At 40.4% G+C, this 144,179-nt stretch overlaps 1 protein-coding gene across 3 annotated transcripts; it reads right to left on the bottom strand.

Moving 5' to 3' along the window:
- Positions 1 to 47,470: 47,470 nt before the first annotated feature.
- ELAVL2 (ELAV like RNA binding protein 2) lies at positions 47,471 to 138,058 on the bottom strand. Of its 3 annotated transcripts, none has more exons than XM_050716275.1 (7): positions 138,021 to 138,058; positions 93,898 to 94,138; positions 74,912 to 75,015; positions 55,058 to 55,211; positions 52,225 to 52,450; positions 48,652 to 48,690; positions 47,471 to 48,191 (listed from the first exon to the last, which is right to left on the bottom strand). In XM_050716275.1, exons 2-7 carry the CDS (start codon positions 94,121 to 94,123, stop codon positions 47,861 to 47,863), a joined length of 1,080 nt encoding a protein of 359 aa, XP_050572232.1. In that variant the 5' UTR covers positions 94,124 to 94,138; positions 138,021 to 138,058; the 3' UTR covers positions 47,471 to 47,860. The 3 variants fall into 3 exon arrangements, with proteins under 3 accessions (XP_050572232.1, XP_035420447.1, XP_035420446.1); XM_035564554.2 differs by lacking the exon at positions 138,021 to 138,058 and adding an exon at positions 96,538 to 96,621; XM_035564553.2 differs by lacking the exon at positions 138,021 to 138,058 and adding an exon at positions 96,538 to 96,609 and having other exon boundaries at positions 47,471 to 48,188.
- Between the last annotated feature and the right edge of the window lie 6,121 nt (positions 138,059 to 144,179).

Raw genomic sequence — 144,179 nt, 5'->3', positions numbered from 1 at the left:
TTGTACAAGCACAAACGTGTTTGCTAAGAATGAAACAAAGTCTACAGACCCAGCAAATTTCTTCTGTTAAGACATACCTAATTCATTTTCCCTGATGGGACTTTGCAAGTGTGAATATTACAGTTACAGGTTAAACAGAACAGAGATAATGAACTGTTTTTTTCCTCCTAGAATAACCTGCCTTAACTGCATTTTCCTTAAAAACTGGGCGTGCTCCTCAATAAATTCACTTTCCATCAATTCAAAGAGATATGGAGAAAGGTGAAGGTAAGGTGACCCATTGCAAAAACTCAGTGCGCAGAAGATAAACCCTTGCATATGGTACAGAAATAGAAATGATGAAGACTAAGAAAACTAAAATGGACTACCAAGAGGGTGAATGAGACAATGATCCTGGACAGATCAAAGAAAGAAACCAAACTAATTTCATAAGTGTGACATGGGCTACAAACAGACTGAAATTGCATGAGGTTATGAAGGTGCTAGAGAAAGGGTAAGACTACACAATCGTACTATACTGGCTTTCATGAAACCATTCTCTTTAAATAATATAAGCAGAAGAGGTCTGAAATGTTTCACAGAATTTCTCAGAGGCTTTAGTTACAAAAAAACATTTAATGATTTTTCTGTCTCCTGGCTGGAAGAAACAAAGAACCCCTTCCTACACCTGTATCCCGTATCTGCCTATTCCATCCTGTCTTGGACTGAGGTACTCTCTGCTTCAGTTTGTTGATTTACAAGAACTATAGGGTACTGCACTTCAGGAGATCTGGCTATACATTTAAAAAGGAAGGCTATAATCAGACATGAAAGGCAAATATGAAAATCTGACATTGTGGACAAGTTAATCTGGTTAATATTAAACTGTAATGGAAATATGCAGATTTTAAAAATTCTCTGAAGAAGGTTTTTTTTTTTTGTTGTTGTTGTTTGTTTTTTTCAGTAAAAGTCCACTAAGTTTTAGGATAAAGGTTTCGGTTCCTCTCAATGTATTATTTTTTCATATTTCTATTGATCTGTTTTCTGAAAGAGATAGCTGCCAGTTTATGTTCACTTCCAGTGCAATTAGTCATTGCTACCAATCATACTGTTTTGGAGTGCAAGCTTTTATTTATGTAAGTATGACAAATAGATATTAAATATAGATAAATAATGACATAAATACAGTGTAAAGACAGATGCTTTCAAATTAAGGGAAAATAAAGTGTTCTTTTTATATGGGAGAATCTCATATAAATGATAACTCATTGGTCTGCCATTAGGTAAAGGAATATTTATTCTAAGTTACAGACTTAATTTTTCAGTTGCTTGTAATAAACTTGATACCTTCATAATGTGTGTTGATTTACCCCCAGTACTTTGTACCAGGCACCTGACAATTTTCAGCTACAAGAAGTCGACTTTTTAATGCTGGGCAGAAAATGGAATTGTAAGACAAGTTGTTATTTCTCTTTTCTTTTGGAGTTATAAATAGGATTGTTTTGTGTGCTAGTAATTGGTTGAAGATAATAACAGTCACCTAGGCATCTGAAGAGAGTCTGCTAGCATGCCAGCTCTCCATGTTGCAGAGTTATAGGTACAGAACCATGGCTAACTAAAACCTGTGTGTCTGTAGGCTGCAAATAGTGTAGGGATAATGTACAGGATGTTGAAGCTGCACTTCGACCAACAGCATAGTCCTGGCTTTGCAACCACCCAAGTTCTGTGCTTAATCATAAATATCATTAGGGTTTCAAAGTCTACTATTGGGGTATAGCTAGTATTTAATTTGCTGAGATATTAACAAATGAAGGGATTCTTAGAAGTTACAGTCACTTAACACAAATAAGATGTGACATTATGTATATGCAGAGCTCTTGCTAGGTCAACAGCTATCTTAATCTGTATACGTTACCTCCCTAATGTCTCACAAAACTACCTTCTCACTGAAAAGCTGTGCATAGTTAGCACAGTCAGGCTACCAGTTGACTCTGGGCTGTCCTTGGGTTGGGTAGGGTTTCCAAAAAGGGATCAAAATTTAAGGTGTATTCACTGTGATAAACCTGATGTGTTACATTATCCAAACTATAGCATTTGCAAAAAGTTAACTTTTCTACTTGGATGAACCTCAGTTCAGTATGGTGTTATACAACATATTTGCAAGGGTGAAGGTACTAATAATCCTGACATACGGGTTGCTGGATGGACCACAGCAAGTACTATGTTAATATTCAAAATGGTATACAGCTCAGGCACAAAGTTGCCACATCCCAGAGAGGACTGGACCAGTGGACCCATGGAAACCCCAGACAAGGCAGGCTCTCCTCCACTTCACTTAACTGGAGCCTCCAATATCCACACCACCACCTCCTCTCACCCCATGGCAATACTTTGTTGCATACAGAGAAGAAATATTCCTACATAGAAGCTTCTTTATTTGAAAGAAAAGATGACTCCCATTCCTTTTTACACAGTTCATTAGACATTCCTACTGGATGCACTCAACTCATTTTGAAAAAGTGGTGAGACAGGTCGTAACTTCACACTTCTGCAAGACTGTGGAAGCTGCATCTGAAAACATAGGTATGTCTTAGCCAAGCCTTGGTAACAAAGAAACGTTTAATTTTGTACATCTATACCAACCAACCTATATTCATATAAAACTGATTTGCATTCCAGAAACTGTCAAAAAAGACAATGTCAATTTGTTACAAAACCTGAAGGCTAGAAAATTTGTATTAGTTTTATGTATTAAGATTATTCTTCATGCTTCTACAGTCACACATACAATAAGGCACCTATATATTTTATCCCTAATACAGCTCTATGACCCTCTTCCACAAGTTTACTAGCAAATGTGGACACCCCAGCATCTTTTGAAACATATCCAACAGGATACAAGAGCTAGCATAAAACAATGGGATATTAAAAACTGTGGATAAATAGTGTTCGATCCCCATATTACAGAGAAAGCAAATATCAATAAAAAAATAAACTGTTCAAAAAGTATAGTGAGTTAAAAAAAAAAAAAAAAAAAAAAAAAAAGAGGACACAGGAAGTGAGCCCAGGGAGAGACTGGTCAGCAAAAGAGGTAATGAAAAGATAATTTCCAGAGAGATAATTGATGTAACAGTTTATTTGATCAAGATTCTGTATTTTAATTAAGAAAAAGCCAGAGGATATAAAGAGCAGATACACAATAGCAGAGAAAATGGAACAGTAGAGGTAGGAATGAGTAGGGCCTACTGTCTTTCTAAAAGTGATGTTATGCTTAAACAAGATGTTGTTTTTTTCTGATTCAATTATAAAATAAAAAAGATTTAAGAAAATATATTCAGAGACTGCTTCTTGTCCTTGTATTTTTTTTCCCTTCCCTGTAAAAAAAAAAAAAAAGGAACAGACTATTTTTTTTTTTTTGACACTCAATCACTAAAATACATCTTAATGGACAACTGAACGCTATTCCCAGCATTAAAAGTGGTGACCCAAATGTTTAAAATGAGATCATCACATTTTTTCCCCCAAACCTCAACCATATAATAAGAACTAATTTCTGCCCCCTCTATTAATGTTATTTCAAGAAAAAAAGAAAAAAAAAAACAGCTGGCACAGTGCTAAACCAGTGTATTAAGCTTATAAGTTTTGTCTCACACTATCCGGCAGGAAAAAAAAATAGGAAAACATTGACTTTTTAATACATTTTAAATAGTCTTCTGGCTTGCAGAGGACAGACTTGCTTCTTTCATTTACTACCTAGATCACCAAGAAAAGTGGCAAAAGTTGGGTACAAAAGGAAAAGAAACAAGCACCATAGAGCAGACCGATGAAAATTTGCTGCCATAAAACATCAATCAATATGTTCCCTGTAAGCCCCGGAAATGTATGTAAATGACAGTCATAAGTACTTCAAAATATTTATGCAGTGGAAATTGGTTATCTTTGCCCCAACAAGGAATTCTATGCCCAAAGACTGTTTGAAGTGAGACCTCTCATTCTAATTTTTTTAAAGGGAGAGGCATCCATAGTTTTTACAGTCTCAGATGGGGTTGGGGTGGAATGAAAATGGAAGACAGAATTTTCTAATATGATCTACTTTCTGCTTTTATCAAATGTAAATAATCTTGTGGAGAAATGTAATCTCCAGATCATTTCATGTACTCTGAGACTTAATTCTACAGAAACTGATTCTTGTTAACAAGTTGCAAGTGAGTAAATAAGCTAAATGTTTAATTTTTCTTCACTATGTGTAAGCAGATGAAATTTGTACGTCTTGGATGTCCTTTGCTTTGTAGAAATGGGTCCACAAGCACAAATGTGTGGTAGAACATGCTCAAAAATTAGTTACTTACAAGCTTTAATAGCATAGGAACCTTAAGGTGGTATGTGAGCAGGAGGAACAATAGGCAAGTACCTAATTTTACTGGGTATTTTAACAACAATATTAACAACCATAATTTTTCTTTTGTTTACTATATTTTTATACATTCTGGTGATTTAGCTCTGTTCCAGGAATAAGCTCACCATAGTAAATCCATTAACGACTTTACCTACTACCAAATTTGACTTCTCTTGAGTATTAGTATTTCCCACAACAAATTGATATATTGGTTCACCTTCAACATAAAGTCTGTTTCCAGGTTCAAGACCAGTCCTCATCTGTTCTAATATTGACCACTGTGCTCATTTGGTTCCGATTATGTTTGCTCATGTTGATACTATTATCCTGGAACCATAATGGTTCCAGGACATGTGATGTAATGCTTTGAAATTTTCTTGCATCTGTCAAATTACTTTCCCTTCCACAGAGAAAGGGCACAACTGTTCATCTTTCATGAGCTTTAGGCACGAAAATGAGGTGAACTTTAGATATGCAAGCCCCAAACAACCTGTGAGTGGTCTGCCTCTCCTCCAGGAAAAGTCAGTATCTGCAGCCTAAACTATCCTAAAAACTTATCCCAGGCAACATGTAGGAGGCACAGGGATGCTGAACTTTTGTTCTCATTTCACTCACCATCTGGTTCTGGTATTGACTTCTTCCAGTCCCAGACTGGAGGAGCATAGATTGGCTGACCTGTTGTAAAGTTCCATATTCTGAGCTATTTGATCAGTGATCAAAACAGAGATAGAACATGTCATTTAGTGTTTCATAATTTGTCTATTATCATACTATTTAGGGGAAAATGTCCTAATAACTTCAAATATAACCTTCAAAGGTCACAAACTGTTGTTGAATCAGCTCAACAGAAGTATTTAGCAACTTATTACTGTATCACAATGCTGGTTATTTATTTTTTTCCTTTATATTTTGTCTGTAGGTTTCAACTGTCTTCAGTCAATAATGGAAAGGAATATGTTATAGTCTGTAAAAACTCATTACTTTCACCCCTCACACTTTTTTTTTCCCCGAAGGGGGAAGTGAACAAGCAATTGCTTTAGACTGGGACAGTAGTTTTGTTGAGAAGCTAGGACACTATGTTGTAAATACAGAAAGCACTGAGGTGAAGAATATACATCTTTACTGTTGATATGTTTTTCTGAATTCCTGGATCACCAGTAGCAATAATGTCAACACATCAGGCATATGACTGGCCAAGGTAATTGCAGGGAACGTTTTGTATTGCTCACAGATGGCAATGCCTTTCACATAAGTTAAATACTACAAATTACAGGAATGTCAGGAGAGGCAGGATCCATATTCTGTACCAACCTAGTTTTAAGGTCCTAGGGCAACTCACAGTAATTTTATTTTAGTCCTTTCTGCTTTCAAAAGCAGTAACATCCAAAGCAGACAAGGGAACAGGAGGGTAAAATCTGAACTGCTGATGTGATCTTCAACACCACCCTGTACAAGTCTGACCCTTGGAGGCAAGGAAACAGCAGTCACATTCACCTGCTGCCTGACAGTCCACCCAGTTGTATTCATTAGCCTTATACGAGCTCATTTTACAAAATGAACTGGTTTAGCTGACAGTTGCAGGGGCACTTTCATTAATTTAATTGAATTTTCAAGGAACAGCATGCATAGGATTTAAATGCATTTTAGTCTGGTGATGCCCTTTGAAAGATATTAATTTGTTAAAAGTCTCTCTAATAAAACCTTCCACCAAAGAGCCATCAGCAGCAAAAACAACACAGCAGACGAGGCATAAAGCTGCTTATTTAAACCCATTGTAATAACCCCCAAAACAGCGGTTCCTGCCACGTGACAGACAGAGCCTTTTGTAACCCTGAATCATGGTGTGTGGCTGGAGACAAGAAATACAGATCAGTGTCTTGCCAGAGCCTTGACAAGCCACACGTTTACTACAACAGCTCATTACAAGCACTGTTAAGGGAGCATTTTTCCATTTGTCTTTTCGCACACACAATAGTTGGTCACAGCAGTGTTCGTGTCCCTAATCTGATTAGCTCAATGGTGTCTAAAAGTCTCCATTCCTACAGCAGTCAATTTACTGTAAGTATTGAACTGAAACAAAGCAATGATTAACAACGTAAGTGTGGGCAAAGGCACTTGGAAGCACAGGGGAGAAGAGGAAATGAAACGATAGGCGCTGTAGGCTCTGCATTTCCAAATTGCATAATTTAGTCACTTTGCTTGGCCTGCTCTCTGTACAGGAACACCATGTTCAGCTTTGCTACCTCATTGATTTGTGTGCATAGAGGATTCAATACTACAAACTGCACAAGAACCCCTCTCTTACCCCTAGCCCCCTGCCCAAAAATTCTACTCTTTTAAGGCAAAAGAGATTTATTTATTTATTTATTTTGGTCTGGGTCTATTCTCAGTAGTGCAAAGAATAGGAAAATTAAGTACAAGCTATGCACCAACCTGAAGGAAAGAGCTTGCACATCCCTTTGATAAACATGCCGTTGTGTAATTTCCAATTTTCTGTACAAGCAAAATTTTTCTTCTAGTCAAAACTGAAACCTTTTATTTTATTTTATTTTTTATTTTTTTTCCCAAGGAGAGACAGTAAACAGTAGAGGACAGGTAGTATAGATAATGTGCCCCCTGACAAGAATAATCTACTCAATTAAACGCAATGGACACTTATTTTTTTTGTAATACTCTGAACTACAGAAAGCAGCTCAGAATCACTGGACTGGAGCATCTAGGTAGACCCCACAAATTAGATGTATCCAAATTTTTTCATTTCAGTTGCCCAATCAGGAAATTTTGGGTATTAAAATGAGAGCTACTTTGTAGTATATTAGCATGTAGAAATAACCTGCCTGAACAGTAAATCCACATACAAGGATTTAAAACTATGCAGGAGCATTTACTTAAAATTAGGAAACAACATTTATATAGCACCATTTAGGATCCTGTGCATACTTACTTGTGTGTGCATCTGAGTGCTGTGGGACTGAGCAATTATCGGAGTACGTGTAATGTGATAACAGAATTAGAGAGCATGTAAGGACCCAGTAAAGCTATGGAACACATTTCCGTACAATCATGACCTGGATTTTGCAGCCTTAAGTTTCTTTTAGAAATACGTGCTGCTCCCTCCGTGCTTTTCACTGAAAAGAAAAACAATTGTAGCAAGCACTACATGCTGAACCTGGCAATAAAACTGCTGCAGCTCCAGACAGGGATTGGATTCCTTGGATTTGGCAATGTCTGGGAACAGCCTCCGGTTCCCTGGGCCTCACGACTGCCACACACAGCATGGGCCTACGACATTGGTGGTGGCACAAGCCCTACCTCAGTACTCCGGTGCTCCGACAGTTTGCAATGCTGCTGAGCTTTGGAGAACCAATGAATGCACAAATTACCAGTGCACACTTCTGAGGTGTGAAAAAAAAAAAAAAGAAATAAAATTAAGTATATCTAATTTGTGGTGTCTGTCCATGTGTTCCAGTCCAGTGGTTCTGAGCTGCTTTCTGTAGCTCAGAGTATTAAAAAAATAAATAATTTGTCTGTTCGGTTTAACTGGGTAAATTATTCTTGACTGTGGGCATTACCCAAACTACATGTCCTCTAATGCTCACATTCTCTCCATAAATCCAGTGGCACTGAACTCTAGAAACAATAAGAAAACACTTCTTTATTCCCACAGCTGCTTTTCCTCAAACCAGTGGAATTTAATGAGTGTTCAGAAAGCAGTCACTACATATATTTTTATTAAGATTTCTTTTCCTTTTACAATGCAGTGTGTCAAGAAACAAACAGATCACTACCAGTTGCCGCTAGGTTTACTCCTGTCTCAGTGCATTCACCACTGGAAGGCAACAACCTACATAACGTTACTCAATAAAAGCAAATCTTCACACTGAGAAAGTGTGAAGATTGCAAACTGAAGTACCCAAGTAATGAAATGACAAGCTATTTATTCTGTAATTATTCACAGTTGCCTCAAATGTCCTATTTTGTTGTTGTTGTTGTTAACAGTATGGCTCAATCTGCCTTTCCCTCACAGAAAAGTAAGGGGTGCTGGGCAGATAGCAATCTTGGAAATTTTATTCTGGTTTCCAAATGCAAATTGGCTAAACTGATAAGACCCTTTTGGCAATTCGAGGAGCTGTGAAAACCTTGCAAACCTTTGTTCAAAGCTAAGGATTTTAACTTGACTTGAGAAATTGCATATCCTTCTGCCTTGCTACTGTTTTCCTGCCTTCTGCTCCACATGCCCATCAAGGGCACGAGAGGCAGATGTCTCCATGGCTGTACTGCAAGGTGAGAGCCAACCAAACCGCAGAGAGTGTAATAAACAGATGCTGGACAAGGGATGTCCCCACTGTTTCTGCAGAGGTGTTTGAAGGGTTGGGATTATCTCCGCAAAGCTCAGTGAAAGGTGACTGCAGAACAGAGCGGTAGGTATTTGTGGAGCATGCAGCTCCTGGGGAAGAGAGAAACAAATGGACTTATTCTCATAGCAAAACCCACCTTCATTTGGCTGCAGGATCAAAGATAAAAGAAATCCAACCAACTAAAACACACAGATATGCTATGATTCAGTAACAGAACGTGATCCTCTTCAAGTTTCTGATCGCACCCTTCAGATCCTGCAGATGGGTGAGGAAATCAGCCATGGAGTCGGTCAGCTTCATTTAGCTGTCACCTCCAGTCATCTATTTTGCCCACTTGAGATTAGAAGGATTTTGTACGATATGTTGCCTATTTCAACTTGCATGCGTCTCTGAACATCAAAATGCCCTCCAGGCTGGTGCAGTGAGGAGGTGTGGTGTATTGAAAATTCAGCATTTTCACGGGGGGCTTTAATGGAGCCAGCAACGGGTCAGTAAGAGAGAGATATCTGCCAAAGAGGCTAAGATCTAATCACAATTGACTCCTGTTCTTGGCCCAAGGAAGGTTTAGAGCATGGATATGCAGTTCAGACATAACTGGAGAGCACTCCATATGGCTGTTATCAAGCTTATTCGGAATGAAACTGCTAGGCTATTTGCAATTACAGTCATGGCCCGTGTGCCTCACATGTAAGGGCACACCATAATTTTCCAAAGGGTTTAGAAAAGAAAACTAATAAGAAATCCAATTCAGTTTACTGGAGACAGAATGGTATTACCTGAATTTGGCACAAGCACGGGAATCAAATTCCTGCTCTGAAATACAATCACAAACGCCATATGCAACCCCTAAACAAAACCTGCAGAAATCCTGGGAGACACCACCCTCTCGTGAGAGTACCCTCCCATGCAGTGCTCCTCTTTCTCTTGGCTACCCACCTCCCTCAGAAGTTTCCTCCAAGGAACACCCTTGCACCATGTAGCTCCTCAGATCGCTGCCTGGGACTACAACAGCTGTTGAGCACTGCCACCTTCACATCCTTCCACTTGTTCGTCTTTCAGTTTCCTCACACTTCACATCAACAACAGGAAGACAAAAGGCATTTTTGCAACTACAGGTTGGAAGTGTCTAACATACATGAAAGCAGGAAAGTTTAACTCCGGCCCCTAGGTTGCTGTCAAATGAATACTTTGATTAAATATAATGAAGAGGATACACACACACACGTTAATAAAATGCTGCTTCTCCCACAGTCACTGTTGTCTAACAAAGGTCATTTGATTGTTTACAAAACAAATCATCTTATTTTACACCCGTGGGTAGCATTTCAGTTGTAGGAAGCAATTTCATTCTAATTTAACGGCAAGGAGGCATGCCTAACAAATTCCCATTATACCCACTTTCTGGCTTCAAGGAAATTGCACATTGTGAAGGGAGGTACATGTCTGTACTTGTTAAACTGTTAAAATTAACGTATTTAAACTTTATTTAGCATACACAATTTTATCCATTCACCCAGAACCCCTTAACTTACAACAGATTTTAATGAATATTTTTAATATGGGTTGCAGAGGAAGCTGAATGTGTAGCATTCACTCCTGAACAAAAACATGAATCTAGCCATTCCTATGAAAGAAACTTCCATTTATCACTAAATAATCCTACACCAACTCATAGCCTTTATACCTTTAAACCCAGTTATTGTGCTCCCTTTCTTATACAATTACCTATTGCCTACATTTAATAATAAATTTCCTTATAACTCTATAACTGGCATTTCATTCTTAATTGCTTGTTTTACAGCAGTAAACAAGCAGACAAAGACTGAGATAATGACCTGCTTATACTAAATGCTATAAATACTACAAGAGATATCTTGGCCTATAGATCTTATAGACCAGATCACAGGCTTCTCTAGAGAGTCAAGGCACTGTGAAGAAGCTAATATGATAGACAGTGTGCTATCAGAAAATAGCATGAGTTTGTATTTGTGAACACACTTTGCTGTCAGTATGTTCCTGGTAATTTCAGATAAGTAGCATCTTTTTTCGCTGCACCGTTATGCACTCAGCAGAACATCCAAAAGCAGTCTGCAAACTTCCTTTTCCCCTAGAAAGTATTCTGATGCATAAAAATGCCAAAAGCTTAATAATAATGGAGTCAGTCAAACAAGCAGCAATAAAGCTCTCAGTTTCCTTAACCAAGTATCTCAGGGTAGGTAATGCTCCATAATAAACATGCTCTCATCACCTACCAGACAGTTGTTTCAAGCACATCAAAATAATAGTGGATTAAGTTAGTTAAGCAAGTATTCGGGCACCCTCACGTTTCCCATAAATAATGTAGGACTATATATCAAAGCTGGTATTTCAGACTGGGTTTCAAAATTGATATAACTGGTAAAGTTTTATGCCACTGGTAGTTTTCATGTTATTGAGCAAAGCACTTGCCACCATCAACTTTTATTGCCTATTTTGGAGGCTACAAAGAGAACAGACGTTAATGCTGGGATGGTAAACTATTTTTAGAAGCACTTCTCTCCTTCGATTTAGTTTGTGTCACCAGATAGTCAAGGTAGGCTCTTAATTGGGTGCTTAAAGTTGGCTTCTGTAGACCAGCTGTCATTTCTACATCTAAAAAATATGATTTTCTTTGTCCCCTGGTAGGTTCTCCTTTGCAGCTACAATGCAGGAATGAGTAACGCACCCTGGCCAGCTGCAGGCAGCCCAACATCCAGCTACCAGAGATTTATCTTGAACTTCCAACAATCTGAAGAACTGTCATCACGCAGACAATTTCTTCAATGTTCTTTCACAGAAACTGTAAAAATTCCTTCCTTAAAAATATCTTAAGTCAGGAACAAAACAGATGTAGTTACAAGCTAGTGACAGCTTCTCTCTGCACTTTTTTACTGCCTCTGTGGGGCCAAAAATAGCAACTTTGGTCATTGCAAAGAGGAGTTTTTACCTTAACGTGGGATAACAGGCCAAAGGTAAGAGACTTGAATATAATGACATTATTAAGGGCACGCCTATGCAGCACAATACGTTTCTGTGTAGAGATTTGCAAGCTAGCTTAAGGACAAGTAAGTACAATACTTTCTCTAAAACACGTTTCTGTTCTAGTTAATCAGCTCTGTTAAGAAGCTGGCAATTAGCATGGGTGTAATGTAGAGCTAATGCAGCCACAATTTTTCTATTAATAGCCTCATGCTTACATGACAGTGCAAGGTGGAATGTAGTCATACCTTGGGTGCTATTTGAAGTCTGTTTTAAAGACCTACTTCACACAGTAGTTTTGTTTTTTTTCTTATGTAAAGATAATTTAGAAATTTATATACAAAATCAAATTCTGTGTGAAACAAACCTATGTTGCACTGCAAAGTTCTAGCAATGCTCCTCTCTCTACACTTGAATTTATTTTTAATGCTCTCATAGTGAAGCATGAATATTGTTATTCATTTCACAGAGATGTTAAATCTCTGGTGTCCAGAGAAGGGCTACGAAGCTGGTGAAGGGCCTGGAACACAAGTCCTGTGAGGAGCGGCTGAGGGAACTGGGGGTGTTTGGTCTGGAGAAGAGGAGGCTCAGAGGGAGACCTCATTGCTCTCTACAGCTGCCTGAAAGGAAGGTGTGGGGAGCTGGAGGTCGGCCTCTTCTTGCAGGTAACTAGTGATAGGGCTAGAGAGAATGGCCTCAAGTTCTGCCGGGGGAGGTTTAGGTTGGAAATGAGGAGACATTTCTTCTCAGAAAGAGCAGTCAGGCATTGGGATGGGTTGCCCAGGGAGGTGGAGGAGTCACCGTCCCTGGGGGTGTTTAAGGAAAGGTTGGACGTGGTGCTTAGGGACATGGTTTAGTGGGTGACATTGGTGGTAGGGGGATGGTTGGACCAGATGATCTTGGAGGGCTTTTCCAACCTTAACGATTCTATGATTCAAGAATACTGTATGCAGGTTGATTGTGTTTGAAAAGACACACATTCTACTTTGTAACAGCAAAACTTGCTCCTTAATAAGTTCTCAAGTCTTCTCACTAGTACATAATCAGAATCACAGTAACAGTATTAAATATATGTAGTTTTTAAACCTACAAAATTTAATCCTGGGGTGTGACACAGCTCCAAACAGTAGTCAGAAAACAAGTCAACTAGTTGAAGATTCTGTTTTGCTGAGATTGGTAGAAATCGTAGAAATCTCACTTAGAAAGAATTTTTATCTCTCCAGTTAAGACAGTTTATACTTGTCTTCCATTGGAGTCTTTTTCCCTTTCAACTTAAATTAGATCACCCGATGTTAGATAAATAGAAGCTACATTTCCTTTTTTTTTTTTTTTTTCCTTTTTTCTAAGTGACCAATGGAGACCATGGAAGGCAGTGCTTGAATGGCTATTCCCTTTTATCTCAAAGTACTTCATATGGGAAGAAAGGGGTCTTATGAGACTGAGGGCCGTGCTCCTTTTTACTCACCAATTCGCTTTGCAGACAGTTTCACTCACATCACTAAGCACACGCAAGTGTGCCTTTCCACTGAGTTGCAGGCACTTTCACAAAAAAAAAGTGTAAAATGGCATTATTCTCCCACTTCAAATCTTCATTCTTTTTTCTGTGCCATTAAGAGAGGTTTTGCTCCAGAGAGCTATCTTAAGCTCTCATCTTTTAGGAAAACACAGCCAATTGGAACAAGATTAAAAGCTGCTGTCTAATGAAGGTCCTATGCTGATTAAAGAAATGCTGTTGTTGAAGGAAATGTAGAATCCATCAGATCCATTACTTGTTTTTGCTGTTCACATCACATTTGAAATTTCCTGAGTTATGTAGTTAATAGAGCCTAAGAATTTCTTCTTGGGTTGGGCTGTTGCTGTTGTTGTTTTTGTTTGTTTGTTTGTTTTTTTGGGGGGATGCATGGAAGGGAGTCTATAAAGGGCCACAAGGACTATTATATTAGCAAGTTACTATCCTTTTATATTTAGAAAAAATAATGTGAGTAGAAGCCGCAACCTTGTGTGCTGCACAGAAATTTCACTAGCACACCAAGAAAGATCAAGAAGGAATTTTTAGTTTTTAATTTAAATTTGAGTTATACATATTATACAGATCAAATAAAGCAACAATAGATCCCTTAGTTATTTTTAAAAGTAAATTTCATAGCTCATCTGGACTTTAATAACACCTACAGTACAATACAGAAACACTAGAAAATGCCCTATTTATGATGTATAATTGAAACTATGCTTCAAATATAGTCCTCCAAAGAAATTTTCCAGCCATTCTATGACTCTAAATTAATTCTTACTCCTGCAAGCAAGTTTCCTGTATTATTTTCAACGTGAAAAATGCTAGCTCATAACAACCCTCTCACCCTATGAAAAGCCAGTAATGCTATTTTCCAGGTGTAATAAAGGGGCAGAAGGTAATTATCTCTAAAGATCAGTGCCCTGACAGCTAAAAAACCGCTTTAAAAATGCAGTGCTCTTCATAATGTAGCTGGATGGTTCTGCTGAATACCTGTTGATAAACTAAATATTTATCCCCTAGAATAAGTTAGTGGTAAATTCACCAAAACTTCAGAAGAGTAAAAAAATATCCATGCAAACAATTCACTAATATGAGTGGGGTTTCAGTTCATATTCTTCAGAATCCCGGAGGTTTCATGATCCATTTTATTAAGAGTCTCAAATGAAAGATGATTTAGAAAAATGAGTTTGCATATGTTATATAGAAAACCACAAGTACAAACTTTCTGAAGGGTTCACAGTGTCCTTGGTATGTTATCAAAACACTGAAAACCACTGGCTGGAGAAATCCACTGCTTTACATCATATTACAGCATATTTAGCTGATTATATTTCTGTCACAGAGCAACCATGGAAAATTTCCAATAAATTCTGACTGACATCAATTGAAATGCATCATTGACCGTGCAAGGAGGATGAGTTATCAGGTCATGGAACTAACATATTGTTAAATTTTATGGTTAATCAGAATATTGTAGAATAAATTTTCATGACAAAATTGATCAAGCTGTGATGCATAGTCAGTGGTACAGAGAGAAAAAATTTGTGAATCCTTATAGACAAACATTGTTAATGCTGACACTGTTGGCATTTCATTGAAAAACAGAATTCTACAAAGCTGTCTTTACAAACAAGATTCCTTGATCACAATACTTAAATAGGGTTGCTTTATCCAAACTGTACCTGCTTTAGCCATTACCTCAGCCCAAATACATGGCTAGACCATAAATAATCTAAAAACACACCATAGCAGCAAAACAACGAATTTGTTGAACTATATTTCACCTCTCACTCTCTCTCTCAGAATTATTAAAATAATGACTTTTTCAGAGTCTAAAAGATTAAGCATTAGGTTATCTGGGAATTAATTTCACAGAATATTCTGTTGTTTCCCTTTGTATGGTTATGGTTTTGAGGATGAATTTAATTTAAACATCTTTGTTACCCTAGGCAGTTTCAGGATAGCAAAGAAGAATTAATGGTAGACAGGAGCTAGCATATCCCTTTCTAGACGTGGCTCAAATTTGGACTAACCTAATGTAAAAGCTGCAGTATTGATTCTCAGATAACCATAATTCTCAGCTGTTTTACTTATCATATACAAGCAAGTCTCCTCTTTACAAACTGTTTGCTAATCTGCATAAGGCAGAAAATCTTTCACCGTTAGTATGCAGCTACAAGAGAGCAGTTTAAAAAAATCGGAGTATAAATACTGTAAACCATAAGCACTTATGAAACATTCTAAAGGTTGAAAAGTTTATATGCAAACAAGAAGAAATGTTAATTGCTCCTTTTTTTTTTTTTTTTTTTTTTGGAACCGATTTCCTACAGATAGTGATCTCCAGGTTTTAACATTTTCAAGAAATGTTAACTCCTTTCCTTAATTCTACTCTTTGTATCTTACAGAAAGCAGAAATAGCTGATTAAATCTGAGGTCCACACAACACAGGTTTGGGACAGAGTAATACTTAACATGGGAACTTTGAAATTTAGAAAAGGTAATCCATGGAGGAATGACATGGGGTAGGAATGAAGGGCACAGTGTTGTACCTTGTATTCCAGACAGATTTTTCTTCCTCAAAATTTTAAAATGCTGTGACTGGAAAAGTATGTTCTTAAAAAATGCCCCCAGTTCCAAACACGGAACTTGTCCATGATGTAATTTAATTAGAGATAACTCCTAACATCAAGAGCCATAGCTTCTGAGCACCGTTCCTCTGTTAGTCTGGGAGGCTGTTTTACAAGACTGCTGTCATGTGTCTATACTTAACATGTATCATAAATAGTTGCATTACATAATTCTGCTTTCAGGTAGCTGTGGGAAGCTCACTGCTTTCCTCTTTTAGGATACAAATCTCTCTCATGTCACAAAGCCCTTATCTGTAAGAAATCTTATGCCTGTCAGCTCTGCCAGCCCTTTGAACAAAAGCTGGCCAAAACTAGGAGCAGATTGCTCCTGTTAGAGGGGGGAAACCAATGGAGACATTGCTTTTGACAGAGCTCTGTACAAAACAGGTGCTACATCTTACTTCCTGGAATGTAGCAGAAGACAGCTTGTAGGCTAAAACCCCTGCTTAAATGAGGCATTGTAGTTATAAGCAAAGAAATTCAACTGTCTTAAGGGCTAGGCTGTCTTCTGTGCCTGCTGTTAACTTTTTCAGCTGTGCTGATCCTTCCTACTCCATGTTCATTAACAAAGTCCTTGAAAAACAATAAAGGCTAGCCAAACCTTTCTTCCAGAGATGTCTTATATATTTCTAGAGGATGGCAGTGAAAAGTTGGAGCAGTTTCCATAACCAGAGCTGACCCAACTTCTACACCCATTTTAAAGCGAGAAGTAGCTACTGCCATCTCTTAACAATATCCTCCCAATCTGAGACAGTGCAAGTTTCCTTTGCTTAATGTGGACAGCCTCATTCTGAGACACCAGTTTCCCCACTGAGATCAAATCGGTTACAGTAATGTTAGACTTGCTTAGTATGAGAATAAGCCTGGCAGTGGCCATGTATAAACACATCTGAATTACGAAGTAATCTAGTCATTCAGTGGCATCTAACTTCTTAAATTCCAGCTCCATTTACAATGCATAATTTAAATGTCACATTTTTCTGTCGCTTTTAAAACTTTTTTTTTTTTTATCTCACCCAGCTCTTTCCAGTTGCTTGAAATATTCTACCATCTGAAATCAGAAAGCTTCAGCACAAAGGAAGCCTCACAATTAGAGCTGTGTGAACAACACAAGGCTTTCTTAATGAAACAAACCTCACAGATTTTATTTACCGAAGATACAGCATCATAAAGCACTGCTTTCAAAAGGAACTATAGGCACTTGACTTCTTAACAAAACACAGAAACAAAAATCAACACAAATGTGAACATTTGTTATGAATTTAAGGATGTGACAACTTGCATGTTCCAGAATAGGTCAAGAATTGTATCTTCTTTTAACATGGATATAAACAAAAGCAGATAAGTAGCCAAAACAGGCAAAACTATAACCATTTAAAGAAATAAAATTCAAGCTCAATGACATATTTAAACCAACAAAGAAGAGGGAATTCACTGTTATCTGGCAGTCCACATCCACCAGAATAACTGTCTGTCTCATCTCTCTCATCTGCAGCACACTCAAAATGGCTTTTTCTCTTGCCAGCCTTGTGTACAGGAAAACTGTTTTCCTCAGCTTCCAGACATTAAACAAATGTACCCACAGCTGTGCTGAAAACAGATAAGCTCAGCATTTCTTTCAGGTGTGACGTACCCATTCTAAAAGCACCCTGTGAAGAGCAGTGAGTTGTCCAGCATACCTGGCTGGCATTCTCTTCAAAAGCATAGTAAGATGAGAGAAAAACGCACACACACACATTAGAAACCTTTCAACCTGCCAGAACTACAAAGAACCATTTCACCTATTGTTGTTATTGATTCAAATACAAGAAGAACAAAGACACCCACAGTGGAAAACACCAGCAATTGAAAAAGAAATGCCGTACTTGTAAACAAAATTAATTCCGCTCAAGCTCCGTTATCTACTGGTTCTACAAAACTCAGAGAGGAAGGTTATTTAACAGCTTAATCTGAATCCAGACCATTCAACAGACTGCTCATTGCTCAAAATCCAAATATCAGCAAGTCCTTACACCCTTTCAAAATAAAATACCTGTTACCTCTCTTCCATCTGCCCTCACCTCATCCCAAACAATGGAAGAAACATGCTAATTTCTCCTACAGTAAGTCAAAAACTGTAACCCTAGTGTAAGCTGATTTTTTCATTACAGACCATGCATCAACCCCTCCCATAACTTGAATGGGGATCTGGGAGATGGACAACAGCAAGGAAAGGATCAGTCGTGCAGAAGAGATCTGGAGGCATGTCATAAGGGCTGCTGAGTGGAAAGGCAGAAGGCATGTTTGGGGCAGCCTTCTGCAGCAAAACCTCCTTCTGGGGCTCATTCCCAACAGAAGCAGAGCTGCTGTTCAAAGTGTGTCAAAACCTAGATCAGCATTAGCAAAATAACTAGGGTAAAATTGATTTAAATGATTGAATGAAACTGTTGAAAGAGGCTTTTTAGCTGCTCTTGAAAAAAAGAATTAACTTATAATATTTAAATTACAATTCTATAATTGACACGTATTTTTTAAAAGGATATAATCATTTTAACATCAGATATGCAAACCTGTGTGAATAAAAAAGAACTTACAATTGGCACTTTCCACACAATATTTTAATGGCAACATTAGATATCTATATTAAATTATCAGCAGTTTTCTGCAAGACAAGCTATTTCCACACAATTATACTTCTCACAACACTTCTAGGACTTTATGCTATGACACATGGTACAGAGCAGCACAGTGCCCTTTCTGGCTATGAAGGCCACACTTCGATACCAGACTTAGAGGTACTGTGCACTACGGACATTTTCTGAGCACCTACCAAGTGAGATGGCACTGCTGACAGACTCCCACCTGGCTGATTCATTGCAGATGTACTAACTCAAACCACTACTTATAAGGAAATATTAATTTTATTAAAAGCACGCAAAAGACAGTATGCATGCAATAGCATGCAAAAGTATACTTGAAAAAGTATAAAGTATCCTTGTTATGCAAATAGGTTGGATTTGGTTATTTTTGAACTTGTACCCTGTATGCCTTGTGTATCTGATGGAGGGACTCCTGGGAGCAGACTACAAGGAGAGTTTCATTGTCCAAATGCAGTCTTTGCTACAAAATATGCAAAACCAAATGACAACTGCAAAAGCCTTTCAAATTCCTGCTACTGCTCTGCCTTTTCTAGCTGCAATTGTGGTGGAAGCTACTATAAACATCAAAATGGCTCCTTTTGGTATCAGAAAGTACAATGAGAGACTATCCATGACTGTGCATACACTGTGACAGTGAAGTGTTCAGCTCATCTGCGCAGATAACAATCAGCATTGGAAGGTTACAAACACCTCTGACTTTGAAAGCAAGTCAAAAAAGAGAGAACTGTACTGTTATTTCACGGAAGCACAGAACATACAGGTCAGAAGCGACCTCTGGAAACTACCTGGTTCAATTCTCTGCTCAAAGCAGGTTCATTTCTATCAGGATGCTCAGCAACTTGCCCCACTGAGGTTTGAATATTTCCAAAGATGGATATATCAGAAAAAAATTCACTGATCACATCTCTCTAAACCCACCAGTCCCACCCAACTTTTCACCTCCTTTCATGTGCATTTATCTCACCAATTTAGTGAGAAGAAAGCTATGGAGGACTCTGCCAAAGGCCTCGCTAAAGTTGAAGTCTACAACACGCACTGCCTGCACGGTGCCAGGCACCTCATCACAGAAGCAGCTGGGTAGGCTGGGCAGGCCTTGTCCTTGGTAAACACGTACTGGCAGCTCCCAGTCACCCTCTCTTTCCTACGGCTGGAAGCGCCTTTCAGGAGCATTTGGCTCCACACACATTCCAGGGAAGTGGCAGAGATGACCAGTCTGTAGGTGCCTGGATCCTTTCTTCATTCTTTTTGAAGTTGCAACATTTGCCATCTTCTCATCATCAGAAACTTCCCCAATTGTCACGACCTTTCGAAGACAAACGCCAGCTCTCTCAGCACCCTTTGGTGTACCATCTGATACCACGTGCGTATCAGTGGGTGAAATGCTCCCTAAACCCCCACCCTCCTCTCCTGTGTGTGCTCCTGTGTTGCTTCTGAACTCTGCTAGGAGGCTTGGGGACCTCAGTGCAGGCCTTATCAGTGATGAAAATGACAAAACCAAAAAGACAAGCACTTTTGCCCTTTCCACTTCCTTTCTCATGAGGTTTCCTACCCCTCCTGAGTGGAGGGGACACATTTTCCTTAGCCTTTCCTTTCACTGTTGATGTATGTATAGATAAACTTCTGTGCCCTTCACAGCCTCACCAGTTTCAGCTGCAACTGAGTGTTGTCCTTCACTCCACACTTAGGCAGCGGGTACTCTCCTCATAGCTCTTGCTTGTTTCCAGCTTCTCTTCATTCCCTTTATGCATTTGTGACCATCCCCAGTCATGTTGTCCCCCGGACACCTCTGCTCTGTCCACAGAGCCCTTGCTTTGCCTCAGGTTATGGGAAACCTCCTCTAGCTTCACAAAATCAGCGAGTCTCTTTCTAAACAGTCAAGCAGTCCTAATTCTTTGAGGAGGGTTCCCAGGAAAATGATTCATTCATGTGTTCATGCATGATGATATTTTAATCGTCACAAGAATTTAATGCTCAAGAGAGAGGATCTCTATTTCAGCTTCATGTGTAAACATCTAGATTTACTAACGATTCTTCAAATCATCAAGCTTACTTCTCAGACAAGAAACCCTAACTCCATTTAAGCTGAAAATTAAAAATGCAAGATGTAGAAAAATATAGGTATATATTACATATGAACACAACTTCACGTTTAACTTGCACATTATCTTCCTGATTGATTGTAGACCGACAGACACCACAATTTTATCAACAGACATATAAACCATGCAATTGGATTCAACACATTTCTACTGTCTAAGAAATCTGTACAATCTTATAAGATACTTTGTGTTTTGAACAGCTAAGATGCATATTTAAACAAATTCTGTTGTAAGCTTCAGATCTGAGACCGGCTTCCCTTTGCCAGTTTCTTGAGTGCTACTCTTCCCACAATGTTGGTTCCCACAATGTTGCTTTAAATCCACCTAAATACAACTTTCAGGATGTTTTATACAATCATTGCAATTACAGGAATTCATAGGACAGTGACAATGCTCTTGATGTTTGTAGTATTCTCAATTCTCATGCAAAGGGAAGCCTTTTTTGTCTCTGCCCCACGCAGAGATTTTGTAGATCCTTGTGGATTACCAAAACACTCGACCGCAGAAGACAAGATCCAGTGACTCAATCTATCTTCTTTTTCAAACTGCAGCTGGACAGCTTTGAGTCTTCACAGCTCTATGCTACAACTGCTGCCTTTTTCATCTCCTACTGTTCGAACAGGAGTTGGAGACAGATGACTTAAATACCTCACCCAATGCAAAATGCATTTCTGTATTCTCCTCAAGAACATGGCACTAATCATCTCAAAAGAGCTCAGAGAGGACAGGGCTGACTACATGAATGTCAGCAACAGTAAATGATATGATGACTAAATGTTAAACTACAACAAGATATGCAGTGAGAATTTTCAACTGGATAGCCTTCAAATGAATAATTCATGCTTTAAGCTAAGATTATCTTTGCAACAATAGAAGAAAATCTTGAGTCAAGCTTTTACGTACCAACTTGAGTTTTTTCACACCATAGTTCACAAATTGATATTATGTCAGTATATACTCTTAAAAAAGCTAACTACCAGGGAATATTCTCAATATATGAAGAGGGAGCAACAGATTTCAACTCTGCTAAGCCAGCAACCCTTTTCTACAATGTGATCTTCCAGCTCATGAAGATTCAGTCACCATTCTGCTGCTCCTCATTTAATCAGTTCTCTCCTCTTATTCAAAAGGAAATCAAAATCACCTATACTTGAATTCTCATGGTCTTTTAGCCAATACTCTCCTCAGTATATTCAGTCCAAATATAGAATAGATTTATCTTAGGTGCAAAGACTAAGTCCCAATATCCTGCTATTCCTTTCAAGCTGGGTAAAAGCAATCCAGAAGAAAAAAATAAATTAGAAGGTTATTTTCTTATTTTGGAGTAAAGAGCATCTATATACATCCTTTTTACAGGAGAATATTATTATTTTTTCTTTAAGTAGTGGAAAAAGAGAATTAAATATCTTTGCATATAAACAATTGTTGTTATGGCTAACAATAGAACTATCTTCTGCTATTAGAAAGCACAGTATGAGAAGTAATGGAAACTGTGGGGTTCTAGATTTATGAATAAACAATTTGCTTTACAGCATTCATTAGGATATATCAGCTTCTTGCAGTCCAGCTGATATAAAGAACAAAGCCTGAATTGCAGATGTGCTTTTACATCAGCAAAATTAGTGCAAGATAGTAGAAATATCCTTTCCATGTACCACAAGAAGCATATTTGACAGGAGAAAGGGGAAAAAAGTTGACATATGATTCAGAAAACAGTAAAAAGATTTAGGAGGGGAGTGCCTTCACCTTCTGACATACACAATTAAGGACAGTTCTGACCCTGATGCTCAAAGGGCCCTAAGAGTTTACAGTCCATTAGCAGACAGAACAAAATTTTACAGAGCTCTTGCATCTAATCCTACACCATCATTAAAGAAAGGCATTACTCACTCCCTGGTCTGTATTTATGGTATCATGTCTTCATCAGCCTGTGAATGCAGACATAAAACCATCCATCATCTGCATGGAAATGTTCCACTGCAGATTCTTTTACAAAAAGAAAGCAGCAGCAGACTTGGTAGGTGTTTAAGGAAAGTACTGCAGCAATAGCACAAACACGACCACTTTTTCGGAGATTAAAAGCAAAAATACCACACGCTGCTAATTTAACGCTTTACCTCATGTATTTTATTTTCAGAGACATTTGCTGGTTAAATTATAAGGATGAACAGCATTACACTAAGAAGGCAATTGTAATGAAGAAATTTTCATCTGCAGATTTCTTCCCAATTTACATTCTTACAGTGAAGGAAATAAAGTGCTCTGTAAAGCAGAGCAATGGTGTAGAAATAAATGGTTTTAAATTTCCACTTTCAGTGTAATTTGTCTTCTTGGACAGTTCTCAGACATTCCAATGGCTAAAGTATTGGAAGATGAATAATTTCAGATGGGTTGTTTCACTGCAAGACCTTGAACAACTGTTTTCACCGTATCTGTGCCTCAGTTCCCTGCCACACACAGAACAAATAAAAGTTATATGGGCTGAGCTGAGACAATGAATGGAAATTGTTTCTGGAATGGAAGTGATGTAACTCATATATTCTGGTCTGTCCCTTTTCTTAGTGTAGGCCCTTCCACCTTTAATGATTAATGAGATAAATGACCTACTTGGCTCACTTTGTCCATAAATGGAGCAACTTGAAAATATTCTTAGGCAAGGACATTTCTTACTTGCATACTAAGCCTGTTCCATCAGGAATGTTGATTTCCTCCTCAGAAATCCCCAGGATTAAAAATGTAAGTATAGAAGAGTACAGTAGTTAGGTCCTTCATACACCGACTACACCACCTGCTGCTGAATTACCATCAATTAACTGCATATGCAATTTTTTCTAAAATAGCTTCTCCAGTCTCCTGAATATAAGCTATATTGTCAATGCAAAATGAGCATTAACATGATTAATTTCATCACATTTGATTTTGTACTATCTGAAATATTTTAAAATCATAAACACCATATAGAATTCCAACACTGCTCAAACTTTATGTACACACCATGTATATTATTTCAGTGAGTTGTTTCTAGTAAAAATTTGAGTTTCAAGAGCTTTAAATTCTGTAAACAAATTCGGCTCAGCTCTAATTGACTTCTACTAAAATACAAGGACACAATAAGTTTCTAGCAATATAGCATGTATATATTCCATAAGGAACCTTTCAACTTATTTCTCTCCCTCTGTTGACCACAGGTGGTGAGGGGTTAGAATGGAAAAGCTATAATTTCATTATTTCATTTTCTGTAAAGGCTGCATTGCTTACAATGGGGGAGCACAGATGCAAACAAATCAGTAAGTTTCACTTACTTTTGAATTTCTGTACCTCAAAATCTGGTTTACTTAAAAAAAAAACTTCACAAAGTTACTTCACATTACTAAAAAAAAAAAAAAGCTAAAGCCTTTTCCTGTTCTCTTACTCATTCATATTTAAACAAATTTATCTTTTCTGTCACAGATGTTCATTGCCATACACAAGAAATTAAACAACCTCCTTTGGTATTCATATTTGAGAGTCATGAGAAATGCAAGAGTTCAAAGACATCAGTAAATTACCTCTCATACCGTACATGGGATGTAGCAAGACAATACAGCTCAAGTTTCTTGACTAATTTGCAAACATTAACATTTCATAAACCTTGTTTCACTAATGTGTAAAATAAGTTGCTGCAATGGTTTAATTCACAAAAGTCAGCAACTGTTCACAATCAACAGTACTTCCTTCTCCCCTACAGAGTATTTTGGCGAACGGAGTAAGTGCTAAGAGTAGGTGTGTGAAGCCCCCATGCTGACAACAGTTCTGCATGGGTGGCTCACCACAAACCCCTCATGGGTCCTACCACAACCATCTGAGACCCTCAAAAGTGTCTTCAGGTGCTCATTATGGAGCACCATGAAAATGTTTTTCTAGTTGACAGCTGAGAAAATAAATGTGCCATTAATAACAGGACATTTTCTGGTTTCCCAAAGAGCCTGTCCAGGGAAGGGGTAGAAATCAGGCAATGTCAATTTCCAGAGTAGAGAAATTCCTGAAATAGAAGCCTACAACACCTGCTTTAACAACACGAGTTTTGTTTGCAAAGAAAAATCTGAGAAACAGCAAAAAGCACTGCTGCAAATGGATGTTTAGAAGAGCCTCAAATCATAACCAGGGTTACAAACCCCTAAACTGGGCAGTGGGCTGTGCCTCTGGGGTTCTAGAACTGAGGTAGATAATTACAATAACTAAAGAGTCCATTTATTACAATAACTAAAGATTCATTTTTTTTGGTGTTATTTTTGTTTTTGTTTTATGTTTTCTCCTTTTTAAGACAGAACCTGACCAACTTAAATATCCAAAGCAGCAGCTTTGTAGCTGGCTTCTGACCACCTTTTAAAGTCACTGCACTTCAGAGATACTGCTACATTAAAATCAGCTTTCCACAGCGAAAAAAGAAAATCAGCCAAGTTCATAGTCCCTACTGTCTAACACATTAATTTATACACTTCTTCCCCCCTCTGTCACTCACTGTTTGCAGGTAAGCCTTTAACAAGAGCTAGCAAGGCTTCTTGTTTTGATTGCACAAGTGAAAATAAAGCCCCTGGCAAGAGAACTGCAATAGTTTAGTAAATGTTGCAGCAAGAAAACTAGAACTAGCCTGTATCTCATGACTTCCCAAAAACCTTGCATCTGGAGGTCTTCTAGAAGTAGATCATGTAAATAGATTACTATATTTCTGACATATGTACATTCATTTATATTCTGTTTCAAGACAACTACTGGCTGAAACAAACCAAAGCTTCAAGAAGTATTATGTACTATGGTATGATGACAACAACATATCTTTTTTCTTTCAGCATCATCTGCAACAACTGATTTGCTTCTAGACAACTGTTATATGTTTAGTTAATTTATTTTAAAGGTATCTAAATTGCTCTCTTGGGTTAAAAAGAAAGGTTTTAAAAAGAAAGTTTTTTATTTTAGGACAAAAGCAACAGATTTGCTCTTTTCCTAAAATACCCCCAACAGTTTCCTGAACCAAAACAAGCTTTTACTTTACATCTTTCTAATTATTTATCTTCAAATATTGAAATAAAGCAGAATTTCATGCTTGGAAACATTTCTATAAATCTACATTTTGAAAGTTGGCAAAGATACTCTGATCTGCACAGATAATCATAGAAAATGCAGGAAGTGCTCAAAGAATTACTGTTTTCTGACTAAGTAAGCCAGAGGATTTACAGTGCCCTGATTAATGAAATGATGACTAAGTCTTCTCAAACCGGGAAATGCCAGGGCTTGCTTATTTGTACCAGTCCACTGAGCAATTTTTCCTAAGAATTAATATTGCTTGCAGGCACATACTTTGAGGTCTCTGTGGGCAGCTTGCTTGGTTTCCCATATGCCTAAATCATTTTTTATTGGTACGATTAAACACTTAGCGGAAAAGACAGAAGTCTTCTGTATTAAACACTGAAACCCATTCATGATGCGCTTTTTGACAGCTCGATTCCTTCAACAAAAGAACTGAAAGGCCAAGAGAAATACTCTTATTAGCACAATGGCAGGCACAGGATAAACCTTACTGAAGTCAAGCCTTTTGTCTCCAGCAATACCAACACTGAATGAACCTAATATTGCTAAAAAAAATTTTACTATCTAAAGTATCAGTGTTTTCTTGGTCATTCTTATTGTTCACTGAGATTATCTGAAGCCTTTCAATAGTTTCAAATGGTGCTTTGGCCACCATACACATACATAAAATTTTATAGATTGTAATCAAAAAGATTTGGAGAACCTACTCATTACACCTACAACAGGATGCAGAAGTGCATTCAAAAGTACACAGTATTCCCTTCAGTATTATTCTGAACAGCAAAACATTTGTGTATTTATGGACTTCGGTTTAAAGATGTGTTTCTTATACATGTAAATGTGACCAATAAATTGTAACAATAAGAGTCAGCATGCCTCCTCCCACTCTCCACCCTCAACCAAACATACACGTCATAGCTATTTAGGTGATAAATAGATGCCCTGGATTTGAGTATTTTCTCGTATACCAACATGAAAAAGGAAGCACTGGCATTTCAGGAGAAAGCTGTGCTAGTAGACTGTACCATACTCTTGCATTGCAGTGGTTAGATGTTCACTTAATTACGCTTCTCAATATTTACTGCAAAAGTTTTGCACAATAAGTTTCACTTGTACGTAAGAGAACCTTTGCTGTTACAGAATTAAAGATGTATTCAGTGCAATTACAAAAATTCTCTTAAGTGATCACACAAAACCAAATGACCATAGGATACACAATTGGCAATAGGACACGTGGCAGAACAATGGACGAGACTGAGTTGACTGGCTTTTGGAATAGCTTCTGATTTGAGAAATGCAAGAGATGCTCTCACTTTTCAGATATATCACTTGGCTTCTTAGCTACACAGTTCAGTGCAACATCAAAACATGGTGACATGGAAAAACACACACAGATAACCACCAGCTGTAAAAAACTGCTTTGGTTAGCATGATTTCTGTGACAGCATGTGCATGGCATATTGGCTGTATTAAGAAACAGGTTTCTTTTTCCACTCTAGTAGTCTGAAAAATTTACATCCTTTGCACAGCTAAATAAGTGTGTGAAAAACAGCACTTTGCACTGCTTATGGGTATGCTAATCTGCATACAGGCCACTAGGGAGATAAGCAGCTACGTCTTCTGGAATACTTGTTAAAAGGGAACAACATACTACTGGGTTACTTCCTTCCATCAGGACTTCTCTTCTGCTGCCATACAGGAACAGCTGGAAAAATCTAAGCAATACACATCAGAGTACCTTTGAATTATGTAAGAGATCAGAGATTCCTTCTGAGTAATAAAATGGAAGTTTCACTGCTCAAACCAAGCTATCCATGAAGTAGTCCTGCATGACACGGGCTCATAGCCTGACAACTCTGGGAAGCCAGGAACAGCAAGATACCATTTGGGTGCTGTCTCTCCCCCACAGCAGTCACCAGGTAGGCACAATAAAACATAGGAGCTACCCCAATTTGAGTCCAGCTGGCAAGCCAGAGACAAAAATCTGTATGGACTTAGGTGTTTGTAAAGTATTTAAGTGCCGAAGCACTCAGGTACTCTAATAATGTCTATCATTTAAGAATGCTGCCAGCCAGAATATCCTCCTCTGCATTTGCTCTATCATAGCAGAATAAAGCTAACTCGGGCCACAGATCCGTCCTTCACTTCAGCCACAGTTCATTTTCCGTGTTTAAATTGTGATTGTCTTTATCTCAGCAAAATTGACAGTTACTGTGATGAATAATGACAATGCCATTAATAGGCTCCTACTTAAATATCTCTATTAAACATAGCCTCTGCCTCCATGAGAGCCTATGATGTCAGTTGAACAAAAGCTGACTGATCTATTAATGAGAGAGACTCATTAGCAAAATTAGATCTGCTGTTCAGCAAGGGCTGATGGTATCACACTATTTGTGCTAGAAGTGAGCACTCTGGTATCCAGGATTTCTGACAGAAGACTGCTGAAGACAAATAACTCTTCCCTCCATAGCACAGAAGCTCTGATTTTAAGGACGTGCTACAGCAAATGAAACAACTCTGTGTTCGGCTGACAATTAGCAAGTACTTTCTGCTGGTAGAGCCCCCCCTGCGATGCATCTGTTTAAGAAGAAAGCTTTAAGCATGAATGATAGGCTCAGTGCCTGATTCTGAGTGCAATTGCTACATCTGTTAACACGGCAGTTGGTTTGTGTCCCCTTGTCACTCTTCTGAAAAGCCAACAAAAAAAAAATAGAGATCCTTTGAGCAAATGAAGCAGAGGTGCAAATTGCAGTCACACCTCCCCATCTCCTCGTACATCACTTCTTGTCTTCGTAAACAGCAAGGACTTGCTTGCCTGCTCATGGCAAGTAGCCACACAATGTTTGCAATACGAATCAGTCAACAGATGACAGATGAGTTTCATGCTATCCTGTAAGAGACAACCTCCTGCAACGGAGGGAAAAGAACAGACCTCAGCTTCGTTACAGAGCTGGATTCAGTGCTGTTCTTCTGAGAAGCCCCCTCCCCTCACCCCTATCATGACGAACAGTGGCATGTGTGCGTGTGTAGGGGGGTGAGACTACTGCTACAAGCTGTGTTAGAGTGCTTCTGACAGCTAATTTATTGTCAGTTTTGCTATGATCTAAGGAAAGAAGCTACCGGTTGCAGAGAGGTTAGGTGACATTCCTGATAAATTGAACCTGAGGTAAAAAAAAAAGAAAAAACAGGGAAAACCATTCGGACGTAAGAGGTAAGTCAAGTATTGATATCTATCATAGCTGACTTCAGCGAAGTGTTCATTAACGGGTCCACAAAACACCCACAGTCATCTTTCCTACTTTTCCCCCCCCACCTCCTAAAGTCTCTGCATTGACAATTTTGGCTGGTAAGTTAATGATGCAGTGCTACACAGATGCGAGGAGTCTTGAAGGCTTGAACACAAATTTTAATGTATCTCAGTTATAAAAGCTTCAAAAAGTAAAACCGAAATAAGCAGGTCACATTTGAGTTTAGTCTTGTAATAAGCACGTTTTACCAGGGTTAAAGGAAATGTTCAGCTTTAAAGGGGAAAAAACAGTCTAATACTGATTATATTTAATTTACATTTAGATTATAGTGATTGCTTAGAGCTCTTAAGTTTTCAATCATGCCTTGTTGCAAATATTTTCAAACACACTATGTACAAGCCTGATACTGAAAAAATGTATACCTTTGTTTAGGATTCAGAGAAAAAATATTTCATAGTCACTAATTATCTTTATTTTAAAGCTGTCTAATGCAGAACATATGGAGCTATATTAGCACTAGTACTGCACAAATGTGGCTTATTATTTGCAAAAATATTTAGGGAACTCCAATTGAGCATACAGAACTGGTGAACTTCCAATTAGTTTGGCCTCAGAAACCTCAAAGAGAAAATATGAGATAAATGAAACTGTCTTTTTTCATCAGGAGATTTAATGCTTTAAAAAAAAAAGTTTTAAATATCAAAAGCACTTAAGATTTATATGTAAGAGAAGGAAATGAGGACAAGAGATGCAAAATAAGGAAAAAATATCAATCCCCAATAAAAGTCCATCCACCGTTTTGCATGAGCACGAACGGGCATCCAAGGACAGGGACTGTTCCCAGAAAATCCCAACAGAATGTGAGATTTTACAACTTTAAATAGTAATTCACTTACCAGCAGAATCACAGTATTAGAGTGGCTTGGGTTGAAAGGGCCCTTGAGGATTATCTAATTCTAACATCCCTGCCATGGGCCTACGCCACCCACATCAGGTTGCCCAGGGCCTTGTCCAGCCTGGCCTTGAACACCTCCAGGGATGGGGCATCCACAGCTTCTCTGGGCAGCCTGTGCCAGGGCCTCACTACCCTCTGAGCAAAGAATTTCTTCCTAACATCTAAATCTTCCATCTTTTAGTTTAAAATTGATATCCCTTGTCTTATTACTATCTTCCAATGTAAAAAGTCATTCTCCATCTTATAAGTTCCCTTTAAGTACTGGAAGACAGTAATGAGGTCATTCTGGAGCCTTCTCTTCTCCAGGCTGAACAGACCCAACTTCCTCAGCCTGTCTTCACAGGAGAGGTGCCCCAGCCCTCTGATCATCCTTGTGACCCTCCTCTGGACCTGCTTTAACAGACCCGCATCCTTCTTGTGCTGGGGGCCCCAGACCTGGATGCAGCACTCCAGGTGGGGCCTCACAAGGGCAGAGCAGAGGGGGACAATCACCTCCCTTGCCCTGCTGGCCACCCCTCTGTTGATGCAGCCCAGGACGCAGTTGGCCTTCTGGGCTGCAGGCACCCACTGCTGGCTCACATCGAGCTTTTTGTCCACCAGAACCCCCAAGTCCTTCTCTGCAGGGCTGCTCTCAAGGAGTTCTTCTCCCAGTCTGTGCTCCTCTCTGGGATTGCCCTGGCCCAGGTGCAGCACCTTGCACTTGGCCTTGTTGAACTTCGTTCTTTTCACGTGGGCCCACTTCTCCAGCCTGTCCAGATCCCTCTGGATGGCATCCCTTCCTTCTGTTGTGTGGCTGCACCACTCAGCTTGGTGTCATCTGCAAACTTGCCGAGGGTGCACTCGACCCTACTGTCTATGTCATTGATTAAGATATTAAACAGCACTCGTCTGAAGGCAGACCCCCGAGGGACACCACTCCTCACTAGCTTCCACCTGGACACAGAGCCGTTGTCTACAATTCTCTGGCTGAGCTGCAGCCATCCAGCCAATAAAGTCTGCTAATAGAAAAAATTTTTAGCTTGGACCAGCATCCTATCCAAAGTAGACTCACTGAACGAAAACCTTGAAGAAATTTCTTGGACTTCCATTCTCAAAAGCAGATTTTTTGGCAATCTTAACTTCAAACAACTCAGATGTTTACTTGCTAGCTAACACTTATCTAGGAGGTGCCCTGAGTAACCATATACGAAACAAGTAGTAGCCATACCCCTGTGGCTACTACTGCCATACCTGCTGTACTTATTCTCCTGTGCTCATTAGTTCATACACACACACACTGGTTAAGCAACTGGGAACACAAACTGCTGCCAGCAGAAGCAAATCCAAGCTCGAATCACAATCCCTCTCAGTGTTACTTATCATCAGCATGTACCTTGAAAGAAAATTTCACAGCAGGCCAAATTAAAATGTGATACATTTGGAAGTATTTATTTGCATCACCTTTGTCTTGCATACTGTGAAATGCTTACACAAACGTCAAATAAGGGATGTTGTTTTTCTCACCTTGATGCCAAAATGTTGTTCCTTCTGAAAACTGGAAAATGTATAAACTGCTCTATTTTACAGCACAATAAAGTTTACTTTGTATTTTACAGAATAACCCAATATACTGACATATGGTAATGATACTTTCAAGGATAATCTGTACTTTCATTTACATTGTATTATGTAGATATTTTTGCTATGTACAGCAAGCAGACACGTATAAACAATTACAAACTGAGCAGATAGTTTCTGCTCTTTACGTATCATCTTCCAAATGTTTCTTTAATGAAGACAAACCACTTGCTGAGATTGCAGACCTTTTTGAAGTATACATTAATATTTCCAGAGCTTATTAAAACTACACCTTTTAAATTTTTAAACATTTAGCTATTACAACTGTCACAACTTCAAGGCAGAAGGAGATGAATTACAACACACTACTGTGCATGCAATGACTGAGCAAAGCCATTGTTTTGTAAGCAGACTTTTGAAAAGACAAAATGAAATCTCCCATTGCCTTCCTTCTTATTTCTATATAAATTGTTATGCAGTTTAAATCTAGGACATGGAAATTTGACCATTTTGTGAACTCCTCTATACTTCCCCAGTGTTCTTGATTCACAAACCCCCAAAAGTTATTATTGTTGTGAAGACTATTCCAAATATTGCCTTTTTTTTTTTTTTTTTTTTTTTTAAGTATGACGTCAATAGGATTGCAAGCATAGATCTTTTTTTTCCAGGAAAACCAATCTCTCAAACTTTAAAATTTCATGCTTTCAAGAACTTGCATATTGATAACATTTAAAACATTCTCCATCAAGACAAATATTTGGTTCTTTGGCCAGATGTCAGGATAGGAAAGCTACTGTAACTGCCACATTTAAAAAAAAAAAACCACCACAAATTTTAAATGTTGCTGGTTTGGCAGTGGTATATTGAGATTCCTTTCCCAGACAGGTATGAAAATGAAAGAACTAGAAGAATGAAAGGCACAATGACACCAGTTCTTTTCAAATACTTGGAACACAAGGCTTCAACTTTGGTGCTCTTCCACTCTTTCAAGGGAGCTGACAGTCAGACTAAATCTGAATAGCTGAGGAAGATTGATTGTGGATTTACACAGACTTTGCAATTTGGTATTTCCTCAAAGAGGACTCAATATGAAGCAAGCTACACAACTTCATGATGAAAAAAATGTGAGTTGTTCATGTGAACTTGGTTTCCTACACAGTATCTTCCTGCAATTAGCTGCTGCGAAGCATAGGGTCATGAACAGTAAAAAAAAAAAAAAAAAAAAAAAAAAAAGCCACTTGTTTACTGAATCAGATTCATGAATGTTGATACCAGAACTCAGGAGATTTAAAAGCAAACTACGGTTTTCTATTAGCTCTATTTTCAAATGCTGCAGGGAGCAAAGAAATTCACCAACTGATGCTCATGTCTGTCTCATTCCAGGTGACAGACAAACACATCTATTACTGTGGAAAATTGTTTTATATACAAACGTCTTTCTATACATGCAAGGAAAGGAGCAGAATCTGTGATGAAACTGTTTACCTTGCCTTGTGGGCACTTAGGGGTTCTTCTGTCAATACCATACATCCTCCAGATGTGCACACAATAAAACCTTCAAAATTCACACAGGTCAATCTCTTTTTTTTCTTTTTTTTTTTTTTTAATACCCATGCCAAGTTGGATTACACAATAGCACCCCAGTTGCTTAGCTGAAAATTAAAAGCATACAAGTGATAGAAAATAGTGACCTGTTATGGAGCAATCAGCCAAGTGCCTTGCTGTTATAATCAAACCTGGTCCAGAGCAGAGCTGTCCTCTGAGCAAAGTCACGTAGCTGCACAGTGAAATAAGCAGAGCTATGAATGCACCAAGCTTATCTCATTTCTCTTTGTGGACCCACTGACTGCCAGGAGCATTCCCTGATGTAAATGACTCCAGACCCTGACTGGATTCCATGCTGAACCTAAACACACACAAAGCCTTGATGATCTCTGCTGGAGCTCAGAGTATCTAACAGCTGCAAGTGACTGCTCTAGCTAATTACTCCCAGCAACAAAAAGAATAAACAATCACAACAGGAGGAAGACTCTCTGCCAGTGAAATATTAAGGCATTTTTAGGCAGCTGCTGTTTGTCCTACATCTTGTGTAAAGTTTTCTCAAAGGTAAAACTCCTTCTGTAAGTTGCTGGTCCTCTACCTGATTTTACAGTGTAGCAAAAAATGTAGCATGGTCTAGAAAACATTTCAGGAAATCTTTGACAGTTACCTTTCTTGTCATTGTTCAGTACAGAAAATAGTGTTGTTTTTCCTGTTTCAGGGACCATTGCTTACGTAAGCCTATTAACTCTTGCAGAACACCACCTGCTTGTAGAAATATTTTACAGTATTTCCTAAATGTGATTAAACTTTGCATTCTCTCATTTCCTATAGAGGTCTGTTCATAACAAACTTCTTAGGAATTGTTCTACTCTGAGCTTGTAGCACATTTTCCAGGACATCATGGTGTGCCTCATCTCAGATGAATTCAGTTTCTTTAGCGATTCTTCAGTATAGATTTGTGCATAGCAAGAGTCACTGATGAGGCATTTTGGAACAGAAGGATCTAGAATCAAGCAAGTGGTACAGCAGTCCAAAGGTACTAGCAAAGATGTTCCCTGCAGTTCTAGCAGCAAAAGCCATAAAGAATAGCACACAATTGTGGAAGACACAAATCACATATTACTGTGCATTTCCATCTAAGTGAATATGGTGATCTAGCCTAGTGGTGAGGCAAAGATGGAGTCAATGTAGTCAGATCATCATTCAGTCTGAACAAAGTATTTGAAGATAGCATAAGGTAACATTTCTACATTTTTTCATGCTACTTCTGTGAGTTAGTTCTAACATTTAAAGCTTTTTAATTATGATTTATTCTTACCAACTGAAACAAATTCTTCAAAAGCATTTTCCCTTTGACGTATATTTACTATGGTACTGCTTGAGTTCAACTTGAGTCAGGCACTTTTTACTTAAGAACTGTTTCAAAGCAGCCTTTCAAACCAGCAGAAGTTATAGCTGCATCAATGATAAAATGCCAAGGCCTAGCCACAGTCATGGTATGTCAAAGGTACTAAAGATAATGGTTGTAATGAGATCCTCCAGTCATTAATAGACATGAAGGTCAGGGGATCATTTCTGTTCTGCACATGTGCAATGGCTTCATGATCCCCCCTGTAAAAAAAGCAGCAGCATCAATCCACTCTCACATGCAGGAACACTTGACACATGTTCATGACCATGGGATGCCACTGGGGAAGAGTTCCAAGCTGTGACATTATGTGAATTATCACAGCTGACCTCTCTGAAGCATGGAAGTTTTTTTGGACTTGATCAGGAACAGGAGACAGATGGCTTTCTGAAAACAAAGTTTTCCATAAAAATGGAGAACTAATTCATTTTCAAGCACTGTTTCCCCTTTTGAGTAGGCCTTAAAGTTGCTTTTACAAACATGCCTCTGTTGCATGCAGTAGCTCTATTTTCCAGTGAATCTTGGAAAGACCAGATCTGGAACAGCATATATGTGGATAAATTCCATTTTCTTCACATTTTTTCTCCTTCCTGTTGATTTTGTGTAGAGTATTTGCAAGCAGTGTTCCCAGAGTATAGAATTCAGCATCTGATTGTCTCAGCTGGTTACTTGTAGATCATGTAGTATCTCTTGCTATGCACAAAACCACTGTTTTGACAGCATAGAACAGGAAGGCTCATTTTGTCTTTGATCTCGCAATTCCAATAAAGCTGCATATAGATTTACCTGCCAGTGGTACAGTGGAAATCAGTGTGAAGTGTGATTTTCCTCTCCACAGTGACAATGCACAATAAAGAAATCATTAACAGTGGAATTTACATAACAGAGCTCAAACTAAATGGTGGTTTGGTTTTGGGCAGTCTATTTTCCTGCAGCAGACAGGGTCAAAACGTTTTTTTCCCCTTACCATGATGGAAAAAAATGAATGCATTTATCTCTAAACCAAGTAATGGAAGAATTGATAACTGTTCCTACCAAAGGACAGTGAATTATTAGAATTTCCAAATATGTCATACTAAACAACTCCCGTTTATCAAGGGTCTTTGGGAAAGAAAGCATTTTCATTGAATCGTTAAGGTTGGAAGAGACCTCCAAGATCATCTGGTCCAACCATACCCCTACCACCAATGTCACCCACTAAACCATGTCCTTAAGTACCACGTCTGACCCTTCCTTGAACACCCCCAGGGACGGTGACTCCGCCACCTCCCTGGGCAATCTATCGCAATGCCTGACTGCTCCTTCTCAGAAGGAATGTCTCCTCATTTCCAACCTGAACCTCCCCTGGAGCAACTTGAGGCCATTCTCTCTAGTCCTATCACTAGTTACCTGTGAGAAGAGGCTGACCCCCAGCTCCCCACACCTTCCTTTCAGGCAGCTGTAGAGAGCAATAAAGTCTCCCCTGAGCCTCCTCTTCTCCAGACTAAACAATCCCAGTTCCTTCGGCCGCTCCTCACAGGACTTGTGTTCCAGGCCCTTCACCAGCTTCGTAGCCCTTCTCTGGGCATGCTCCAGGGCCTCAATGTCCTTCTTGTAGTGAAGGGCCCAAAACTGAACATGGATGATTTTCAGGAAAAAAAGAAATCCCTAGCAGCTTACAAAAATTTTAATGTGTTTACAATCTCAATTTGAAATGCAGAGAGAAGTATAAATAGCTATAGATAAAAAAGGTTAACAAGATCATGGCGAAAAATAATGATTATTAGGTTTGTTTGTTCTAGAAGAAATAAAGCAATTCTGAGCCTCTTTTGAATTCATCATTATGGCATAATTTTCTACTTTTCATGGTGAATTTCTGAAGTTTTAAGCCAAAGGCTAGTAAAAAAAAAGTACACTATCTCAGTAAGCTGTATTAATATTTATCAAACCTTTAACAGATTTCTGAAGGAGTAGCTGTTCATAAACATTTAAGGCTAAGCCCGCCTCATTGTCAAGGTATGCACTGGATAGCAAACTGCAACTGCAATAGCACTGTGGACAGTGATGAGCTATACCAGGAAACATGGTGTCCTCCAACACCATGTCAATCTGCATGTACAGATTGACACTGTACTTGCAGTTCTGGTGCAGAAGAGACCAAGCAAACTCCAGAAAATCAGAACGGCCTTGCTCCTATGCTACATCTGAGGTCACGCCTTGTCTCACCCCTCCTTCAGCTCCCAGGACAGGAAGATAAAAGGGATGACAATGTTCCATTATCAGGCATGCCAGACCTGGCTCAGGATACACCCAAACCAACACTATACCCTAACTCTAGTACACACAAAAAAAGACAAGACCCATTTTACTCTCCCCATGTAGCTATTCTTGTATGTCTTTCACACTGCAAGACAGTTTATCATTTCCTGATGTGTGCTTTCAGGGAGCTGTTACAGCTGTGAACAATTTAGCATGTCTGGAACCTACTCTTGTTAAAAAATCACTACGTTATTTCCAAGAGCGCATATGCCAGAAATACTGTAGTGGAAAAATGGCATGAAAATGCCATGCTTATATGGGAATGTAAATGCTGTCTCACACATGCAAAAATGTAATGGTGGATATGTCTACATTGTGAGACAGCTCTGCCTCTGAAAGCTAAACATGCAAAAGATTCAGTGCTATGTTTGATACTTAAAACCACTTGGGTTCCTGGTCCTACTCTTCCCAAATCTCTTTCAGCTCTGGAGTAGTATGAAGATTGTGCTTGAATTCATAGGGATGAAGGATTATGCTAAAGTCACAAATAACACAATCTTTTCTTACCTGTAAAGACCTCCTCCAGCAAGGAAATCCAGATGAGCTTCCAATTGTTCAAGAAAGTGTCTTTCCACCCTCATTAGTCAATAAAGTGGTAGGAGCTTCTTTGAGTTTTCTCTCTACCAGCACCTTGAATAGATGCATCTTGTCAACTACACCCTTATATTTTTCAGAAACTGAAAAAGAACATGCAGCCTAAAAAAAAAGAAAAAGACAAGTTAATATTTACACATCAAGGTAACTCTTATTCCCTCCTATACCCTTGCAACCAATTACTCCCCCATGTCTGGGGAGACATTTTTATTTTCCTTATCTAATGAAATCATTGCAGTTCCAGAGCACCTGATTTCTTCCATAGATTAACGTACAGTAGTGGGAATTTATGATCATCTTAATGCATTCAGTCGGGGTCTGTTGTAATTTTAGGACAAAAAGCCATTAAGACTCACACCGAATGCTGCATTTCAGTCCACACACTAGGAAAGTGCACAGCTTCGGTGAAAATGGCTTGGCTTGCAAGCTCATGTTAGTAGCCAAAAGGACAGAAAACATACCATCCTTCAAAATAAAACGACACTTATGACACTTATCCTTCCGCTCCCCTCTTTTCTTCGGAGCCTAAAAACCATCATAGTGGAAATACTGATGCATTAATATTAATAAATTTGAATATGAAGCAATGTTCCTTCCATCAAGCATTATGTACAAGGTATCAGGCTGAAGCTGGAAGTGACAATACATGGCCAGCTAAGGCTGAGATCTAAAAAAAAAAAAACAAAAACACCTTCCCCAAAACAATGGGGAAGGTTTACTGGTTTAAAGGTCTTATAAGGGTCGAAAGAGTTCAGTTGGTGAGCAGCTGACTAGAATTAGAACAGTTCAGAATCCATAAGATTTGCCAATACTTGAAGACATTTAAAGGAGCATAATGAGAAACAAAATCTTTACAAATGTCCAAGTGAAGTATCATTTCAAGCGAAGATGATACATCTGCTAATTGATAGACAAAGGAGCCTGAACCAGAACTGACTGTGAGAATTAAACCAGGTAGATCCCAGATGATATTTCTGGGGCAGCCAGGTGGAGATCTCATGGTGGAGATGACAGTACCAAGACGTTAAAGAGAAATGTAGCTATTGTGCCTAAGCTCAGGTATACATGTAGGCTCATTTGTAGAAAAGAGTACCATCAGCAAGTCTGATGGAAGATTCACATTGGATGCCTTCAGACTCCACCTCCTCTCCTCCACAGCCATGCTGAACTGTTTAAGAACCTGAAGTGCATCTCTTCCAGTTAAATAGGCTCCTGTATTCCTAAAAACAAACTTAGAGCTGCTCACTTCATCCAATTTGTTACTGGCACTCTGGTGATTTCCACTGTATGGTACATGCATTCCTGGAAAAACACAAGTTCAAAACAACTTTCTGAATATAAAAATCTCAAACTCAATTTGACACCTGTCTCGGTGGATATGTAAAACCAGATTACAATAGGTATAGGCTCTCTCCCAGAGCCTGACACTGCTTGCCGCCAATGCATGGACACTTAGATGAGACTGTTTTTCACAGAATCATGTAAAACCCCAAATGAGCTTCCAGTTCAAAAACCTGCCGGCACCCGTTACCATGATTATGGTGGGATTCTGCCAAATAGCTTTGAATTTGCAAGTTGACACATCTATTCAAAGCCAACCTCTACTACTGACGGGATACTTGACACAGTAGACTTTCCAGATTACAGAGTTGTTTTCTAAACAGGATATTTATGGAAAGCTAAAAATCAAAATTTGAGAAGTATTTTGTGACGTCTGTCATAATACTGCCATACCTTGGAAAGATCAGTAACAATAGAAGACTAAGAGCTTGACAATGCTTTTAGATGATCTCAGCCTTAGTACCCTGAAGTAGAAGGAAAATATTCCATCCTGGAATATTTTACAGAATGGATCTTCATCAATGGAAGAGAGTACCTGCCAGTCCTGAAAGAGAAGAGGAGAAAGGCTTTAAGGTAGCATCATCAGGAACTTACATGGTCATAAAAACACCAACTTTTTTCAAGAAATTGAAACTTGCCTTTAAGTGATAGGTAAGGACGAATTCCATCACTGTCAGATAGAAATTCTCATCTACAGATGCTGTTGCTAAGAAAAAATATCTGTCTGTAAAAGAGAACATAAAATTATTTCAATACATCTGATAATTACTTTACATTCATGAGGAAGGAAATTTGGTCAATGCTTTCTCATAACTCTTCATTTCGTTTTCTGAATAATAGCTAAGGCATTTTATTCTGAACAGTTGCTTAACATGGAAGAACTCCAGAGATTTACCATGACCAGATGAAGTCCCCAGGAAATATACTACACTTCACAGGTGGCAATTCAGTAAACCAAAGAGGAAGTTCACTTTTTCACTAGGATTAGAAATTTTAGAAATTAGTTTTTAAATTTTTTAAAAGGTTTTAGTTTTATAATTTTAGCAACTTTAATTAGTAATTCAATTCCAGTTTGTTTGTTTGTTTTTTAAATCTTTGCAAAACATGAAGAGCAAAGAAGCACACTACTGAAATTCAGTATTACTGCATTTGAAAATGTTTCAGGCTTCTGCTGCCCTTGCTTCTAGATTTTTCGTATCTTCTCGCTCTGCTTCTGCGCTTCTGGAGAAGCTACCTTGGTAGCAGCAACTGAAATACTCATTTTCCTAGAGAGCAAGAAAGAGCCAAAGAACTAAAAAGAATCCTTTAAACAAGAGAAGTATTGATGAGCTTCAAACAACATGTTTCAATGACTTGGTTCTCTTTATTTTTCAGTCAAGATATAACCTGTCATGGGTTCAACCTTCCACTTCTGTCAATTGTTCTGACGAACTGCCAAATAAATTGCTAATGTACCAGCTTCAGGGTATATAACCATTGTTAAGGAATATTGTTAAGCTATCTAGAAGATGGAAAATTTTTCAATCAGGAGAGTAACCACTAGTGCCCATGAACGAGTTCTCACTTGAAAGTAGGTTGTTACTCAGCTATGGATCAGTTTATGTAAATTCTGTCTGGGGAACCTAATGAAACTAAAGATTAAGTTGGCCTTTTTTGGTCTTCACTGAAGTCTATAAAACGAAGTCTAAGTTCCTGTTCTTAAGCTTTTCCTCTGTTATTTGAAGAAATTTAGTTGAATTGCTTGCATTTACAATGAATGGGTTAATTAATGACAGCTCAAGGAGGTAGGTTAACACTTCTGCTCTCAGTCTCTATCCAATCTTTAATTGTTAGTTTGCTATGAAGCACATATGAGTAAGGAGAGACCTTAAAAGTGAGATACATTGAACACAAGTAATCACAAGACCCAGGAGAAACAACAGGGCAAAGAACATGCCATGTCAGAAAGATAACAGAATAGAGATGTATTTCAGTTTATTTGTAATCAAAGAAATGATTACAATTAAGACAGTTAACACAGTATCTGATAACACATGTATTGCAAGTGCATCAGCTGGGACAGTCCCAGAGCTTCAAGATATTGTAATCTGGCTTGTAGCTATTGAGTGTTAGCACAACAAATGTGAATCTGAGGAAGCCTAAACTCACTTTAGTTAATATTTTGCCTATACAAAAGCCCACCATCGGTATTTATTGCAAGCATTAGTTACTTTTGAACTACTATTTCATGTGTGAGTATTCATCTGTCCATTGTTATTCTCAAAAACAGTAGATCAAAATTCAGATCTAGCATATCAATCTCTGGCAATAAAAATGGATACAGCAGCTGTTTGCAATGAATATGCAACATGCCAGTTCATGAAAGAAACTGAATGTGAAAGTCTCTGGAGTCAGCTTCTCAGAAGACACCAACTATTCTACATTGAAGACAGGCAGCTTGGAGTATATAGCTGTACTGTTCTGGATTGTTCATAGTTCTGCCAACAATAATCAAGAATAGAAAAATAAACAGTCTGCCACTACCCTTTTGCCTGTTATAAATTTTATCATGGCACAAAGCACTGATAGTAGTGGGAGAAGAGATTGCACCTTGATGTATCCCCTTCGTTACAGAACAGGCTGCTAGGGAATGTTGCATTTCAAAAAATTAGTACCAAACTTTTCACACAGTTGGACATCAAGAAGCAGACTAATTTTCAGGGCTATTTAGTTTTATTTGTAAACTGTGTCTTTCAAAAGTATTGGCAAATAGCTCTGTTGAATCAGCAGCTGGGTGACCTGCAGCAGCTCTTGTCAGAGCATTCAAGCAAATACTTGAAACTTGGATCATCTTTGCGCTCAAAGCAACATGAACACATGTACTGTAAGGACCTACTATCTAATTGAGGATAACTTAATGAGAAAGGTTGCTTCAAATTGAAATGCGGTTTTTCTGATGTTTTTGTAAAATATGCATTGTTTATAATCTATTCTGGGAGCACTTCCATCAACTTTCCTTACAGGGGCACAATAAACACGTTAAACTCATGTATGCACACAACTCATGTGACTTAGTACTTAAAAATAAAAATTCAGATGTGGTGTATTGGTGTATTAACTTTCTGCAGCACTTCTTGGTTTTTAAACAATGGCCTTACAATAAAAAACTTTAAATTTTCCATGTTCCCACTGATGTCTCAGAACATCTGTCAAAAACAACCTACAAGATGATACAACAACATACCAGGCTTGATAGCATAAAGTTAGGCAGCCTCTTAAACCACTGAAATTACTCAAGCTGCTTTGAAAGTACCTAGTTTACATTGCTTGCTCCATTTATTATTATTATTTTTTTAGTATGTGTGGGCAACAAAAGACAAGTTTTTCAGATTCAGTCTGCTCTTCCCCCGAGAGCAGACTCTTTTTAGTTTTATCACAGTGTACCCGATCCACCTCCTCCCACCAAAAGGCTCCAAACCACCCCCAGCTTTGTTTCAAGCTGCTTTGCTCAGCTGACCTTTGATGTTCTAATACCTGCTGGCCCAAAGCATTAGTCATCATAGTGGTTTTTTAGACAGGTGCGATCTACAGCAAATTTTAATTAGTAAAGTTTCAGTGTAAAAATAGGATCATTCTTCTTGCTTTTAAGATCCACACACTGAAATTTCAAATCCCAAACGCCACAGCTGGGCAGAACGAGCCCAACATAAAAGAAGGAAGCACAGTTGGATCAAAAATGCTGACAGGAATTCCCAATATCCCAATTCCCAGCTATTTTAACCATGAGAGAACGTATCAGAATGTCTTCAGTTTTCAAGCTGGTGTACTAAAAAACCTGAAACATTCTCTACTCATTACAAAAAGCTACAGACATTTTGTGAGGAAGTTACCAAATAGTGTTTTTTTGTTTTCTTTTTTTTAAATTCTAGTTTAAGTCACCATTTCTACACAATTAAGTACAGGCAGCATGTTTCAAGTGACAATGCAGTGAAATACAAACTTCAACAAGTTAGGCCTGCCCAGTGCTGCCTGCAGTACTCCTAGAGTATCCTAGACCTACTAATACTTGATGATAACTGGGTAGTTATACAACAAGTATACACCATGAACTATGCAAATGGTCCATTTTAAAAAAGTACCTTTCCTCTTTACAGTGTGAAAATGCTCTCTCAGTGTAGGAAGGCTCTTCTAGATGCACGTGAGTTTACCAGCCACAGCTGATTTCATTGCAAGCATCTCTTACAGAGGAGGCCACACAAGCCTTGAGCATGTGCAAAGGTATAGAATCATCGAATATCCTGAGTTGGAAGAAACCCATAAGGATCATTGAGTCCAGCTCCTGGCACCACACAGGTCTACCCAAAAGTTCATACGGTATGACTGAACACAGTCCAAACACATCTTAAACTCCAACAGGCTTGGTGCCGTGACTACACCCCTGGGGAGCCTGTTCCAGTGTGCGACCACCCTCTCAGTGAAGAGCCTCTTCCTGATATCCAGCCTGAACCTTCCCTGTCACAGCTTGACACCATTCCCTTGGATCCTATCACAGGTCACTAAAGAGAATAGATCAGCACCTGTCCCTCCACCCCCACTTGTGAGGAAGCTGTGAGGTCTCCCCTCAGCCTGGAAAAAGAGGAGGCTGAACAAGCCAAGTGACCTCAGCCACTCTTCATACATCTTCCCCTCCAGACCCTTCACCATCTTAGTAGCGCTATTAGCCCTATTTTATTAGGCTTTGTGAAAGGAATTTGACTGGAGAGTTTGGAAAAGCTCAAAGGTTGTAGCCTAAAGAAACTCTAGTTTCCTGTTAGTGCAGAAACAAGTCTCCCTATTAACATTCATGTCTTGTGGTTACAGTTGACCCCCTGCTAGGGTCATGTTTCCAGCTTGGCTCATCTGCCGCTGTTAGTCCCCAAAGGTTTACAGATGTTCCTGGAACTCTTATAGCAGATAAATACAACACTTGAAAAAGAACTATTCCTCTACCACTATATCCCCATGAAGGGATTTGATTTTATTCCTTAGCTTTGCTATAAGATTTATACAGTGAGAAAAGTGCCCCCACTGTAAAAATTCCCATCAGGTTCCTTCATTCATGAGTGTTGTGGTTTAACCCAGTTGGCAGCTAAGCACCACACAGCTGTTTGCTCACCCTCCACCCTCCCTCTCTGGGATGGGGGAGAGAAACAGGAAAGTGAAGCCTGTGAGTTGAAATAAAGACAGTTTATTAAGACAAGAAAATAACAATAATAAATAATAGTACTACTAATAATAATGTGTACAAAACAAGTGATGCACCATGTAATTGCTCACCACCCGCTGACAGTTGGCCAGCCTATTCCCGAGCAGCCGACCACCCACCCTGGCTAGCCACCCCTATATATTGTTTAGCATGCTGTCAGATGGTATGGAATACCCCTTTGGCCAGTTTGGGTCAGCTGTCCTGGGTCTGTCCCCTCCCAGCTCCTGCTGCATCCCTAGTCTGCTCGCTAGCAGGACAGAGCGAGAAGCTGAAAAGTCCTTGGCTTGGTGTAAGCACTGCTCTGCAACAATTAAAACATCAGCATGTTATCAGTGCTCTTCTCATCCTAATCCAAAACATAGCACCCTACCAGCTACTAGGAGGAAAATTAACTCTGTCCTAACTGAAACCAGGACAATGGATCTCTGACGACTACCCCAAGGTCCACCTAACATACAATCAAAATTGTATTTTCCAGCACTTAGCATTCTTCCAGGCAACTGCATTTATAATTTTCAGTGTTGCTCATTGACTGCCTGTTCATTTACAGCTAACCCTCAGAAGTATAAGCAGTTTTGATTTTAAACTGAAGGCAGTTATATAAACACATTGTCTGTATTTCCGTATTACAATTCAACCATGGATACTGTCTTAGACTGGTTTAAGTTGAGAACTAGAACTACTCTTCCATGAAAGAGTGCAAGCTGAATACACAGATATCCCTGCTGGAATATGAACTCCAAATACAGCTCCTCATTTGCTTTCAACCCCTGTAATTTTTATCTTTTTCAGTACTCTAGCCAAAGAATGCAACTGTATAAAAAGCCATCAGCACACACTATTTCTATATGTAAATATAAAAAGTCCAATTGTTAACACAGGTTATGACTAACAGACATTTTGAGTTCAGACTTAGGCCTTAGTCTTCCAAGAAAGTTTGACACCAATATGCCATATTGATGGGAGATGCTCCATGCCACGTATTATATGGTTATGAATCGAAAAATCTCACATTAAAAAATGTAAAAAGCAGGGTGAAAGAAAACAGTTAAAAATGTATGCCATATTGCATATGATCCTTCTATGGTGAAAATTCATTCTCATTCAATTGAGAAAGCCTACAAATTTTGGAGCATATGTACTTTAAAAGGGCAAAAGAATTTATGGCAAGTTTAAGCATTCTTCAAGTGCTGAGAAGGGTGAAGACCAAGGTTAACTGGATATCCACTAGTAATGCTGTCAAATAATGAAACCCAAAAATACAGTAAAACAGCAAGAGGATATTGCAATAAAGAATAAATTATTCTCCCTCCTCTGTATTTTTTCTTAACACAACAGGGCATTAACTTAGCTATGCTGAAGAGCAGGTGGCTGAACAGACAGCAAATTCATTTTTACTGAATGTGTTTAATGATCCTCATTTATTATACCAGCCTAAGTATTGAGTGGTTCATACAAAACCAAACTGAAAAGATTTGACACCAACTCTAACAGAACTAGTGCATGGCTCCACTGTCCTACCTACTTGTTGGTAATTAGTGTCCTAAGCTAAAACGAGCTTTGTAGAAACTTTCCCCTCCTCCCCTCAAGATTGTTTACTCATTAAAGCAGACAACACAGTAAAGAAAACCTGCTCATGACACTGTTTTCCCTTCAATTTTGTTTATTGATGTACTGAACATGAAAAAGTACAAAGGATCCAAACACAAAATAAAACATGTACAACCTCTTAAATACTCAACAGAATATATTTTCTATTCCAACAGATGTGAATTAAGTCATACTATACAACTTCAAATAAATACCAACCTTACATTTTACTAAGTGCTCTGATAAACACTGTAAAGTGAAGCCCAATTTACATGCCTTCTCATCAATGCCGTTGTTTGCTACAGTAGTATAAGGAAAAGAAGCACGTAGCTGTTTTCCCCCACATTGGAAAGTTTGTGTTTTCTATAGTATATACAATTTTTAATGCAGAGGAGCTTTAACAATCTAAATGCACCTAAGAATGAGGAAGTGCTCAGGAAGCCAATTCATTTCTGAATAGCATTGAGTGGGTCAGCATGAAAACTCGCTTATTCACTTTAGCACGCGCTTCACAGTATATGTACTGTACTATACTGAAAAATTTATAACTACAATTTAAAAGAATAAGAACCAAAAGCAACTGCAAAGATAGTGTACAACTATGTTTATGCATAGAACATTGCTTTTTCTAAGGGGAAGCATATGAGCATCTCAGTTTATACAAAAAGCAGGATGTAACTATATAGTTGTCAGTGCATCCTGGTGAAGGCATGAAAACCCTCAGCTTTTTTTCCAAAAATTCAATTATAAGCTAGATGCTAATCAGAAAATATTCTGTATTTTTCTTAAATTTCTTCAATACACGGTAAAGACTTTTTCTATGTCCCCAAATAGTGATTTAAGCATTATACAAAGTTAAATTTCAGTAGCATACAGGTATTCATGGGTTTTGTATGAAAAATGTAAGGAAATTTGTTCAAAACCTATGATTATACTCGTTTTTACCACAAACATATTTATAAACCAAAATGTAGCATCACCATAAACAGCTGAAGCTAGACTATCTACAGACAAAAATAGCAACAGATCTGATGCACTGTAAATTCAAGTCCTCAGGACAACAAAAATGAATAAGCAGACCTCAAGTAACAATGTTAATGCCATTTACAAAGAAAAAACTCATACAAAAACATTCAAAGTTGACCATCACTTGGCATGTAAGTTAAAAAATAAAGTAAAACCAAAATTAGCTGAAAGGTTCATAACTCAAGGTCTTATTTACATTACACAAAGCTCAGGTGTTAGCCTTGAACATAACTTTCAAAATACCTCCAAATATACCCAACTCAGGCCACTTCTGCTGTGCAAACCATGCACAATGTCTTTTTCTTAAGACAAAACAATTCTTCAAACAATAGCAAGTACATCACTAAACACCATGAGCTCTATCTGAAGGGAATTCTTTAGGAAGAACAGATTTTTTTCCCCCGTCTCAGTATTTTTAAGTTTCCTGCTTGCTCTTATATAGCTTTTTTAAATTTTCTTTTGTTTCAAAATCACAAATTAATGTGAGCCATCTTAATAACCAGGATGATCAAAGACTCCACTGACGATTACAAAAATGAAATCAACAGTGCATCCCATCAACTCTACTTCTTAATAGAAAGGTCTCAAAAGTATTTCTACATCATAAATCTTTCTAAATTTTCCCCCAACAACTGCAAATTTCCTGGTAAGTTTTAAAAGCTCACTAGGTGTCTTATGAAGAGATTTCTCAAAGTATTCAAGTCAAAATATTTGTTCCAGGACCAGTAAAAAGTTTGTCCAAATTTTTTTTTATTTTTTTTTATAAAAATAGATGCTTTTTTTTTTTTAAACCCACATCAAAGAGGCTCTTATCTCTTTGGCAAGGTACTGCTTTACGAAAAGTTCTCCAGTATTCTTACAATAAGCTTTTATAACGTGTTCCCCTTCCCCAACCCAAATGATAATTATAAAATAAATACTGCTTATAACTTTATAAATAAAGTGTAAACTTCAAATACTTTTCTTGAACAACAGAATAGCAATGCATTAAAATGTAAACTAAACACAAGGCAGATCAAGAAATAAAAACAAACTTAAGTAGTATAACACAAAGCCTCAATATTTACTCATAGGTTAAAGGCAGTCATGTAAAGAAAAAACTTCTTCCCTTAGCTGAAACATTTTAAAAGGTCCACCTTCTTCAAAGAAGGCAATAGAATGCATTGTGACAGGTAAAAACCCTGTACCTCTTGTCAATATTCAAACACAAAAGGTATTTAAGAAGTTCTAATTCAAATATTAGCAATAAAAAATCTCACATATTCTTAGGATGCTAAGTAGTCATTTTATCCCCATTTCCACACTGGCATACAACAAAGGCATTTACTAATGCATAAAGCTTCTTGTAAATTGCCTTTGTTGTATAGATTTCGTATATTAATGCACTGAGAATAACTTGTTAGGCTTTGTGCGTTTTGTTTGTTTTAAAGGAGACCTGCAATACTCTGTCCCCAAGGCGGTATCCATTCAGGCTGGCTATTGCCATAGCTGCCTCGTCATAGTTTGTCATAGTCACAAATCCAAACCCTTTGCACTTGTTTGTGTTAAAGTCACGAATGACCTTCACATTGGTTACTGCTCCAAAGGGTCCAAACATTTGCCAGAGGATACTCTCATCAGCATCAGGGGCCAAATTGTACACAAAAATGCACCATCCAGTTCCTGCGTGTCCAGGGATATTAATTCCAGCCAAACTGGTCATTCCATCAATGGTCATGGGAGGAAACCTACTGAATAATGGTGGAAAACAAAAGAAACAAACATAAAGTAGCTGTTCAGAGAATCCCAACAAAGAAGTTTCAAACAGAGAAAAAGATAGAGGGCTTTTGACAGTGGGCATGGACATTTCAGCCAGACTAATAAGGTAATATTGCAAAGTTTGTTGTTTTTTTCAGCTGCGGAAATTCTGTATGTAGTACTACGCACAATTGTGGGAACAGAGTTAAGTCTGACTGAAATGAAATAAGCAACAGAAGAACATAAGAAAAGCATGCTACAAAGCCAGTGAGAATTAAGTCGTTTGAAATGGGAATTCCATGAAACTGCTACTAAGTTTGTCTTTCACGCACAATGCACTGAATGAGCAACTTCAGCTGAAGTCTGAACATGCGAAACTGTCTTATTGAAAATGTAATAGTAGCCAAAATATTTTCTCTTAATTTGGTTATTGTGAACTGAATGGTTCTTTACCTCTTTACTCCATAAGCCATGTTGAGCAGATTGTCCAACCTGCAAAACATTTAGCAAAGTGTTCAGTCTTCAGACTTTTCTAGCCTTTAATCTTAAGAAAACTTGGTTTCCACCAGCCCCCTAAGTGTATTCTAGAGAACCTCATGCAAAGCTTGAGTACCTCAACTACAAAAGCTGGAAGACCTTGTTACACATGATACAGCTAATATAATACTAAACAGTTGTTCCTGCATAGTACCCACAACCACAAGTAGTTAATTTCAGAAACGATAAACTTGTGGTAGTGGTGCACTAAGTCAAACAATACTGTCAGCATCAAGTTGTAGTCAGTGACCACTTCAGTGGAATCTTTGAAATTATAAACTTGTTTGACAAAGACTTTACTGAGACTTCTCACACTATGCTGACACGAACACCCAGACCAACACAGTTTTTGAGCAGAAACAAATATTAAAACAGATATTGCAATAAGAGCAACTTTTTCCCCTACATTTTCCTACTCTTTTCTGAAAGAAACTGTTTTTAGAATATTGATACATTTATTTTGTGTTATAATTTTTCTCCATGTATTTCTTCCTTCACTTTCTCCCAGGCTGATCTGTATTATGCAGTGCCACCTCTAAATGCCCTTGGAGTTACTTAACCGATACCTACAAATATGCAACGCCTACCAATCCTATTAAGCAACTTCAGTAGTAAGTTGGAAGTGCTTCTCCAAGAAAATTTCTACCCTAAAGCAGCTCTAGTGTCTTCCTAGTAAAGCTCAGACATACAGAGAGGAAGTTTCATGCCTAAAGGTTATCTTCAGGATTCCACAAAATACGAGCTTAGGGAATAAAGATTTAAAGGATTCAGTTTTTAGCTTACAGCTACCTTACAGATTCATACTTGGTTGTCATTTTTCTCCAGTAATGAGCTATAGGATTTAATAGCCATTCCTAGTATACAGAATCCAAATTTAACTGCTCTAATAGTGTAACAGCACTTGGGCACAAAAAAAAAAAGATTTGGTCTTGCTTGCAGCTAAGTAAAGGTCATAAACTACACAGAATTTTGACTTTGCAGTGAGAAGGATTTTAACAAAACAGCAAGCCACTGAACACCTTGAAGAGCAGAAAGAAGAAATGAAAAAATGCCTGCCTACTATCAATAGACTTAGTGTGGATTAGATTACAGAGCTCTACTCTAACTGATGATCTGGAGTGTGAGAGGGAGGTGAAGAATTCCAGAAACACCACCAAATACAGGTCTTTGCTGTAGAACACGCTAAGGACTTCATATAATATTGGGGTCAACACGTGAGTTTTCATCATTTACCTGGATAACTTAAAAGATTCAGAAGGACAGAGGTGTTCACTGGGCAATTAATTTTTAAGGATGCTTCAAGTTACATAACCCACAGATATAGGAACAGTTATAGACAGCTGCTTTTGGAAGTCCAGTTCAAGATTTTTATTAGTAAGAAAAAAATCATTAGGGTGATCTTATTGTTCTTCGTTATTAGGTTTATGCTACCTGTGTGTTTTCAGGCCTCTATCAACTGTTAACTGACACAGGGCAACCATGGAGAGTAATCAATCTCGTTAACATCTGAAATTTCAACAGTTGGGATTTTTATTTTATTTTTTGACATGTTGAAGACATTAAAGACCTAAAGCATCCCTACAATCTGAGCTGGACAGTCAGCAACTGAGCTGAAATACTGCAACACCACCACCTAAGCAAAGCCCTAAAATAAAGGCAGATTTCCACTTACAGTTATGAAAACATAAAACTTGGCATAGCTGTCTTCTAAAGAACAGAAGCCTGATGGTCTTTCAAAAAAAAAAAAAAACTTCAGATGTCTGCTACACCAGTTTACCCTTTTGACCAGTCAGTCAACTCAGCCTTTTCCTTCCTTCCACATCCACTCAAGTGAGAAGGATTTTACTCACCCACCTATTCACTGCAGACTTGATACTTTGTTACCATTATACTTTTAATTTGAACAGATCACAACATCTCTTTATGGCTTTCAGGTACCACTTTACACTTCATATCTCACCAAGAACTTTCCAGTGAAATTTAAACTGGCATTCATAAAAATGCACTTTCTAATAAAGAAAAATTGCAATAAAAAATAAAGCTTCAATGTCTCGTGTTGTAGGACATGGGTATTCTACAGAAATTACAAAACTGCAAAGAACTTTAGGTCCTATCCAAAGGAAAAACATTTGGAGAAGTTTTACAAGTCGTAACAGGTATACCCAGAGTATCATTTCAATACAGATGCTATCCAAGCTGGTATCAGTAATACTGAACACAGCTTTGTGTCTGGGAACAAGTGCACTCAGAAGAACTCGTAGAGTTAGCAGGCCAGGCTTGCCAGAATGTTGGATGTTGTAACAGAGGCTGTACAACAGCTCCCTCATCATCTTATTTCATATAACGCACCACAGTCCATCCTGGAAGTCTAACTTCTGCTTGTGTGCTCTGCGTATGGAGCAAGGACAAGCCTACTTTTGTTCAATATATAGCAGACTGTTTCAACTAACCCTTTTATTCCCTAAGAAGCATTAAAAAATTCATTGAATACTGAATAAAATTGGGTATCCCTTCCTTGAGGGCAGAAAGCCTTCTTTAGTGCTGACCTTCACACCTGTTAGACACTTGCAGTATGTAAGGCTGAAAAGCTGAAGGAAAGAATTCACAAATTCTGCCAGAAATGCTGTCTATGAACTCTGAACATTTTACCTAAAAGAAGGGAGGCCAAAGCAGAGCTTCTGAAGCGTGGTGCATTCTCTTAAACTGCAAGCTGATTTGGTTCTTGAAAAATAAAAGAGCAAGCGTTTGAGTAATACTTAGCAAATTCTAATCACATAAACCAGGGGTAGAGGTTGGGAAAAAACTATCAGAATAGCAGAAAAAAATAAAAGGGTCACTCGTGAATATAAATAATACAGTATTTGTTTCACTCTGTTCTCACCAACTGTTCTTTTTGATACTGGAACTGTAGGAACAGGGAACTGCATGTCTGTAGTTTCAGCATGAGAACATACATTCACAAATATACACATGCAAAAAATCTTTGAGTAACAGTCATTACAGAAGCTGGGAATAAGGTAAGTAGTATGCATGATTTAAACTAGGACAAAACCTGAAAGCCAGAATGGGGAAGAAACACCAGAGGATGAAGAAGAGGACTGCTGTAGCATGACATATTGCTAAGGGATAAATTTAATTGCCTTGGTCAACGCTAGCTGAATCAACTTTCACGTTAATCAATAAAACCAAAAAAAACAAAAATAACCTTAAAAAGTGATTTTTCTTTTAGTGACTGTCTAGAATAAAAAGTCGTCTTGATTTAAGCAAGTTTATTAGGTGCCTTTTAGTTGCTTTTCAGCTACCGATAGGTTGGAATGCATTTTTACTTTCAGCTGTGTTCTCGGAACATAGCTACAGAAATTTAATGTTTTCATGGGTTTCCTTCATAGAGCAGAAAAGCAAAGGGAAAAAGTGCCAGGAAACAAACAGACAGGCCCATGGAAATATGTGGCTTCCAGCACCTCAGTTACATACAAGAATTTGACTTACCTAAAACGTTGAGCCTGCTGAGCTAGCGGTGCCGGATACCTTCTATTTGGAGAATGGTACAGCTGAGAAAGGATGGCCTGGTTATTTTTTTGGCTTGGATTGTTAGCAAACTTTACAGTGATGGGCTCGGTGGCACCTGGAGGTTTCTGGCCATTCAAGCCTTTGATAGCTTCTTCTGCTTCAATTCGCTTGTCAAACCGGATAAATCCCACACCCCTTGACACCCCTGCATAGGTTGAAGGAAGCATATAATTTCAGAGGTTATGATACATTTGACTTTAATATTTGATTCTTTCACCAGCTGCTACAAGTGCTAAATTGTGAGTTTACTAGAACTGATCTTTTGCTGACAGAAGACTTCTCTAAGTTTTGGGGGTTTTAATTTATTTTTTGAAGTTACGTAAGATACCCTGGTTAGAAAGAGCTTGGAAGGTTCAGAGAAAAACAATTTACATGGCAACTTAAACATCAGGAGCCAAAGGGATATCCCAAAACTGATTTTGGATGGAGGAGGTGAACCCAGAACAACCTGCACTGTAACCTCTGTTTAGTTAATGCTACTCTGCAGTATCTATATTCACAGAGGTTTTGTAAATGGCTTAGTCTTCTCCCTAGCAGCAAGGAATATAATATGCTCTGCTGCAGCATCCGCTAAAGTTCACTTCGGAGCATATATGCTAAACCACTAAGACCTATGTGGGTTTTAGGCTGCAGTAATGTGGGTTACAGCCCGGTTTTAATAGGGCATGTTTATTTCTGTAAGTGAAGACTCAGTTTCAGTTTTTCACCATATACTTTTGTACAGGATGTTTCTGAAGGGAACTTTTTTTTGGGTCATAGATTCTTCCTGCATATAGACAAGTCAAAGACAACATTCAAGGAGAACATCAAGCATTTATGGAAGGTCTTAGGAACGTTACAACTTGAAGCCTCACACTGTGGCTTGAATATGAACATACTGAGGTGTTAATACTTGCACCAATTACCAGTAAAGCTTCTATGGCTAACACTACTTAGTTGTATGCCTTGTTATAACATTCCTGAATCCATTTAGAGGCCTCTAACATTTCCCTTCATAATCAGGAAAGTGAAAAAACTTATCCTCACTTTAGAGAGACATTAACGACAAGAAATATACTCTGTTCATAAACAATGACAATTTAAATCAAAATGACAATGAACAAGTGTAAGAAAGCTTTAGAGACAAGTGTCACAGCCTCAACTTTGCATTTTTCATCTGTCAGTTTTTGTCACAACCTTATTATTCATACCCTTTTGAGTCTTTCTTCCACCTTCTTAGCGGCTGGGAGAAAAGCTTAAACCTGAACAACAATCTATGCCAAAGAACTACCGTGCTCATATTAGGATTTGTGAGTACTCAAAACTTTGGTACACCCTTTTATAAGTTTAAATTTACTTATTTGGACCATGTAAAATCCCACCCTTTCTGTGCATTAATATCAAAAGCATACTGTAAATATTTGTCAAACGAAGACTGGAAATTTGTCCAACAGATCTGCTCCTTCTGCAAGTCACCACTATTTGGCATTTAACTTTTCTTTCCCTGCCTCTCTACACACACCAATGTGTCAATACTGAGATTTCCGTTAAAACACAATTGCAAAGAAGTGCACGTGCAGTCAACTACAGTTCAGAAAAGTGTCAGACGATATAACACATTCAAAATAAGGTCATTTGAAAACTTCCTATGGCTGAAAGCTGTTTGTCAACCATGATGACAACTTTAAAAAGGTCCAACTACAAAAAGATACCTAAACTAACTTAGTTACTAACTTAATCATTCAGAAAACAATTTTGAGTTAAAAAATTGCTCCAGCAAGTTGTTTTTTTTTTTTGAGATGCAAATTCTGAGAGCCTTCCTCCTTTGTATTCTGCTTAGTGCACTCAATACTTACGTGATATCCTAGGCATTTCATTTGATTGCTTATTTTTGGAACAAAGCCGCTGGAAGCAGGTGAGGCAAAGAGTTAAAGGTCCTCAACATCAGCCATTTGAGCCAGGATGAATGCACAGCAAAAACACGTGTTCAGTCTGAAGAGCAACCCCAGAGTGTCACTGACACCCATTTACTACTTCTAAACATACTAGAAAAATGCAACTAACCTACTAGATCTTACTTCTGGTTAGGCACGGAAACAGGCTGCCCTGGGAAATCGTAGAGTCGTCATCCCTGGAAGTATTTAGGAGACATGTATGCAGAGCTTAGGGGACATGATTTAGTGGCGGACTCGGTAGCATTAGGTTGCTGGTTGGATTTGATGATCTTTAAGGTCTTTTCCAACCTGAACGGTTCTATGATTCTTTAAGACACTGCTAAGGACAGAATTCATCTGCTTCTGAGGAACTCAAAGTTCATGTTCTTCAATGTACCTAAAGTTAATGAGGCAACCTTGAAAACAGTCTTAACAGCAATTATTAGTCCAGGTCTTTTGTAATCCTAGCAGAGAACCAGCTGTGCATTTCTGATTTTTTTTTTTATAGAAGTGCTTAATAGCATTTCTTAAAGAGCATGGGGACTATTTTCACACAGCAGCTTGGAAAGGAAGATTATAGCAGCTGTAAGTTTATTACAAGCCATGAAACAGGCTTCAAACCTGCACCTTCAGGGTGGAAGTGACTCAAGGTGGCTCAGTTCACTCCAATCTATTTTTGTCCATGAATATTTATGAACAATTCTAGCAGAAAATTGCATTTTCTGGCCCACGTACACCTTTCATACATTCTAGAGACACGACTATTGTACTAAAAGGCAGTATATTTTTCAAACTCCCAGTCCAAGAACAAGAGCACGAGCACAAAACTGCATACTTACCAGTGACTTGGTCAACTAGAATACGTGAAGTAATAATGCGTCCATATTGGGAAAAGAGCTGCTCCAGTTCCTTCTGGGTCATTGTTTTGGGAAGTCCACTGACGTACAAATTTGCATCTCTGATAGAAGCTGAACTTGGTCGCGCATAGGAAACCTAGAAAGAACATAAAGCAGCTAGAAATTGGAACACTTCTAAAACACTTGAAATAGAATACCTTGGTATCTCAGGACAGTGTGATTTGTTAAGGTCAGCCAAAAGTTACCTTGCAGTGAGAGTTAAGTGGTTTTTGGTGATGACTGCTGTAACACTACCAAAGGAATACAACACTGATCACGCAGAAGTTGACTACATGAAGTCAGATATAAATCATAACTTAAAGCACTATTTATAAATAAGGTAGAAAAGCTAGGTATATACAAGTCTTGGTGGAGAAGTGTTCTTTTTCAGTTATTTTAAGATTAGAGAAAGATTTAAGATCTAACAAAAGGTTTTCCTTTTAATTATCATTAGAACAAAAAAATAAAACACTATGTAGATTTTGCTTTGATACCTAGGTCATAAAGACAGTCCAAAGCACTTTTAGAGGTTTGAAGGTATTTAAGTGCTAACTGTGCCCACTGTAAAAGTATTGGGCTCACTATCAAATGACAGGGTCACTCACAGGAACAAGATAAACTCCACTACTTCATTTATAGCCCTAAGAATGTGTGGCAGAAGGCTTGGGCGCAGAGCTACAACTCTCAGACACATGGTTTAATTTGGCTGTGTGGAGCCGGGAGTTGGACTCAGCGATCCTTGTGCAGGTCCCTTCCAACTCATGATATTCTGTGATTCTATGTGCTTGGACTGTTCAGCAGATCACCAACTTTAGCAACAGAGAGGTCATGCCAAGTACCAGTGGGGCTCCCAGGTCCTTTTGGACTGGAATTTTTACTGGCTGCCTCAAAGTGCCAGTCGAGTACTTTATAAGATCATCCATTAGATTCTTCAATCCTTAAACGCATGCCACAGAGTTGAAGAGTTCAGTACCCTTCACTGAAGTCTGTACAAGATTTATCTTTGTTACAGGAAAGACTGTAACTGGATGTTCATGCTTGTGGAACAGGATAGGCCGAAGTACTTTATTTGGTGTTTTCATAGTATGAAAGTACAGTCAAAGGAGACTCAAGGAGAAGTCAGATTTGAGACTCGAGGAGTAGTCAGATTTAACCTCTTCCCCCTCTACAGCATAGGATCAGCTATTTCTAGTCAGCTAGAACTTAACTCTGTAAACCTATCTTCTGCCTAATGCTTTGGCATTTGTTTTCAAATCCTTCCCCTGTCTCAGTTCAGTACATATCAGTGAACTATAAGACGCCCGTGGAAGTAAAACAAGCAGCAACTGAGATAGAGTGTCTCAGTGACTAAACAGGCAGTACTCTGAACATTGCTTTTATCATCCAACCTTCTACACAGAGGCTTTGTGCAAGGTAAGCTGGCTGAATGGGGCTCACCTAGGAAACTCATAGCTGTCCAACATGAGACGCTCAAGACAGGACCCTGTGAACAGCAGCACCTTGCCTTTTAACAAGAGACACATAAGAACTAAACACTTGTGTCAACACAGGCAACTAGGAATAACCACAGTCCTTTCTCCTCATTTGCTTTATGTATTTATTTTGAGTGTGCAAGTTTAATTATAACAAAAGCTGTCACTGACCAGTTTCACAAAGCAGGAACAGTAATTTTCCGTTTCCCCAATTTTTTTCAACTCCCCTTCACTCTAGGAGGATTAATTCTCCACTGGACTTGAGTCCACTCAACTGAAGAGTGCTCAGTCCTCTTTCCTCTACATGCTGTCCCCTCTTTTGTTTTTAATTTTTTAAAATAACTATTCTTAGAAGCATGTACCAGGGAACCGTCCACAGAAGAGCTGATAAAAATTACCACCATCGAGATGTCAGATAGCAAGTCATGGACACTTCTTTAGCAAAAAGAGATTCAGTGTCCCTGATGCAAAGTGTTAAACAAAAAACACCCCACCAAATACTGTAAAAAGATTCCTGACATCTGGTCATAGCAAGCTGCTGCTGCATCACTTTGGACAAATCTTTGTCTCTGCTTCCCACATCACACAGAGCTCCTCTACCATCCAGTGATACACACTGACAAGGGTTATTTTCTAGTAAGTTTTCTTCTTCAAAAATCTCTTTTTATTTTCAGGTACACTGTAAAGAAAAAGTAATAGTTTATTTTCTAGACTAGCTAGGAACTGATAGATTAAAGTTTCTAATTTTGACTCAATTTTTGCCGTCTAAAAACTTAAGTGGTGAATATTCTGCTACAAGTCAATATAGAATTATTCCTGGAACATAATATGAACTACTATGTAGAGTCAGATAAACAGAAGTATTCAAGACAAAAGTGCTTGTAACCTGCCATAAGCCTCTAATTATCACAATTGTAATAAAAGTTGATTATGCATCATACAAGCTCTTTATCCATATAGCATGCAGCACTTCCCTGTAAATTACAGCAACGATGGAATCTCTTAACTTGGATATGAGAGATCAGACAAATATTAAGAAAACAGTAACCACATTACTGTGTGAACCACATTCCTGTGTGACAGAAATGTTTTTCATAAGGCCAATGAGAAGTTTAACAGGCCCTTCCAGAAAGGTAAACATCTGATTTGCTAAAGCTTGCTAGAGCAGATTCAATAATCCAGTTCAAGTCTCATCAGCAACATTAGTTCTTTTGTGAAAAGAAATGGAGACATCCTACTGTTATTTCCTTGTGCTGTTTTTGCATAATCAACCACACACTTTCCTCTGATGAGTAGTTGAAAAGTTTAGTACAATGAGTGGAACTACAAAGATGAAGATGAGAGGAAAGCAAGGTATTGCAATTCCGGGAAATAGAATAGGAATCAGACTTCAGCTATCAGCTGTATGGCAGATTTTCTGACAGCTGGGTGAGATGACCAATTGTCAGTTCTGTGCTGAAGTGTTTAAACAGAAATTTGGTAAAAAAATTCTTCTTGAAGTGGTAAATCTGCTACCATATGGCTGTGCAGCCAAAGTCCAATACTTGCTCAGTAATTGTGTTTAACGCTGAATTCTTCTTTTTACTCTGTATATCCAACCTTCACACTGCATACAGCTGTATTTTAAGAAATCTTGATCTTGAGTTTTTCCTACTTTTCTATATGCAGAAGTATATGCTTATGATATTTCCTGGTACACAGTCAGTGAGGTAAGCTGGAGGCAGGAAAACTGATAGAATGAAGCTTTGCTGCAGTCAGATGGAGGGAACACAGCATGCTGGCTACTCAAGAGGCAGAAAAACAACAACTAAGGAATGAAGGATTGCTGATGCTGGCTATGAGCTTCTTCAAGAAAAAGCTCCACACCACACTTGGCAGGAATACCTTAAGGAGACCCAAGGCCAGAGAATGAGACAGACAGGGGACAGGCCTAGCCACAATAAAATCCCTACTTTACAAGAACAAGTAGTTCTGACCACCTGAGTTCATGTCTGTTTTCAAAATCAACCCTTATACCCCCCAAAATTTAGCACTATTATCACATAATAGGAGTATATCGCAACAAAGTCTGTTTGGTAGCTGAACACAATGAACTGTTAACAATACAGAATTTGATGCCAATGGAAGTAGGGAAGGACAGGTTCTAGTTTTAAATAAACTAGATGAAAAAACAATGCATAGCTGCATGGATCACTGGAATGGTTTTATCTGCCAGTTCTTCATTCTCTCTGCAATTGAGATATGCCAAAAACTGTTCTATCTAGTCTGGATGAAGCTGCCAGAATTTTCCTTCCTGTATGTATTTGTTCAAGCACTCTGGGGAGAAGCTGGAACTCCTGGGAGCGAGCATCAGCTAGAGGAAGAAGTAAAAGTGACTTATCTTTACATTTAATAAGAAAGCTATGCAATCACCTATCAGTTTTCTAAGCATGCATGCTTTTAAGCTTGCAGAACAGAGGTTGTGGAACATAAGCCCTGTAAGCTGCTTTCAGACAGGACAAAAAAAGTATGAATAGAAGATACTGAAAGACCGACTGAACACCCCCCCCCCCCGACATATTTTGGGGGTGCTGCTGTTTTCCCAGACTCAAACCAGACTACCTAGACTCAGTTCTACAGCTGTTGATATATTAAACAGGTCCAATTTCTAAGCAACCTGAAGCAGTAAGTGGACTTTCCACCCAGCTGTCTACTGCTAACTGCCAAAGACATTTTGATACAACACATTAAATAGAATAAAACAAGGTAAGCAGAAATGAGAGTTGGTGTTCTTTATAAGAATAGAGGAAGACGCGTAAGAAGCCCTGGTGAACAAAAACCTTAAGCCAGTTCAGTGACCTGTGTGGCACTATCTAAAATCTAACACATCTCCTCCTCCTGTTCAGCGGTGCTAAAGTAGGCTAGGAACAAATAGCTATTTCACAACATCTGCCTGATTAGCAGTTCAAGTTCAGCAGTGCAGAGAATGAAATGAAAGTTTGTCCTTCTTACTCATAAACCGAGCAGTATCATATGCTAGAGCTACCTCTGCCCAGTCTTTCACCTCCCTTTCTCTGCCACCTGCCTTTTGCATTCTGCTGTACAACAGGACTTAAGCCAGCAATGTACTGCAAAAACATTACCAGACTGGCAAGATGGATAGCCCAGCTAAGACTGGAAGCATATGTTGTCCCTTCAAGGTGATCTTAAAGAATGAAGGCCTGGAGGCTAGCTACCTTCAGAGGGAAGACTCTCACTAGGAGGGTCCTGGGTACTGGCGACTTTGGGGCAGTTCGTTCTCTACCTCCAACTTGGCTCCTGCAGAGTAGGCTGTGCACTTGGACACTGCAAGGGGAGAAAGCCCTGATGGGGGTCATCAGGGCAAAAAAGCCCTGATGGGGGTCAGGGCTGTGAAGCCAGAGTCCTGCAGCAGTATTAGAAAGGAGCAAGGGACACCTGTGGGAGACTCCCTGTTGCAAGCAGACAGACCCCAGGTGAACATGGCTGGAGAATTCCTGACCAGAGATGTGGAAAAGGACAGGGTACTCAATGCCTTCCTCACCTCAAGCCTTTACAAGTAAAACAGGCCTGCAGGCAAAGCATGCCCAGTGGAAAGTCTGGAACAAGGAAGACTTATCCTTAGAAAAAGGTAACACTGAGGAAGATTTAAACCAGATAAATACGTCCAGACAGCCTGAAAGTTTGCACCCACAAATGCTGACGGAGCTGGTGGATGTCACTGCAGCACAACTCAGTTATCCCTGAAATGTCACAGGGAACACGGAAGGTTTCCAAGGACTAGTGGAAAAGATTCACCACTCATCTTCAAGAACCAGGAACTCTTGCTCTCTGGCAAAATACAGGTCAGCTTCACCTCAGTCCCTTGAAGGCAATGGAGTAACTTATCATGGAAATCTATTCCAGATACCTGAACAAAAAGGTAATAATCAGATTTATAAAGGGGCAATCAAGTCTAACCAACTGAATAGCCTACTCAAATGACATGATTTCCACGGTGGAAAAGAGATGATCAACCTTTATCCCAACTTTAGTAAGACCTTTGACACTCTCCCCTAACATCCTTATAGACAAAACACACATTATTAACACTTAAGTACATACCAGAAAGCAAGGTAAGTAGACTGCAGGATGTGAAAAACTGGCTAAATTGCCAGGTTCTGTGGGTTGTGATCACTGTCATGAAATTCAGCTTTAGGCTACTCATTGGCCTCCATCAATCCACGGAGGATCTTCATTAGTAACCCGGGTGGTTGGTCAGAGTGTACCTTCAGCAACTTTGCAGATGATACAAAATGGGATGAGTGGCTGATATGCCAGGGGGTTGTGCTTGCCACCCAGGGTGACCTCAGCCAGACTGGAAAACCTCCTAAAGTTCAACAACAGGAAAAGCTAAGTGCTCTCCCAGGCAGGAATAACCCCATGCTCCAGTACATACCAGGAGCCAACTGGCTGAAAAGCAGCTTTGCAGAGGGCCCTGCAGTCTGGCTGGATAGTATTTTGACCATAGCTGACAAAATGTGAGCTTGTGACAAAGACGGCCAACAGCATCCAGGGCTGTATTAAGAGAACTATTATCAGCACTTCAAGGGATGTGATTCTTCACCTCTACTCAAGGCTGAGGTAATTCTGGTGCAGGAGTCCAGAGCTGGAGACTGCACTACGAGAGATATTTACATACTAGTGAGTCGAACAAAGGGCCACAAAGGTGATTAAAGGACCAGAACATCTTTGATGCAATGGAAGGCTGACAGAGCTGGGACTGCCCAGTCTGGAAAAGAGGCAGCTCAGTAGGATCTTATCCCTAAATACCTAATGAGGGTAGTAAAGATGGAGCCAGACTCTTCCCTGTGGTATCAAATGACAGGACAAGAAGCAATGGACACAAACACTGATACAGCAAACTATTTGGAAATTCCATACAGATTTCATTCTGTAAGAAAACATTTATATGATCAAGGGTGGTCAAGCATCTGAACATACTGATTGTCCAGTTGGGTTATGAACATCCCCAGGGATGAAGACTCACAGTCCAGGGTAACCTGCTTGTGGTGACTCTCCTCTGAGCAGGAGGTTGATCAGTAACCTTCAGAGGTACCTCCAACCTCAGCTATTCTGTGATTCTGTAACAACACGACAAACTTTAAAATAAGTCTTAAATTTAGACTTCAACCCAGAGGCTGGAAGCAGCTTGAATCAAGAGAGAGCAACAAATCCATAACAGATGATTCACAGTTTTTTTGTATAAACTCAATGTAGACATTTTTCCACTATTCCTACCAAGAGGAATTCAAAATAGAGATACTGTCTTCAAAAGGGAAATTCAGACTGCTGGGCACATGCTGTCACATCAAGGATGAACTTACTGAACCACCCCCCGAAAAGGGAAAATCCACAGGAAAATGTATCCTAGCTTACTGCAAGTTTACCTTACACTCCAGAACCAGTGTATGTCAAAATATAAAACAGTACCTGCAAAGCACCTATCGCTTTTCCTTTCATCTCTGAAATATGCACTCCTTCATGGAGGCTTGTGATCCACTGATGTCTATTGCCCATGCCCTTGCTGGTAAATGCTACCTGGAACAGGCTGACATAGCAGTCAAGGCCTATACTGAACACTCTTCTAAGAAAGGAAGTAATAAACTCTAACCAGTAAATAGTACTACAGCTTCAGTTTCAGTGTCATTCCCTCTAAATTTTTAAAGTTTTTTTTTTTTTTAACGAAGTATTCCACATCTAAGAACATACAACTGTTGCAGATTTCTCTATGTGGAAAGTATCTCAGGGAGTACTCCTGTCTTCTGACTGATGCCTACTGGCATCTGTGCAGATCAGTTACAGAAGTAACATACAAACAAAAATTAATACATCAGGATTAATATCCAAACACCATCTCTAGATGTCTTGCTAGGCACCTGAAGTTCTGACCAGGTAGGAAATTGAAAGAAACAACTTCAAAAACCCAATGTAACCGAAATTTAACTTTTTCTCTGGCAAACCATTACTTGTGATCTGTGATTACTGCAAGTCAGCATCATTAGAGAAAAACAAGGATGCCACAACACATAAGAAAATTAATTCCCATGAACAAGAAACTTGCATGGTCTATGAGATATATTGTTTCTATTCATTATTGATATCAAAGTCCAACTATTTCACTTGTAAGATTTAAAGCAGAGTGTCTCCAGATTCATCTCACTACCTATCAGTTTGCTAGCTCAGTAATTACTTGATCATTCTAGATTCATTCTTATCATGCAATATACATATGCACTGAATTAACAGCTGTGCTAAGATATTACTTCCACAGCTACTTCAACAGGTGAATACTTAATTAATAAACATCAAGGTTATGCAGTGTCAGAACTATTGAACACAATGCGAGTCAAGAAGCAGCTGGAAAGCCTGGCTTTAAATATTTAATGACGACACACACTGCATAACAGTGAACATAGCTGCTCTGTAGGCAACCATTTAAAAACAGTTTTACTGGAATTTTCCATTACTGCTGGTAGGAAAGACTTGCTTCTAGAAATGCAAGCATCACAATAAAAAATACTGTATTTTCACTGCTTTAATATTTCATCTTCGAATATCAAGATGAATTGAAATTCAACTTAAAACCATGAAAGCTAACAGGTTAAGTTAGTTGCCAAAGAGCAGACCCAGTCCCTAAAAATCAAAGTCAGTTTCTTACCATCTGCTGCTACTGTTAAGACACCTCACTCTACTTCTTCCTAACATATAGCCTCTTAGTAGTATAGAGAACAAGCAAGGATTTTTTTTATTGCCTGAAAGATTTTATTGCCTGCAATAACTTTAGGAAAAACTGGTATTAAATTCTAAAACACTCTACTTAAGGTATTCTTGGAAGTTTTTATATCTGATATCTTTAAATATCAAAATCAGGACTTCTGTGGGTGTTTACATTCAGCAACTTCCAGTGTAAACTATCAACACTGTCTTATAGATAGTATCCAATTCTTTTTAAAAGCTTGTTTCAGTGGAAAAAAATCCAGACTATACACAGTCTGTGCAGACAAACATGGGTTAACCACTCCAGCAAACCAGACAGATGTATATTGGGAAAAGGAATACATTACAAATATAAGCCCTCTTGGCAAGCACAATAAAGACAAGGAACTATGTCTGTAATGGCAGCATTCTCAGACCATTGTGTTCTTAACCTTCACTTAAATTAGCATGGGATGCCATGACTCAAGAACTCTTCTTCTTGATTTCCAATAAAATGCTGAAGCACAAAGCAGAGGCTGAGCCTCATCTCAGCTGTCACTAGCCAGTAAAAGGTTGTCTGAAATAGGAGAGTACATTGCTGTATATTCATCAAGTTTACTTTGTCTCCACTCAAATGAAAAATAGTTCCATTCCAAACAGAGGTTGAAGGCCAGTTTTCCCAATATACATAAAACTACCTATTTAAACACCAAATTTAAGTCACTGGTACAAGCTTGCACCAGCATTTGTTTGTGTGAGCAAAGCAAAAGTGGAGACATTAGACTTCCTTCTGTAAATGCAACTTAGGCGACTCTCAGGAGTTACAAAAATGTACTTCTAAATTCAACTTCACCCATCTGTGTAAATTAATAAAAAGGATCATATCTAATACTGGCTGTAATACTGGCTGTGCTTTTACTGCCTGTCCTGTAATGGATGTCTTTGAAAAAACGGGCACAGAAGTAACAACCTTTGAATACTACGATCAGAAGTTTTGATATTTTAGTCCACATCTCATGAAGACTGCCAGCTATAGACAGCGCCAGAATTGCAGCCTTGAGGTCGGTCCTGGGATTCATGTCCATTCCCTGCCAGCTCAGCAGAGGGCACAAATGGACCAAGCTGTGAGTCTGCTCCTCCAGAGAACAGACACGATTGGAACCGCAACCAGCCACAAGGTGGTAACTGCTGAGGGATCATGGTCAGAGGGAGCTACACTTCACACAGACATCTGGCTCACCAAAACACTGATCTGCAAAGTTAGCGATTCTCTCAGGATATTACAGCACAGTGATCGTGTCAGCTGCTACACATTCTTGACAAACAATCCCCAACCCAGACATATAATGAGCTACACTGACCAAGGCAGCTCTTTGCACATCTGAATCAACAGCCCAGCCAGAACAGTGAAGCTCCATTTTCTTCACAAGCAGGCATAAAATAAGATGTTTACAGTGGTTACTGACAGTCACAGTAGTTTGCACAAGTATGACAAAGCCAACAAAGTCCCACCTTTATTTTTATAAATTTCTTCTTTTAAATTGGAATTATTTCATCTAGACAACACTTTCTGAAGTCTGAACTAAAACCACACTGAACTTGAAGACTCACAAATGCATACTCAACATGGTTCTAGGTGGGGGGAATAAACCAGGCATGTGCTTCCTAAAAAAAAAAAAAAGGAATGTCTCTGCACTTTCACTGAAAAGATGTGGTGAAGTCTCCTTACAGATGGAGTCTCTTGCAGCAATTTGTAACTGCTCACTGGAAATCTTCCACCTTTACGTATTTATGATCCTCGCTCTTGGGCACATTAATGCAGTATATGAACACTAGATATGAGGTCCCCAGCATCTGAGGCTACATCAGTTTTCAAATCTCTTACTGAAAAGAGGAATGCCACTGATATAATAGTGATCACTGGTGCTCACAAGCAGAGATTACCAAAGGGGTTTGGGGTTTTGTACTTTCATTCCTCTTTGACCATATCACGAGATTGTGTTTGACTCTTGTCAGTCAGCAAAACCACCGCAGCTACTTGCACTGTTCTCCTGCAGCACAGCCCACGCTCAGCAGACCATGCTTTACCCAGTGGGCAGCAGACCCGTCAGAGCACCATTGCAAAACAAGACTAGCAACAGAGATTATTTGGATCAGCATGAAATCTAAGGAAAAATCTGGTTTCAGTTCTGGCTCTAAATCCCAGCTGGACATTTTTATGCACTCTTCCTCCTTTGTGATTTCCTCAAAATGAAGTATGATTTAATTATTAAAGCAGATGCAACAGCAAGTTCAGCGGAGAGAAGCACGTTTTTAAAAGGAACTCAGACCATGAGCAGGTGTCATTTGGATGAGAAGACTGTGAAGGCTTAAGACAGCAATGAGACAAAGACAACCAGACCGAGAAGACCCAGTATCAATCCCTTGTGATGAAGCACCTTGTATGGGATTCTCTAGTCTAGGAAGCATTTCTTCCCAGTACTATTCCCAAGACTATTCCCAAGAGTATCTTGAAATGAAGTACAGAAATACCTCCTTGTGAAAACAAGATCATTTTTACATATGGTGAAGAGATTGTGTAAAGCATCTGAGCCATCTTGTTGACATGGGTAAAACCAAACCTTTGTCTTGTGTCAAGTGAGTCACCAACTCTTTTCTGTCACCACCAAACTAACCATTAAGCCATTAAGCAATCAGTCTTTGAATACTTTGGATAGAACACAGCCCACTTTCTTTTCATCACTACTAATCAATAATGGTACCATATTCAACACACACAGCTATAACACGCCTATAAGAGCTACTGTTTCAAAAGGAGCTCTAAGGGGCCCCGCCCCACCTAACACTGCTTTGGAGTTCCCAGTTAGATGGACGCCCTTTGCTTTTCGTTCTAGGTGCCTTCATTCTTGCTCAGTCTCACAGCCTTAGCTAACACAGTTATCTAAGAGAAGTAAGTTTTGTTTGAAAGAGCAGCAGCAGTCATGATGTCCTTATGGGATTTCATGTGTCCTCCTCTGTGTAGCAGTTTCCAGCTAATAAGCAAATGAGTCCACTCCAAAATGATTTATACTGTTCTTACAACACCAGAAAAAAACTGGCAACTACAGTTCACTGCGACTATTGAAGACATTTACAAGCAACACAAGATTTGAGTAGAAGAGATGCTTCAATTAGATCAGCAGGCCTGTTCTGACTTTCAGTAGCTACCAAAAAACAATTTTCTGTTCTGCAATTCTCAGGAGGAATATGGCTTGTAGAAAATCTTCTAATTTATAGAAGAATTTTCTGCAAACAGCAATTTCAAAGGTATCTGAATTTGCTTCATGCAAGAGTGATAAATATGTGACTCAGCAAGCAAGGGCGGATCAAGCTGATATCAAGCTGATGTTGCATTTAAGCATTGCACTGTTCTGGTATCATTCTTTTATGGTTATACCAGCTTTCTGAAAAAAATCCTTGGAAACGTCAGCAACAAATTAGAAATACGCATCAATAGTCCTAACAAAAACCCAAAATCCCTTAAGATTTTTCATGACTTTTTTTTTCCCCTCCAGATCCTGGCTAGGATCACACACTCCTAGTAATATGCCACAGGACCAGATGGGGACTTTCAAACATTAGAGAAAAAAGCAGTCAAAAGTTGTCTTTGACCTTGTTTAGAGAAGGAGCTTGGTATAAGAATGTAGCATGCTATTCAGAATATGGTCAGCTTAAGCAAAAGCTGCATCTGTGCTCTTGGAGAGGCAGTGTGAGAGAAAGGATGAACAACCAAGCCAAAGCAAACCTCTGAACAATGGTTACCAAGTTCTGCAAGGATCGCTCAAAGCATTTCGCATTACTGACCAGAAAGGCCGACCTTGCAAAGGGTAAAGAGGTTTTGCATTTTAGATTCCTTCTCTAATCATTGATGAAGACAAAAGGTGTTGTTTGCTTTAAATGTTAAGATCAGAAAGGACAGGTATGATACCTTGGGTTTGACAGGCCTTAAACTCATTCTACTACAATTTTAATTTTGTAATCCACATGTAATTCCAAATACATTTAGTTTACTTTAAGACAAGAGCGGATGGGGAAGAGTGTTAAAATAAAGAATTCAACACATGAACAAAGTCAGCTTTAACCTGACATTGCACTTCATCTCCAGTTGGCAGCCTCAGTTCCTATGTTGTGCTGTTTTTACTTACTTAACAACAGTCTTTATACAAAGGAAGAGGACCAGGAGTCCTCCTCAGGATTTAACTGATTAAGTACAACATACTCTGAGACCTACTAAACTACTGCTATGCCTACCAGAAAGGAGCACCAGAAATAGGTTTTTCAGAAGACTTGGTCTGAAGTGGCTACAACAGATCCAGATTGCTTCTGTTCACCAAATGACATGCAATAGCGCATGTAAATCAGCAATAAAAAAACAGCTGAAATCCTGTTAAGGACAAAAACAGAATCAGAGGTTTTAGTAGGTAAAATGCTGTACTACTAGAAGCTTATCATACTACTATGTAAGAGAAGGTAATTAAATTCACTGATGTCTTTCAACAATAAAATGACATGAGAATTATGCACTATAATCACAGAACCACAATTCTGCTGACAGCTTTGCCTTTACAGGGACTGTAGCGTGGAAGATTTAAAACCTGTAGTCATGATTATATCAGTCTCTTTAAATAGAGTAATCACTTAGAACTTTGAATATAAGTACAAAGAAAAGACAACAAATAAAAGGAGACTCAGACTCCAAACTTGACTCTATACATTTGGAGAGAAGACATTTTGACACTTTTCCCACCTTCTGATAGTCAAAGACCTTCCTATATACTTCGCTTTGTTCTTCCTATGTTCTTTCTTCACTCCAGGTGTGGTAAGGCACTGGAACAGGTTGCCCAGAGAGAGGCTGTGGATGCGCCATCCCTGGAGGTGTTCAAGGCCAGGTTATAGTTGAGGCCCTGAACAACCCGATCTAGTTAGTGGGTGGCGTCCCTGCCTATGGCAGGGGGGTTGTAACTGGGTGATCCTTGAGGTCCCTTCCAAACCAGGCCATTCTATGACTATGTTCCTGTGGAGTGCTGGATATTATCCTGGGTAGTCTTGTTGTATAAAGTACGAAACAGCGTATTTTTTACTGAATGTGTCTCACATTTGTAATGCTGTTACGCAATGGTCATGTGAGAGTTGGGAGGGAGTATTCTTCAGACCAGAATCAGGAATAAAATCTCAAAAAAAAGGGTGGGACACAAATTCTTCTGTTTTTGAAACTGAAGTGAATCTGTTCACAACTCTTCCTCTCTGAAGAAAAAAGTGCACTTCAAGTTCTCCATATTTGTGTTCAGTGAACTGCAGAGGACAAACACTGGCCAGCACATCTGCATTACTCATTTCACAAACACCTTGCAGAAATACAAACAACCACATATCCATTGACACTGTTACTGCTTCTATGGAAGATCTGAATCTACGAAGCCTTTCAGGAAAAAAACTGTAACTGCATGGGTGAGATATAGAGTTGATATTTCATGTCAAAAGCCACTAGCTTATTACTAGAGGTCAATCAATTTTTCACAACGCTTCCATAACTTCCAAAGTACATCTGTATTTTACAATAACAGTATTCTTACACAGGAAAGAAGTATTTGGATTTTTAAAAAGTAGAGATAGATCTCTATACTTGGCATTTGCAACACCCTGGACAAATGAAGAAAAGCCATATTGTACTTAGGGGACTTTCCATAGCATGGGGAGGGCAGATGACAGGAAAGTGTAGCATTGGTGTCCCTGTATTAACAAACAGTTTAGTTTTTGTTGATTTTTCTTACTGCTTAGCATTCAGCTCTTGAGCAATCTTGAGTCTTCCTTCAGCCCCATGGAGTACTCCCTGCCCCTTCTAACACATCACACAACCTGCGCAGGCTCAGAAAAGAACCACTGCACCACCGGCTGCAAACCTGCTCAGCTGTCTTCATGTGAGCTGCACTGGTCTGAGGGACCCTCTCACTGTGAAAGCAGCAGCAGGCTCCTGCAAGAACTGATCAGGTGTGACAGGGCCCATGTGTGGATCAGACAGGAAACAAGCTATGCAATTACAGGAGAGATGAGCACATTTTGAAGTTCTATCTGACATGCTGAGTTATTTTGCTTGGAGTAGTTAAGTATTAACGAAGAACCGTGTGTCCTTAGCATGGTTTACAGGAAGAGACAGCAACACGCATTCACAAGTGAATGCTCCTCTCAATGTTACTCAGCAACATGAAAAATAAGCACCCAGCATAAGCCGGTTAAGTAACATTCAAAGTCTGAAGGGATTTGAATTTCAGTGAAGAACAAATTTTACCTGGGGGTGAAAAGGCATGTGTGGGGTGGGGAGGGGGGGGTTTAAAATGGAAATGCTGTCAAAGCTTTAACTCTAACATAGCTAAAAGATTGTATAATTACCATTTATATAATTCCTGCAGAAACAAGGTAAAAAAACACCTTTACCTTTGTTCCAAGACATTGTTCTGCTGCTTCAGATCTGCTAGAGCACTTCAATTTTACCTTGAGAATACAGTCCTGAGGTATTTAATTACCCTGTCAAGACCACTAAATGGTCTGGCACCATGCCCCTTCTCTGAATCTCTGCTGATTGATAGCATCAATAAAATTCACTAGCTTTAATTAAACCTTCAAACAGGATCTCCTTTTGCCACTCACTAGATCAATGTCCTTTAGTGCTGTAAGAACAAAATCGAGGAGGTAAAGAGGGTTTCTCTCACCTTCACAGCTCCTGCCCCCCGGAATTTTAATGGGCTTTTTACTCAATTCATATGTATTTCACTGCTCTCCAGAGAGATCAATGAAAAAATTAATATAGAAAGTGACGCTACCCAAGTTTTCTTCTAAAAATAATGTTAGAGAATACAATCTCATTTTTTTTCTGCTGCACCAATATAGAAGTCACACTAGTATACTTCTTTATTCAGTATTTTATTATATCCTATGAAGTGCTTTCAAGAATACTATCAGAGGTACAAGTTCACAAAGGTGGAGACCTTAAGCAGCTAAGATCGTGAACAATTCCCTTAAACTGAATTACTGTAAATCTAAATAACAGTTCATGGCACCAAGTAAAATTGCACATCATAAAGGCAAGTTCTGAGGACATGCTGACTCACAGGACATTATCAAAATTGTGGCATGACGTACTTCAAGTATCCCCTTGCTGAATTGCACTTTCTGGGCATGTGTAAAGCCAATAGCTCAATATTCACTCTTCTGTTAAATTCATAACTAGCTGTTTTTAATTACACAGCTTTCTACAGTAGGGCAGTTAACTAGGTGATAGTGACGGCAAAGTAGGACTGATGCATGTAGCCAAATAATTTGTCCAACTTTCTTACAGCTTCCTGTTGGAATTATGTTACATGTGAAGGCTTTTTTTTTAAACATATGCAAAGCTATGAAGGAGTGGGAGGAAAACCTACAGATTTAATACTTTAGATAAAATATTTCTTAAATCTCTATTCCCCTGACAGGTGATAATTACCCATGTAAACACTCTAATAGTCAAGAAAATCAAAAAAAAGAACTTGAGAGAGGAAGAAGCCTTATTAAATTTGATTTTTAAGAAGCACTAGCTGGGCAGAAGACAGATAATCAATGCTATCTTATAAAAAAAGGATAACAGCTAGGCCTGTAGCTAGGCCAAACCATTTTTCCCCTCTACACTGCAGATTTCCATCCATGCCTATACACGTATCACCAGCACTAAGAACTAAGAAAGCTATCTGCCAGCTCCTGTACAGAGAGGCTCTGCTGCTTCAGGCCCTCTTGTGCTGGAGAGCTGCAGGGCAGACAGAGGGAAGTTCTTCGACCCTACTTCACCTTGTGAGGGGGAAACAAACAGTTACGCCATCAGCTGTGTCCCTTGGGAGCTCTGATCCACCAAAGACCAGATCCATCACTCACACACCCTGGCATCCACAGAGAAAAGCCAGACTGAGGTTTTCCCATGTCCTCCTGGTAGCCCCAACTGATATTAAAAGCTGCCTCTTATTCAGGATCTTACACAGCTCTGAACCACTTCAAGGACAGGACATTTGTCTCCCCATTCTTTTTTAGACTTGTTAGCATTGAAGGCATTTACAACACACCAGAAGATATCGCCACACAGATAACCTCACAATAAATTCATCTGCATCTTTTAGATTGAGGTTTCCCAGGAGTGAGGGCAGGAAGTCACTGAGGATCTCCCTTCTCCCAAGCAGAAACCAAGCTAATGAAATGTGCACTGAATTTTCATATTCCTTTGCGAAAGGAACAGTAACACTTGCATGCTGTTTGCTCCTCTGAGTTTTTCAGATTTGGGAAGAACCAATCTTTTCAGGACAAAACAAATGAAAAAACAAAGACCAAATCAATGAACAAGCAAATGAGTAAGCAGAAAGATCACTCAAGTCACAGAAATCCATGTTTTCTGTTCTATTTAAGAGTCAGTGAAAAAGTACTTTCCAGCAGCAGCTTCTTCCCAAAAAGAAGCCATAGGAAGTGTTTCACCTCTCTGATACAGCTTGCTTTCACACTGAAGTTGCATAATTCAATGAAGCCCAAAATTCACAGGCTACCTGCAACACAAATAAGCCAACTTACAAGTATTTCATAAAACTTTCCAAAGGACAGCCCTCGTTCTAAAAAGGTAGCAAGTAATAGGTTTTAATGTTGCTACCCACACAGAAAAACCTAAGCCAATCTGCAAATTCGTGGTTTGAGTACATTTTACTTTGAAAGAACAGTAGGTGGCAGCCCTTTTAGGGATAGAGGAATATAACCAGTGATTGTAGAAAAGAAGCAATGGGTCAGATGCACCTGTCATGCACCAATACAGAACACCACAGACAGGGATCAGGACAATTCTCTCCGAGGGGGAATGCTCTCACTTCAGCCACTACATGGAGGTATCAACTATAAATAGGAACACTGCGGTCCCTGAACCATAAGAAGGCTCTGCAAATGTTCTGGTTTTGAGAGCTCAGAAATAACTGTCCACCCAAGATGTTCACACACAAAGGAACTTTACTTCTGTTTAGCCTAGCCCCTGGACTGATCAGAGGTGTATGTGACTTAGAGTGACTCCCAGTAGACTGGGTATTTCTACTGGTTCAGAGATGAAAGACACACATCCTTGATAGATTTTCTCTCAAGTCACTGCCACACAGACATCTCAGGTCTTCTAGAAGCAGCAGCTGTCTAATGTACAAACACCTCAAGTCTTGAAAAACAATAGGAATCCTCCTAGCCTCTTCTTCCCCTGCAGTGTGGAAGGAGGTGAAGACAGCCTCTTTAAACAGTACATGGGGAGAATCCAGTCATGAAAACTTGGCCTGAAATACGGCTTACACCCAAAAAAGGCTAAGGCAGTAAAGCAGCCTTTCTTTCTCCAGGTAATATATGCTAATACTGAGAGATGCTACTGAAATCAAACAGAACTAAACATGGGTAGCTAGAGTCAGAATTTGCCATGTAACATGAGAAAGCCAGCATTCACAGATACTTTCTTCTAAATAAACAGATTGCAACTATTTTGTTGACTTTGCCTTAGCACATGAGCAAGGCAAGAAAGGAAAAGCAGTGTCATCCCCCACTTCCATCTATTTTCACTTTTACCCCAGACTTTTTTTTTAATCAATCCATTTCTACTTGCAGAAATTCAGTGATGTTTACATTAATCACTTATGGGCAATGGGTACAAGATGGAACATAGGAGACCCTGCTTAAATGTAAGACAGAACTTTCGCGGTGAGGGTGACAGCACTGGACAGGCTGCCCAGGGGGTGTTGTGGAGTCTCCTTCTCTGAAGACATTCAAAACCCACCTGGACGCGTCCCTGTGTGACTTGATCTAGGTGTTCCTGCTCTGGAAGCAGGATTGGACTAGATGATCTTTCAAGGTCCCTTCCAAACCCTAACATCCTGTAATTATGTAAACTAAAAGATGACCAACAAGTCATATGCTGGGAACAAAGTCAAGTCGCCAGCACTCCCGTAAGGAATCTTTTTGATTTGGGAAGCCTGGCCTGGACTGATTCTCTGTATAGCATCCTTTTCCTTTGAATATTTATATAGTCCAAGGAACTAGTTATCCTGAGCAGACGCATTTCTTATTTTTACGGTGTAAGATATATCTAAGATACAACATACCTGTAACATTACTGGAGAACTAATCCATGCCCCTTTCCCCCAGAAGACTGCTTTATAATCTACACAAGCTTTGGGCATACTAAATGGCTTTCTTCCATATTCCCTCACCAAGTAGAACATGGGATAGTCTGCCTGCAGGCAAGCCTACTAAAAGCAAGTAGGTAGCTAGGTAGCTTTCTGCAGCAAAGCATCTATCCAAGTCTTTCCATGACTCAATGTTCATTAACTGCAGCATATCTAAGTTTCACATAGCATCATGCATTTAATAAACCTCATGAATCCCTAACAGGTTGGGCATTCTACCTGAATTCCATGCCATCTTGTATTTGCCTGTTATTTTTAAGTGGCTCAGCATTGCTTTTTAACTCCAAACCTTTTACTAGGTGAGCTTTATCTTACAGCTCAAATATGACCCAAGTTAGAGGGCAGTCACCGTCCAAGTGATCAGCAAGCAAACCCTGCTGTTTAATGAGAAAGAATAGACTGGCTGGCCCCTGTGCTGCCTTCAGGCACTAACTGTGAAACACGTTCAAAGGTCCCCATTCCCTGACAAATCTTATTTCATCTCCTCTCCTAAGATTTCAGAGTCCAAACAATTGCTCAAATCAATATCCTCACTCTTCTGATAATGGAGTAATTGATTAATGCTATATTTCCAAGGATTAATGTGAAAACTTAAGTACACGTGAATAACATATGCTAATTACAGAGTCATTTCCCCATCACCACAACCCCACCTTTGGAGACATTTAAAGCCATTTTATAAGAAAGAATAAAATGTGGTTAAATGTGGTTGGAGTGGAACAAAAAACAGTTGATAAGAAGTCTCAAGATTCCTTTCTCTAGAAATTGAGGGAATTGAATTTAGTTAACAACAGGTGCAGTTGTTACAACACAAATGGAAAAAGCAGGAATCCCAAACAGAGAAAAACAAGGCATATAAACACTAGATATGGAACAACCTTGGAGTCCAGTAATTCATAGCCCTTTATAAATAAACCAGTTATCTCAGCATTTCATTTTAAGGATGTGAGAGAATACTCCTTTAGGCTGCAACTGTCTTGTTTACTAAGCAACTTATATTGTCTTTGCACAAAAACGTAGGAAGCACACAATGCAATCTTCAGACTATACGCAATACTGCATTTCTGTTACTTACGCATGCAAAGCATATGATCTGATGTGACCTAATTCAAGTTCAAATATAAAATATTAACAATTATCACACACACCAATTTTGCATATTAAATTATAATCTCTAGGTGGACTAAAGGACTAATCATCTGCTCCATGGTGAAGTCCTAGGCAATTTTATTAACATAGCAGAATGCTTAAGTTGTACTTGGAAAGGGAAAACACATGCATCTTATCAACAAGAAGTCAAAACACTTTTGTTTCTTTAAACCATAAAGAACACTACATACTTTTATTGTTTTAGTTTGAAGTCTCAATCCATTCAGAGTGTTGATAGCTTTTTCAGCATCCTTGGGATCAACGTAGTTCACAAAACCATAACCCAAGCTCTGTCCTGATTAAACAGAGGAAGAAGAGTGAATGTTAGTACTGCTATGCTACACAACAAATAACTAAAAGGTGTTAAAAAAAACTTCTGTGGACACATTGAGCAAAAAATTGCTTATATTGAAGAACAATTATCTGCCTCAATGAAGTTTCAAAGGCGCACATCTTATTTTTCTAATAAGCCTGGGGTCTTTAGCTTCCTCTGCTCCCATGGGCTGCCCTAAATTCAACGCAGAAACAGCTACAGTCATTTTAATGAAGGACTTAAATAGCTATGTGAAATATGTTCAGGATTTTGTTATGAACCATTAGAGATGAGAGGAACCTCCCAAGTTAAAATATCAGAAATCCACCATTCACTCCTCAACTTTAGTTGACTATAGAAAATATAGCAGGTCTGTAATGGTATTTGAAAATGAGCGTATTTCAAACATACTTAATATCAGAATTTGAGCCAAGAGATCTGGAGCAGAACATTCCTACAGATGTTACTCACGCACTAAGTGGAGCCTCACATTAACAAGGGGTTTAAAAGGTAATTTTGTTCCTATATTCAAGCTAACTGTCACAAATAACTGGATATCCGTCAGATACAATTAGAACAAAAATGCAACATTATCAGGTTCTTTACATATCCGAATTACGTAATTCAGATCACATATGACTACAAAGCATTGTAATTAGCTCTTAATCAGAACCACAGCCCATTTCTAACACTATTGTGTATGAGCACTTAAACACTTGAGACTTTACCTGGAGAGATCTCTTAAACTTCAAAGCCTAGAATGTAGCTGCCTTCAGCATACTACTTTCAGATTTTTAGTGTACAAGAACAGAAACAGGTACCAAAATTTAACGCAGTGAGAGTATACTACTTAATAGACAGATCCTTCATTAGCACAGACCTTTTAAAAATCCTATACTTCTTGACTATTATTTTTTCAACAAAACTGGAAAAATTAGGTCCAAAAAAGAGTCAAAAAGCAAAGCAATGGGAAGCATCCAACATAGCCCATTCACAAAAAGTTACTTTAAGAGATTACTTGGAGGCACAGTTGGTATAGAGGATAAGCAGTATTACATAATGCACAAGCGGCAAATTAATTCATTGCCAGGAAAGATGTAGAAGCATCCATGCTGCATCTAATTCTCATGTCGTACCTAAATAGCACATATTAAATATGCACAGCAAAAAAGATGCAACATTTGCAGCTATTTAGGACAGACAAAGGTTTTAGTAACAAGCCCCACCACTGCTGGCATTTTGTAAAAGTTAGCCTACCACAGCACTGAAAGTTCAGAAGACAACCCCCTCTCCCAGGCTACACTCATTCTTCACTGTGCATTACTTTGGGGAGGCAATAAACAAAAAAACTGGCTAGAAGCAGCTGTAAACAAGTTAGCATATGCAATGCAATGTTATTAACAGAAAAACATCAATAAACGACCAGGCAAAGCCTGGAGTAGCCTGCTTTAGACAACCCTACTCTGAGCAGGGGCTTGTACTTTATGAACTCCAGATTCCAGCCTTCAATCTCAGTTCTGTAACAATAGATACATGCAGAAGCATTTCTGTGTTCATTTATGGCTTTACCTAGGTATAGCTAAGTTCTCTATCCTAGAAGAGATTTTTCCCTTATTAGTTTGATTACAGCAGAGCAATTTCTATACCTGTCACCTCCATCACTCCCACTGTCTGCAGAAACTCTTCCCTGCAGTGTCTCAAAAAAGAGCAACTTAAATGTCTTTTTTGTGCACAGCTTTTATTTTTGTCTTATTTCCTAAAGCAGAATGCTGATGTTTGGTGTTATTAGTTTTGCTCTAGGAAAAAACTTATTTAAACCACAACCTTAGAAAAACAAAATCTAAGACAAAGCTATTTCATGTAATATGTTCCCAACAAATTACTATTTCCAGAGTATAGAGAAAGATGTGCAGAGACTTTTACTCCTCTTTTTGTGATTTTATTTTTTACACAAAAACACCGAGACCACTGCAGGCAAACAGTATCCAACTGTTACAAAGGATACACTTCATCACCAGATCTTCCAGACAATGACTTAGTTAAGCTTTGTTAACATTAGCAGATTTATCAAGTTATACAAAAATCTAGCAATTTCTTCAAAAGAAGCTTAAACTAATTTCTGTAGGCTTATTCTATGATTTTACAATTTAAAAATGCTTTCACTGTAGTGGTGATTAAACACTGGAGCAGGGTCAAACAGCAGGGTTCCAGAGCTCCCTTGCACCTTCTATGATTCTGTGCCATCTTTTGTGATTCTTTAGCCCAAAATAAAACTGAAGTTATAATAAAAATTCAAAGGAATTTAGGTCTGACATTCCAAAAGACCTTCTTCTGTATCTGCTGATATATCTGAAAAAGGTTAAGAGGTAAAACTTCCTAAATGGTGCAGATTGAAATTTTGCCTGAAGATTAGTGGTTTCATTACACATTATCAACCATTTAAAGTCAAAAAAATCACTTCCTTCACAGATGTCCATGAGAAGAAATATGAAACTTGGCTCTCAACAAGCAGTACAAATAGTTGGAAATTGAACCTAATTTGTTCCAATCACATAGATGCTTGAAGGGCTGCTCTTAGCTCTCCCAGCTTCAAGGGAAGATGATTGTTTAAGAGTTTTTTTTTTTTTTACAAGGTTTGACAGTTCACATACAGATTGTTGAGTTCTAGAAAATCCAGGCAAACATTCCACACAAAGCACTAGAAGCATCTAATTCAAACAACCCATCAGGTATACCAATTACTGCAAAGTGTCTGACAGCTATTTAGTATTCCCCACCCCCAAACCCACACACTTTTGGGGGAAACAAAGTGAGTTACAAGGACTTAAAAATTCAGTTCTTCTCAAGTGTTTCAGTGCCACACGACTTCAGAACTAACCTATGCGAACACCAATGTGTATCTGAAAAAACCTAGGGGAAGTCCCATCTGACTAGGTTTCAGATGGCAAAGAGCAGCAGATCTGTTGCACACACATTTCACTCATTGCTTGAAATTGAAGATAGCTGGCCAGTGTAATTCGAACAGGTTCTCATTCTGTGCAGAGGAGTTTTCTCCTCAATATGTAAACTCCTTGCTTTCATAACCAACTACCCAGAAACTAGATGCACTGAAACCAAATCATCCACTACTCAGAACAGAAGACAAACATTATTTAACAATCATAATCGCTGATTTGTGTTGCCTGAAGCTGAAGATTAAACCAAACACTGACAGAAATTACTCTGGGCTTGATCTGTGACTCTTCCATACCAGCTAATTCCACACATCAAGGTAGAAATCATCTGCAAATCACACTTGTTTCCAAGTCTAGTAACACACTTAAAGTAAACATGTGTCGGTTTTTTAGTGGGTGAGAAGAAAAGTGTATCTACAGTTGTCCACAAGTAAAATCTTCAGATTTAAACATATATCAAACGGCAGCATAGTCTGCTACTACTTTAATACAGGTTCAGCTACATCTGGCTCTAGCCATGTGTCATTCTTCCCTTCTCCCCAGTTTGTGCTTAATGACACCATAGTCTGAAAAACCTCTGACACCTCTTTGGGCTGGCTATTCTGGTGCTCTGTTTACTATTGTGTTTAATTATTTTGAAAATTCAGTTTAGCCTTTCCTAGGTCTTTAAAATTAAAATTAGACTATTTATGCACACCAGCTATTTATTCCATAATTCTGACCTGTAAGCAGCATTACATTTAGCTTATTACATTATTAGATTACATAGCTTATTACATTATTACATTTAGCTTGAAACTTAGCTTAAGTTTCAAGTAGACAGAAGGAAAGAAACAGGTTGGAAGGTACAGCCATGGGCACACAGTGCCTTTGAATTTACCACTGTGTCTTGCCAAGTGTCACATTGTGTTTTTTTTGCTTTAAAAACACACAAGCTCTAATTCACAAAAGTTGTGAGAGGAAAAATCATAAATGAACTAGTTCTGTTCTGCTCAGGCTATTTCACAACTGCCTACTAAAAAGGAAGCCTATTAAAATATTGTGCACAGCTGCAAAAGCCCAAAGAAAATCCTCTGCTGCACAACATTGAAAGTCTCAACAGGATGCTATCCACAGAGAAAGTTGTCCTACAGAGTACATGTAAGAGAACTGATGTCTGTTGTTCATTCTTAATGATTTGCTTTTTATGTAGAAGCAATATTCCTTAAAGCAGAATAAAGTCCTTTTAATATAACTGATAAAATATTTTCCTACTTCTGCAGACAAAAATGTTCAAGTTTCTGAATGGGAATAATTACACTCTATACCTTGTTTATTAAGATCTGCTAAAGGATTTTTTGGTTATTTTCAGCAACTGCCTCAAGATTTCTATGTAGACTGATTACAGCAGAGTCCTGTTCACGAGAACTGAATTTTAGAAGCAAAGATCCTGTGGATGCTTCAGCTGGGCTACTGCAGTGGAGGTGGAATGAAAGAATTATGAGACTGAGAAACTTAACTGGTTGTTTAGCTGGTTGTTCAAAAATCCACCCCAAGTCTAATTCTTCCTTAGGTAACTCAAGGATTTGTGGAATTAAAAAAAGTGTAGCACTAAATTACACTATACATTTCTGTGAAGCACAGCTATTTATACTGTTTAAAAGAGGTTACTAAATTACAGAATGCTCAAAATCCATTACAAGCTATTTCGCTTGGCCATCATTATTAACTTCTGTAGTCCTTTCTCACGAGCTTGGGAAGGAATAGGAGATCTAGACAGAAGGCAATTTTGCTTTATTGCCTTGTTACTATCCAAATTGTTCATGAAGTGATAAGCAAGAAATCATTGGTGACAGGAAAGAAAAAGGTATTGGTGCTGGCCAAATATCACTTACTACCTGACAAAGTCCTCTGCTGGAGAAGTTTCATGCACCTGAGTATTTTGTGCATGAACACAAACCTGGTGGTGTCTCCTTGCTATCATCTATCTATTGACAGGCAGTTTTTAAGGGCTGGACAGCAAATGGTAATCACCTGTCCAAGCCAGCAATTTATATCTCCACTGCAGTAAGGGCAGCACCTACAAACAGCAGAAAACAGTAAGAGACAAGGATAACAGTCTTTATTCTTCCTAGATATTCTATACATAATTACAACATCCTAGTAGTTTGTCTCAATTTTTACTGTTTTATTTAAGCTCCCTGTTTTGGGGGATATCCAGAACTTATTTCTGAACAGTGAGTTTTGAGTACCCTGGAACATAAGGAAAAACTGAAAGAGACACACTAAGTTATTTACCCATACCAACCCTGTTTTCTTCTTTCAAAGAAATACGCCCTAAAGTTCTCTTACATTAAAGTAAGATGCAAACACCTGAGTCAGGCCATCCAGCCCAACCATGCCACACTAGGAATTAATATCCTGTTTTTCAGCCACTCCTCTCAACTTCCTAGGGGAAGTGGCTTGCCTGACGAATATTCTTTTAAGAAAAAGCATACTCACCAACCTTCATTTCCTTCCTTTTTCCTTCTGGAAACAGCTGCAGCACCTACAGGTAATGGCTTTTCTTTAAAAATGCTATTAGAACTGCCACATAACAGCTAAATTCCTTCTTGCTGCATTTCCACAAAAGGACAGAAAGGACAAGAGTCTTCAGATCAGACAGATTTCTTGAAGGATGTGTTAAAGAGACCCTCTCGCTTTGACTATTGTACCTGTAAAACAGAAGTAACTAAAAAAAGGTACGACTAAAGCGTGCACCAAAAGAAAACTTCTGTAAGGAGACAGATGTCTGTGAAGCTCCTTCCTTCTGCAGTGGACAAAGGATGACAGTGTTTTGCAACAGGCCTTGGAGTGGAAGATGGCTGTAATGCTTGTTACATTTTCAACCCAAGAGCTACCACTCGGTTTCAGGGGGAATGTACTCATAAAGCCTGTAGGCAGCTCAGAACCAAGAAGTAATACTAATTCAGACAAGCGCCCAAAGCAGCATCTTCAACAGCTCTTTACTCAACGCTACTGGGCTAGATGTGTAGTAAGAGGGAGTTCAGCCATCTGAACTGTACAGTCCTGTTAACCAGGCTTTGCCTGAAAGTGCTCAAGTGTCATTTACAATCTGCTACACCTTAAGAGAAAGGCTTGAAATGTAGGCAAGTATGAGCTTTAACTTAACAGATGTTAAGCGAGCCCTTTTGAAAGCTACTTCTAAAACACAGCTATGGCTGTACCACAGGGAGGTAAAGTCCCTGAGAGGCCACAAATGCGCAGTCAACTCAAGTGCTGCGTTTTCAGTTGTCCTATAACATTTTATCTCTTGAAAAACGATGCATGTTGTTCTGTCTGACAACATGGTTAGAAAGCAGTTGATTAGCAGAGCAGTTTTATCTCATGACTGATTAAAATTAAAGCATCTTGGTAAATTACAAGGCTTCTCTGTATTTTTTTTTGGGGGGTGGGGGGGTGGACAACAGAACCATTTTGTCCCCAGGAATTTCTGCCAGTATCAAGCCTACCTGTCCAGTTGTCTGCCGAGTCTGCGTCTTCATGATTCTTCTATTTCAATAGCTAAGAAATTATCTTCTGTTGAAGATAGTTTTCCTACACACATCCCAGACAAAATCCAAAACCACTGCTGTAGAATTTTGTGTTTTTTGCTTGAGCATGTGTGGTGTTTTTTTCAGCCCTGCTCCATTAGTATATAGACTGGCAATTTTACCAGGTGACTAAGAGGTGCAGAAAACACAACAGCATCAAAACTAGAAAAGCTTCTATTGCTACATTTTTTCCTGTGGTCAATCACTTTATTTCAGACTGCACTCTCCACTTGCATGAACCGAAGGACTTTAACAGAAATGCAGGAAGAAGACTGAAAGGTTGGCACACCCACCACACGAGGGAGTCCTTGGCTGCTTTGTTTCATCAGAGTTAAAGACCTAACAAAAGAACTAAACAAGCTACCTTCCCTAACTGCTTGGTGATCTTACCAGAACATCTAGCTCATCCTGCCCCCCTACGTAGTTTTTAAACATTACTGTAGGGTCTGCAGACCAAACAAAATAGACAATTGATACAGGTTATCTCCTTTTCCACCAAGAAAATAATCAGTTTAAAGTGTTTAATAACGTATGAATACTGGAAGTGACTGAGCTCTCAAACCCTTCTCAGTATAGACTTGCCATAATCTTATAAGGCTTCGTAGAACTACTTCAGTAATACAAACCAGCGTATTTAATGGTGAAAGCATATGTACATTTAGAAGTTCCATCTGTCCCCCTCCATTTCACTTATTCCTTAACAGATAAAGTAACATTAAAAAAATTGCACCACTAGTTCTAAGAGTCAACATCGATAACTCAAAGAACCCAAAATTGTCACTCAATTTCAGAAGTTTTGAAGATGAAAATCTCAGTGTGTGTTTTGAATAAAAATAGAGCAGAATACTTGCATTTTGTTAATAATGCAATCAATACATACCACTGAGCTAAAAGAACTTGTTTCATGTTCTAATACAAAAAAATTATCAAACACAATCATACTCCAGAAAGTTAGAAACTTCAAGTGATAGCAAATTCATGCATCTACCTTCCACAGGGAACAGTAAAAAAAATAAGGCAGACAGTACTTAAACTAGGATCAATGATTTCAGTATGACGACTTTTCAGGCACCTTGGGCAAAAGAATCCTGTAAAAAAAATCTATTGTGAAATAATGTATTAAAGGAATACAACCATTAAGAAACAGTATCACAAAATGCTAAAACCTATCATCCAAAAACATTACATACTCTTTTCTTCAACAGTTGACAGGGAAGAAGGTACTGCTGAAGCTAAGCATGTTCTAGGAGCTGAAACTGTCTACAGAAAAAACATACGAATCCTGACTGGGTACTTTACAATTGGACTTCAGCTATGTGTGTTACCTTTAATGTTTTACTCTTCAAGATGCCAGCCAGTCCCTGACTGCAAATGGATGGTCTTTTCTAGTGAATTTATTTTACTGTCAACAGTCATGCAAGCGTTCATTTTATATCAAATACTACTTTCAGTAAACTAAGAATAACTTTAGTTTAAAGCCAGAGGTTTCTTTGTCTGTGCATGAAGTTAATCAGCAAAGATCTCCTGAAGCACTAAAGAACAAGCCAATATCCTATCTTTGTAAACAGTACCAAGTCAAGTTGACAGAAACTTGACATTAAAAGTGATGGAAAGCCAAAGAAAGCCTGAAGTTACACACACTGGTGTAAGAATGCTGTTAAGAAACATACATGACAACACTGCAAGTCTGTACACAGAAGTTCTCATTTCAATTCACCCCTTGGACCTGTATTTTTATTTTTATTTTTTTTAACATTTTCCAGGAGTTCAACAGAGCAGAGGTGCTGTGTTAAATGACTGACACATCAAAGCACAAGTGGCATTGCATGGAAGATGGTGCTGTGTGAAGACTAACGTAAAAACTGCAATTAGTCACAGCCTACAGTGTCCTGAGGGCAAACCCAGGGCGGCACTGGAAAGAACAGTGAGCAGTACTTACAACCTCAAGTCCAACTTCATGAGCACAAGAAGTCTGATGAGGAGTTCCAGGTAAAGGAGTATGAAGTAGTCTGACTTAATTGCTGGAATTCACAGTGGAAGACATCAGAATGCTTCACAACACGGTAGCGTAATCTAGTGGCAAGCCCACAGAGCACTTCTGTTCCACAACAAGGGCATTACATCCAGCTGCTACCAGCTCTTTTTCAAAAGGTATTACATCTTCAGAAATTAGCACCATCAACTGAGTCTGGTTTAAGCCACTGCAATTAGCAGTGTTATTTTGACACTGAACAGGAACACACACCTGGACATGCTATTCACTCAACTGTGTAACTGCAACTAAAACTGTACCTACACAGCAGTCTCTCTAATGAGAAGAGTTAAAGAAGTACAGAATACCATCAGTATTGCTTTCTCACCATTTACCTTTAACATAATTACCACTCAAGTATCACACTCCTTTTTAAGTTTGCATTATGGCTCGAACTACATTTTAAAAGCAGCTTCAGCAACATGTGAGCAAAATGCATGATCCACAAAACAATTCCCAATTTAACACCAGTTTGTGCTTTTGATCCAGTAGATGGACTCTATTTACTGAACACTCATAAGTCATATCACTGAGCTAGTACACTAGGCAACTATAAAGAAAACGCCTGTAAATCATGATCACTCCTACATTACTATATTTGATACTATGCTGCCTCTTTCTCCCAAACCCAGTCAGGCTGAATGAAAATAATCAAATATAAATCAACATTATGTATGGCAGAATAAACTGTCAAGTAAGACATCTATCTCTGTAATTAAACAGCTATAACCAGGGCTTTAACTTATTCTGAAAGTGGAAATTTCATCACAGCCAGGTTCAACTCTACCATTCTGTTAACTTAAGTGTCATTCTCTTGCCTTACATTTTGCATGTTTTTTTCCCATATAGGAAGAACACTATCAGCTGCTACTCCAACACAAGCAATTAACTCTTCCTAGAGACTTTGTTGTTTGTAGATACCAAATTCAAACATGAGGGTGCACCTCTGGTTCCTCCCACAGCATGCAGAGAAAGTCAAGAGTAGGAGATACTGTGGATGACAAGATCTACGTGAAACTTACCAAGGGAATACACTATATCCAAACAGGAGATCTCATCCTGAAACAGTTCGAAGCAAGGACTGTATGTGGGGATGTACGTTACTTTAGCTTGTATGGAAGCAGAGTGTTATCTTATGGACAGTACAGGAGGCTGAACAAGCAACTGTCTTGCCTGTTACAGCCATTCCTGTGTTGAAATAACCAGTGACAATTAGGAACTGCTTGAAATAACAGTGAGTTACCTATGAAGCATGTTTTCTTAAAATTAGCTTGTCATGTTACTAGTAGAAGCTCCTTACTATGCTAAGGTGAAACTGTACCATGTAATTTGGTAAATCAGCTACTTTTTCAGAAGTGGCTTCACTTTGTTACCACATTTTTTGTAGTAGCACAATATACTAGCTGCTTCAATATGTAATGGAGCCACCATGAATCTGGAAAAACAGATACTGAAAGACTTTTCACTTACTGCACTGCTTGTGGTAGCAGCAGAGAATTACTTTGAGGATATGCAGCTCCATAAGCCACACGACATCCTTGGAGTGAATGGGCTTCAGGGTGTGCAGGTCAGTAATGCTGCCTAATGCTGCCAAATTGAGCTAGACTTCACAGAAACGCACCTCTGTTACTATAAATACTTGTCACTAATCTCACAGCAGTTACCCTGAGAAGCAGTGCTGGCCTACAGAAATTTCCCATTATTTAAGGCCTCTTAATAAACACTGGTTTCCCCTAGAACTAACATTTATTCAAACAGTTGGCCTAGAATCACTAGGGTGTAACAGAAGTACATACCTACAAGCACCTAAACAAAGAGTGAACAATCATGGTGATGAAACGGGCACCCTGGGTACTCCTATGGTGGAAGCGAAGAGCATTACTTCTGCCGGAAACACACAAGAACATCCCATGTCACTACAGGAGCACTAACAATTTGCAGGACCCAACATTTTCATGGGCGTCTTGAAAATCACTGTAATTTGACAGAAACAAGTTCTGTTTTGCTATTTTTTTAAGAAAAGAGTACATACTGAATTAATCTCAATAAAAGAGACATCACTTGCTGAACAACAGAATGATTTAATGAAGGTGATGCTCTGGTTCACTAGAACCAGGAAGGTCCCTAATCATATTTAGCCTTAAAAGAAGTTCCAGTTTTAAAACATCAAGTCCTTTCTTATGCTATATGTTGAGATCAATCCATTGCTAGAATTTAACATGGATGAATAAACCATCTAAACTTTTAAAAGAATAGCTTGTTTTGACAATGTCAGTAATAAGAACTAACTAGGCAACTTAACTGAATCCCTGCAAAAAGCTATGCAGGTTAAGTCAAACTTTTTATTACACTATTTGAAAACACAAACCCTAAAAAAAACTTCTGAACAGTCAAAAACAGTGTCATGCATGCAAAGGAGTGAAGAGTGAAGTCAAAGAATCAAATGCTATTTTAAGTAATGTAACATCAAGCAAGTTACTTCATTTCCACATGCTCACATGAGTCACTTCCAGGAGACATGTGACATGCAATAAATCATGTAGTTTAATATGTAAAAGCTCAGTAATTGCCATTAAGTCCTTTCCAGTAACATTAAACAAGTATACAGAATCGGAAAAGGCACTATAACATACAATATTAACAGGCTTAATACAAGTCTCCATTAATACTGTTCTAAAGCCACAGAGTGCCTGTTCGAAAACGCAATTCCTTCAGGATGATTCCTGCAGTCCAGACAATAGGACAGCACTCCAACCACCAGCTACATAGGCCAATGCTTTCTGTGCCTGTAGGAAAATCATGCAATAGCAGTTTAAAACGACTACTGCTCTTGTACTATAATACACTGGGTCCCCAGGCCACAACACAGACCATGTTCTAATAGCTGTGGCGTTCAAGATATGGACTGTCTTGAAAATTAAAAAGCTGGTAACAAGAACAAACTTCTTTTTCCATCCAGCTCCCCAGCTCTGTTAAAATCTAACTTCAAGGTCCTAAGCAAGTTGCTCCAGAAAGAAATCATCCTAAATTGGTTCAATCCCAATTGCTTTTTCTCCATTTTCACATTAGTTAAGGTCTGCTCAAAGCATCCTGCTGGCAAGACAGTTTGCCAGGAAATACCTTTTGTCCATATCCCTGCCAAATCCAGAATTGTCAGGCTGACAGAATCCTCTCCTTATCTCAGGACACCATGAAGCACGGTGATAACGATAAGTCAAGCATGCAGCCACTTTCCAGACTAAGCTACCCCACCGTTATGCCATAGAGGGAAGCAAGAAGAGAAACTAAGACAGAGAGGAAAAGAACTTGGTTTGTTTCTCACCCCATCACCACAGAGTACTTCAAGAAGGCAGCATGTCTATAGAGTTCCAGATTGAAGGTGTAAGTATGCTGTCTTCATTCTCCCATAAGGTTAGTTTAGGTGCCCTAAAATTAGTCTAGCATTAAGGCAAGAAAAAGATTTTGGCCTGGAGTGTAAGCTAACACTGTTCAAAGCAATAGTGACGAGACTCGAAACTGCCAGCCTAGGTTCAACTGAACCAAGAGATCACTCTGAAACTTGAAGTTCACACATGGGGAAACTTTAGTTTTACAGCAACACGGAGAAGAGATGTGTCTTCCAAGAGCTCTGTTCTCTGCCAGACACCAATGTGGGCTAGAGTTTTTGCACAGATTTCATAAAACTACAGGCTAGCAAGTTTCACATGTTCTAACAATTAAAGTCAAGCAGCCAATTAGACAAGGCACTTTCTACTGCTTCATCAAAGGATCTCAGCCTTGATTACCAAAAGACTGCAGTAACAGTCACAGCAAACATACAAGCTGTCACCAAGGGATCAGCATTTCATCCATGTTCTGCTGATAGAGTGCCTATCATGCAAATAAAAATCCTTCCTCTCCCTCTAACAATTGTTTGGGCAGATTACCATTTAGTGTTGTCACCAGGTGTCTCCTCTCAGAAGCTGTAAAACCAGGGAGCACCCTGAACAAGTATCTGACAACTTTGGAGCTCCCCCAAGCATTGCAGTGACTATGTGTACACAATACACACTGAATAATGACCAGTATTACTAAAATATTACTGCTGTTAACATGAAAGCTCAACTCTGATGACATTATGCGCAATTCTATACACATTTTTCCATTTTCAGTTGTGACCAACCCGGAATCCTTTGCATTTATTACCATGGCTCTTCAAAAAAAGACAGAGAAGGCACAAGACTTTAGCATTACAAACTATTTCCATACAAACATTAATTTCAAACATACTGACTACAGCTGCATCAACAATCTTCTAGAAACATTTAACTTTCAGTTCTAGGCACCTGCTGCATTCTGTGCTGCCTTTTGTGTCTGTACTATCTGCAACAAAACTGTAATGAAACAACACTTCCAAGCATCTGGCAAAGGAACATCTGCAGAGGGCAAGATAAAATATGCAGAATTAAACAAAACAAGATAGATATGCTTGTTCTGACAACTTCAGTCTTATAGAAACAGAAATAAGCGCGACCGCCTTCTTTGTATCTGTCCATTACACTGTACTATTTCTAGATAGTGTAAAAAGTTTTAAGGATCACAGAAAACCCAAAGAATTTTACTCAGAGTTAATGTTGAACATAAAGAAACCTCACCACAACACTACAGACATTTACTAGCAATGAGACAAATGAGAACACATTTTTGGAAGAGGGTTGGCAGGAGTACCAGGTTTTCAACCAACACATAGGATTCACAGTAGGCAGCAGCTGGATCAAATCTGAAAAACAGAACCATGTAGTAGTGATCACCTAGAATGACCTGAAATAAGCTTTGTCATCAGGGTTAGAAGGCAGGAAGCTTGTGAGCAGAAGGTGATGCAGGAAAATAACTTAAGGCGGGGAGCACCTGGCTCCTTCTACTAAATGGAAAAGTTTACAAATTAAACAGATTAATTTCAGGAATATGAGTTAACATCTGTGAAATACTATTCTAGGCTCTATCTCTAAATGCATCCTGCCTCACTTTCTAGGCAATACAGGCTGGCATACTGAACCGCAAACGTAAGGTCTACATATATGCATTATTACTAGTTCAAATGTGTTCAGTCAAAAAAGACATGAAAAACTGACTTGTCAAAGTCATTTTTAGATAAAAACATCTAAATTTTATAAGTGCATGATTATTACAATAGGGGAACACTTCTTGGCTTCAAAGCTCCTGTAAACTATGAAATTCTCTCAAATTTATGAGATTTGTTATCAGCTGCTCTCACAACGTGAGACTCAATTCCAAAGTTATAATGTAGGTAACTACTCTTCAGGAAATTACTAGAAGAAAAAGCCTGAAATCACAAAGTCTTCTATGACATGAAAAGAATATTCCAACTACTGAATTTATACTCTAGTAAAGACAAGTGGGCACGAAAATGAATTGCAGTCTTTTTCATGGGGATACATACCACACGTTGTCATTTTTAACATATACTGAAGTTCAGAGAAGTGAGTATAGTGTAGCAAACTGCATTTTTTTAACTTAAGTGCTGATTAAGTGACAGTTACTACTCTCCCTTGCATTTCCCCTCAACTGCTACTGAATCAACCTGTCCTGAGGGAACTGACTGTACTTCTAATGCTTGAAGAAAGGCAGTTTGATCATTAGACTTCACTTCACTGCATTTCACCTTCTTCCCTTGTAGCATTTTAGCTTTTTTAAAAAATAAACATGGTTAACACTAGATTATGTAAGAAGTTATCTTTTGATTTTAAAAATGCACAAACACTTAGCCATCCAAAAACAGGTGATAAGAATTCAGTTATGTAGCTTTGTTGAGACCACAGTCTCCCATTCACTGTACAACTACAAACATTTCATGTGTTGGTTCAGCAGTATGTATTTACATAAATCTACATTAGCCAAAAGCATCTAGGTGCCAAAGACCCCACTATATTTGGGCACAGTAACTCATTCCAGGTAAATTCTTTGGTTAGCAAGTTAAGTGACATTCATGCCTTGCTTCTCAGATGGTGATCTTATTGATGGAATTCTCTACATGAAGGGACTAGTTTTCAGCTCCTTTTAAAATCTTCATTAATAGGAGGGTTTAATATTTCCGCCTTCGGTACAATGACAGAACAGCTGTCAGGTATTTTAATTCTTGCTCAGAACGCTGTGTTTTCCTATTACATAAGTACATTTCAGTACTGCTATGAAAGATGCCCCAACAGCAAGTTGTGCCTGTGAACAGGTTATGACTAGCAGGTATTTCTTCCACTTCAGCTTTCTCCTCACAGCCAAACCCTTAGATGAAAAGGAGTAATGGCCACAAACTTTATAGCTCCTTGCTGTGTTAAAGAGATACTAGCAGATCATAATATTGGGGTATGTCTGGGACTCCGACACTGCCTGCCAATATGTACAGATTGATTAGCATTCCTTGTTTTCTTCATCAGAAAGTGTTTCATTGCTGTGAAACGTTTCATCTCCTCATTTAGTATCATTCATCCATGTAGACAGTGCAAGATTTCTTAGCATTCCTGTAATGGAGCTGTCTTACAGTCTTGGCAAACACTTTAGTTCCAGCACATCATGTGTGAAGTTTCAGCTCCCCAAGTGGCCAGAGGATGCATCTGATACTGATGTGGACCAGAGACAGACCAAAGTTTAGGCAGAGACAGACCAAAGTTTTGCCCCATATCAACTCTCACTTGCAGTTTAGTCTGTGTGAAAATTTATTTTAAATTCTACACTCTCACAAACTCCTCATCAATTAAAGAGTATTCAGAATCCATCATTTATGATGAACTTTGTTTTGGCACAGGAATTAACAAGGTAATTCTGAAATTCATCTCAAGTTTCCTCTTAATCTCTGACCTAAACTGTAGAAAAAGGAAAAATTTGTTCTCCAAACACTCCATATAAAACCTGAAGATGAATGAGAACAGGCATGAAACTAGAGTGCTCTCAACCCAGTATCCACTAATACAAGGTAATCTTGCTCCAGGCTGTTTAAATCAGACATACGGCTCCCAGTGCCGTTATAACATCAGATACCTCATTTCTCATTTATACTAAAACCTTACGGAACAAGACTGGGGCAATGTTTTTGCTAGTTCCCAAATAAATGCTTCAAAGCTGAGGAGCTGCTATGATAAATGCAAATACCATCTCTTTCTCCAAACAGTTCCAAACCTGGAGTTGTCACCAACTGAAAAGTGTAATTTAAATTCAGGATCTTCTTAGGCACCACTTCATGCTATACAGGAAGCATCAGACCTTCAAACAAGGTCTGCAATTAAGTCTTCCTCCATTCTATTCCCAGGTAAAGAGTCTTTCTAACACGAAGTAGCAGCAATGTGAACTTCCAGCATATACAACATCAGAACCATCATGTAAGGATATGGGTAATTTGCACATCCATCAGTAAGACGTTGATGCTCACTTCTATGTGCTTGCAGCAGTCTCTTAATTGGGACAAGCATATAATCCCTAAACAACTTTAGGAAGGAATGCTAAATAAGTGAACTCAGATCTACAAGACCGGTAAACAGCTTGAATAGCCATCCTACAAATAGATGAGAACAGTTGTATCTTTCAACTCCTGGAACAAAAGGTCAGGAAACAGCTAAGTAAAGGGGCTTTATTTTAAAGCACTGAGGTAATTACCTACAGAAAAGATAGGCTTGTTTTCTGCATCAACCAGCCTTCAGCTGAAGACTGCAATGTATGGTATCAGCCCAGCCTAGTTTCTTTGGCATCCTGAAGTGCTTTTGGTGTTCCTTACAGTTACGGGAACAGATTTTTGTAAGGTTTGGTAGCAAAGTCAACCCAGGAAGTCTAAAAGCAGTGGTTTCAGTAGCCAAAGCTACTGAATACTACGCTGGAGTATGGTATCTCATATTTAATCCTTTTGCTACCTATGTCTCAGAGCAAGACATCTGGAGCAGTGCTGGTCACTAAGATCCAAAAGGAGGTAAAACAACCTTCACTCAAAGGCACAAAAAGCAGACTACTCAGTAAGAAAGAAGCAGTGTTGGGCTTTGAGCAGCCTTAGATTGACCCATTTTGTGCCACTGCATGGTCCCTACGGAAAGGGGAAATTGTCAACAAATGTTATCTGAAATGAAGAGTCATGAACTACAACCTAGTGAATTCACCAAGACAGATGGATCCATTCTGACAGTCTTTTAAAAATCATCCTCTTCAGAAAGGATTACCTAGTTTGGGGGAGATTTGCTTTCAAATTAACAAATATAAACTGTATGTAGTGTAGTCACTTGAAAAGACAAAATTCCATTCTTACAGTCTCAGAAATAGAAATACAACATCATGTCTCTAGGCCTGAGCCCATTTATTTCTCCTTCTCTTTCGGTATCTTATGAAGTAGAAACTAAAGCAAGCCATACAACTAACTGATGCTGTACAGAGCTGAACCGCAGCAGACCCAAGAAAGCAAGGTGTGAGAATCCATGTTTTAACACAGAAGTGTCACAGAAGTGTGGTTTGTCAGCTAAAGTGTCTATGGGTGAGAACAGTAGCCAAGACCTACAACTATGAGTAACCAATGCCAAGAACATCCCTTCAGGTGTAACCAGTCATCCTCACACCATACGCAAGTAAAACTCACTGTCACAAGCACTGCCTACAGAGTGCAGAGAATGATTACAAAAAAGCATTCTCAAAAAGCAAAAATAATTATTCAGAAGTAACACAAGTGTCATATCCATATTTTCCACTTACTGCATGTTAGCAGGCCTTTGGTATGAACACTGGCAATTAAAGTATTATATAAATATATATAAATATATTCCAAGGTGATGCCTGTGGCTAAAGTCAGTCTCACTGCTGCCTGCTTATCAGGCTAGACAAATTTAAGAGAAAACCCTAACGTTGACGAATCTGCTCACCCTTGGCAGATGCAGTTGAAAAACACTGGAAAAACTCCCCTCGTTTTTTTGTTGCTGGATTCCTGCTTAAACACCCTTCCACACAGTAGCACCTGCACCAACGTAGGAAAAGCTGTTAGAACTTTTCTGCCATGCTAGCACAGAAAATATGTTATCAGGACAAGAGAAAAAAGCATGTACTGCATGCCAAAGAAGTTTGATGTTGGTGCCAGAACTGCCTGAAGGTTTTTAGGCCTCAGCCCCCGCTATTCATGTATGCATCTGGGGAACTTCTCTCCAACACATCCAAGGTATCAGCATCAGTATGTGTAGGAGGAGCTGAAGCCCCATACAACCTGTATCAGCTAAAGCTTGTCTCTTCCCACATCCCACTATTGCAGCCCTAGGAACACAGTCACAAGAAAGTTTATTTATTGTGAGCAAAATGACCGTGTACTGCCACTACATTTCAGTAGTCTTTTCAGTAGTAAAGTATTGGGTTCCATCCCTTAAGCCATGGAGAGTATGTAGCCTCCAAGAGGAGTAGTTTTAAACACAAGCTAACCAGTATATTAAACAGCTGCAGCCGAGAACTTAAGATATGCTCTCAAAAGCTAGGTATTTGGCGACTAAAAAAAAAGTCAGGCAATAGAGTTCCAAGTCAGTATCTCTCAATAAAAATAATGAAATGTCAACGTAAACTGTACAATGTTTCTTAGTCTGACAGAGCTCAGAGTTGACAAATGGAAATGAGACAAACTGAACCTTGCCAATCATCCTTTCATTTGGCTTTTAGAGTACAGGCATCCATCTGGTAGTTCTTTCAAAGTTAAACAACTGGTCTAAATACATGTGCTGTATGCACCAGCTGTTGCTAAAATAAAGTACTAACAGAAAACATCACTCTGCAGGCTCATACTTACACTCTGACAGCACAAATCAATTCAAGTGTGCATCCTAAAGAAATGCAGAAGTGCTGCAATGCAAAAGCTGCTTTACCCACAAAGCTAAAAAAAATTAAGCCACCCTTCTTCACAAGGTACTAGATTAACTCCCTGCATCCTATAAAAAGCTAAGTTATGTATCAGCCAGGCTAACAAAGTCACAGCTCCACTGGAGTTCAATAAAATCTCAAGTGAGCCTTGTATAGTTAACTGCTTTTCTGCATCTAAATCTTCCCAGACTTGAAAGCTCAGAAGAATTAAGTGTCCTGATAGCATTTATAGCACTCATACACAGAACTGGATGAAATGTAAATATAAGTATATAACTTTTTGGTGTGGAATCTAGACAATGATTGACAGAAGTTCCTTCTGACTAGCAACATCTGCATTGGTTTCTTCTGAGTTTATTCCATAGTTTAAGAGAACTGCAAAAACACCGTGTGACAGCTCAGATGCCAGGAAAGTGAGAAGATGCAGAAAATCCCCAAATGCACGTACCTGTTATTTTGTCCCTGACAAGCTTGCAAGACTCTATCTCACCAATGCTGCCAAACAGACTCTTCAGCTCCTCTTGCGTCATGTTCTGTGGAAGGTAGTTGACTATTAAATTGGTCTTGCTGTCTTCTGTGTGTCCAGAATCAACTGGTGACGAGCAACTGTTTATGGTGGTTGCACCATGGGCTGTGTTATTGCAAGTTGGTCCATTAGACAGCTGTGCTTCCATGGCAGCGATTACCTGCTAAAAATACAGGAAATAAGAAACATCAAAATTCATATTTCACCCTCTGTTATGGAGAGTCCAGATTAGAATCTAAAAGAATTGTCACTATGCACAAGTGGTATTGCCAGGGCCAGATAGTGCTTCTACATGCAAAAACAATACTGAATGATTTTTAACTGTTAATCAAGGAAACAATTTTAAAACTTACAGGCAAATCAAGTCATCACTAAAGTCTTCTAGGGCTTATTCCAGTGAAATCAAGAGCCATAACTCAGTTTTTATTCTCCCCCATCCCCTTCACTCAGGGCATCACAGCTTTTATAGTAGAGAAATTACCAAGCACAATTGGACTGTTGCAATGGTAATCAGTACTGTTAACTTAACTGAAGTGCAGTTTTTCAAGTATTTGCCTTTTTTGGTTATTTTCAAGACAGGTGGGTGTTAATCGTACCTTGACCCTGTCTCTGATAGCACTAGAAAGTAAGATTAGTAATTTAAAGAGATGTTTAGGGATGTAAATGAATATGCAGGGATGGAAAACAAACTCTTCCTTGATAACCTCTAGGTCAACCTTCTGCTACCACAGGCTAGCAATCAGTTTCTAAGTGTATTTTTTTGATTAAACTGCCAATTTCTGTTAATCACCTCTTCCTTCCTCTGTACCCTGAAAACTGTTAAATTTGATACTTTAACTCAATCACTACCCCAGAAACTCCTGTTTCACCCAGAAGTAACTGACTGTATGATTTGCAAACATAGCAGCAATCATCTGTGGAGAAGAGTCAGTACTTGCCCACACATTACCCACATGTTCAAAGGCTCTCTGCCATCGCTGGCAGTCAATGAATGCTAACAGCTGTTAAACAGTTTTTTAATGGCAGTATAACATCCAAGGCTTGGGTAGCCTATCCTGTAGGAGACCAGCTATATAGAACAAACCTCACCAGAAAATTCTATGTATGTTACCCACTAACAGATCATTTATTCCAGAAGCAAGACTCATCAAGAAGTTTAACTAAAAATCCAGTAATCATTGAAATCCAACCTCATACTAAGATTTTTAGAAAAATATCTAAGCAAGAAAGCCTGCTATAAAATCCCTGCTACAAAATCATAGAAATCATCAGGCTGGAAAAGACCCCTGGAGGTTATCTGTCCTTACTCCCCTGTTTAAAACAGCATATCCAATCACTGCATACATAAATAAGTGATTAGGCCAACTGTACTCAGTGAGTTCAAATCTGAATTTCCTGAACACATGAAAGGGAGGTTACAGCATCTGAAACGAGTTCAGACATTCCTGGGAAGACATTTCCATGTTTTGTATATAGAAGTGTTTTTCAAGAGGTTACTTCAGCACAAAGCAAGAAAAGGAAGATGCATCTATTAAGAGTGTTTTATATAAAAATGTGATCTGGTTTTCCTGAGGAGCTACCATTGGATCAGCAACATTTTCCTCCCTTGTGACAAACTTCAAGGGGGTAACATGCTCCTGACACTGTAAGGAAACAAGTCTGCTGAAAAGATGGGAAAATAGATGATCCCAATTAAGATAAATTACTCTTCAGAATACCAGTGTATCTGGCAGAGTTGGTAGCCACAAATGCTGTGCTCTCACTGAAGCTCTGTACAACTGATTTTTTTCCCCCCATTATCAAATTTTAAGTCTGCATTGACCAAAATTAGAAGGATTTAGCAAGGACAGACAATCCTCATTTAATTGCACATTTATTTTCATGTTCAGGTGGCAAGAATGCTATCTTAAGCCAACATTCAAGTGAACAGCTGCAGTAGCCTGTGTGTGCTGAAATTACAGCATTTCCCAGCTATAGAACCATCTGCTCTGGATAAAGCAATACTAATATGTTTTACAAATAATGCATACTCCATTGATAGGTTGAATACAAGTGTTCAAATACATGCCACATCTTCAGCAGTTACTAAATATTTTCTGCCCTGAAAGATAGTTTGAGATAAATTTACAGTTTTACAACAATTTCTTAGAATAAGACTTGTAAATATACTTTAAAAAATAGTAATCAAATACATAGTATACAGGTTTTTTAAAGTTACTGCAATTTAGTATTCAGACCATACCAAAACAATTTTAGTACAATACTACTCTTCAGTTATCCACTGGGTATTTTGAATTATCACTAAAATCTAATTGACATTGGAAAAAAGGCAAGCTCTGCAGTATAATTTCTACAGGAGATCACCATGTAATAGGAAAGTTGTCATAGGTACACTAGTGTGCTCTAGGCCCTGACAGAGTAGGGACACAACCTACAACCTGTAACGAAACACAGAAGAGAGTTAGCGTTCCAAATGGGAGATTAGAGTTTGGTATGGCCTCAGCACTATTAACATGTAAAAAAAAAAAGTAGCCTACATAATTTAATAAAAATCCCACAGACCCCAGTCCAAGGCTCTGCTGCCCACGAACCACTTCTAAGCAGAGAAGCCACATCACACAGTCTGACTGCCATGTTAGTTTGGAGTTGCCGTCTGCAATATGGACACAAAAAGTACTGTATGTTAGATTAGCAAGATAATGCAACAAATCAGTTTGTACAAATTTACAGTAATCGCCTTTATATTCCCAGCACGTCCACGCAGTGGGGCTTAATTGAATTTGAGGCAATTCCAATCTAATCTTTCCAAATTCAGTTCCAAAATTATTTTTCTTACATGAATTAGGATGCTTATTTTTAAGAGATGATTTAAAAGATAGCAAAATCTATTACCTCTGCATCTACCCTGGGAACTACCACAAGAACCACACCATAACTAAAAGGACTATACCGCAGCATATATATATATTTTTTAAAAGTCTTCAAGATGGAAAGAGGAGGAAAGAGGAAATGCAGTGAGTCAATTTTCCATTAGCCATATAAGATGACCATTGCACCACTGAAAAACAGCTCATCTTAAATGCTTTTCCCAGCCCACAAATACAGAAGAAACTACTCTGTATTTTGATCAAGTCCATTACTAAAATCCTAGATTAAAAATGCAGTAAATTAAAGTTTAGCAGAGAAGGCGTTCAGAAAGTTTCCCTGCAACAGCCCTATTTAAGAGTACCACTGGACCTGCAAGTGGCAGCGGAGTAAAGGATTTCTCAAAGAGAACTGGGGAAACAGCAGTGAGGTAGTTCTTTGTAATGGCATTTTCGTGTCCAAGCACATTGTTGTAGTTTGCTTTTTTTAAAATGAAGGATTGTTGCAAACCCAGTTGGATTTGAATTGAACAGTGCTAAGAGAACAACAAAAAAGCTAATGGGCCATTTGCAGCTGATTACAACCTAGTCCAGATGTTAAATATAACCACAACACTGGCAAGAACAGGAAGACTGTTGCCACAGTTTGAGACTGGTATAAATCCAGGAGGCTTCTTGCCTCTGGTTAGCAGATGAGAAATCTAAACAGTGAATTTAACTTGATTAAAAAACTCAGATTTTGGAAGATTGCTGCACCCAGGGTTTATAAACACATTTCTCAGAACAACCGTTGCCATCTCGAATAGCGTAAGTTTGTCTTCATTGCATCTTGTTACCAAAGTCTGTCTGGTTAGATAGCTTGACATCAGGATTTCATTTCTAATTTAGGTTGATATCAAGACCTTCAATCTGATCTTTTCATGCAAAGCACTGAGGCTTTGGTATGAGCTGCAAGCCATTCTCTATGGTCTCAAACCAAAAACAAATTCCAACAACTCCTGAAGCACTTCACTGTACATAGGCAACCATGTTTGACAAACTGCTTACTATTGAAATGCTTGTGTCTCTGTGCCTCCCAGCAAGCCTGCATGACCTTGCAGAGTATTTTCACCCTGCAGGCCATGGGCTGCAGACAGAAAGCTCCTACAGGACAAGCTTACCTGGGTGAACTTACACTGCACTCACCAGACTACACTGAGCCCAAAAAGCATCCCAGTACTTCCCCAGAGAACACTTCTCATTTGAAGCACTTTGTTTCCATAACACACCTACCTTCACTGAAGTGCTCCACGGGACACAGCAATGTACCCCTCTAACTACCACCATCACGTCTCAAAAACAAGTCCCATTCCACCAATTCTTTCACCGCTTTTGTTACTTTTGAAATTACCAAGAATGCTTTTTTATATCTAATATGGAAAAAGTTCTTACCTGATACCTTCCACTTGACATGAAAAGTAAGTGATATAGCTAATTATGCCAAAAAACAAGACTTTAAAAAAAACTATTTCCAACCTAGCACTGCACTTTAAGATTAAAGTTGTAGCATTCTGACACAAAATTTGAACTGTGAATAATTCCCAAGAAAGCCAAAACATTGACCTACTGGAAAATCCCTGGTATTATGGGAAGACCTAAACAGTTTGACAGTGTTAGGCTCATAGAGAGAATGCACTTCAGATTACTGCAACAGCTCAGCAATCACTGCACTCAAACCTGAGAAAGTCTGTAACCTCAGGAAACAAGACTTCGTAAAAGATACTCAAGATCACCTTGCAGTGACATTGAAAAAGGAATTCAGCTATGTGTCTGCGGTCCCCAGAAGAGAAGGAACCAACATTGCTGAGTTCAAACAGTAAGCAGTTCCCTTTGTTAGTGCATACAGTATATTGGAGCCATCTATCTTTAAATAAATCTGCTTTTAATTTACAAATACAGTTACAATTTTAAAATCTAAACAGTCTTAAAAGCTGTCCGCAGTATTAACAGAATCCCAGTTTCTAATTAGCTCCAGTTCAAGGAAGTCATGAAAACAGTTTGCATGGCAAAGGGTTTTTTTTTGTTTTAAGACCAAACATCGGGAATTAAAAAGCCATATGCTTCGAAGTGATTAGTCCTGCTTCCCATAGAACAGTTACAATTTTATCAACAAGAGTGCTTTAGAAAATAAAGCAAAGCTAGCAAGACAAAGACCAGCAATACAGTATTTAGTGGGCTACCAGTCATTTTCCCTGAAAAATAGGTATTTTGGTATGCAGCATCTTTTCAATACTTCCAGGACTCAGCCTCGGCTACCATTTCCTGCTGGGCATGAGCAGCTGAGCTGCTGATGAGGTGACAAAGCCAAAGCATTCACACTGCTGTTATCACTCCAGCTGCACTGGATAGAGAAGCATTTAGGGCTTCGGGCTGGAGACCCTCTCCTACCTGTTTGTGTTCATATCTTTTCATCCCCATCACTGAGAGGGAAAAACATTTCATGTGCATTTTATATACAGAAATTAATTCTACTTATAGACAGACCAAAATCATTGCACAGATGCCTCCACTGATTAAGCTGTCTACTTCTAAATGATATTACTACATAAAGGTAATTACAGATAAGCAGATGTCATAATACATAATACATAAAAGGATTTTACTGTCATAATGCCAAGTGGCAGAATGAGCAGGGCCCGTAGATGAGAACAATGTCCTTTATGCCTTCCAAATATGAAGGTCTGAAAGTCTAAACCAGAATTTTAGTCTCAGCTTGTAATAAAATTGTCTTTTTAAAAAAAATCTCTGGTCTCCTTTACAAAGGTTTTACTCCACCTACTTCAATACACAACAGTAATGACAGCTATTTAGCAAGGCTAAGTGGTTTGTCTGCAAGGAGTATTGCTCAAAAACTTAAAAAGGAAAAAAATCATTATTTGAGGGCTTAGTGAAAGTCAATAAGCCCTGATGTATCATAGAAGCTGAATTTTACTTTAAAAACAGAACTCAGCAAAAATGTACTTCCAAAAATATTTCAGTGCACTATTATTTGTACTTTGAAGAACTGAAATTATTAATGCTTCCTCTTAACTGTTTTTTAATCATTACTTGAGTATTAATTTGACAAGCTTTTTTTTTCTTGTATAGTCAAATATCCTTTATGAGGCTGCATGAAGACTCATCATTCATTCATGGATGCTCACAAAAGCTGTATAAGGAGACACAATGCAGGCTGTTGAATTCAGCATATGCCAAGAACTATCACACAGGCTGCTAGAACACCCCAAACTTCACGGGTAAAGGCACATGCAGGCCAGAGGGCAGCTCTTCAGGCAACAACCTTGCTTTTCAGAACAAGACACCACCACCGCTTTCAAGTCTCCCTGCAGGAAGGGTAGTTATCAAGGAGAGCTCGATGGTTTCTCTGATGTCCAGAAGTGACAGCACAGACTGTGCTTGGTGAGTCTGCACAAGCAGGCTAAACAACCCTAACTTCGTCTGCGGTTTAACTTATTTTAAACCACCACAGACCAACATTTCTCCATTAGCAACCCTTCCCACTCACACGTCTGTTTACTTCTGTGTTGTTTCTTCCATTATACTATTAAAAAACTTGTAGCACAAACAGGATCAGTGAACTACTCCAACAGAATACTCACTCAGCACAAGAGAAAACAGCCGGTAGAGAACCTTTTGATTTATGCATAAGTTACGAAGAACTTGTGATACAATATTAATCAAAGCCCCCAAAAGCTCAAAGAAAACTTGGAATTAGCTTCTGATAATAAGGCACTCGTAAAGTTTTCAAAGTAATTTAAAGTTATTAATGTAAACATTGGCAACTGTAAGACCAGAAAGGAGAGTAGTCACTATATAACAAGAAAAAACTAACCACGCACACTCTCTAAGGTGACTGGTTTAGAGGGGAAACCTTACCACATTGGCTCTGGTATACATAGCTGAAAAAGTAGCACTGCTGAACTACCCCGTGGCCTCAGCAAAGGCAGGGTGAGAAAGAGATCAAAGACACAAGATAGATATAAAAAAGGCATATGGGATGTAAACGAGGATTTTCATTTATCCTTCTGACTGGTGCTGAAGAAACTCATCTGTAGAAGCTTTTGGCAACAGCAAAGAAGCAGTGAGATACATTTGCCCATTCCAGGTGGGCAATGAGAAAACAAGTGAACAATTCTGGATAGTTGAACAAGACTCTGCCATCAACACAGACACGAAGTCTGCTACCAGGAAACGGGCTGACAGCTCTGGTAACAGCACTAAAAGGACAGAAAAAGAAAGGTCAAGTCATCTTTTGAAGGTAAAAAAAGATATGGGGAACACTAAAAATGTATACCTGAACTAGAGAAGTGTCTCCACATGTGAAGCAATACTTTCGGAAAGTCAGTAATCTGTATAAGCCAAAGAACCTATCAGCTGCTCTAAACAACACTGCTGCACTAACAGCTACTGCATGAAGAAGGAAGCCAGCATAACAGATTGGTAAGCAGCTCTGAAAAAGCAGCACAAGTACAACAAGGTGAAGACACTGCTTGACAAGAGGCTGATTTGGAGACCACGCAAGAGCTCTGTTTGACTGCAATTACCGATAAACTGCTGTGGGAGAGGTGGGCAGGGCAGTTAGAGATACCTTAGAAGTCACAGTAGAAATATCACTGCTAACACTTTTCTCTAACACCTGCACTCTGTTAAGTGATCAGTTCAAGTGAGACTGATAAAGTAAAACTATACATTCCTAATTATTCAGGTCAATCTAGAGACATCTAGAGACACAGCCACTTCTAACAACATAACTATTCCCAGAGCAAGAAAGCCTCAACATTAGCTGACACACAGGATGAAAGAACCCAACACAGAACTGCACTTTTCACTGCTCTTTCCTTTAAAGAAAGTTTAGGCCAGCCAAGGACAAACAGTTACATTTATTATATTGAGAATCTTAGCTAAATGTCAAGTTGGGTCTGTCTGAGCAAAACCAATATTGTGGATGTGAGCCTAAGTGCCACCAAAATTATCAACAGATTACACAGGACAGACGTTCAGTCCTGGAACAGATCACTAACCTCAAACAAGCTGGGAACAGTATCAGGCTTGATCAATGCTTTGAATAATACTTATTTAAAGCAAAGGATACACTCAGACCTTTCAACTGTACACCACCACCCACAATATCGTGCTAACTACAGAGGTGATTTTGCTCTTACTCATTTAGCCATTGGCCCATGCTGTCTCAGTCTCATGTGCTGCTCCCAGCCTCTAGCAAAGCACTAAGGCAAAGCAATCCTGTCACATGCATTCTGCAGTACATTAAAACTTGAGTAGTCTCTTACTGCAGACATGTCCCTTCAGCCTTACACAAACATCTGCAGTCCTCTTGAGCCTGCTGTGAATACAAAAAGAGAAACCCGAGACTCAGTGGGGCCCAATAAGACAACCAGGACTCTTCAAAGACATACATAACTTCACCCTGATATCCTGAACAGCTTTCGAAGTCATCATCCTCTTTTAGAGGGTTACTGCTCCACCTCAACTGGCTGGGATGCCCAATACAGTTTCTGAGCATTTACCTTACCCTTTGGTTTGGGCTATGAAACTCACTCACTTCAGTTCAAAGTTCATGCCCCACTGGGGATTCCAATAGCTGAGGCTTCCCTGAAAAAAGCTACTTATTTTTACCAATAGCCAGGAAAAAGCAAAACAGTTTAGCGTGACTCAAGAAACAGTCAAGTTGAAAAGAAAGTTAAAAACATTTAAAACCTTCGAGAATAGCTTCTTTCTGATGAGGAAGGCATGCGTCTAGATGGAGTGGCAGATGGCCCTCAAGTAACCTCCCACTCCTCTCCCTGAAGGAATCGTGACAGAAGGTTTTGTGCCTCACCCTTCCCATCTCCAGCAGTGCAACAGGGCCAGGAAGCATTAGGGAAACTCCTGTACCCCTCCACTTTTTCACAACAGCAGGCTGGGACAGCAGCAGAAAGCATGAGCACCAGGATGCTGTTGCTGACCTCGATCGCCAGGGAACAGACAGAGCCATGATGACACTGCCTCCATCTCTTGGCTCTGAAAATGGTACCAAGCACAACGCGTGCGCAACGTGGAGAGGTGTTCGCGTCAAACTAAAGCATACACAATTAAATACACACAGAATCAAGTCGCTTTTGTTCAGGAAAGCCTCCATGCCATGGAAAGCCTTGGGATAGCTAAGATAATGGCTTAAGTTAAAACTAAAAGGTGAAGCTGCAGGAGGTGTAGCTTTGCTGAATTCTTACTCCTGGATTGACAATTTAAAGAGGCTGAATAAAAACCATTTCCTCCTTGAGAACCATAACAAGGGAAAAGAAGTTGAGAAATAAAGGTTGTCCTTTCTAAACCTGAAAGCTAAAAATGCTGGGTTTTCACCTTTAAAATTCACCCTAAAGGTGAAGGGAAAAGGAAACCAGCCTTAATTTGTGCTTTGCTGCTACATCCTTACACAAGGACTACTTCAATGCATTTCTTTTAGCGGCTCTATTTTTCAAAAATATTAAATCTCTAGTTTTCCTAGGTAGAAGACCTAAAAATAGAGATGTGGCACCAATTGACTAGAGCCGCACAATTCCCCAAGATTGTGTGTGTGTGGTGGAATTCTACCCCCCCCCCCCCCCCCAATGGGCATGGGGTAGAATCAAAGCAAAAAGGTCACTGCTCAAACCAAAATACTCTTCAGTCATCATTTCTTCCCCCTTAGAGCCAAGAGATGTTCAAACTTCACCTACACCTGTGAGGCTCCCATTACTTTGCTTCCAAAAAAAAAAGACTTATTGAAAACATACAGAAATGTAGGAGTGGAAACTTGAACAAGCCATTGTTCTCAGACAATCCACAATGAATGTGAACAAATATGGCCAAAGTCAGACTCTTCTTGCATTTTACTCTGAACACCTATTACAGATTAAAATTATTTAGTCTGAGTTGCATTCTTTATCACCTGAAGTTAATAATCACTGTTAAGAAAAACGAGCTTAAACACAGCTGTGACACTCCACCCTGCCTGCTCCACCAGGAGTAGGAAATCACTGCAGTCCCATGAATGCAGACTTTCACAGTAGCAGATGAAGAAAACTTCATTTCTTAATCCAGATATACAAGTAATGAATAATGCAACACAGATATAACATGACAGATCCATATGCTGCACTGTGATGACTTATGCACAATTTTTTAATTTGTATAATCCAACTAAAAATGCAGAGAGATAGTAATTTTCCTATTTTAAAATAATCTTGCACTTAGAGTATGATTTCTGTGCTGACTCAAGTCTGCAGATTTGACCTCTAAGGATGCGAATTGCTATGCAAACAGAAATTCAAGAACAGAAGCACAGTCAAGATGCCAGAACCCTTTGTTAAGTCTAAGAATTAGATAAATCATCATTAATACAGATATTATCTCATTCTGACCAGAAAATATTACATTTCTGGGGCCATGTGGCTTCCATACACTTCAGCTCTCTCTTAACCTTTTGCTCATTGAGTCATATCTAATTTATCTTCCATCTCTAGTGTTTTCCAGTACTTCAATTTCCATGAAAACTAAATGGTACAAAATTGACTGAAGATGCCCTTGCTCCTTATAGGCTAACCTGCAGATTGCTCTTTTATTCTTATGCTGTATGATTTCATGCAGTACTTTGGACATTATATTCAAGCCTATTAGAACTTCCACCTGATATATTTATGCAATAGACATCTCTATTATCTGTGTCCAACCCACTGAAAATTGTATATACAAGTTATGAAATCTAAACATAATGGCAAATTCTAGGTTAGCTCATTTTCTAATGAGTTTTGAAAGGCTGACTTAGCTGTATTAGGATATTTCTGCGTCAAAGGCCTGAAGCAATAACCCATTTCATAGTAACATTAATTATACACCTAAATCAGTAACTAAAGAAACAGACATCGTGGACATGCAACACTGCTGAGCTCCCACATATGCTTAAATGTATCTTTCCCAATTCATGTTATTCTCTTGTGCACATCTTCAAACTTTAATATTGAAGGAAAAGCAAAAGAATTGATCAAAAAGTTGGTGAGAGGTACAGGACAGCATGAAAGCAAGAGCAAAGTCAATCTAACAGCACACAGCCCTGAATACCTATACTTTCCTGCCTTTGTGAATGCACATCAAGTGCTATGAAGTTCTCTATGCCCCATCAAAAACCCCTCTGTAACACATCCTACACGATAAAAATGAGCCTGGCTGGAGAAATGAGACATAAAACAGTAAACAGGCTTTTACCCTGGGGACATCAACAGGTAGAAGATATGATGCTAACTTGATCTGACCTTGTTTCTTGCAAGGGATAACCTACATGTTTTTACTTGGTATTTCACTGAAGCCACGCACTGACTCCGAGGCATGGGAGGGCAGCTCTGTTCATCCAGCACCCACATTTGCTATGAGGAAGTTAAGACCTTGTTCCTCTCTACCACCTTTTATTGCAGACCTGTCAAACCACATTATTTGCCATGACACCCAAAAACTGACCTTTGTCAAGTGATGAGTACCTCAAATCCCATGGTGGACTTATGGTGTGACATTCTTCTGACATGGAGACAGGAACCTGAATTTGGGAGCTTTGCTCTTTGTTTCATTATAATAAAGTACTTTCAAAGCAGCATCAAGTCACTTTCACAGGGTGATTATACCTTGAGAAGGTATGGGACCAGAGGAACAGAACGTCTTGCAAAACAAGGGCATCCGTAAGTTCCTAATAATGACTGCTTTGAAATAGCATGTGTCTTCCCTCCTAGCACTTATACCTTGCAAAAAGATGGTGGTTTACACTGAGGTTTATACTCAATTTCCTGAAGTATGTGGTGCCTGCAGATACACTTCATCACTAAGTCAAAAATGTGTTTTACTACAACAGGAAAAAAATCATGAAAACTAAGCACTGGAGACATGCTTACATCAGACCAAAGGAGTCAGTGTCATGGAAAATTCAGTGCCATGGCAAATTCTTAACAAAAGCTACCGTCACAGTATTAAAGGTCTTGCAGATATCAGATGTGGGTCCTTATACTGTCCTGTATGATCACACCTTCCATGACACAGGAGTCTCAAAACAACTTTAAAGGGCATTTACACTTAACTTGAAAGTTCAAATACTACAGGGAAAAACACAGATCCCAGTTTCTGAACAGTGCCATCCAGACTGTGTTAGAACAGATTCTTCAATAAATTGTAGCAAGTACCAGCTCCAAGTTTGAAAAAGGCTGTTTCATTAGGTATCAGCATGGTGTAGCTCAAAAAGAAGGCATGTCTGGAAGAAAACTCTTCTACTCCACACTTTATTTGGACAGGCTGTTCATTTAATCTGCTGCCCATGTTTTTAAATCTGAGCTTTTAAAAGAATAGCGTAACTAAGAACAGACAAAACAAAAAACTAAGAACACAGACAAAATCTTATCATTCACATTTGGAAGCAAACTCAAATACTCAGAGGTCAGGATGGCCAAAATCTGAAAGGAGTCAGTAGGTACGAAGTGCTATATTGTCTCACTGCCAGAAAGCCAGGATTTTTCATTTTCACACTGAGTATGAGTGACTTCCAGGAAAACATTTTTCTTTGAAGTAGTGTTATCATTCTGCCTCCTCCCCAGTATCAAAGAGTCAAAATTTATTGGAACTATCTTTCATCTATCTCCTAACGTACAGACCAATATCTCTAGATCTGAAGCCCCAATACCAGTAACCCACACATCTCTGCCTGAAAGATCAAAACTGTGTATCACTCTCCCACTAAGTAGGCAGAACATTAAAGAACAGTAACAGAAGTTATTTTTAAATCAACTCAGAAGTCAAACAGGAGGGTCATTTCTTTCTTTCACTCTGCAAGAAAGTCACACAATTCTGTATCAGACCTTTCAGTCAACACTGAACCTTCAGCCTTCCAAAGTTTACTCCTTGCTTTGTGATGTTTTGGGGTGAAAAACAGTAGAAAAAGCTCAACTATGCTTACTAGCAACAGCAGTAAGGAAAAGGAAATTTAAAGCTCTTTTACAGAGAATCTGATTTAAATACTATATAAAATGTGTGGGTACCACAAGTCACCTTCAGGTCAGCTCTGCAAGACAACACCTGTGCTGAAATACCTGCAAGTTCTCAGCCAATGTATAGTGTTAATGCACAAGTTTTATACCTGTTTTACTCCAGGCAGAGAGCACATCCAGGGAAGGACAAGAGTGCCTAGGGTTAGCAGTAGCTGTATCTGCAGCTGTAAGGTATTCAGTTTACTGAAAAAAATATTAACAGAACAGTGGTTTGAGAGTCATGACAGCAGGTCATATAACCATACAAAAGCTGCGGAGCCTGATATTGCAAAGACTTAGAAAAGCCAGCTCGCAGTAAGGCTGGAAAAGTTAAAGGCATGAACCATAAAAAAGTGCTTACAGTCACTTTAGAGAAACTCCACGCCATTGAGACAGACACAGACAAAAGGAGGATGAAATCAGGACACCACACAAGTAGAACATGAAAAGCAGCACCCTGACACTAAAGACCTTTCATCAAGCATCACTTGACTGATGACCAAAAAAGCTTGCAGTACAAAAATGATTTCTAACTTGCAAGAAGTAGACCAGTAAGTGTTGTTTCCTACTCTGTCCCAAACATACCACAAGCTGCCAACAGAAAAATACCAAATAAGTTACACATACTAGTACAAACTTGCATAACACAAGGTGTAGTAAGTTTAGATTTTGCCTTCTTCACAGTGCAAAGAAGCATGCAACTGCTCTTTAAGGATTATACTGTTTGCATACAAACAGCTTACTGGAGAATGGACTCAGCATATGCAAGTATCAAATTCTCTTACTTCTCTCAGCAGTTTATGAAGTAGCAAGTTCCTAAAGCAGCAAAAACAACTAAATTTAGCATAGTTTGTCAGGAATATTGTTTCAGTGACAATTATTCAGAAGTTCTCAGTAAGTTGCTAAAGGCTTACACAACTGTAACAGAAGCTTGGACCAAACAAGTCAAGAATTAAGATTAAAATGCTATACTTTTCATTGGTTTAAGAAAAGGGTCTTTTTTTGCATTTTGTTTTTAACTGGGATCTAGAGTAGAAAAAAGATCAAAGGCAGAATGCCGCCATATCAACCCCTTACTAAGTTCCAAGAAAACTTCCTTTCCTCCTAGATCTGCAGACAATGACAGCAGCTCTCAAAGCTGTATGAGGATTTTATCTAGCTGATGAAATAGCTAAAAATGTTTAGGTACAGAAAGTGCTCAAACACAAAGTTTCTCAAGTAGCAGAGACTATCCTCACAAAAAAGACATTCCATATGGTAGCTATTTTTAGCCTGTTAAGTATCAGAGGTTAGAGAAATCACATGGGTGTCTCCAAACTACCAGCTCCTCAGCTGATTTTTATCTTTTGCATAAAGGAAAGGCAAGTTGGAATCATTTTTAGAACAGAGCTCAGATTCAAAAACCGTACTTCCCCTTCAAAGTACATTCAGCTTGCAAGTCTTCCTTGTAAGTACCCAACTCAAAGGAAAAAGCAAGCCTGTACCTTTTGACCAGAATACTTGGAGCATCCAAAGCAGATCCACTGAGTTGTATTTAGGCTAGTTCTAATTCACTGCAACTGCATCTAATGAACCACAAAATGCTTACTACTACAATACAGGCAACATAGCCCAGAGCTCATGAGCTGAACACTCTCCAACATACCAGCATCCTTCAGCTGGCTGTCCTCAGCATCAGATACTGAACTATCTCTGCAGTGTGGCTAAACATGCAAGGACAGCAAGACAACACTGGCATGTTTAAATATCTCTTGGATACATCACCATGGGAGTATCAGACAGCATACGCTGCCTGGTATGTTCACTACTGCTGCAGAACGTGTCTATCCTTCAGTCCCTCAAGTACTCACCTGCTTCATGCAATGAAAAACAGCAGTCCTCTGTCCCATGAGGCTAACTCATACACAGACTTCAACAAAGGGATTTGTCAGCCATGCTGGAATCAGGTGAACAACCAAGCTGCCTGCAGAACTATGATTATCTTTCCAGCAGGAGACTATGGGCAATCTAAAAGTAAGAGTCTTGATGCAACTCTGACAAATACTGGTTAAGAACCAAGCAATCTACAAAAAAATCATTTAGGGATTCCCACACAGAACTGTGTACAAGACTTAGAAGAACATGAGTGTACAGTACACTCTAAATCTGTGACTAAGCTTAGACTATAGACTAAGATGATTTATTCCTGACAGCTGCATTCCTTGTTTTGCAGTAGCATTTAAGGCATAGAACGATTCACAGATCCACTCTGAGGAGACATGAAAAGAAGAGGGAAGGCAAAAAAAAGTATTTTGTTCCAGGAAGCCTAACAACAAACCCCTTGTTGTTAGTGCTACAGAATGCTTCAAGCTTTTTACTTAATTGCATACTTCCTTTGACTGATGAAGTCAGTATCCTTAAGTAAACCCTTCAGAAGCAAGTCAAGTAAGCCAAAGATGAGGTAGATCAACCACACCAAGCTGCAGCAGCACATCAGCAGCAGCACCTTAAGTCCTTCACCTGAAGAGACAACATACTTCAAAAGCAGGCTGACTAACCCAAGCACTACAGCCTAAAATTAGAAAGACTATTTCCCCTAACATTATTCTTTAATTTCCATTCTCTTTTGATTTTCACAAAGCACCAAAAACATTTATGTTCTATTCAACAAGAATATCAAAAATCTGAGTTCTGTGGGCAGTTTTGAGCACAACACAAGAAGGATGTAAAACTATTAGTGAGCATCCACAGGAAGGCAACCAAGATGGTGAAAAGTCTGGAGGGGAAGATGTATGAGGAGTGGCTGAGGTCCCTGGGTTTGTTGAGCCCAGAGCAGAGCAGGCCGAGGGGAGGCCTCATGGCGGCCTGCAGCTCCCTCATGAGGGGAGCGGAGGGGCAGGCGCTGAGCTCTGCTCTCTGGGGACAGCGACAGGACCCGAGGGAACGGCATGGAGCTGGGACAGGGGAGGGTCAGGCTGGGTGTGAGGGAAAGGTTCTGCACCCAGAGGGTGGTCGGGCACTGGGACAGGCTCCCCAGGGCAGTGGGCACAGCACCGAGCTGCCAGAGATCAAGTGTTTGGACAGCGCTGTCAGACATCTGGGTCAGATTTCTGGGTGGTCCTGTGCGGAGCCAGGAGTTGAACTCAATGATCCCTTCCAACTCAGGAAGTTCTATGATGCTATCACGACCTGTTTAGTGAAACATCTTCTCATAGCCATCCTACAGAAAACAGCATTTCCATACACACACAGGTCCCAGGTTCCCAAAACCATCAAAAACATTGCTGTATGAGAAACCATTCTTGAACAATAAAGCAGAAACTACTATAAAATGATGGAGGGGAAAAAGCCAACCTTAGTTCCAATATTAAAAAAAACAGTAAGTGGTGCAGTCTCCCAGCTGTCACACCAGTCTGTTACACTCTAATTTGCTTATGCAAAGTACAAATTGTTATATTTTTCTACCAAATCCACTATGGTAAGAGGATTATCAACACAGACTAACATTATTAGGAAGACTCTTCTCTGAAGCACTGAGAAGAGGTATGACTCTGGGGGTGGAGTTCTGCAGTTAACTGAAGACAGGTGGCAGAGAAGAAGCAGCATGGATCTTTCAACAGACCTCAGAAAGGAGTAAGCAGTAGAAGTGATTCAGCAGGCTGAGAGAGCCCACTCAACAAGCAAGTGGGAAAAAGTGGCATCAACTGTTTTGCAAGTGCATTACAAGGGCATTACTTGACCCAGAACAAATTGCAACCATGTAAACTGACCTGGCAGATTCTGCTCACCCCTGGCTGATCTGCTCCTGCGACTGCTTGCTTCTTCTGGTTTTCAATTAAGTGTTTGCAAGTGATTCAGCAGCACACGATCACGGGAGCACATTATGGAATAAAACGCTCTTTGCCTACCACCTCCATAAGACGAACTCCTTCACCCCACAAAGCTGCAATCCCTAACACTGGTGCTGCGCAAGACTGCAGAACAGTAACAGAGCATGGGTCAAGTTCCCAGGGAGAATTAATTCAGCACTTGCACAGGTGTTTCCTAAATTTGCCACCCAAGTGCTGGAGGATATACAAATAGAGTTTACAGCCAATGCAGAAAGGGAGAATGAGAGGAGGTTATTCTGCCACATGAGCAAAATGTGTTGTAGCTCAAAAAAAACCACAGAATATACAATTTATTCAGTTAGATCTCATATCAAAACCACATTTTCCTAACTAAAAACCAGGTGCTCCGCATTTTGCTAAACTATACTGGAAACTCCATACTCTGCCTTGTATTCATAACACTTACAAGTAGAAGCTTCAAAGGGAAAATAGGAAAATATCCCAAGTCAAAACTGACATACTAACTTGGTTTAGTGTTTTACATGATAATGGCAAAACGCCACCAGTGAGCTCTAGGACTCTGGGAGCCCTCAGTTACAATCTTCTACTTTCAGGATTTGTGTATTTGAATATTTCATTTACCTTTTTTTTTAAATCAGTTATCAATCCTTACAGCCTCCTGAGATGAGTCTGAACAGCTTCTAGGAAATGGCTTTTAGACATACAATAGTACTACTGACAGTCCTAGAATTACTGAGAGGACCATCATATCACTGCTCCCAAATAAAGCATGCTTCCATCCAGTCTCAAAATTCTACATCAGTTTTATACAGTACTACTCCTCCAGTTAGAGGACTTTGTGGGACTTTCTAAACTTATCATAGCAACTTTATCCTGTTACTAGATGAAAAAAGGCGGATGTAAGGGAATGTTTAATCCCAATGTCCATCAAATGGATAGTCACCTGCAAAAAGCAGAATTCAACAACAAAACCAAACACATTAAGTGAATTTTAATAATTAGAAGAGACTTCACAATAAGGCTACAAAAGAAATCCTCTAGGGGAGAATCGAAGACCAAAGAAGACCTGCAAGCCTCATCTTGCAGACACCAACCACCATGTTTCAACTTCTCTAACTGCTCCAGCAATAACATCTTTTGTTTCCTAAACGTTTTCCAAAGTTGAAGTTCAGCTCTGTAAAGTAGTATATACACTATTCTCATAATACTTGCCCTAAGAGATGGAGTATTTTCTGTTTCAATGCATTAACAAAAAACAGAACTCTGGAAGACCTAAATCAAGAGAAAGCAAACAACATTCCCAGTGATATACTTTCAAATTATTCCCTTGAAAGATGATTAGAATACAGAGATATACCTGATTTCAGCTGATGCAAACCGTAGATACTATTACCCAGGAAATAACATTTGAATTTGTAAAGACCCTCACTCAACATCTTATTTCATCCCACCTCTGAAACACTGTAATAGCTCTTTACCACTGATGCCACACAAAGGATCCATTTGTACCTGAGGGCACTGTGCTGAGTTTCATAGCTTCGCAACATCCCCTTACATCTTTATGAGCAGTAAACAAAGACACAAATGATGGAAAAAATAAAACAATGCTGTAGTTAACTAGTGCTCAGAGCACTATCAGATGGAGCAGCCAACAGCCCTACAGGTCCCTCTTCAGGAATTGTTGGTTTGAGAAAACAAGTTACACCTGCACTTCTAACCCACCCCAAAGGCAGCTTTCTTCACGTGATTTTTTTTTTTAAAAAAAACAGAAGCCCAAGCCATACTGCATTTGCACAGAAGTGGGAAGTCCCAAGTTTGACAGTGATAAACGGCAGCCATTTTGGGGCATCAAAAGTTACTGACAATTACAACAGTCATCAGTTTATCTCAAATCTAATTAGTGTTCAAGGCAAACCACTTGCATCCTGGCACTGCTCCAATAAACCTGGGCAACATGGGGCTTTTTTTTAAAGCAGTCTTCTCTTAAGCTTTCATGTACCAGTACCAACTATGCCACCCAACTCCAGTAGGGAAATGATCAGGTAAAAGACACTTCTAAAAGCTTCCTTGTGCATGCTTTCAGGAAAAATCACACTTTAAAAAACACTTGCTTTCATTAGGAGATGACTGACATTTATAAATAACCAAGTCCAGTCCCCACCTTTATTCTGACTTTTAAAATAAGTATTTTAAGAGCACCTGCTTCCTCAGAAGTTTCATGCACTCAACTCCAAGTTTTGACACAGACTTAACCGGAATGCCATGTGCCGTACCTGGTTTCTGAACAAAAAAAACTCTACATCAAAACAGAAATGAAAGTGTGCCAGGCTGTACCAGCATACTTCACCAGGCCTCGCCTTTCCCAAAATACCATGCCACCCAAACCCTTTTACCAAATCAGTTTTTAGAGTGCCCCCACTGCCATTTACATTTGTTTATGCTGAATCTCTTTCAATACATTAACTCACTGAGTTAAAACCCTTACCTTCCTCCTCAGCACAATCTGTCATACAGGGGTAGCACTGTCTCACAACCAGGAAATCTCACATAATGAATGATTCTCAAGCTTATTAGAAGTGTTAATGGACATGAGGTGCAAAATAGTAACTTTTCCTCAGCTCATAACACTTCATGTTCGTACAGATTGGCAATGTGCTTTTAAATCCATTTTCTATTCTTCGCACCAGGCTCAGCCCAACTGGTACACAAGACGCGAAGTTTTGGCACAGAACGAAGTTATTTAAACACTGACAGCTATGCACAACCTAAAACAGATGGCTGGTTCTCCTGTGAGCTCAAGACTTAAGAGAAAGATTCGTGCAAGTCTGGATGTGCTCACTAGGCCTGCTTTTCTGATGAATTAGAGAAATTAATGAACCTGACGACTGCAGTTACCATCCTGAAGCTGTAGGTCTGCAGACTTTTTCAGAAAGACTGCTATACACAGGTCCAGTGCATCTTCTAACATCTGCTGTTTTGTCTACTTAACAGAAGCAATCTGAGTCAAAGTTAAAGCATGGGGGCTTCGTGTCACGAACTATCCCTCAGGCCAAAGAGGTGATGAGCTTCTGTCCAAGTTACTTCACTCTTGCTTAAACCTTATGAACAGCAACTCCACTTCACAAGCTTTGGTCCACTAAGAGCATTGAAGTAATGAATTTGTTTTGTTTTTTTAAACTCCTAGGACTTTTCTCACACAAAAGAGCTGTCCAGGATCTATGTCATTCCCTACTACATCTTCGCAGAGCTGAAGTGATTATCTCCAACCATCATGTCTTCAGCATGCTATACCATTCTATCCCCCAGATCTTGTCAATGCTTATCTGGGCAAAAGGAGAGCTCTTCTGAAGTCATGACATTGAGAAGTACTGCAAAACCTTCTTGCTAAGCTCAGATTTACAAAGCTATGATGCTTTGATTCCAGTGCCATTACTTGTATTACTATATAGTAATAATGCCATTACTTTCCCTCCATTAGGGACCAGCATTGAAATTAGGATGAGGCAACACTTGAGAGCATCAAAAGTGATTAAGAGATTTGGACAGAAAACTAAGATTAAGTACTATCCTAACAAGCAAGTGATCTTTGCCTTTAAAATCCATGGGTTTTGTTCGTAACTCAGTTCATGGGCATGGAAAATTAGCATGTAGTAGCCTGGATGCAAAACAAAAGCAATAGCAAAAAAAACCAGAAAAGGTAAATGCCAGTATGCAATTAGTTTCCAAGGAATATTATAACATTATAAAACAAGATTTATTCCATAGTTCTCAACAATAATGCGAGCTTTCCAAAAAAAGAAAAACAGCCACTTCTAGCCATTCTAAGAGGTGACTACTGTAACTCCAGGTTCCGCTAGAATCCCGTCAGTCCCACATGCAGATTAAACTTTGAGGATTACTTGTTAGCAGTAAAGCCCAACCACACAGGAAACAGGGCTTCCTCTAAGGAGTCAATAAAGTACTGTGCAAATGAAAGACCTCCTACCCCCAATTCACTCAGTCAGTTTGCAGAAAGAGTACAGAGACAGCTGAAACAAGAGTCCAACATGAGATCTACCACTAGCTTCTGCAGACTCAAAGTTGACAAGCTTTGTACAATTTACTCAGCCATCAGTTGTCTCCAATCACCAGCTTATTAGATATTCATGTTCAATAATGTACTTTACTCCCCTCTTACAAAGCTAGAGGTATTTTTCAGGCAACATCAATGTAAACTATTGCTTAGAGTGTGGAAGGTTCCTCCCACAAATACTAAGAGAGGGAAGTAAACTCCAGACCTGTATTAGACTGCTACTCTACTGCGGTTTTGACAGGGTTAAAAGATCATCTAGACCTCTTACCATAGTCATTCTTTTCAGCTAAATCCTCAAAACAAGGACTTGGCTGAAAACATACATATAGGACCTACTGAAAACCGTATCCCCAGTAAGTAGTTCTTCCCTCTTATGCAACTCACTGTATGGAAAGTAATTATGAATAAAATACTAATTTCAAAAAACAATCATGCACTCTATACCACGACCAGTCTCCAATTATAGCCTCAAATCCTGCAGAGGCAACAAAAGATAAACCAGCGCTGAGTTACACCATGGGTATTTTCAGGCACACAGTGCATCCAGTCTCAAGATACTTCCAAACTACTGCCCCAAACTGTATCTTTAAACACACAGTTATTAAGTGCTCTTAGATAAGACGGGAAGCACAGTAACTTCTCAGTAAGTCAATCAAAACAACTTGGTTTGGACATCTCTACTCTCTGTTGATGACAGTAAGTGTAAAGCAGAATTGGAAGCAGCCAGTAAAAAGAGAAGCTCTTAAAAATCAAGCACTTATATCCTAATGAAGAGAAAAGGAAAAGCACCGAAGTAATGGGTCTTTTTTTTTTGGTGCCAACAAGTTGGCCCATTACAGAACACATACTTTAAAAACTGTGGAAGGCAATTCAACTTATTAGTGTTGCTGAAGACTTTGGCCAACTTAAAACAGAGATTTGAAAGACAAAGAAGGAAGACTGTAAAAAGTGTGGGCTTGCTGCTCCATGGGGCATAGAACCTGCTGGCAATAAAGATGGAAAAGGCTGAGGTACTCAACTGCCTTCATCATCTTGGTCTTTACTAGTAAGACCAGTACAAATACCAGATGCAGTGGAGGAAGGAAGACTGAGCCAGACTCTTCAGTGGCAGAAAGAGAGGTAACAGGCAAACTTAAAATACAGGAAGCTTTCTTTAAGCATAAAATCTTTCCTCCACAGTGAACATCACCAAACACAAACAGCTCACAGAGGATTTTTCTGGGCAGAGCAAGAAAAATTAAAAACTCAACGTGGACTTGGTCCTAGGCAGATGACCCTGTTTAAAGCCGGGGTTGGACTGTGTTATAATACACATAAATGCTGAGGAAGAATATGGGAGCCACATGTCCTGTGGTAACACCTTTAGCTTGTCCCTTACAAATGGTACTAATAGTAAAGCAAAATAAATACTTTTTGCTCAGTTAGCAGGCATAAATGGTGAAATAATTCACATGAGACTCCAGAAAGTTTTTTTTATGTTAAAGCACCCAACCTAGGCTCAGGACAGCCCATTTTGTCTACTAAGCACCAATTTCTCTCCAAGCTTAGAGTCCTGCCATTGTTTCCAGCATACATACAGAAATAAAAGACCCACATCAAAACAATGTTTCTTTCGGTAGTCCTGATAATACTACCCATACCTTCCAGGGAAGCCACTGCGTTCAACCAGTTAACAGATTAACAAACTTCCTTGCTAAGAAAGTTTGAAAAAAAGCTTTATGCTTCAAAATTTTGAAAAAAAAAAGACATGAATTTGATATATCCAAAGCTGTATCTCCAAAAATTCTGCTCTGACATTTCTAATGCACGGTCTACCTCCTTGAGGCTGTTTGTGACAGCTTCCTTATTAAATAGAGACAGACAAAATGTGTCATGCCTTTACAGAGGCTTCAGAAAAGAATTCTTCAATGTTAAGGAACAGTTGTACACAAGCTATAAAAAGGAAAACACACACTTGGGAATGAATTGAAGCAGAAGGAAATTGCCGTGAACAGCAACTGTTGCTTGATCCATTGTACAAGTTCACTGTTCCGGTTATCTGTGATTTTTTTTTCCCTCTAAACATCAAATATTGCCTACAAAATTCTTTACCGCGCACTCTCAGATGCCATCTCCTGAAAGCACTAAGTTTTACAGCTGTGTCATACTGAAATACAAGGCCAGGGTGGATGTGGCTTTGGGCAACCTCGTCTGGTGGAAGGTGTCCCAGCCCATGGCAGGGGGGCTGTAACTAGATGAGCTTTAAGGTAGATTCCTTCCAACCCAAGCCATTCTGTGGTTCTGTAAAATCATCCAGAGCACTTGCAAGACTGAACACACTCAGGTACTTCTGGCAGAGCATCCCTTGCAGTGCTGCAGCAACCAAGCACCTCTAACTTTAGTTCACTGTTGATAATGTTTTTGCTTTCCACTCATCACCCTCCATCCTTGCATCTAGGGATGCCACAGTGAGAAACTTCAATGCAGTTTCAAAATGCTGTAGGACAAAGTGACTCAGCAACAGTTTAGCTGCACCGAAGGTAGCCATCAAATCACTTCCAGCTTGGCATCTACAGTCAACCTTTCAACAAATGCTTGCTCCAACACATAAGAGCCTGCTTTAATAAAACTGTAACTAGAAATAATTAACTGAATCTCACCAAGACAAACACTATTGTTCTACACAAGCCAGGCTGAAAGAAGGGACAACGAAGAAGGAAGTTAGACATCCAAGCACAAACATAGCACCTCTACTTTACCACTGATAAGGTGCTAAGTTCTGAACTCGGCTTATCTCCCCCACCCCCCATGTAGAATAGGGTTTTCAAATGCCATACACATTATGCACAAGGACCAATTAAAAGCTGAGCAGAAACACTAAACTCATGAACAATCCTGGTACTGCATAACCAGTGGCCCTTTTTCTTATCAGTGCCTTTGCTAGTGCTGAGGGAGAAAACTGCTATTAGAGACATCATCAGAACCAGCCACAATTATTCACAGGTGGGCACTGCTGCCTCTAGGAACTCTGCACAGAGCATCAGGCGAGCAGGAACACTAGCAGTGGTGCACATTTTACTTCTTGACTCGTCTTACATAATTTAGCGTTAAGATTTACATGAAAGTAAGTGTAAAACAGCTATCTTCTAAGATAACATAAGCATGAGAGACAGTATCCTGTTTTTAATGGGCTGAAAAGAACAAAACTTCAATCTCAGTTGTTCGCTTGTTGGCAGTAAGCCCCACAATGAACATGGCTGCCCTGAAGTCATCTCAGCTTCCACTCACCTTCTCTAAATCAGACAGTTACATGGAAGATAGACAACTTCACGGAAGGTTATGCACTGCTTCTTGCAAAATTAAGTGGAAGATACTTGAAACCATACCACTTACAGTTTGTACATTATGGAATCTTTTCCCTATTCAAATATTTATGGGGTAAAGGATGAAGAATGGATCAAAACAAGCACAGGTCTGAGTTCATACACCATCTCCTGGGGTGTTTTACTGATACACAGCAGTTATGCTGCAGGTTTTAAGGGTGGTTAAATTTAGCTTGAGCAAGATTAGTTTTGTGATGCAAAAAAAGCAGAAAAATGTTGATTAGCCAGCAAGAAGCTATGCTCTGGATACACCCACACAGCACAATAAGTCATAACTACTTCCTGATCAAGGAACAGCAAAGCAGTTCAAGGAAAACACACTGCAGATATCTATTGTGAAGTGTGCTCTTAGAGGGAGAGCCATACAGATTGCTCACTCATAAGAGATGTATTCCAAATGCCACTCTTGTTAATAAACCAATGACACCACCCTGGTTCACTCCAGAAGCTGACCTTGAAGAGAGGCTATTTTTTATTCAGAAATCAAATGATTGCTACAATTCTTCGTCTGAAAACACATAAAACCCAGGCAGACATCTTTAGAAGGGGGTGATCAAGCATGCCTTTTATATGATTCCTTCTTGACATCACTTGGGAAGTATGAGTTTACAGGTCTTGCCCAGGTACTACACAGAATTTACTGTGGCAGAACAACCTGCGAATGTCTACTGATAGAACAAGTATTAAACAAGGACTGCCAAAAGTTTCATCCAACCATTACAGTTGGAGTTTTTTCCCTCCCTATTATACCAGTCTCTTTCCAGGCTTTTCAAATTTCCTCCATACCAGTTCAAATGATGAGATTCAGCAGCTTGACGGAACAAGGCTCCACGCATTGTTACTCCAACATTTAGGCTGCATGGCTGGACCTGACCTTTCCTAGCACCAGCACCACCTCTTTTGTCTACCTCACTGAACTCCATCAAGACAAAACTTCTCTCAGAATTAAAGTTCTGAGCAAGTGGCTTCTTCTGGGGAAAGCGGGAGTCAGGCAGGCAGGGACAACAAGACTTATCCCCTTGTCTTAGACAAACATAAAGTAAAAATAATGTTTTAGTTCTATACATTCTAGTTACACTCACGCTCATGACAAGAAATGACACTTCAACACCACAATGGGTAGTTACCAAGAGTCTGACATAAGCAATTTTAAATTCATTTGTATTCCCTTTAAAGGGAATACTTTCTTGTTCATATTCTAAGATCTTTTGCATCTGAAGTGATATGACCGTAGAAGTGAGCAATCCTTTTGGGTTTGATCTGCACAGACAATCCCAAATGCTAACTGGAATGAATGGCCATGAGCCAGAACGCACCATTAGGACAGTTTAGGATCCATATTTTGAAGTGCCTCCAGAAGTGAGGTAAGCAGCTACTCACACAAAGTACGCATCACACTCGAAGGACTGCGGGCAGTGAAGAACACACTAGTATCAAAGCAAAGAAGCTGAAGCACAACCACTAGTCATTTACTCTAGAACAATCAAGTTTTCCAGTCCTCCATAATCTTCCAGGTAGTTTTCATGACTACCTTTGCTTATCCCATAGAAGAAACTGGGAAAGGCTGCTTAAACATGCATTCCACTCCTTCCTACCTCCAAGTCCTAAAAAAGTTAGGAATCACAGAATCATCTAGGCTGGAAAAGATCTTCAGGGTCATCAAGCTCAACCATCAACATTACCTTCAAGTCCCTCTGGCTATAAAATTGTCCACATCACATTGCAAGTTAAGAATTTTTTGCAGCGAAGTGCAATAAACACGGAACAAGGACAGCTATCTTGTTAAAATATCTGAGCCAGAGACAATACCTCAAATACTTACTATCTCTCCCCAGACCTCACCAATGCCTTTCATGCCAAGAGTTCTTCACTACATCTCTGCATCCAAATCCTCCTGAGATCACCCAGTATTATATAACAGAAACAGAGAGCAAGATGGCACTGAGATATACAAGCTGTAAAGAGTTTGGCCACATACTGTTAAAGTGTAAGCACCATGCCTCTTCCACAGCATTACCAGCTTGTAACTGGAAGCAGGATATGCCAGCAGTGTTACTGTCAGAAGTAAATGGCTATAGACAAAGCTTTTATTATTATTATTTTCTACATGGAGTCTCTCTATTGCGTGAAAGCATGAAAGAGCAGGTAGCTCTTTCCCTCCCCTGTTTAAGTTACCACTTAACTTTACAATACCAAAATGAGTTCTACTTGTTGAATTAGAAGTTAGGGACCATTACAAAGCAGGAAATGAAGCAGAAGTTACCTGTGGAAGAACTGGGATATCTAAGTTTGATGTAACAAAACAAACCAGATTTACACTACGTTGTCACATGAACAGGTTTAGCCTGATCACTACAGCCACCTTCAGTCCTTCAACCCAACTGACCACATCACTTACTCCTAGTGCACTGCACTGAAGCCAGCTCCAAACAAAGATGGATGTTGCCCATACCCTGGTCCACAGGACACTACAACCCACCTCTGAAAGAGCCTGAAGCTAGCCAGAACTCAGACGTTCTCCTAGAAGTATGCCCCAAACCTCATTTGCCATCTGAACCAGTATTAATATTCCCAGGAAAAATGCCAAAGGACACTAAAACCGATACACAAGTAACAACTTGGAATAGCTCCCAGTTGACACAAACTGGGTCAGTGATGGCCAGTACCTTTCCCAGTTCTTACCCAGAAAGGAGCACTAATGCACCCCCACATCCAGCTGTCAAAGGATCCTTATTTGGCCCCAAACCACCCATAGGAATTTCCAGAAACGGTTTCCGACAGCCACTGCTCTCAAGAGCAGTTTGTGCAGAGATGCATCACATTTCAGCTTTAACAGGGCTCTGAAGACTATGATTCTAAATATGCAGCCTGTTTGCCTCTAAGCTGATCCCCACCATGAAAACAAAAACAAGTTCAGACAGATCACAGTATTTATTTCTTGATTAGGTCAAGGAAGAGAACTAAATTCTTCTCTCAAACCAACTGCACCATCCAGCTCCTCAGAAAATATTTGACTCTATTACTATTTGTGGAAAACGCTTGGGGTAAAGCTCAACAATGAGTCAAATGTATAGTGGATTCAGAAAGGCTGCTGCCCACATAGTACACAACAATACTTGCTAATTGGTATCCTCAATACCTGTAGCCTGAAGGAGAGGACAGAGGGAACCTGTTAAAGTAGTATTACAACTGTTAAACAGCATCAGGGACTAAATTTCACTTTGAAAGGCACTTCATATAAGAACAGCCAATAGATTCACATTGTGCTGGGATATCTGCTTTTTAAAATATTTTTACAGAATCACAGAATCATCTAGGTTGGAAGAGACCTCCACGATCATGAGTCCAACCTCTGACCTAACACTAACAAGTCCTCCACTAAACCGTATCACTAAGTTCAACATCTAAATGTCTTTTTAAGACCTCCAGGGATGGCAACTCAACCACTTCCCTGGGCAGCCCATTCCAATGCCTAACAACCCTTTCAGTAAAGAAGTTCTTCCTAATATCCAACCTCAACCTCCCCTGGCACAACTTTAGCCCATCCCCCCTCGTCCTGTCACCAGGCACGTGGGAGAATAGACCAACCCCCACCTCGCTACAGCCTCCTTTAAAGTACCTGTAGAGGGCGATAAGGTCTCCCCTGAGCCTCCTCTTCTCCAGGCTGAACAATCCCAGCTCCCTCAGCCGCTCCTCATAAGACTTGTTCTCCAAACCCCTCAGCAGCTTCATTGCTGTTCTCTGGACTTGCTCGAGCACCTCCATGTCCTTCTTGTAGCGAGGGGCCCAAAACTGATTATCTTGGTGTTGTCAGATTCTCTACACGAAGCTTATGTCAACTGAGACCAAAAGCTACAGAACATCTTCCAAAACAACGACCTCTTGAGGAGCACAGATGACAAAGCAGAATCTGACCACAATACCTACCTACCATAGCCTCTCTTCTAGTTTTGTTTTTTTTTTGTCAGATACAGCAAATCATTAACTTACCCCAAAGATCTTTCAACTGTGCTATGAAAACATGGGTGTTGGTTTTTTTAATTTTTTTTTAAAGCAGAATTGAGCTTGCTTTATAGGAAGTAAACCAAATGACTCTGCCATACCTTAGTTCATACCTCTAATAAATGCATGTAACAGGCACAGGCAGACAGATCAGTCTTTCAGACCAGCAGAAATTTCAGGTTTTATATGGTTTAACTCTTAGGCTGCCTTCTATGGAGAAGGGAGTTAGACTCAATCCTCACTGATCCCTTCTGGCTCAGGATATTCTGATTTCTGTGATTACAGAGACCCTCCAAGGACGTAGATGACACTGTCTCTGTCAGCCACAGCCCCACCATCCTTGCAGGTGCAAAGCTTTCCCTTCTCTCCAGCCTCTCTGGCCCTGCTCACTTGCTGCACAAGGCCTTTGCCCCAGAGCTGCCCCCAGCCCCACCAGTGCTGCTGCTGGATCTCTGCTTACCCTGGACAGGTCTGTGCCCTGATCCTGCCTGAATTGCACAGGGTCCTCTCCTTAGCCCCTTCCTCTCACCAGTCCCTGGTTCTCTGGACTGTAGCCATACCCTTGAGAGTATCAACCACATCCCTCAGTTGGTGCTACCTGCAAACTTGGTAAGGGCAAGTTTTCTCCCCTCCTCTAGATCAATGAAAAAAACCATTAAATACATTAGATGCCACAGACTCCACAGAACTTGTAACAAACCTCTAGAAAAATCAGGAACTCTAGAAAAATCATGAAGTATCATGAAGTATTAACCACTACATTTCAAGCTCCAAACTCCCACCAATTTTCCACCTATCTAGCTGTCCCTCCCTCTAGAGCTTCATATCCTGAAGCTATTATAAGAATTCTGCAGGAGACTGCTATCGTGTTAGACTTAAGGTAGACAACATCTCTCTTCATCCACAGACTTTCTTTCCAAGATGTGTTCCACTACAACTTACCCTTGCTAAATCAATGTTGGCTACTTCAATCACCATCTCCTTAATTCGCACAGAGATTACTTCAACAACTCACAGAATGACTTACTCAGGGGAGCCTCACTCTAGTCCCAGATCACCCTTACTGCAATCTTTTAAGAAAAAGAAAACTTGCTTGCTTCAGTCACAAGGAGCCCTCCCTGATCTGTCAAGTATTAGACAGCAACTTCTCCTCTCTGACTTGCAAAATGAAGTTGCAATTAATATGCAGCTGAGTTCACCACCCTAACCCCCACACCAATCTCTTACACCTTTCACATGCTCAAAAAAAGGGACAAAGACCTACCAGAGAGAGACCATTTAAAGGTCTGTCAGTCTGGGGGACGGATGACTGCAGATCTTTAATTGTGATAGTGAACACAAACCACAGTAATTGTCTGTGGTCTAGGCAGCTTGTTAATAGAACCAACTTTGACAACTGATTTCTTTGTTTAAAGAAATAAAAGAATGGAGTAAGTCATATGCCTTGGAACTATTCCCTTCTAAAAATATAGCAAGTCTCCAACATCTTACTCCCTCTTGGGAAGGACATGATCTGTGGCTGTCAGGAATATCTGTTCTACTGACATTTAAAAGCTTTAAATGCCAGTATGAATGAAGACAAATCTGTTATCAGGTCAGGTACTCACACAGCATCAAGCAGATATCCTGTCTTGGGACCTACAATAGTTAAACAGCAAATATCCCTTCCTGCAAGCATAAACTAGAGTCCAGAAGAAAATAAAGGCTTTCACTAGTAACTCCCTGGATGCGCATCCATGGGTCACTTTAAAGCCTGGTTACTCCTTGTTAACCACGAGACAGTTTGGAGAAGCCACACCTCACAGGCAAACAGAACTGAATTTGGAAGCTAAGTTCCTTGAATTGAGGAAAATTAATGTACTGCCAATTAAAATAGATTTAATTAGTAAAAAATGTCTGGCTTTCAGCTAGGATATGGTTAGTTTTCCTCCTACTAGCTGGTATGGTTCTGTGTTTGGGATTTTGGATGAGAATAATGTTGGTAACACTGATGTTTTAAATTGTTGCAGAGCAGTGCTTACACTAAGCCAAGGACTTTTCAGCTTCTCGCTCTGTCCTGCCAGCGGGCAGGCTGGGGGTGCAGCAGGAGCTGGGAGGGGATGGGCCCAGGACAGCTGACCGAAACTACCCAAAGGGGTATTCCATACCATCTGACAGCATGCTGAGCAATTAATGTGTGGTGGCTAGCTGGGGTGGGGGGGCCAGCTGTTCACGGATAGGCTGGGCATCAGTCAGCACGTGGTGAGCAATTGCATTGTGCATCCCTTGTTTGTACACATTATTATTAGGAGTACTATTATCATTTTCCTTTCTTTTCTGTCCTAATAAACTGTCTTTATCTCAACCCACACCCTTTCATTTCTTTATAATTCTATCCCCCATCCCAGAGAGGGAGGGGGAAGGGTGAGCAAATGGCTGTGTAGTGCTTAGCTGCCAGCCAAGTTAAACGACGACAACAACAACAAAAAAATAAAATAGCTTCCTCTCACCCTACCCACATCTTCCAGGCTCAACTTCACTATATTCCTAGTTTCCCCCACCATGGGACAAGTAGGATGGTAATTAGTCACTTCTCCATCACATGTTTCTTGTGCTCCAGCATGAACTCTCCATGTGCTGCAACTCCTTCAGGGAACATCCACCTGCTCCAGCATGAGGTCCTCCACAGGCTACAGCTTGTATATCTGCTCCAGCATGGTCCTCCATCGGTTACCACACACACATCTGCTCCAGCACAGTCTTCTCCATAGACCTCAAGGAAATGCCTGCTCCACTGTGGCTTCCCCAGAGGCTGCAGGAAAGTGTCTGCTCCAGGCCTTGAGCAGCTCCTCCCACTCCAACCTCTGTGAGCAGAGCTATTTCTCTCACTATTCTCCTCACTCCTCTCCACCAGCACATCATTTCACCACTCAAATGTTTTCAGAGGCACCACAGACCAGACTGATGGGCCCAGCTGTGCCCTGTGGTGAAGCCGCTACGAATCTGGCTGGAACCAGCTGCATCCACCGTGGGGCAGTCCCAGCCTCCTCCCCCACAGCTCAGCCTGTGGCCCAGCTGCACAAAGTCTGCCATCAGGACCCAACACCGTGTTACCACAGTGAAGAAAGGCAGTCAGCTCCCGTGGAAAGTCCAGACATAGATCAGCATTACCCAAACAGTAAGCTCCTAGATGGAAGAAGAGGAAGCAACCCTCCTCAAAGTCTTACGTCAAGTTTTCTTGTTCACTGCTTTTCTTACAAAATCCAGGGAGTCCAACAGAACTACATCAACTGAAAGTGTCAGGCTTTAGACAAAGCTGCTCAACCAAAACAGAGCTACAAAAGCAGTAGTTTCCTGGGGTGACGCACCCCACCTAATGCCTACCACCACAATAAGCCCTCCACTGACACACAGTTTTAGTCTGCATAAAGCTCTTTCTCAGGCTACTTCAGTTCCTTCCCTGAAAGTCATGACATTGAGACCTAAAAAGGCTGATTTGCTTTCATTCTCTCAGGGGAGATGAGATTCACAGCCCCCAGCATGGGGCTTTCCTCTCCCCGCCTCCTGAAGCCCCAGGGTGTCAGACAGGCTGCACAGACGGGCCTGATGGAACCTCTACCAACAGCATCTACCAGCTGACCGTGGTAGGTCCTGTGGGCCCGAGCTCCTTGCAAGAGAGCAGCTTCCCCAGTCTCCATGGGAGCTGACACCAGCTGATCAAAAGGCAAGCTGAATCCTACTTCACCTAAAGAAAATTCACCCTTCATGCTTCAGATGAAAAGGTATGGGGGCTTGTTTTGCTTCAGGAGGGAAGAAAAAAACTTTTTAGAAATCTCCGTACAAGATTAAGGAAGCAACCTGTCCACTTCATACACAATTTATAGAGCGTGCTTAATACAGAGGTCCCTCTGCTCTCAGAGGGGCATTTTGTATGTTTAGTTCTCTCCCACCTACCATTGGGCCACACACAAGGCATCCATCCTTGAGGTTACAGCTAGTAGCAGCAAGAAAGGCTATTACCAGCTAGGGTTGCCTGGCACAGAGAAACCACCTAACGTCTCCTCAAGGAACTCTTTTTGACCCAGTACCTAGAGGCCTGGCACTTTTTTGGTTCATGGTGTGGAAAATAAGTTAAATTTCCTGGCCAAACTTAAGATCTGTAAAAAAAAAATTACCAGGAGGGATTAAGAAAAAAAATTCTTCAACATTCGCCAATCCATCTTCAAACCAAAGCAATGCAGAACCTCTGTATGAGGTACCATCAAGTGGTACAGCCCTCAAATGTTTTCAAGGTTTAATTTGAGCATAATGATGCCACCAAGGATGCTATTTGTAGACTGTCACTGATTCAGACCAAAGTTTTAACTAGGTGAGTAAGCTGATCTTCCTGAAGTCAGGAACGAAAAAGCAGAAGGAAGGGCACACCATGAAGACAAGAACTCACCGTCTCTGTAGTTTTCAACAGTATTGCAAGGTAGATGGAATCAGACATGTCTTAACAGTTACCTCAAGATCAGCTTTACAGGATTTTCAAACGTCAGTCACAGACATAGCTCAAGCTACTCATCTTGCATCTCAAGACGAAAGGCCTCTTTACCTTTCCTATATTTACAACACTTCAAATACTTTTATTTTTTCCAGTGATTTCAAACTCCTATTCCCATTTAATCCTGTTATACAACTTGTGTTTTTCCATTTAGGATTAAGAAACCCTTTCATCCATGTACATGTTACAAGCATGTACATCTACACTTGAAGTGTTCAAAGGTTTCCCAGTAGTGTCAGGTAGCTACATCATGCAGTTTATATGCATTTAGGTAGCTCAAAGAAAAGACCTGCATACCTATACTGCAATTTGATGGGAATTTACTCAGTTATCTTAATTTGAACTAAAAATGTAATTGAAATTATATGGCCACAGCTGTTCCTAATAGTCTAACAGCCAGATTTTTCAGACTTACACAAATGAACACAACCCAGCCTTCTTCAGTGACAAAGTCATGAAGAGATATGGCAGAATCCCAGAATGGTTAAATTGGAAGACACTTCTGGAGATCACCAGGTTCAACCCCCAGCAAGGGCACAAGAAGCTCTCAGCCTTTCCTCACAGCAACGGTGCTCCAGTTACTGAAGTCAAGGAAGGCAACATCCATTGCTCTTCCCTCATCTACCACACTGGTCATTTCATTGTAGAACACTGTAGAAACAAGTTGGCCAAACTTGACTTCCCCTTGGTGAATCCACGCTGGCTACTGGTGATGATCTTCTTGCCCTTCACGTGCTTAGAAATGTTTTCCAGGATTAGCTGTTCCATCACATTCCCAGGGATTGAGGTGAGGCTGACCAACCTGTCGTTACCTAGGTACTCCTTCTTGCCCATCTTGAAGAAGGAGACATTTACATTTCTCCAGTCTTCAAGCACTTCTAGTTGCCGTGACCAATGAAAGATTACTGAGAGCGCCCTTGCAACAACAACTATTAGCTCCCTCAGCACTCATGAGCGCATCTCAGAGCCTATGGACTTATTTATGCTCAGTTTGCTTAGTATTCTGACTTTATCCTCTCACCATGGCTGCATTTTCCTGGCTCCATTTTTCCCCTGGTGTCTGAGACCTGCAGTTCCATAGTGCTGTTCTTGCTTGTAAAGCTGAGGCAAAGAAGGCATTCAGTACTTCAGCCTTTTCACTGACCTGTGTAACCAAGTCCCCTGTTTCATTCTGCAATGAGCTCACATTTTCCCTAGTCTTCCTCTGTCATTGATAGGTACATCAAAGACTTTGTATTAAAGACTTCGTTGTTGTCTTTGACATCCCTGGACAGATTCAATTCCATTTGCACTTTAGCTTTCCTAACGTCATCTCTGGATGCTCTGCCAATGAGTCTGTATTCCTCCCAGGTTACTTGCCCTTGCTTCTACCCTCTGTAGATTTCCTTTTATGTTTGAGTTTGGCCAGGAACTCTTTGTATATCCATGCAGGCCTCCTGGAGTTTTTGCTTTACATCCTCTTTGCTGGAATGCACTGCTCCTGAGTTTGCAGGAGGTGATCCTTGAATCCTGAAGAACCTTAGCTTCTCTTCCCTCCAGGACCTTATCCTACAGCATGCTATCAAGCAGATCCCAAAAAGGCCAAAGCCTACTTCCCTGAAGTTCACAGCCATGAGCTTGTTTATCACTCTCTCTGCTTCCCTAAGGATCTTGAACTTATCCATTTCGTGGTCGCTGCAGGCAAGACTGCCTTTGACCTCCACATTCCCAATCAAACCCCTCCTTGTTGGTAAGACTGAGGTCCAGCACAGTGAGTCTCCTCATTGGCTTCTCTATTCCTTGGAGAAGGTCATTATCATCAACACATTCCAGGAACTGCTTATGCCCTCCTGTGTCGTCCCTCTAACAGATATCCAGGTGGCTGAAATCCCCCATAAGGCTGCAAATGTGAGGCTGCTCCCATCCATCTGCAGAGGGCCTTTTCTACTCACCTGGTCAGAAGGCCTGTAGCAGACCGCCCCCCCCCACTATGTCTTCTAACCCTGTTCCCTCTTTAAAAGCCTAACCTATAAACTGTCAACTCCTCATCCATCCCTTGGTAGGGCTATATGTACTCCAGCTGGTCGTTGACAGAAATGTTAACAACACCTCCTTGCCACCCCAGCCTGCCCTTTCTAAAGAATCTGTAGAACATTCTAGCAGCCACTAGAAATAGCCAATTAAATTAAGTCCCTAATTTTGGGCCCTCTGGCAGAATGTACCATGATTATGCAAGATTGATACGTAGAAATGCAAGTTAAATCAACTATGTAGTTTCAGATTCAAGTCAAGAAAAAGGAAAAGGTTCCTACACAACTCATCGCACTTTGTTCTCATGTGTTACTTTCAACAGGAAGCTTGGTGCATTTGCTCATTCCATGCAATACACACCAAAGACTGGTGACGCAACTTAGCATTTCTTCAGGAACATTGACATCTCTTGTTTCCCTACATGCAAATATGGTTCAATACAGGTAACCCTTGCTGCACCTGGTTACGTGCTATTTGCAAAGATAAAAGATGTCATTTACAAAAGAGGAAAATGAATTTGTACTTTTGTTACAGAAACTTTGCCTGTGCTATCTATTCTTCTTTTAGTTCTGAAGTTATCAAGACCAACAGTTAGTAACAGAATCTACATTTCTCCTAATGTTACTCATTTTGAGCAAAAAAACCTTCACAGAGACTTTGTATGCATAGTCTGTGTTATACCTCTTAAATGTGGAAGCAGTCAACTGTTTCATACACATTTAGCTGTGCAAGAAACCTTCCACGTGGGGAAAAAAAAGCTCGGTTATAAATCAGCACAGAAGATATCCTTGGCCATCACAGCTGCATCCAAAAAAGCCTTGTCTCTACCAGGATGACTAGTTTTATATCATTAAATTGTACTGGTTCAGAGGAATTTTCACTACAAGAAGCACTTTCCTGACAAAAATAGCCTTTATCAAAAGACAAGCATGACTCCATTTAATTTTCTTTCAGTTTGCTCAACTGTTACAGAAAAAAATTCAGCTACTGAGTTGGTTAATGAGGCTGCAATTCTCATCTTGCCTACCAACTTCTCAACCATGGATGCAGTCCAAGGCAAGTACTATTGCTATGCCAAGTTTCACAGTTTAACTATCTGAATGCAAAAGCTGCTTCTGAAGTCTTCCTCACTTTATGCAGTTCACTTTGTCAGCAATTTTCCAGTCCCTTTTGGAATGGGTGGGTGCTCTGGCCAGACTAGGAATAGTAGTTTTATGTCAGGAACTCAATTTTGGAATACAACTAAACTCAAAACACATCGAAACAGAATTTATTAATAAACTCACTTCTTTACTACTGAGTGCATACAGTACACGCATAGTTTGTTATGAGAAGCATGTGGTGTTTTAGAGTTATGACTTTAGTTGTCCCTCTTTTGAAAACATAGAAAACAGCTTCTAATGCATGTTGGGTAGATAGAACCACAGTAGGAAGTCTGACAAGATTTCTAAGCATGCTACTAGAAATAAAAACAATATATCCTTAATTACAATTATAGCTGGTATTAGGATGTTAATATGGAAAATATTTAAACACCTTTCCTAAATCAACTGTGATGTGCAAGGAATAGCATTTGCCTCTTACCTTTACCTAGTAAGCGTTTGCTGGTTCAAGACCGGAGATGGATACTAGACAGAAGGAGAAAGTAAACCCCAAGATCTTGCTCTGCGTTGAAATCCGATCGGTACATACGAAATTTAATGCTAATGGATGAATAAAAATTCAGCATTAGTTTTTTGCCATTTCAGGAGGACAAACAAAATGGACGGCACAGAAATGAGGACTCCATTACAAAAGCAGAATGAACATCGTGAAGGCATACATGCCACTAGCAGTGGCGTTACCCATTTATTCCCTATTTAAATGCAATTGCTATGCACATATATGCAAAAAGCAATCATTCAGAAGCACAAATACCTGTTAACAGTCTTTTCTTCTACCATGACAGCCACAGTACTTACTCCCCCTCACAGAGACAGCTTCCCCACCAGAGACCCCCCTTCCAGACCAGAGTTCAAGGGGACCTTCTCCTCCTTCCCCCCTTACATGCACCTCTGAGTCACCTGGAGCAGTGTTGCAGGAAACACTTCTTGCAGCTGAACGAGTGCCTCTGTTCCTGCCCCACTGTTCCATGAGCAGTTGAAAGCCATTTAGGCATCCAGCCTTCTGCACTGCTTTAGACCAGGCACAGATGTTTCTGCAGCACATACGGGAGAAGACTAACCGCAAGGAAGCATTCTCAGATACCCTCAAAATACCAAGGTTAAGCACAGATAAGTGAAGGAGTGCTCTGCATCAGTACTGAAAGTGGAGAGGCATGACAAGCACAGAATAAGAGATGCCAAATTCACGAGGCCCAGTTTAAACACGGGCAAATCCTTGTCCTTTTTCTGGTTGTCTGTATTTCATTTCTGACTTTAGATTTTTGCTAAAGGAAGCCTAAAACAGAATTATTTCTTGAAGGCAATTCATAGCTCCAATATTAACAAAAAGCTATGACAGGTATCACCATGAAATCCACAGCTGATTTTATCTACGTTAAGGCATTACTGAGCTTCTCATGTTGTTACGTAGGAACAAAACCCTGCAGCCCTCTGTACCTTGTGTGCATTTTGTGTTGACTGTCTAAATCTCAAAATGACAGCTTTTGCTTCAAGACTCACAAAACCACTTTTTTCTCCCCAGCAAACTTAATTTAGATATCACAAATGTTAATGACAGACTATATCCACTGCTCACCTTGAAGCTAAAGACAAGGCAAGAGGCCTCTTTCACATGTTCAAGCTCAGCAGCATGCAGGTACAGCTTGAATATCTGCAAAACTCACTGGTACCACTATCTCATCCTGGCAATTCAGCCCACTGGAAGTTGCAGAGAGATTACAGCTTTCCTCTGTCCTGCCTCCTCCTGATACAGCAAAAATCTTCAGTGAATCAATATAACACGACAAGAAACTGAAGAAAACACACAGGAAAGTAGACTCCAAGTATTCCTTCTGAGCACAATTCTACTTTTGAAAAAATATGCAAGACTAGTACTGAAAATATTATGAGAGAGGTGAACAACTGCTACCATCAGAAAAGTCACATCTGCATTACTTTTCCCTTTCCACAGCTGAATCTCCTCCTCTCACCCCTTGTAAGTCAGAGTGAGGCATTTACCTACAAATTTCCATGAAATTCAAGCAAATATTAACTTTGTTCATCTATACTGTAAAGTAAATTCTACTAATTTCATTGCTGTCATTAAGATTAAAACTACTGAAGAACGCAAGTAGTCTGGTCACAAAAAGGCAGCTTCGTTCCATAACTATACATAAATCTTCTTCAGATCAATCTGAGTAAGTATTTGGTTAAACAAACTTATCCTGAGGTGTCTGAAAGCAAATGTAGCTAGCACAGACCTACAGTAAGGCTGCTCGATAAATGCATCGGTGAATACGTTGAACAGCCTTTCCTACCTTTATTTCGACTGTTTTATAAAGCATTCAAACATTTAAGTTGCCCTATTTCACCAGTACTCAGGTATTAAGTAGTTAAGAAATTGCACTGACGTATTTTATGTTCCAACAATTGACTAACTATCCAGTGCGTAACCTCATCTAGATCTACTCCACACTCAGATGAAGATCAGAGAAAGTTCCTGGAGCCCTCTGAGAGCCCACTGTCCTCAGCACTATATTATTTTCTAGCTCGAGTCATTTGGTCATCTACTGCAATTGTAGTGTAGTACCTAGTTTTTTTTTTTTTTTTCGCCTAAAAACAGCAAACCAATATGCTCAGTCTTTCTTGCAACATCTGAATGGTTCATCTGGTCTAAGCATCTGTTTGTGCAGTTTCTGCTGACCAGCAATCTCAGGACTGAACAAGGGAATGAAGAATCAGTGTCAGAAAACACTCTATGAAGTGAAGCCCAGAACCATCTAGAACGATTCTCACCGACCCCAGGCTGGCGCACTCACAACAGCAAAACATTGCTAAGCCACTCAAACTCCTTGTACTCTTCCAGGCTTTCAGAGTTTTTTCCCAACCCGCATATGTCCAGGCTTACTATGACTATCAAAGCAAGTGAAAAAACCCTGCTGCTTAACTACTGGAGTACCACAAAGCACAGTGGCTCAAACGGAACAGAAAACAGTGTGGCACATTGTGAACTCCATCTGGATAGCTTACTCTTGTTCCCAATTGCGTTTTCAAATGTATTGAAGAAAGATGTTCCCATTACAATTCCTGCTTTTATATAGTTACAGCTGCTACAACTCCAGATATTTTGCCAGCAAAATCAGATTTGGAACACTAGCTACTTCAAAACTTGATGCACTTTTAGAATTTCAAAGTAAGTTCAAAAAAACCATGCATTTCTTAAGATGGCTGCAATTAACAGTTAGTAACTATTTCACAGTTTTTACATCTGAAGAACCACTCTCTACAGAACACGGGCTACTAAAGCCAAGTGTCACCTTTCCAAGATACACTTTTTGCAAAGCTGCATGTCAAAAAGTCTAGGCTGAACAGCAAGAACTCCCAAATGCAGAGAAAACCAGCAATTAGCTGTTTTCTAACTGAAGTCTCTGTCAAGTCTAGCACAATACATAGTTGCTCAGTGGCAAAATGTTAGATGCTAGGGGTCCCTACAAATCAACAGCAATGCCTACTGGGTGAAAGCAGCTTGCTCAGTGTTGGTACTTTCTCGAGCTTCAGCAGTAATCAGTCAAGATGCCTGCCTCTCCATGTTATTTTGCCATCAGAAACTCAGGATGACTTGTAAATTTCAACAAGGATTAGACAACAAAACATCTTGATCTGGCCCACAGGTTGTAGTAGTTAAAAGCTATGAATTCTAACGCTGTTATAGCAGCTTCTCCAAACTAATCCTTCTGAGTAAGTGAAATTAGGTAGATTTACACAGACGAGATCAAAAAGCATGCAGTTGCTTCCTTCAGAATTGGAACTACAGACGTCAAAACCCAAAGCACCGTCAGCTAATCCTGCTGGATAGCATTGTGATTTTTTCAATTGATTTGGAGACTGTCAGGACAAGAAAGCTCTGTGCACAAAGGCAATGTTCTCTCACTTTTAAACTCCTAGAAGTAGCTGGTAACATTCACTGCCCTCTGTAGATACCAGCATCTATTAGAAAAGCATTAGAGCAAAAGCAAAGATGGCTTTAAAGCAGGATTGAAATGTATATTCATCACAAATTGAATTTATCCATTAGGTAGCATTCTGTTTTATTGCTATGCAGAACCTCAGTGGCAACAAATATAATCAAAAGTCATTACGCTGCAGGACCGCAAGGGTTTTACCTATCAAAGCAACGTTTCAACATCGCTGCTACTGGGAAGGAGCTTGTGCTTGCATCTTTGTACTATTTTTACCTGCAAAGTCCACCTCTCCAATGGCATTGACTTATTTTAAGGAACATAAAAAGCTGAAGTATTCCTTGGGCTTTTAAAAAAAAGACAATGCTAGATCATGTCATCTATTTCCTACTTAGTCCCTAAATAAAGATAGCTTAGCTCTGTCCCTCCCAAAAGTCTAGCTTAGCTTTACAAAGGCTTTGATAGGATTGAGTCTGGGGCTTTAGCGTGGTTTGTACACAGCCACCCAGAAACCTGGTAAATAATCCAAAAGCTTTTTTGTCCTTTTCTTTTTTTTTTTTTAAGGGCAGATACTCCAAATCAAGTTAGCAGCTGTTTAGAACAATTTAAACTCACTACACCTGGATACCTCAGCTCAAGAGCAGCAGTGCAAGATTTGTAAAGAGGCAATAAATGTATGAGTAACAACAATAAAACCACTAATGAAAGAACCAACACCTCTCACAGCAGAACAGCATTTAAAACACAGCCAGGGAAATGAATGACCATTTATGTTCACCTTACCATGGGAAAGTTAAAATAAATTTACACACAGAAGTTCCATACTAGCATCACTAAGCCAATAAAAAGACTTACACAAATATGACCATGTTGAAGAGGCTTCAGATGCTAAGACTAAAGCAATTAGTCTCTACTGCATATAGAAAGGATAAACCCCTCCACTAGAATAAGAACACACAAAATTAATACATCTATTGCATAAAAAAACATTAGCTCAGGTACAGCCATAAGGCATTTCAAAGTGGCACTAACGCTGCGCTTTGCCAGATCTTAGGAAGTACAGTAAAATTCCTCAGTGGTTTCAAGGTCATTTGTTTGTGTCTGTACTTACAAATGCTCTCAATATATCACTGTATATAAGACTCCAAACATCTACATTTCCAATTAAATCTCATCCCTTCTTTTCCAATTAAATCTCATCCCTTCTTAAAGCAGTATGTATGAGTACCAATTACGTATTTGCAAATATGACTTATGAGCACTGTAAGACACATTCAAAGTCTACGCTTAAGCCACCATCCCCAATACAGCATTTCCAAAAGGCGAGGGAAGGAAGGCAGGACTAGAACCGAACGAACATCACTTCTAGATGCAGAATGCACGGCGTTAAAAGGAAAAATGCAGAACTGAGGCTCTAGCTAACAGCCCACCGTCCACCACCCCATTTACTAGGGTATTTTCTCAACTCTGCCAGTTTAATTTAATATTCGCCATCAAGGCAGAGATAGATAAAGTCAAAGGGCATCAAACTGGCTGCTTTTCAGTATAAAAGCCAGGAACCTCTTACCTTTAAAAGACCACATACATGCTGCAACACACACAGTTCATTTGGTACTGCTATTTTAGCAAATGTCACTTGTAAGACAAGAAGACACTCAAGTCCTATGCAGCTGCTAAATCACAGCACCAAAGTTGTCTCCCAAAGCCCCACGAGTGTTTTAACACATTTTTAAAGTGTTCTGGACTCAACCACACCAGCTACGACCACCACTTTTCCCCCCAACACCAAGAAAAATAAGATCAATTTTCCATCCCTTGCTCAAATGCTCTACACCCACAGCTATCCCTCTGTACACCAACGCGAGTGGCACCCGTCGTGGGGCTCTGGGGGCGACACAGGCATGCTGCAGCACCCAGGGGAGGGCAGGGCGACCCACAGAGCTCCCCCCCCCAGCACCCAAGGGTGCTTCCCCGCCCGGCCCTAGGTGCATGGGAGCGGCGCTCACTGTCAGGGCCGTGCCGAGGAGGGGAGAAAAGTCACCGTGAGATGCTGCGGGCGAGACAAAGGGGGTTGCTCCACAGTGCCTTGCCAGGGGAGCAAGTGCCAAACCCGGCCAATTAGCACCACGTGGGAGGCGGGGGGAGGAGGGGGAGAGAAGAGAAGGCATTAAAAAAAAAAAAAAAAAGAAAAAAGAAATAAAATAATGAAATAAAAAATAATCCTGCGGGGTCGCAGAAAACCCGACGGAGCCCATCTAAGAGGAGGCGTGGGTGGGAAGGAGGGAGAGACGGACGGACAGACGGACACCGCCCGCAGCGGTCCGCCGCTCTCGACGCCACGCTGCAAAATACCTTGGAGTTTGCAAGTTGCCAAGTGCAGCGATCCAACACTGCAGGAAAGACACAGGTTACCTACGACGACAGGGCAGGATGAAAAGCCTCCGCACGCTCCTCGCTTTTACCTTCCCCTCCAGCAGCACCCGCTGCGACCACCCGCCCCCTCGAGACCCCCCACCCCCCACCCCCGCCGCCCCTCCTCCCTCCCCCAAACCGACCCACCCCCCTTCCCCGACGGTCTCCCTCCCCCCTTCCTTTCGCGCCCAACCCCCCCCCCCAATTCCCCGACGGCCGGTGCCGCGGATGCTGCCGACGACCCCCGTGGGGTGTCCTTTTTTGGGAGGGGGTCTGCGCGGCGCCCGCCTCACCCGCTGGCTCTGGGGGTGCCGGTGCCGCCGCCCCCACCCTCCCTCCCTCCCTTCCGTCCGGAACCACCCGGCTGCAAGGAGAAAGACGCGGGCGGTGCCGGGCTGATAAAGGCGCCCACCGCCCGCCCCCGCCTGAGTGACACCGCCGGCGGCCACTCAAGGAGCCCCGCGACCACGGGGCCGCGCCCCCGGCACCGGTCGGAGACCCCCGCCAAGCCTCGGGCACGTCCCCCACGTCCCCCCCACCTCCGTAGGGGACGGACATCGGGCACCTGCGGGGTCACCGGGGGGTCGGCCGTGCCCGTTCGCAGCCGGCCTCCGACGGCAGGTCCCGGGGAAAGGCGACCACCGAGCGCCGCCACCCGCCCCCTCGGGGAAAGCCCCAGCCCCGGCTGCGCCCCGTGTGTCCCCCCCCTTCCGTCCTCCAAATTCCCTCCCCGAAATTAAAAAGAAAGCGTCTTGGAGTCCGGTTCCGCCGCCGGTCCTTGGGAACGCGTCGGGGGAGCACGTCCCGCTATCCGCGTGTCCCGGCTGCGCAGCTCCCCTATTAATTCTTTTCATATGGGAAATAGGTGAGCACGGAGCGACGTGCCGGGCATAAATTAAACAACAATGGTAGCGATCGGGTCCGGTCCCCACCGGGAGCGCACGGGAGCCGCAAGGACAGCGCCTGCCCACCGCCGCCTCCCCCTGCCCGCACCACGCCGTCGGGGGAGCGGAGGGCGAGAGGTGGGGTGGGGGGTCCCGAGGCCGGGACGCCCCGTCCGGAGGCTCCGCCGGCTGCAAACTTCCCCGAGCTCATCGGAGAAGGATCTCCGCCGGCCCGGGAGGGCGAGGGACGGGAGAGGGGGGGCTCCGCCGCCGCGCAAAATGCGCGCACAGCCCCGCCTGCAGCCTGCGCGCAGCGCCGCCGAACAAAGGGGCGCGCCCCCCGCCCACAGCGGGCTCACCACCGGCTGGGGGGGCGCCGCACCCACCCCCCCCCCCCGTCCATCCATCCGCCCATCCATTCACCCCTCTGCCCCCCGACGGTCGGCGCCTTCTCCCCTCCGAGGGCTCGCCGCTTTCCCTGCGCACCCGCGGGCGCTGCGCGCTCCGGGTCCGCCGGTCCGCGGCTAATGCAATTAGGCTGAGGGGGGGGTGTGATTGTGTGTGTGTGGGGAGTGCCTTATCCCGGCTAATCCCCAAAAGCAGGTTTATCTCCTCAAAGCGATCCGCCTCCCGGCGCCCGCGCCGCGTGGGTCCGTCCCTTCGGATGCTCCCGGCGCGGGGCCGTAACCGGAGCCCGACGGGGGGCACGGGGGGGGGGAGGGGGGTGTATAAGTTTTGAAGCCGGGGTGCGCGCACACCTCCCCGCGCGGTCCCGTCCCGCGTGTGCGCGGCGGAGCCCGGCTCGGCGCCGCGAGCGGGCGGCGTGGAGGGGTGGGGGGGTGCGCGGCTCGCACCTCGGGGGTCCCCGCGGCATGCACGGGGTGACGGAAAGAATGGAGCCACAACTTACCTTCCTCTCCTCTGCTTTAAAAAAAAAAAAAGAAAAAGAAAAAAGGAAAAAAAAAAAGTAACGGTGCGGCTCTCCCAGTAAAGAGGCGGTTCTCTGGAGAACAACACGCAAGAGATAAATTGCGGGTAGTTCTGAAAGGATGCAGGAAAAAAAAAAAAAAGAGAGAGAGAGAGAGAGAGAAAAAAAATCAAAACAATCCTCTCCCTCCCCCAACAGTCCGACACTGGGAAAAAAAAAATGTAAAAAAAAAAAAAAAAAAAAAAAGGAGGGGGGTAGAGAACTGAAACGGAGCGCGAGTGACAGGACTATCCTCCTTCCGCGACCCGACGGAACAACACAAAAAAAAAAAAAAAAAAAAGAAGAAGGGGGAGGGATGGAGGGAGGGAGGGATGGAGGGATGGAGAGCTGCGGGAACAAAGAGCCGAGGGCGCTCCGCGGAGCCGGGCTCCTTCCTTCTTTCCTTCCTTCCTTCCTTCCCCCCTCCCTGCCCGCCGCTCCCTTCCTAGCGGCTGCCGGCCGGGCTCCGCTGCTGCATGGCGGGGCGGCGGGGGGCCGTGCCGAGCCGTGCCCGCCCCGCGGATTTATAGCAGCCCCGCCGCCCGGCTCCCTGCCCGCCGCCGACACGGGCTGCGTGCGGCCGCGTGCCCGCGCACGGCGGCGCGCACCGAGGGGGGGGTCACCCGCGCGCGCGCTCCCGCTCCAACACCCCCCCCCCCCCGCCTCAAGCCGCGGCCCGGCGCACGGCACAATGCCATTGGCCCCTCCGGCTAGGCCCGCCCCCCGGGGAGGGGGAGAAGCGCGATTGGCCGCGCGGCACGCCACTCCGGTGGGCGGAGGGGGTTGGGGGGGCGCGGGGCGCGTTGGGCTGCGTTAAGGAGGGGAGGGGGCGCGGGGGGGGGGGGCGGGGGGAGAGGGGTGCGCGCATGGGGCTGCACAGGGGGATGCTACTGTCCCTGACCGTGTCCGTATCCCTGTCCCTATCCGTATCCGTATCCATACATCTATCTATATCCATCCATATCCGTACCCCTATCGCTACCCATATCTATATCCATATCCCTATCCCTATCCGTATCCCCATCCCTATCACTTTTCCTTTCCCATTCCCTTTCCCCTTTCTTTTTCCCATTTTCCCTTTCCCCTATCCCTATCCCTATCCCTATCCCTATCCCTATCCCTATCCCTATCCCTATCCCTATCCCTATCCCTATCCCTATCCCTTTTCACTTCCCCTTCCCTTTTGCCTTTTTTCTTCCCCCTTTCACCTTCCCCCATCCCCATCCCCATCCCTATCCCTATCCTATCCTCATTCTTACCCTCATCCCTTTCCCCATCCCCTGTCCCTGTCCCTGTCTCTGTCCCTGTCCCCTTCCCGCTCCCCTTCCCCCGGGGCCGTTCCGCCCGCCCGCCCGCGAAGTTTCCGTCGCGGTCCCGGGGCCGCTCCCTGCGATTTGCCCGGTCGGGGGCGATTTGTGGGAACAAACCTTCAGGGTGGAAGGGACGGAGGGGTGGGGGCAGGGAAGGGAAAGAAGGGAAGGGAAGAAAGAGAGGAAAAAGGAAAGAGGATGGAAGGGAGACAGGAAGGAAGGAGAAAAAATCTGCCTTTTGCTCGTTACGTGCTTCCTACGGCTCCCGCACAGAAGTTGTGCTCGCAGAGAGATCCCTGCTGCACAGAGGGAAACAGCTCCGTGGGGCACTCAGGGACCTGCCCTTCATCCCTTACATTCCGCGCCCTTGACTGCACTTGCTCGTAATTTCTTTCCAGGATCCCTAAGGCTTCCTGGACGTGGGTTGCCTTTCCCGGGACAGAAAAGGCGAGGTGCACATTCAGAAGGTTCTGGCATCGCCGTGTACCAAACAGGGACATGCGACTCCAAACCGAGCCATCAAGTGGTGCTCCTTGAGAGCGCCCTTGATTACTAATGAATGATTAACACACCGAAAGGGTAAAGATGCCCGTTCACGTATCTTGTGCCTTCCGCAATCCTCGCACCCCACCTCTGTGACAGCAGCTGCGTGTTACACCGGGCCCGGCCCTATTTTCTTCCTGCAGAACCGACCGGCCTTTGGGGAGGAGGAAAAGGGGGGGGTCCCACCGGGTGGGTGGGGGTCCGGGGGGTCCCGTCCCCTCCTCTTCCCTACCCACGCACCGTGAGATGCGCCCCCAGCAGCCCCCGTCGGGGCTCGGGAAGGTGCCCCCGGGTGTACGTGGCTTGTGCCTGGCGCTGATTTGTGTCTAATTATGGCGGCGCTTACCCTTTGATGCGGTGATAACCGCGATTAGCGACGGGCTCGTCCCTGTGCTTTATGCTGCGGGTGCGTATGTCACCGAGTTTGTGCACATCTTCCCCCTCCCCACACACACACACAAAAAAAGGCATTTGTCTCTTCTAGGCCGAGTTTTGAGGCATGGGTTAGAGACCAGGGGGAAAACATCTGTAACACTAGTGCACTGAGCTCTCTCTTCAGGAGTTGCTAGCTGTAGTTGCCAGATGCTTTCTCGCCTGGTTCAGTCCAGTGCTGAGCGGGTCTAAGCAAATGGCTGAGTGCCTTAGCAGAATGTCAGCATTGTTTGACAAGAGAGGGTAAAAAGAAAGAAGAAAAAAAGAAAAAAGAAAGAAAAAAATGAAAGGAAGAAAGAAAAGTAAGAAAAGTAAGAAAGAAAAGAAAAGAAAAGAAAAGAAAAGAAAAGAAAAGAAAAGAAAAGAAAAGAAAAGAAAAGAAAAGAAAAAGGAAGGAAGGAAGGAAGGAAGGAAGGAAGGAAGGAAGGAAGGAAGGAAGGAAGGAAGGAAGAAAGAGAAAGAAAGAAAAAGAAAGAAAGAAAAAGAAAGAAAGAAAAAGAAAGAAGAAGGAAGGAAGGAAGGAAGGAAGGAAGAGAAAAGGGAAGGAAGAAGAGAAGAGAAGAGAAGAGAAGAGAAGAGAAGAGAAGAGAAGAGAAGAGAAGAAAAAAGAAAAGAAAAGAAAAGAAAAGAAAAGAAAAGAAAAGAAAAGAAAAGAAAAGAAAAGAAAAGAAAAGAAAAGAAAAGAAAAGAAAAGAAAAGAAAAGAAAAGAAAAGAAAAAGAAAATAAGCCCTCTGGAATTCCTAAGCAGTTCACTGCCGCCCCCTCGTCCTCCGCCCTCTTCCCCCCCCTCCCCCCCCCAATAAATAAATAAATAATCGTAGGAACAACCAGCTGTTCTCAGGACTAAAGAAACTTGGTTCAATGAGTAAGCCAAAACGAAGCCAGAAGTGTGTGGGGGTTGTTCTGAACTTTCAGGAAATTAAAGGACTCCACTCTCAGCAGCTTCACTGTCGGGTCGGGTTCTCAAGGATCCGACTGCGTCGCTCACTCCTCCCCCAAAAGGGAACAATCCTCCGTCCGTAATTAGTGACCAGCTTTAAGTGCAAATGCAAAAAAAATACACATTTTCTTTCGAGGCTTGATATCTGTACCGACAACGCACTCACGTCTGTGGGTACAGGGTGCTAAGGCGAAATTAGGCAGAAAAGAGCTGCTAAAGCGAATTCCCTTGTCATTGGCCATTCCCCTCCTTGGTGCGTTTTCAATCCTTTGATGTCGGCAGTAGCAGCAGAAGGAAATCGAAACTCTCGCCTCTCCCAGCGGACACATTTTTAAATTTTTTTTTTCTTTCGGAGTAAGTTTCCCCTTGCTTAGGCGATACGCCTTGGAAAGGAGCGCTTAAGACCCGCGTTGGCTGGCTGACTGGGCATAGCCCGAAGCTAGGACGCGTACTGCTTATGAAACGCTCCTCGCACACGGGAGAGCTGCACATCCACATCTCCCGTGCTGTTCGCTCGGGCGTGCTGAGCCCCCCCGGGCCGGGGCTAGGAGGTGAGGAAAGCGGCAGCTGCAGCGCGCTGCGGGAAGCGGCTAGCGGGGGAAAATAAATAAATAAAGAGAGAAAAAAAAAAAAAAGAGAGATAAAAAAGGAGAAAAAAAAAAGAGGGAAAAAATGAGGAAGAAAGAAAAAAGGGAAAAGGGAAAGAAAAAATAAAAATGAGGATAAAGAAAGAAAAGCAGGCGGCCGGGAGGGGTCAGCACCGCGGCTCCGTCAGCACCACGGACAGCGGCGCGCTCCGACGGCGCGGCCCGGCCCGGCTCGGCCCCGGGGGGCTCCTCAGAGCGTCCTGCCCCGGGGGGGGGGGTCCCCTATGTCCCCTTGTCCCCTGCCTCGCCCCCCCGGAAAGGTGCTACTGCTGTGGGCTTGGCCCCTCCGGAAGGCCAAATGGTCAGCTGGAGACTGTACTTCCGTGGAGGTGTGGGAATTGTTTAACCCCCCCACCCATCTTTTTTTTTAATTTTCCTTTTTTTTTCTTTTTCTTCTTTTTCTTTTTTTTTTCTTTTCCTTTTCCTTCTTTTTCTTTTTTCTTTTTCTTTTTTTTTTCACTTTCTATTTCTTTTTCTTTTTTTTTCTTTTTCTCTTTTTCTTTTTCTTTTTCTTTTTCTTTTTCTTTTTCTTTTTCTTTTTCTTTTTCTTTTTCTTTTTCTTTTTCTTTTTCTTTTTCTTTTTCTTTTTCTTTTTCTTTTTCTTTTTCTTTTCTTTTCTTTCTCTCTTTCTCTTTCTCTTTCTCTTTCTCTTTCTCTTTCTCTTTCTCTTTCTCTTTCTCTTTTTTTTTTTCTTTTTCTTCTTTTCCCCAGTCCTCTCTCTGGCCACAAGATATTATAGGGCCACACGACGAACTCTGCAACTGACACTGCTGTATCCTTCCCTATTACACAGCAGTGTCTGAATATTAATAAAGCCTATTTTTCAAAAGGGATTTAGCATTCATACACAAGGATAGAGGGGGGATGTATTACTTTTTTTTTCAATCGAAACTTAGAAGGTACCCTAAAACTCAGTTGCACACAAAGTAATCACACCTGCAGGTATTTCTACAGGCAACTGCGGAACCTTGATTCAGACAAGTATAATACCTGAAACAAGCTGTTTATTTACCAAAATTACTGTATCTTTGCTTGTTTCCTGTTGTGACTGGGCAAGAGGCAGATTTGTGCTGCACCACAGCTTAGACAGCTTTTTTTTTTTTTTTTGAGGATTTGTATTTCCAATGACGTGCAATGCGCATTTAATTGTAAAATAATAAGACTGTGTCGACTGCCAGTCAATTGCTTCCATCGACTTCTTTTGTGCTTGGATCAAACGCTTGCACAACAGAGAAAGTGACAGCATCATGGCACAGTGACAAAGCTGTAGTTTGCACCGAAAGACGACCGAGGCCCAGAGAGACACTGCAGCTACAGAAACAGCTGTCTTATCAGCACACTGCAGAGATGGAGATGGCTCAAGAGGTCCTCAGCAGATAATCACTTGAATAGGTTTGCAATGCGCCAAACTTCACGCTTGATAAGACCAGCCCAGTGCAGAGAGCAGCAGAGATCCAGCTCCATTCTATTGTATCTATGCTGTAAATTAAGAAATTGAAATTCAGGTGGCACAGCCAGCATGCTGCTGATAATCCACTGAAGTAAACTGTCATTAGGATGTTTTCAGCAAAGAGAAATAGGTTTCTCTTACTGGGTGCTGCTTTAATAAAAACACCTTAACACCCCCCTCCCTAATTGCTGTCCTAGCAGTACCTGACCTGGGGTGGGTTCCTCATCTGTTTCACGGTTGTGACATGTCTGTGACTCACAGAACAAACTGTCCAGAGGATAAAAAACTTCCATGCTGAAACTGGAGTAGCTATTTTCAACTCCCCATTTCCTTTGCAGGAGAAGGAACTGCACTGTGATTTTTAATAAACCGTCAAGCTCGCATTAAATCACATAAGCTTGATTCTGTAAAAGGCAATAAAAGCGTGTGTTTTTGAGCACAGATAATCAACAGCAGAAACTCATTGCTGATGTGAAAAGGATACATAATGACCTTTAGACTTATTTGCTTGACAAAATGTAAGCTAAAGTGCATGCTGAGACATTTTATAGGAGCAGAAAATCTGGTTTCAAACTGCGTGTTTTGATTGACTAATGGCAGCAAATTAGAATACTGTAGCTCCACCTTGATTCGGCAGAAATACTTATTTTAGACTGAGTTTAGTTTACCTTTGATCTGTTTTTCTGAAGAAAGCTTTGTGGAAAATGCAATTTAAAGGAACGCAGATCGAGTATGTAACCTGAGGTCAGCCAGCACTATTTTGTAAAGGAAGGATAGCT

The sequence above is a fragment of the Cygnus atratus genome, chromosome Z (assembly GCF_013377495.2).
Source record: "Cygnus atratus isolate AKBS03 ecotype Queensland, Australia chromosome Z, CAtr_DNAZoo_HiC_assembly, whole genome shotgun sequence".
Lineage (NCBI taxonomy): Eukaryota > Metazoa > Chordata > Aves > Anseriformes > Anatidae > Cygnus > Cygnus atratus.
The sequence above is the reverse complement of the archived record's forward strand: the minus strand, read 5'-3'. Positions and strand labels throughout refer to the sequence as shown.

Bases quoted from the DNA above. Each gene is read 5' to 3' on its own strand.
- ELAVL2 (XM_035564554.2), bottom strand. From the start codon at position 96,609: ATGGCAGTCAGACTGTGTGATGTGGCTTCTCTGCTTAGAAGTGGTTCG. The intron at 94,139-96,537 runs GTCTGTGGGATT...CTGTATTTTTAG, and splicing joins CAGCAGAGCCTTGGACTGGG to CAGGTAATCGCTGCCATGGA. The intron at 52,451-55,057 runs GTAAGTATGCAG...CAACCTATGCAG, and splicing joins TCTAGTTGACCAAGTCACTG to GGGTGTCAAGGGGTGTGGGA.